Below are 121,896 nucleotides of genomic sequence, written 5' to 3'. Positions count from 1 at the left end.
TATCTTTGTAATCTGCTTTCACTGAACGGGTCACGCTGTATCTGTGTTTGCACGCGTGTACGTAAATGTAAGTAAGTCGCATGCGATTACGCGAAGAAATACATAAGATGGTACGTACACGGCGGCAAATGACGATTACTCCAACAGGATCGCGTGCTCCAGTAAGCTAACACGTTGCATTAGAGCTGCTGCCTGCTCGGCTATCAACGTGTTACATACTTTGCACAAATACGCGATCGAATCATTTAGCGTTATTTACCGACTGATCGCGCGTATTATACAAACCTGCGAACGGATAGCCACAGGTTAATTGAATTAAAAATGGCAGACGTCTTCGTAAGAACTCGATCGTGAAAGAACAAGATTTTACATCGCAAAGAGATTAAGCGGATCTTGGCCGGACCAGTGGATTCTTCAACCAGTGATATTCGTTTTTACGCCTTGTACTTTAATCACCAGATAGATACCTGTTTGGCAAACGTTGCTTCGTCTACTACCTATAATTATCGCAATCTACGTACTTGGTTATTTTTAAATTTCTTATAATTAAATTCGAATATAAGAATTACTTTTTACTTGCAGAAATGTTCGACGATAGGATCGAATATGTATAGTCCCTGTGTATAGTCTATTCTAAAAAGGATCGGAGGACATTACGAAAACTGATCTGATGAATGACATCGGTATTTCGGAACATGAGATAAGAAATGCCATAAGATAGCGAATCTATTCCGTAGCCCGGTTGGGATTCAAAATCGTGATGGTGTTGACAAGACGTGTCCATCGAGATAAATCATTGGCTCGACTCGGTTGGTCACGAGCGGTGACATGTTTCGTACCCCCCTATCAGGACGAGTCTATTAAATCTGCAACAGGACGGAATGTCTGCCACGGTCATTACCATTCCGCCAAGTCGTAAGTTATCTTCGCTGACAGTGGGCGCGCATAGAAATGTCTTCGGCCGTGATACCTCCTGACTTCTTCTTCTTCTTCTTCTTCTTCTGGCTGTTCTCCTTGTTTTTCTTTTCCTTCCTTCCACTTCTCATTCTGTTCGAGGCCGTCTTTGGTCACACTGTCAGCCGCCGACATCCGTATCAGTCTTTACACTCCAGATAGCGCAATCTTTTTGCTGTATTATCTATCTTCTTGTAAAACTTCCAATAAGACCCGAAGAATTTTTTTCCTATGAAAACTGTTGCTTTTATACCGAAGATCGCCACTTGCCATTCAACGATCTTAACCAAGCCTATCAAAGGTTTAGATTCGTAGAGGTATTGGACGGTCCGCGCTGTAACTGATTCGTATAAAATTTGCATCACATTCCAGGCAACCCTTGCCAGTGCCAGTAATAGTGGTCGTGCATCGTAGGTAGATCTTTGAGGAGATCTCACCTCGGCACCTCCGCAAAACTTACGGACACGAACGTAAAGAAACGAAAAGAAAAGGAAGGGAAAGAACAGCGGAGGAGAGGAAGACATGGAAGAAGAAGAAGAAGAAGAAGAAGAAGACGACGACTAACCAGAGCATGGAGAAGAAAAGAGAAAGAGAAGAAGAAGGAGGTAGAACAAGAGCCGCGGACCTTTTCGAGTCCTTCCAATTCTCTCGTGACCATAAAGGTTTTGTTGCAGCCGGATCGCCGTCGAGTCGAACGGTAAATCAAGATGGTTGCTTTACGTAATGGAGTTGCACCGGCCACATCTTAATTAGGAAAAATCTGGAAGCACATCCGTTTCCAGCTCGCCGATGTTAGGTGGAGTTAAGGCGCCCATTGCATTCTCATTAACCGTCTGCTTTTGAATACATTCTATACACCGCACAGCGAATCGCTCGTTACACTATTTATCTTGAGCCTCTGTTTCGTAGAAAACAGACTCGTGGTCGTAATAACACGACCACATGCGTGATACCTGTTGTGGAATCTATCAGCTACCTTTTCAACGCTATGAAAAATATGCTATTAAACGTTGTTCGTTCAACACTCTCCCTTGAAATATCATTATCGGGCTACGAATTTTTATGTAATTTCATATTTTTTTTACGAGTACGTCTATAGAAATGGAATTTAAATACTGATTTATTTCGTTTATTATTCCACTTTGCGTTTTATTTTATATAGTTTTACATGTTACGAGTCGTAGATACTCTTTTTTTACATTTGACTCTTTCGTAGATCCGTTCTCGAAAAATCTGTGCGAATGGGAGCCACGTAGAAAAGGATATCAAGTGTATATCTCACGACAAGTTTATCACGGTCAGATAAAACAGTAACTTCGTTCCGAGGTATGGAAAAATTAATAAGTTCGCTAGCATCGATTCACGTACATTCGTACTTATATTCATACCTATAACCACGATGGAGATCGCGATCGTTCATTGTCGAAAATTTTCCGAATTCTTTGCAGGTTAGTCCGATAATCGTGGACGCTGGTTTTCACCCTGCGGGGATGCCAAGATGAACGTTGGTCCAAATTTACGTGAGATATTCAATTACGACTATTAGCCAACTATTTGCGAAACATCGTGATGACTTCCGAGATAGGTGGCGAGGCCTCGTGTCTCCAGCGTCTTCATCAAGAAGTACGAAATACAACAAACCCTTCCTACTTAACCCTTATACCATTTACTGTATTTCCGTGTAGGCTTTTAATTGTTTAGAAACATTTCCAAACAAGATCATCGAATTGAATAACTTCGTCAACGAGTACATGCCGGAATCTGTTAGAAATAATAAATTCAACGAACCTGCGATCGATCGGGAAGTCAAGTGCCAATCTACGCTTTCCACCGCGAAGAATTGCGATCTCAGTAGCATCTCAGACTTCGGCGGTAATTATTAACTCTTAAAGGCTGTCACGGGTGAAAATTCATTTCGATCGAGAAATTAACCAGGTTTAACCAAATGGAATCGAATCTTTTATCGTTGTTCGCGATACTACGCGAAGAGTAAACAACATCGTCGTTTTCGGTGGTATTATTACACGATTGATAGTACTAAAACGAAATTCGCACGGGGTGAAATTTTACTCGTGATAGCCTTTAAGGGTTGATGAAAATACAAGTTACGTGTACGCGCGTAATGGACTTTTGCGCTGATTCCCGCAGTTTCCAGTTACTACTCTCTCTCGATGTGCGATCGCAATCGATCGCGACATGGAATCTGTAAAAGAAAATACTATCGATCGCGAGGTATAACAGGTTGTAACGTACGTCGAAGACCTGGACCGCTTGGACAACTTTTAGCATTTATAGTCAGTAGCTTGGCGACATGTACAAAGAAAATCGTCGTTACTCCGTCACAGTACATCATGGACAACATAATTCCAACATTCTTTCAAAAGTAGGTACAAACGAGAAGTACTAGAAATTAAGCGGAAAGAGCAAACTAAAGGATACTTTTTTTTTTTATAAAGGCGAGAGTTGAAAAACGCACAATGTGGACCGCCGAATTGGAATAGCTCTCTTTCGACTTACGTGACTACGGTAAAAAAAGACACCACGATTATTGGGAAACTTATCGATATCATGAGACCTGCTGTAGTGAAACTCATTAACGACACTACGACCGTAAGGATTCTCATAAATTCCTTGCACTTGCAATTACGCGTTTCCTTTTCTCTCTCTCTCTCTCTCTCTCTCTATCTCTCTGTATGTTCGATGAAACAAAATGTGTACAAATCTACTTCAGTTGAAACGCTGGCTACAAGCAATTGCTTTGACCGCTACATCGCCTCCGATCGAACTAACGAATGCAACTCGTAACACTGAAACCATCGACTGTTGGGCTTACGAGCTGTTCTTTCATCTCAAGTACCTTCAAGTGAATCGCGGACGACGGACCACCGACAAAGTAATCCTTACAGTTAATTGTAACTCTTGCCTACCTCTGCCGCGATATAGCGAAGAACGCGTTAATTTCGCTTTCGAATCAACGCGATCGTAACAACGATTTTCAATTGCACTTTCAACCTTGTTAATGAAACTCTCGCTGTTCCGTTAGGTAATGGCCGAGGCGGAGTCGAAACCTAACGATGTGATTCACGCTAACTTATGGCACCGATTAGTTCAGCTCCGCGATAATTACATTATTCTGTACGAGACTTTAAAGAACTACGATAAAATTCGTGATCTCGATTCGGAGAAACGGCAAGAATAACAACGTAATGGCCAGTTACAGCGAATGTCGAGCGGAGGAAACACAGATTCGGTTTAATGCATCCACTAATTCCCTTCGGATAAGCGATTTAGACATTTCGCTCTGTATAGTTTTCCAAAGAACATTAATGCAAACTGTACAGCAGGTTTAACTCGAATAGAAGGTCCGTCGGTCGAACCTCTCGCCCGTTTGTTTCGACACGATTCAGCTGACATGGCACGCTATTGTAGCTAACATTTAAACTTCGTGCCAAGGAAGGGAACGCAGGCGCAGGCTACGGAATTTTTACTTCGCCGAGATTGCACCACCCGACCTGCAGTCACCATTCGCTCCATCGACTTTTTTCCACCGAGTAATAGCGTAACCTACTTCACCAGATAAAACGTCAAACACTTTTTACGACCAAGTAATACTATCGAACGTTAATATCTAGGATCTAGCCCGGCTTATAGCGAGACCGATATCGATGCAATTTCGATCGTACAAATTTTAATAGCGATGGATTTCGCAATAGAAACGTTTTTTTTTTTTTTTTAGTCGTCGAACAAAGATTGTTTGCGAAACGTATAGGGATACAGAGGATCAGCGTTACGGTGTTTCCAGTGAAACGAGTTTACGAGGAACCAGCCATCGGACGCGATAGAATTATTAATCATTCACCGACAAACGCATGCTGCACGCGTCCATTTATGTTTTGGCGTTCTTCGATCGTTTCGTATTCAACTAACGTGAGCAACACTTGTCATACCATATAGGTTAATATCGTATTTAAAAATCCCTTTCTCGAATTACCATCTTATACATTTTTACGGTGATAAATCGTCATATTATAACGGATGAAACGTAAATGGGGAAATAAAACGTGGCTAGTTGAGGGATATGCAGAATTCAAACACCGAGTCCATTCTTCTATTCCCACGATAAATGCAGCGGCAAATCTTTCTCTGGATAGAGGGAGTGTCAGTGCACATCATGGTAACTGGTATAGTCGTATACAGCTATAGAACGGTATCGCAAAAGAGATTGTGTTGCTTCTAGATATTGTTGAGACGGTATAAAATTCACAAGGAAAGGAATTATATCATAGTCTAACTGGAGCCGATAAAAGATGTTTTAAAACGTTTAAAAAACTACGTTTACCGTACGATATCTCGTAAAGAAACGTTCGGTGCGGATACTTTTGTTCGTCACTGTACTTTTCATCTTCGTGATCGGCTGGTGCTCCTATAATCTAACTACGAATCATTAGACGTGGTGTCATAAAGCAACGCTCATGGACGTTATTACGCCATTAATGTCGAAATGCTGACAGTACCTCACGGTATTAAATTCTTACGACCGTTAAGCAGTTATAAATCGAAATTATTTGTTATTCGTTAAGAAGAGGATGGAATCGGTAATTTGTAAGAACATTTCCTTTCGTTCTCTTTGCTTGCAAATAGAAAATGTCAGGAAGGGAATACATCTAAGAACGGTTTTCCCATTTAAGCCGATGTGTTAGATATCCGTCAGTACATCTAGGCAAAGGTAAGAGCGTTAAACGAGTACCGACCCCAACTAACCTATGATCTTGGTTGATAGTTGATCGGGAGTTAAGCTTCGCTCCATCCATAACAGCTTCGAACGAAATCCCTCGTGTGGCTCCATCGTGCGAACGAACGGTAGTCACGACTCTGATTACGTAGCGTGTAAAACACCAAGGAGCCGTACGAGAGGAAAAATAAGCGGACAGAAAGAGAAGGATCATCGAAGGAACGAGAAAACTAGATAAGAGATAAAACAAAATTTATATCCTACGAGATAAGCTATAATTAAATTCATTTCGATTTGGATTTTTACTTTATTATATTATCTATTAAATATACCTTATATCGGGTTTTTCTTGCAAACGTATAATTTGATATTACGCGTTTGATATTAAAATCGCGAATAGAATCGAAGGGCAAATTTGAAAGATCGGTCGAAGAGGAAGAGAAGCGTCGTTGAATCTAAGGAAAAGCACAAAGATCGTGGTCATGAGATCATAGAGAGACGGGACTACCGAGATCCAGAGGGACCGTTAGAGTTAACGATGAGTTCGCTTCCCTTCTCTCCCTCTTTGCGATCTTTCCGCTTCGCAATTCTACGAGTGGATATATCCGCGATACCGCGGTAGCTCGTGGAGGCGGTTAACAAGACGAACAATCTCTCTAGGAAGACGACAATCGCAACGGGAAAAGACGATTGCATAATTTACTCCGAATTTCGCCATGTTCGATAAAATCCAGTTCCGTACTTTAGGATGAAAAAAGTTTTTTCTATTTTCAACCTGTATACACTGGATTGCTATCGTTCGCAGAAGATCTCCGTGGAAAGGATTCCAACGATCGTTTCTCTCGTTACAACGCGAACTTCGAAGACCGATGCATTCCTTTTTAAGATTTACGGTACGAGATAGAAACAAGTACAAGATAAATCGGTTAAAAAAATTGTTCGTTTCTCGGTTGGACTTGAAACGAGCAAATTGCAAAGTCGAAGGTAAATCATATTCCCGCCGCGAATACGCGGAGGTACTGAGACGTCTCTCGCGTAGTTTGACTAATGTTATTATAGAAAAATGTTATTAATAAATTTTTTTCATTAACGTTTCTTTAAAAATATAGTCTGGTATATAGATCTATCTATAGTCTGGTATTGAATTATCTAATATCAGTGATATAATACTTATGAACACGATTGCACTTTATCGTTACGATATCAAATCGAACCGTTTATCAGACCTATATATATATATCAATTAAAACGCACGTATCGCTAAATACACTCAAGTCGTTGTATGCAACATATAATTTTGAACTGTACTATCGTTCTCAGAATGACAAGAATTGAGTGTCTCTGAATGCTGGAACGCTGCTTTAAATCAAGATTTGTGGCACGGTAGAAAGGAAAATGATTTTATAATAATCATCAAAGCTGTACGCTTTATCTGTTGTATCCGTTTTTTACCATCTGGTAAAACAGAATCGTGGGTGTGTTCCATGAGCATGCTACTCGGAAACAATGTGACATTATGGTAAATGACTGGGACCATTGTTGTCAAGGAACGTTTACTACGTATACGTATATTGTTTTATTCCATCCAATATAATCGAATGTTTCCGAGAGTGGACCAAGTTTTACATTCGGGGCAATGGTAATCGCGAACGAAAAAGACGAATCTCGACCAATGCCTATATTTTCTAAATTGATGATGAAAATCTGTCGACTTTTCTCCGAAGAACGGAATAATTTATAATCCAGGAAAACACGCGTGGATCTAGAATTTCAGTCGAGTATCTAACCACATTCGCGTGTCTTCGTTTACCGCGTTATACGCAAGAGCGGTCACCGAGAGATACGTATAGATTGTCCTCAACGCGCGCCAAACACCCTAACATCGATCCATGAAAATATAAATCAGAGCAGTGCATTCGTCGCTGAGGCTACGACGAGTTTTCTACTCTTACGTAATTCGTGTTTATTGCGTGATCGATTTTACGATCATAAACAATATTATCCGAGTTGATAGAATTTGTGAAATAAAACAAGTATAATTAGAGTAAATATAGACGAAATGGCGCATTTCGGACATCGGTATTTCAAACGTAAAAGGGAAAAGCGACGGCTCCATTGCCTTTACACGAGGACCGTATATAAGATAAACGTGATAAATCCATCTTGTTGCAAGAACGAAGGAGAAGACAGCCTGTTACATTTAAAGACAACGAATGTTCTTACCCTGGTTAAAAAACGAAAGTTCTGTATATTCCTTTGCTGCTCGCGATACCTGAGTTTATGGATATATCAGGTTCTTAACCTTTTTCCCAGCACCCGAGCGTAAAAAACATCTATAAAGTTAATGGTCGTTTAATGCTCGTTGCTAAATATACACGGATCACGGTACAGGAATTACGCTTAGTTACGAACGATTAGAAAGTTCATTGCAGAAAAATATTGCTCGTGTTACGATTAGATACTACCATTATTATTATTGTTGTTGATGATATTATTATTGTCATCATTATCATCATCATCATCATCGGTATTATTATAGCGGATCTCAGCAGCTATCAAAAAGTTGATGAAGGTATCCATGCGGTAAGCCGCAGAGTACCGTGAGCTCCGACTACTCATTAACAACGTATATCAGTATGTAGTCGTAATGTGACGTGATGCAACCTGAACTTATCGAAACGATGTGTCGTAATCCTAGTCTCATAAAATTTCTTCTGAAAGCCCCGGTTTTTTTAAAAATCTCGATCGAAAATTGCTTGCTAGAAAGTAATTTTATCGCGCGGTAAATACTACAACATGACGATTTCGTTCATATTATTTCGATATTCGTTATGTTTTTCTATAGTTCGTTATCTAACGAATGATACGGTTGATGGTAATTATTGTTCTCCGTAAAGCAGCACCAGTATCAAGGCAAGAAACGCATCCCGTTACAAAGATCTCATTAACGTAGTTGGTCTATAGCCGCAGAAGTATTACGATTGAAAACTGGTCATGAAACGCGACACTTTCCACGTTACCAAAGATATTGTGTAACCATGGCTGTATATTTCGCGAAATGTTCATAGAGAATCGAATATCTCGTGATCACGCGGCGGCTTTAGTCCCTGGGCGAGATATGGTTCCTCGTAAGAAATTATAATTCGCGAATCAGCCGCGAATATTGATAAACCGACGTGTTTGACGGTTTCCATCCCGAGTAAATCCCGAAAACCCCGAAGCCAACGTCGCCTATCTACTGTTTATGGTCTGCCCTCGTCGCAATCTTTTGTCTACACGCTGTCAATGGCTTCAGTGCTTGAGAAAACTAAAAAGACCAGATGTAGAGTTTTCTTAGAAGTGGTGACCACTTCAACACTATATAACTAGTTTCTAAGGCCACGATTATCTAATAATTTCTCGTGATAAACTCGCTTAAATATGACGTCTCCAAACGAGAATATCAGCTCGCGTTAAGTGCAAGTTTACGAGATACAAAACGCCTCTTCTTACCGTGAAACTACCGGATTTCCAACTTAGCATACTCGCAGCATTGTTCATATTTACATTTAAATCTGCACAATTACGGTTGTCCATGCATCTTGGCCATTATACAAAGATATTGCCTAGACATTCTAAAATAAGCACGCGTGAATCCCTGCCGCGATATAGCGAAGAGCCGAGTGGAATATGCGATTATGCAAAATTGGTATTCGCGGTGGGGTTCCTTGTGTTGATCTTAAATTACGCGAGTTCTTGACGGAGGGACACCCATGACTATCATAATTTATAATTATTCTTGAATGTTTTTACCGTGCACGAAAAGATGAAAGATTTCAGGACAGAACGTTATAAACGATGAATCCTCGACGTCACAATACGCTTATTATTTCATTTTTAACATTCAGCTTGTTTACAACGTCGCATCGCTATTACAAATGCAACGGGCGTCTCGCAGCGGAATATTTTATACCTTGTTTGCTACCAACTCCGATAGTCGTGCAGAATTTTGAAGAAGAAAACGATGATTTAATCATTTTCCATTAAATTGTCCAATAAGTTCGCGTCGTTTATTCCTCTGCTAATTAAAAGTTTAATTTTCTCAGCACTTAAGAAAAACGAACTAACGAAGAAACGGAGCATCTGACACTTGCGACTTTACCCTAAAATTTGAACCGAAGCGAAATATGTGAAAATAGAAGTATGCACGTATAACTGGATACAAGTGCCTCGAGTGGCAACGCGTAGTTCTCTTCTCAGCCCTCACGAGTATCGTCAAGTTCAAGGATGCCTCCGAGGTCTAGGTTCACTAAAGACAGCCGCGCTCTGCTGCATGAAAGAAAGAGATTCTTCTCTTTCAGTTCCACTCTCGTATCTAAGGATTCGAGCAGCGATGCCTCGAGCAGATACGCACATTGTTTTAAAAGTGCATGGTACATTGCCTCGCTATGTACGTATTAAACGATGAAACGTGTTTCGGTAAAGGCAAGGCCGCGGTAAGAATTCTTTTCCAAGATGTTTGCTAGAATTTTTCTAAAAGTCACGATTCCAAGTATTACGGTTAAAAACGGTGTAGAAATTTATTCGAAATGCCTCTGCATCGAATCAAATGTAAATTCGTTTGAAACCGAAGTTCAATATCGATCTAGAAGAAAAAAACAGACTTTTTAATTTCTAAAAGTTCGCAAAACAAGGAATTAAGTTCAAACGTTTGGTGTATCGAAAAATAATTGAGACATCTCGATACATTGCATTTAACTTTAAATTCCACGACTATGATTTCTATAGTGGTGGAAACATCGAAAGCACGCGTGTCAATCTAGGAGAAAAAGCCAATCTGGTTGCCACGGCATCGTAAACAAGCCACGCTTGGTGCGATTCCAACGCATGAACTATGCCTTTGCCCTTAAAAGCTCCTGGCAACAATGCTCTCGCCTTGGCCCAAGAAGCAGGATCTCTGCGGAGGATCGTAGAGGCGCCAATGGCGGTGATGTAGGTGGATCTGAATGCACCATAGAAAGAGGGAGGTAAATAGTGAAAGGAGAAAAGAGAGAAAACTAGTGGACGATCTGCGAGGTTAGGCGCAGTCGCGGTGCAAAGTCACTGCACTCCTATGCCCCGTTGCGCACCGCTGAGAGAGCTCCACGCGAGCAGCCGTATTGCCGCGAGAGTACAGCCGGTTTGCTGGCTCGAGGTATTTTTCATTGACAATGAGAGAAAATAGGATATACATACCCCGTCCGCTAATACCGACGGGGTAAAAAGTTCGCTCGAACTATTATTAGAACCGTACTTAAATAAGATTATGTGGATTGTAGGGACAGGTATGCACGCTGACGGCACACTATCTTCTGCCGCGCTATGCAACTCGGCAGATAACTCTGCGAGTAACGCCGTAACGAATCGACTTAATATCGCCTCGAAGCACACCAATAACTGCCCCGCGATCTATCGATTTCTCTTCGATACACAGTTTGACTTCGGTTTCGCTTTATCGAGAGACAGAACGGAGCGGAGCGGAGCGGAGCGGAGCGAGCGAACGAGCGAGCGATCGAGCGAATATACGAACGAAATGGATGATCCGGGATCGTATTCTCAAGCATCGAGCAGCATCTGTGCGCGTTAGCGCAAAGATTTCGTAGAATTTTCCCGATGTCGAGCAATGGTACGTTGGTCTGTGCCCTATCCTACATCGAAAAACCGTAAGCTCCTCACGATATTCCGCGCATCTAGCCTCAAGTGCTTCTTCGAACGCGGAAGCTTCTTGCGGGGGAGTGCACATGCAGAACCACGTCGTACAGCCGGTCGGCCGCTCAGCCGGCCTCCTCGGAAGGTCGTGCCATTCAGCGGCCGTTCACCCATCATCCCTTTCTTTTTCTGCTCTTCCCCTTCTTCTTTTTCCTCTACCTATCTCGGGCATAGCCAATACCCACTATTGTTACTATACATATCACCGGCGAAGCATATAGTCTATCAGGGTGGAAAACGGACCCTATACTTTCGACCAACCGGCACAAAAATTCTACCAGAACGTAACCTATCGATACCATGATTTTTCGTTGTAACCGCAACGAATGATACCGAGATTCGCAAGTACGTTAAAACCGATTGAAAATCGAAGAGATAGAAACGAAGGTAAGGTATGTAGGGTGACTGTCAGTTGATACGATTAGCGTCTTAACTCGCTGATACTTGGCATATCAGCAAATGGTCTCAGCTCGGACATTCACCTCCCGCCCATTTGTTCTGCTGTATCCTCTTATCTTCCTAATACATCCTCATAACCGGTCCTTAGAATACGTTGATCGTTCAAGCGAACGCCTTAGGTGACGAATTAGCGGCTATGAAAAATTACGATCGCGCTAATGAATTTGTATCACCGGCGTTAAACCGAAAATATTACCGCTTACTAACTGGTAATACGGTACTCCGTATTTACCAGTTTCTTTAACACATTGTTCGTAATGGAAAGGAAACCAGGAGGAAAACGCATATGAAGCGATTAACGAGAGAAAATGTATTGTATGGTGACACGGTCGGAGGGATTCAAAGGATTTTCTCACGCAACGTGACATTAAGACGGATTCTTTCTCGACTATTACGCTTGGAGCGATTTCTCTTCTTAATCGCGATGTATGTCCTCCAATCTACGTCCTTGAGCAGAAGAACGGCCGATCGATACTACGCAATCCTCGATAACCTCTTTGATTAGAAGAATTCAACAAGAAAGAGCCAGACGGCGCCAGCCTTGCCGGAGAAAAAGCGATCGTGTGAGGCGTTCTAATGCTCGAATACCAACAAGCTTATGTATTTCTAGATGGTAGAATCGTTGAGTTCGTTCGATCGATGTTGACAGTTATACGAATACCTACGATCGCGTGGATCGTTGGATCGATTAAAACATTTTGTCGACGCAACTTGCATCGTAAAAATATCGAATCCCGATCGAAGAAATACACTAATACGCTGATACTGCTCCCATTTATTTCCCGGCGTCTAACTTTTATTCGCGGTTCTGCAATTAAATCGCGTATTATCGAGAATAAGCAAACGTGTGTGTGCGAATACTTTTGAACGATAGTATACGTCGAAAATGCAGTACGAAGCAGCGGTATGTGAATGGAATTTCTAAACGAACCCCGGATTTTAGTTGACCAACGGCCGTCGTTAAACATACCAGTTAGCGTAAGTTCGCTCTCATTAGGCGAGAAAAACTTTGTACGTGTATTTTTAAGATTTCAGAAGCCGTTAACATCGTTGTAATTAAAGCAATTATCGATAGACACCAAGTTTTTAGCGCATGATGGACACAAATTGCGGAGACGAGAATACTAGCAGATGGGTATTGCAACTATTATGTCGTGAGAAACTATGCGATTAATTTCCTGCTGCGCAAGTTGCTGGCGTTACCGACATACCTAAGTTACAGTAGCAAGAACCACGTAAAAGCGTACACATCCTCGATGATGTTCCGTCAGAGACGAATCAGAGAAACATCCGATTTTCAAACTTCCGCCAGTGGATAATCCATCTGATTAAAAAATGACAAATTGTAGTATTTACATTGCTGAAAATTACTATGTAATCTACTACGAGATTTTTATCGACGAGAAAGACAATCGTGCCTATCTTTAATTGTTTTCTTCTCCACTTGGTTTACCGCTTTATATGCGTCGATAGCACGTTGAAACTCATCGTTCCCATCAGAACGATTCTCATCGCTTACACCATCAAGGTCGACTGGTGGTGTTTATAGCAGAAAGATGGATAGTTACTCGAAGCTATTTAAGCAGTGCATTAGCTGCAATCGAGGTTTCATTAAAAGCATCGGATTATGCCTCGAATCAATGGATCGGCGTAATGGAATCGAAAAAAACGAATAGTGGAATAAGAGACGTACGATGAAAAAGGACGACCATGTGTTAATAACGATATAAGAGGAACGAGTTTGCGTGGCAGTACGATTCGATGAAGATGGTGCGTAGGTATGGTAGCACACACAGGACCAAACAACGGCTCTTTAAATAGGTACGTTTAACCTCGAAACCATTGGAAAAATAATGCAATTTTCAAGCCTGAAAGCTATATATTATCGTTTGAATTAAATTCACTGGATAATAGCCGCATGCAATCTATAAACTAATAAATCATTATGCTTTTTAGATCATCGAGCAACCAAACCTCCTGGATCACTGTGCTATGCTTGTGTTTTCTACCTTGTATTTATTATATTTTTGTTATGCTGTTCGCCGTAGTTATGGTTGAATCGCGCTGGAATGTAGGGAGTTTAAGACTTGCTTAGCGAAGATTTGCAATAGGTAACACCCGCGCGTTCTCCCTCTCTTGGTAACTTCGCAATAATCCCTTCTGCCAAAGAGTTGCCAGCTGCAGTCGTCCGTATCTTGTCTGCAGTCGCCGCGCACACTTGGGAACACCATGGCGTGTCGGGAATGCGGAAAGGACGAGTTTCTTCTACTTTTGTTGCACGTATCTACCTGGTAACCTGAGACACGGTGATGCGGTGGCTCTTCGAAAACCGCGTTCGCTTCTAGAATCTTTGAGACCAGGATTGTATTTGTCCTTATCAGATCCAAAGACTTCCTTGTTTAGGCAACGCTAGTTAAGTCGCTTATACACAACTACAACAAACGAGTAAATTCGAGACTCGCGAAACGAAACCAACGGACTTGTTATAATTAGAGCATCACCGTTATATCTATGCGCATATGCGATAATAACGTCGATAGAGTATAAGACGGAACAAGCATGTTCATATAGTAAACGTTCAAATTAGGTTGGTGCAAATGAAATGTCCTTTTATTAAATGAAACTTTAACCGTACTTTCTTAAACATTATACATATATTTCGAAAACTTTATACATATATTTGATCGAAGCCATTTTTACGATGATTCAATGCACTTTCTCGATGATTGTTTTTTTTTTTTTTTTTTGATAAGAACAAAGTAGTGTACGAAAGATAATATTTGATACTTTCGATCATCGCTTGTTAAGAAGACGTACGAGGCGAATTTATTTTATCACACGAATCGGTATGTTGCGGGCATACTTCGGACGAAATATTTTCGTGTCCAAGAGCAAGAGTCTGCGAAGAGTTAAGGATGTCATTTTGTTTTCTCAATAATTTTTTAGTATCTTATTACCTCTCCAAGTTTAATAGCTTCCTTTAAACAAGGTATAGCTGCTTTAAGAAGCTCGCATTCGTAATCGCTCAAAGGTGGAATACCCAAATATCTCTGAATTCCATTAGGACCTAATTCCAAGGGAGCAGCGAAATATGTCAGTTGTGGTATCATGCATGATCTGACATATGCATATTCCACCACGTTTCTTTCGTGTCGTAAGGCTAAATAATTCAATAACGAAATGTGAATTTTTGATCTAATTATGAAAAATATTGCGTATTTGATGTACACTCCTGTCCGTAGAACAGGAAACACTTGCCAATTTTCATCATGAGATGAAAAACAACCATAACCGTGTGATAAAGAATGGCTTTGAAAAACTTGGTAAATAAAAGCTTGTTTCCGATAATAATGAATAATTAATAATGGCAATAGTAATTACAACGCTCATTTATATCTATTGTTAGATAAACTAAGAATTCTGTAATTTACGGACGGTAGTGTAACAATACCTTTACAAAGAGACATGCAAAATCTTGCAGCCGCAAAAGACAGAGTTAAGAATGTTTTCTCTTTAACTTTGCTCGATGTCAGTAACTCTTCGTTGGGTATTCTTACAGCCTGTGTCAATCTGCTAGCCTCTATCTAATTAATTAATGGACTAATCGATTACTCGGTGATAATCAGAAAGGCACTGTGAAACGTTTAGTGAAATTTTTACAACCTGAGATAATTCGGTGGAAGGTTTTGCTTGAGAGAAAAGTGGAATACACGTTTTCGGGCAACCTCCGCCAATTACAGGTACTATCATACATTCTGGTTCAACACCCATAAATTTTGCGGCGAAGGTATTCGCTCTAAGACAATTATAATTAATTACACCGAAAAGACGATTGTACTCGTAAATTCCAGCCTTTTTGTACATTTCCATTGCCAAAGGTATTAAACTATTTATCGGATTCATTACGACTGCGACCATAGCCTAAAGTAAAAAAGGCCAAAGATATTCGCCATAGAAGTCGACATTGAAATTGATGCCTTGCAGGTCGGACCTTAAAAAGGTTTACAAAGCTAAATTTGGTCGGAAATAAAATAGACAAGGCACGAAAAGGAACACATCATCGACATCGCTATAAAGGAAATGGTATGTAGATGACCAAAGACAAATATCCTTGTCCTTGTCTGAAATCGTCACGAAGAATGTCGAAAACAACCTGCTTGTAATCGATGAAGCTGTGAGGGCGTTAAAAGCCGAGGTCAGCTACTACATATAAAAAAGACAGCGGCCAACCATCTAGAAAACATGGTATTGTGCCATTATACGAATCCATAACGCATCTTTATTGTCTCAGTTATAAGCCTAAATACCCTATAAAACATCCATTTATTACTGAAATAAAATGCTACAAAATTTTACTGCAAAGTAAATGTGTTCTATACCAAAACAATTAATAACTTTTTCATTACTCTTTTATACCTGTATTAAGAAACATTTATTATACGTCGTTATGTGCTTCGTTTAAAAAAGAAAAGAAAAAGGTCTGTTTTGAAAGGTGTAGGAAAATTTGTATGTGTGACTATATTTTTCACGAGTAAAATATCTAAGAGATACTCTTTCATAATAAAAAGAACATAATCATTAATCGGCCTAGTTCGTTACCTGAGGTGAAAATTTAATAACGTTCGGCAGTAGATCTGATAGCCTATCTGCATTAGATTTCAAGACTTCGTGTTGGTTCTCTTTGATCCTGTCATCTGCTACGATCATTACTATTTTCGCTCCTTCGAGCGTGTGCTCGAGACTCGTTTCAGGACAATTACACGTACTAACCTTGCACCTCGTGTCGATATAATTCAAATCCAGCGCAAGACCATAAACGCATTTATTATCGAAAATTGCCAGTTCATCGATCAGAGGTGACTGTTTCAGAAACAGTGAAAGACTATTCCCTGTAGCGTGACAACGTAATCAGTATGTAAAATATACAGTAGAAAAAGGAAGGGAATGTAACCTAAATTACCAGTCTTGCTAGCAGCACCCAAAATAGCTACTTTCATAGATTTCGAAGAGAAGGCATCAATTTGTGTACTAGTAATTTGAAAAGCATTCTTTTCAGTCAGAGGATAAAAATATCTGCCGTGAGAAATACGCGATGTCAAATTTCGAAAAGTACGAATCGTTATAGGTGAAAACATTGTCGTTGAATTTTATAAAGGCCTACTGAACGAGATAAAGTTCTCATTTCCTTAAATGAAAGTTAGCTGACTTATGTTGACTAAAGTGGTCGTGGTGCCATCTTTTGTATTTGCTTTAACTATTATACGATGATACCGTAGGAAACTTTTCTTCGAATAATAATTCATGTTCATTTTACTTTCATATACATATGTATAGACCCTAGAATTTTTCCCACCATTTCTGCCTATTCATCTGTATTATTATTAGATTTTTCATTATAATAACACATGAGACATGGAATATAATAATCTTCAGGGAGACCGCAAGCGACAAAACGATCTCGTTCATCTGGAATACCATTTTCTGTCAAAGTTAAATCGATATTCAAATCCTTCCCTTCAAACTTCCACGTATAAGATTTTCCATTTTCGTTATAAATAAGAGCACGTTCTTGAATACGCCTAATGGAATCTTCCTCACAGACCTTTGCGAAATTCTTTCATTAACACGTCGATTGTAAACACGTTTTATTACAATAAAATAAAGATCCGTTTCTTTGAACGATAAACATCTAGTATTCTACCATTATAATGACTTGTACTCCGACGAGGACATTTAAAATTCTACATGGACGTGCATTTTTGGTTAAGTATCCTTTTTTATATTTTTCATCGAGCCACCAAGGACATTTATCTAAGGGTCGCCAAGTATTGCAAGGTACTACGGAAGGTGTTACATCCGGAATCGGACCATGAGGACAATATGGTACCAATACTCCCGTAACAGGATGTATGTAATGTTTAATGTCATTTTTTTCGTGATCAAACCAATGACTTATATCTTTACCAGCATAAGCTAATATTGGTTTGATCTCCCTTTTATTCGCCCAAATTTTACAAAGATCAGTCAAATCATACACTACGTCATGATACGAAATCCAGCAATCAATTTCTGTATTATGAACAGCAATTTCTGTCGGTAGAAAATACTTGACTGCCTTGGATACGTCATCTGTAAAATCTTTACTAGTTCTGCAAATATCTTTTTCCTCCAACAAACAAGATTGACTTACAAATGACATTTTACAAAATCTGTCATATCCTTTATTACGTTTTCTCCCTTTTACTGAAATTTGTCGTGGGTGATTTTCATTTGAATGTACTATATAATATAAATAAATAAATAAATATGTATACATACATACATGTGCTTTAAAGCAATGTTAAGCAACTATGTCGAAACATTTTAAATCAAGAAAACATTCGCGCGATAAGATAATTTTTTTATTTTAACACGTCAAATATGACTGCTGCAGTTTTGAGATAGTCAAGAGTATTGAATTAACATTCAGTCATAAACATCATAGAGACAGATCACAATTAACCTTGTGATATATTTACAAGTATGCTTTATTATATAAATATATAAAAAACAATAAACACATATAATCCTTAAACATGCCCAAAAAATGCTGCTCAATAAATGTCAGAATTTACTATCTTCATGTTCGTCCTATTCCACGAAAAAACTAGACGGATTATAGGCAAGCTTGATAATTAGAGAAACAGTTGTCGAAGAAAAAATATTAAATGGTGGAGTGTCAGCAGGTACGCAAAGTAGCAATCATCGTTCACCATATAAGATGATATTTTTTCAAAAATTGATCGACTAATGTAATAAGTATTGAATTTTGCTAGGAACTTTTAGATTATACTGTTGGTTTCCTACGTTACTTTCAAGCTGAAGGCAGTCACTGCATTGTAACTATTGCAGGCGATTGAATGGCTGCCTCGTCCAAAGAGTGCACATTCTGTTTTGCTGTAATTAATTTTACGTTAGTTGGTGATTTGGGCGTGAAATATTCTGTGCCTCGTATAATTTGGTAAGTCTTTTGATGCATTTTACTGGTCTCTAAAAAGATGATACATGTAGTAGATATGCTATTATAGTACTCTCGTTTCTAAGAAACGTGCTCATAAAATTTACGGCCGGTTATTTATTTTTTGTTGAACGTCATATTTAATGGTTCTTTTCAAAACATCATTTAGGTCATTCGTTAAATAATATAAAATATGCACGTATATATTTTCAAATAAATTTCCCATATGAATCAAATATCTATAATGTACAGTAGTTGTCAGAGCTTATACTGGGTTGTGACATACTATAATAGCATTTACATGCAGCGATATCTTTAGATATTATTTGTAACAGGGTTGTTTATATATCTTTTCCATCTGTTAAAATGAGAAGCTTATAACATCAGTCTCATATAATAAAAAAACTTTATATTTGTAATTGTAGTGTGTAATCCAATTTTGCTCATCTGTTTTCAATAACATGAAAATGATACAGTAATTAATAAACAATGAACTTGAGGTAGTATGCACCTTAGAATTATTTCCTAATAAACTGCTGATCTAACTTCAAATGATAATATAAAAGATCATTTTTTTAAATTATTTTCTTTATTATTGACTACAATCATATAATTTTCCTCTGCCACAACATTTTTTTAATTTTAACAAATGGAAAAATTTTTCTTTATCCTGTTCTTTGTTACATTATAGCAGCTAAGTTTGAGTATACTTTCAGGAAAGCTAAAAATAGATTTATGTGTTATTTTATTATTTGTTTACTTATATTTGATTTTTCATTGAATTTGTCATATCCTTATAGGATTATTCAAATCACCGCAATAGCAATAGCAATAGCAATACAAGAAATTTTGAAATGGAAAAAAGCGCGGACGGATTATTGTTTCGCGCAGAGAGAAATAATGGAGCTAACGAAGCAACATTGGGCATGGCATGTGTCGATGAAAAAGTGGCCATTCTGGATGCAGGGGCACAATATGGTAAAGTGATAGATCGAAAAATTCGTGAATTAAATGTGCACAGTGAAATTCTGCCCCTGGATACATCTGCATTCACTCTCCAAGAAAAGGGTTATAAGTAAGATCACAAATCAACTGTTTTTATATTAGAAACCGGGTATTTATATATATACATATGTATATATGAACATACAAACACTAATTATATTTTGAATATAAATTTTTAGAGCTATCATAATTTCTGGAGGGCCAAGTTCAGTATATGCAGAAGATGCACCTAAATATGATGCAGACATCTTCAGAATAGGAATTCCAGTACTAGGTATTTGTTATGGAATGCAAATGATGAATAAAGAATTTGGTGGTACAGTAATAAGTAAAGAAGGCAGAGAAGATGGTCAGTTTCCCATTGAAATAGACTCCAAGTGCCTATTATTTAAGTAAGTGAGTCGAAACAAATGATCCATTCCGTGCTTTTACCTTTAAATGTAAGATATTTAAAAAATGAATAATTTGTCAGGGGCTTGGAGAAAGAGCAAATGGTACTGTTAACACATGGAGACAGTATAGATAGGGTGGCTGATAGCTTTCATATCACTGGGAGATCATCAAACTTTATAGCAGGAATAGCAAGTGATAAAATGAATTTGTATGGAGTACAATTTCATCCAGAAGTAGATCTTACACCTAATGGAAAAACAATGTTACACAATTTTTTGTTTGGTATTGCTGGCCTCACTGGTAATTATACGCTGCGAGGTCGGGAGGCACAGTGTATCCAGTATATCAAAGATACAGTTGGCAACAAAAAAGTTTTGGTAAGATACAGGTTTATATAATCAGCATTTAGGTAATTTTATTAGAAATTTACTAGAATTCGTATTCCTTGAAAAGATTCGTAAAATTGTTGAAAATATTTGAGAAACGTAGTATAATGTATGATAAAATGTGATTGTCAATTAAAATAGAAAAAAACAATCATAGTTATTAGTGAGTGGCGGTGTGGATTCTACGGTATGTGCAGCATTATTACATAAAGCTTTAAATAAGGAACAAGTCATAGCTTTGCATATCAATAATGGCTTTATGCGGAAAGGAGAGACACAATTTGTGGAACAAAGTTTAGCACAATTGGGAATTCGATTAAGAGTCGTCAATGCCGGTCGCTGCTTCATGCAAGGGACTACATCAGTACCCTTGGATAACGTTACTCCAGTAACCAATGCAAATACTATAAACAACAAAGGAATATGTGGAACAGCAACTAGCCCAAGAACTAGATTAACTAAAATGTTGTGTGCGACAACCAACCCAGAAGAGAAACGAAAAATCATAGGAGATGTTTTTGTGAGAGTAGCCAATGAAGCAATGGCAGAGATGGGTTTGAAGCCAGAAGAAGTGTTTCTTGGACAAGGCACTCTCAGGCCTGACCTTATAGAAAGTGCGAGTGCATTAGCTAGTGGTAAATTAATAGTCGTAAATGCATTGTTCTTTCATATCTGTTAGAAGCAACAAATTTACATAAAATATAAACACTTCTATCAGGTAAAGCAGATGCGATAAAAACGCATCACAATGACAGTGAACTCGTTAGAGCACTAAGAGCACAAGGTCATATAGTAGAACCTTTAAAAGATTTTCATAAGGATGAAGTAAGACAATTAGGATGTGATCTTGGATTACCAGCATCATTAGTTGCTCGTCATCCGTATCCCGGTCCCGGACTTGCTGTACGCATTCTATGTGCAGATGAACCTTATATGGATAAGGATTTTTCAGAAACACAGGTATTTTCGTTTACAGTATCGATAAAATGAATGATAAATAACACCTTCTCCATAAAAAACCCATAAAATAACAAATTAATAATTTGATCCAAGGTGATAGTTAAAATAATGGCCGAATACGAACAAATGCTGCAAAAGAAACACGGATTACTAAATCGTGTAGAAGGTGCGACTAGTGAATCTGAACGCCAATATTTACGACAGCTTTCAAGTTACCGACATATTTCTGCAACACTCTTGCCTATACGCAGTGTAGGAGTACAGGTATAATGTTCATCACTAATAATCTGATTAATAAATCCTCCTGACTGATTACAAGGATTAAAACATCTACTGTACAATGTAGGGAGATCGAAGAAGTTACAGCTATGTAGTAGGATTATCTAGCGAAGAAAATTTGTCCGAGGGTATAGATTGGAAGGATCTATTGTTCCTCGCAAAACTAATTCCGCGAGTATGTCATAATGTAAATCGTGTGTGCTTCATTTTTGGTCCTCACCTACATCATTCTGTAACGGATATCACACCAACTCATCTTACATCGAATGTGATAGCTACGCTTCGACAAGCAGATCACGTAGCAAACTTAGTATTAGCTACTAATGGTTGTATGGGAGCAATCAGTCAAATGCCAGTAGTTTTAATTCCCATACATTTCGATCGCGACGCTGCTTCTCGAATACCCTCATGCCAACGTTCAGTTGTTCTTAGGCCATTCGTTACTAATGATTTTATGACTGGCACACCAGCTATTCCTGGGAAGGAATTGCCATTACATGTAAGTTTGATACATATGTGTGTATACATATTCGATATAATAGATATAAGCATAAGAAATCAATACTTCTTTTTTTCCATAGGTGGTGAAGAAATTGGTGACCGAAATATCTTCAATACCCGGTATCTCGCGTGTTTTATACGACTTAACATCTAAACCGCCAGGAACTACCGAATGGGAGTAGTAAACGCTCATCTCTAACTCACCCCTTTCTATTTTTTCACCTTCCCAGCGCGTAACAACTACAAAGTAAAAAATATATTTAAAAATATATATATATATATATTACAAAAATACGTACGAATTCGAAGTTTATGACTTCTTACCGATTTATATGAAACCTTTGAGCATAGTTCTTTCAGAAAAAAATATGTTCTCGATTGTAAATTAATATGTTACCTAAAGAATACTGATACTGTGTTCAATGAAATTGAAGGTAAGTATCATGTTTGCTTGTAAATAGGTTTCTTATTAACCTCATTGTAAAAATATTAATTTATTAAATTTCGAAAAATTTACATTACATCACTGTTACATTGCAAAAGGTTGCATTTGATTGGTGGTACCATGAGGTTACTGTTATATTCAATTTGCATATAATGTTGAACGTATTTTACTGTTTTCCTATATGTCCCATGCCAAATGCAATTTCCAGTTTTTGTCATACATCTAAAAATACGAACATAAATAAGTTAATGTATTATCTTTAATATCATTTTTATTTATCATAACTGAGTAAAATAATATCTATTCCCTGAATCCTCTGTGTTATATTACTCAATATCCACCTATTACAAGGGTGTGCGTATGAAATTTGCATAATAGATTACCTATGCATGGTTTTCAATAATACATGTAAATCTTCGATGCGCCTTTTCTCCGGGAGCATGCTAAGAAATGTCACAAGCGATAAAAAGTCTACTTCATTCACGATTTTAGAATTAGTGATCCACGTTTGTATTTGTATTTTTACCTGCAACCGTGTATTTTATACTTGCATTAATTCTACAAGATTTATGTTTAAACGGGTAACATGATGACTAGCCGGATTATCAAGCATGCATATCGAGCACTCGGTCCTTCATAAGTGACTTGCTTGAAATTAAATACCATCTGATCGCTTTAACATTTTTTAATCTATCCGACAAAATGTATCAAAGAAAGAAAATAATCTATAATAATAAATAACAGCTACCTGTTTCAGAGGTAGATTAAGTAAACGATTTACGAGGTCAATTAAAATATCTTGATGTTGGTTCGCGCTGTCATTATCTTCTGAGATAGTACGATTATGAGAAAGAATAGCCTCCGTATCATCCGTAGTAATTCGATCATTCACAGATGTTTTTTCCACGGGAGGCATTATGAATTTTGCAATACCAGTATTAGTTTTACTCTTCGATATCTGTTCAAGTTCATTTACGTTTTTCAATGCTTTGTTTAATGTTTGTCCGTTCTTTTTTTTATTTTTAGAATGTGTCACTTTGCCATTTTTATTGCTATTTTTATTTTTGGAATTAGGTTCCCCTTTTTTAATCTGTTTCGTATTTTCGTTATTTTTTACCGATCCATTACTATTCATCCCATCCTTTCTTTTTTTCGAATTGTATTCTGCATTTTTAACAGTGCAATACATTCGAACATCGCGTCTTAGATCTTCCGATAATGCAGCTAAAAACTCTGGATCCACTTGTGAATAAGATATATTTTGCTCATCGCATTTAATTTCTGTAGAAGTTGCTGCTTTACTGGTTGAAGATTTACTATTTTTATTGGTATTCGCATTCGTTTGATTTTGATTTTTGTTAGCACTGTATTCATTAAGAATTTCATTTCGTATATCTTCAGGTAGTTCTATTAAAACAGACATGTCGATCTCTTGAATAGGTGGCATTTCCACCTTTGGCCTGGAAATGCCAGGTTTTGTTTCTTTAAAAAAATTCTCCTGATGCATTTGCACACTTTTCTGTGGCTGTGTTTTGTTCGTATTTTGTACGCTAACAGTACCTCCATCTTTATTATCATCTGATAATCCTTTACTTTTCGGAAGTTCGGAAAAGACTGATTCGTTGATACCGGATGGAACGTGCAATTTTTGCTCATTATTAACGTCGTTAGAATCTACTGCGACAACATCCGAATGTGTTAAGGGTTGAACTTCGTTGCCTTTATTTGTTTCAATTTGCCTTTTATTTGTTTGTTGAACTGTGCTACTTGGTTTATTTTTAATGAAATTTAATAAAGTCGTACCACGGGATTTATTTTTTAATATTTCTAGTTTAGATATTTGTATACCGATGCCCCTTGCATCTTCAGGCACTTTTTGCATTTGATTCCAAAGTATAATAACTTCCCTAAAGTAAACACGAATAAATTATTCTATCGCTTTACGCAGAAATATTAAAACGATTTTTTACTTACTTTGTTATAATATCGACATCGCTAATGGGAGAGATAAGATTTTTTGATCTCGTTACGTAATCGCATAAACCATGTCCCATAAATTTTTCAGTTTCTTTAGGTGCTTCTTTTGCTCTAATTAAAAGTTTTAAGGTGATGCATCTACCTTTTGCGTTAATTTTATTTAATCGATTACATACTTCGCGACATAACTTTTTTAAAAAGTCTATTGCATCATCGTTGTTTTCAAACCTTATTCCATAATTTACCTCTGCCGAAACAGATTTTCTAACATGTTCTAGATTAAGCTTTGAATGATCTACACCGCGACACATATTATATAATATATCACCCGTTTTTTTGCCAAATTCTTTCTGTAACGTCGCCAATGAGATTGCTTGCAACTCTGCACATGTTCGTACATTAAGATTGTTTAATTTATGTGTTGTTGTCCACCCAACCCCTAATTTAAATAATTAAGATTATTAAACAAATTTAGAATATACATAACATTATCAATTAACTGAATTAACCCCCAAAATATCCTACCTGGCAAGTCTTGCACATTGAAGGTGCTAACACAATCATTAATATGTTCCTGTTGTATATAAAACTGACCATCTGGCTTTGCTTTTCTTGTTGCTAATCTTGCCAATAATTTATTACTTCCAAACCCTGTTGATACAGGACAACCAGTTTTCTCTTTTATTTCCTGTCGAATTATAGTTGCAAATTCCATTGGTGTTAAAGAAGATTCTTCCAATATTTTTGTACAGTCTGCATACATTTCATCACAACTAACTGCTTCAATATCTAATGTGTATGATGCTACAATATCGTACAACATGTAGGAAACTTCTGTATAGCCTTCAAAATTATATGGTACTGGTTTTAAATTAGGACATATTTTTAATGCCTCTCCTAAGAACATGCCATTTTTTACGCCAGCTTTCCTTGCTTCATAAGAGCAAGATGCTATTTCTGATAATGAACCGTGTTCTCCATCCTTATTGCCTTTTGCATGTGTTACTGCAATTGGTAAGCCTCTCAACTCTGGCCTATCTCTAAGACCAACTGAGACAAAGAAGCAATCCATATCTATGTGCATTATAATACAATCTTGACTATCTATCATCTTGTTTTCCTCTTGTAAATCATTTGGGACAATATTAAATTCTAATTGAGAACCAAATAATGATCTATTCAATCTAATATTTTTTAACCTAATAAGACCTGGAAATTCTCCATTATTTTTATCTCTCAGTTCATTAACATACTCTTTAAATGTTGCTCCCATTGTTGCAATGTGATGTAATCGTGAATTATTATAAAATTCTGATATGAATTCTGAATTTTTTGTTGAATGAGTATCTCTTGAACTCATTGGTAATACAGGATTGAAGGTATTTTCTTGTATAGAAGTATGTTTTATTGTTTCAGTTCTACTATTACCAATTTTTAAACTATTTACTTCATTATTTCTTTGTACATTATGTGTTTGAAAAGTATCATTTGTTTTATTTCCTGTATTTTGTATTGCACACTTTAATTGTAGTTGTACATCTGTACAATGAGAATAAAGCAAATACTTTTGAAAATTTAAAATTCTACCAGCCTTTATACTATCCATAATCCATTCAGATTTACATATAGGTATTGGGTTTTGACTTTTCCTATATAACATTATTTTTGAATATGGCAAATTAGATGCAATAATATGAGTTGTTGCTTTTGGCCTCATATAGTGGTGATATGTGCCCCCATGTTGCATCATTAAATGACGAAGTTCATCTGCAGTTGGATTAGTGTAACCATTTACAAAAATTGCTATTCCTTCAAATATATTAGATGTTTTAATTTCATTGTCTGCTTCATTGTGAAATTGTTCTTCTAATTTCGCTTGCTTTGCAGCCATGTATCCACCCTAAAATTATCCCATTATTCTATTCCTCATTTAATTTGTTTACTTTTATTAAAAAGCTCTAAGTGTCTTTTACATACCCAATCTTCAAATCCATCTTCCCCCCAAGCTTTGCTTTTCCTTTTTCTTGACATTATAACAAATTTTATATCATATAACACGAGTATGAAATTCTTTAAAATGAAACTATCATATAATTATCGTATTCCATATGTATATACATCGACTTTTTATATTTGATAAAAATATTCATTCCCATATAACCTTATGCAAATAAAATACCTTGTGGAACATTCTGAACATAATTTAAATACACGAACCAACCATTTAAATAGCATTGACAATATAATGTTATATAGAACAGAAATTATTCATATTAATTAGTTTTCGATTTTATACGTAACATTGCAAGCTTTGCGATAAATATAATACGTAACGATAAATCACTTCACGCTGTCTACATATTAACCACTTGTATTAAACGCTCGATTCAAACGATTCTTCTGGGGAGAGTTATTAGATAATTTATTTATCTTTCATTGAAGACCACATTAATATACACAAAAATAACTTTTCTCGTTTATTAAACAATTATATATACAATTTAAGTAGTATATATATACATGAAAAACTGATAGTAACTATATATTCGTTACTTAATATTTATACATCCCAATGTCTCATTCATAGTTTCAAATTTTATGAAATTGTTATATTTATTGTAAACAATTTATAATTTCGTAATATTAAGTTTTTATACATATGTGTAAATATAAAGTCATAAAATATACAGTTTTTTAATAAAAACAAATAAAAAAATAAAAATGATATAAAACGATACTTTATATGCGAAGAATGTTAGTAGAATGTATTGTTTTCATAAAGTAATAAGATTTGTTTATCGATGTAAACACGTGTATGATTTGTTACGTATGTATGTACTATAACCTAATCTTTGACGAACTAGGTGAGGTTCGCATAAGTTATGAAGGTATCCAACATTTAAAATATAAAATTAATAATTATTGTGCGTGCATTACGTACGAGATACATGTATAATGTCTATCAAATATTAATACACAAACAAAAGCTATATTGAAAGAGTGAACATTCAGTCTAAGCATATAACTTGGAAAAGGTTAAATATAAAACGAAATATAGACAAAAATGCTGCTTAGACATTTTGAAAATTCACTGCATGCTTGTGTATTAAAGTGTGTCAGATGTTCTGTAAAAATCACGCATTTGTTCTACAAAAACAAATGTCAAGACAGTATGTGGACCTAGACGGGCGTAATAAGGAAAGAAACCTTTCCACAATGAAAATATTCCTTCATTTCGGCACACCTGAATTATAACATCTACTGCACCTTTAAATTCTGGTCTACCATCCACAATTTTCATATTTTGAATCCTGCAAGTCATTAATAATGCAAAGTGTGAAAGCGTTTTCATTAACTGTTTCACTAATTTACATTTTTTGAAACTTTACCTTGTTTTAGCAATATCAACTGGCATAGAGGCAGCAGTAGTTACTAAACCTGATATCATAGAACTTACAAAATGTAATGTAATATTGTTTTCAAAATATCCTATCCAAATATATAAAAAAACATTATCCCAGTGTTAATCATTTGATTCTTACTTATTTACATGTTTACAAACCAGTGTTAAGTAACATTTCTTTAGATTGAGAATATGATGCCAATTGAGCTGCATTTACAACCATAGCCCTTCCCATTGTTGGAATAGTACCTCTCCACAATGCTAAAAAGCCCTCCTCTTTGACTATTCGAACTAATGCATTAAATGCATTTTTATAATTGCGTCTCTCAGCTAAAAATACATCATTGCTAAGAATTGGAAAACCTCTGTTCAATATTCAACTAGCAATGAGCGTACCAATAGGTAGTCTACCATCGGCAGTCATTCTAATTAAGGCAACTTCAGCTGGAGTACCGACAAATGCTCCTACACAACCAGCAGTACAACCTATCAATACTTTCATTATAAAATTTGGTTGGCTGTCTTTTCTAAACAAATATCACAAGAAATATTAAATGACTGTATTTGGTACATGATACCTTTTTTTACATTGGCTATGTTCTCAATATACATGTACTCACGAAATTAATTGTGACAGCCATTCATATGTACCAAGTCTTGTAGTTGTATATGAAGCTTGACGCAATAAACCAGCAGATAAGCCTGCATATAAAGCTAAAGCACCCTCATTTTTTAAGATAGAAGATATTACATTTATCGTTGACGTCTTAGTACCACTTAGTTGCATTCGATTTTTTATTAAATCTAATGGTTGAACAACACATGTTGCAGCCATTCTAAAATAAAGTAATCAATTAAATTTAGCTTTCTAATCATTGATAGTAAAATGGCCATGAATCTATTCTTATATAGGAAGATATGAAAGCTAATACAGACTCTTATGTAAGTTGTAATATCTATTTTAAAATATCATCAGATACGAATATTTCGTGAAAATATATACAAATATGTTAAATTTTTTTTTGATAGCTAAAATTAATACTTGAATTAAAGCAAGTGTTTAGACAATTGTCTTTTGCTTGAATTTCCTAGAATGTCTATGTACAATGTATATTGTGTTCTTAATCAAATGAATGAATTAAGATGATAAAAATAACAAACCCTGCTGTTCCCCCAAAAAGGAAGTTTATTGAAGTTGGCACTGTCTTTTGATTACTCATTTTAACAATATTGTATGACACTTATATTGACAATTAAAAGGTAATTTTTAAATTAGATGTTGCCTAAAATGTTGTAGACGCAAACGTGATATTTATAAAATTTTAAAAGCAGAAAAATAAGCACCAGCTCAATATAGACTTGTTGTGAGCACTTAAATGATCTAAATGGAAGATTATCAAATATCCCAGAAATTCCATCCTTCGCTTACCCTTTCCCATACCAACCCATACTGAGTTATCAATTTTTTGCATTTTAGCGACATCTCGTAGCACAAAGTTACTTGTGATATGTACCACACTTGATAAAGAATTTTGATAAACTCAACTATCACTGAATTAGAGCGATAATAACGACTGTGATAACGATGATGATAAAATAATACCGATAATGCAGAATTATTTTACGTAAAAATTGTTAATTATTAGTTTAATAATGATAGTTTAATTTTATAAAATTTTATTGTTTAAATTGCATATTCAAAAAATTTTTGAATGTCGACTATCGATAATAACACTCATCCATACATATATATGTACATACTTATATATGTATTAAGAGAGTGAGAGAGGGGAGACGGTTACTTCAGATGTAAAGAGATAATAAAATCATGAAAAGAAGATAATCTTAAAATTTATTAAGACGTGTATAAAAATGAATAATATAATTTAGATATTACGTAATTTTTAATTTGTTACATTTTATTATAAACGAACAAAAATATTCCATTGGTTCAAATTTAAATGAATTTAAATTAAATTTTTAGTATTTCTTATTTTGTCTCATTAATTATTATGAAGTGGTCTTTCTATATTTAAATTTATCATCAAACGAATCTATATATATACCCATACAGAATTTCTAGAAACACGATAGTTAATTTGTAATACTGTCTCACTCTCTTTATTTTGGTGTAAAAGAAAGTAATAGAAAATAACAGAAAGCTCACCATTCGTGGAGATCTTCTTATTGCAGGAAGTGACCATAAGAGACGTAGATCCCAAATAGCTGTCATAGAGGAAAAGATATAGTTTAATAAATTATTAATATTATATGTGAGAACCTGTCATTTGAAAGACGAGTGAAGAACGGAGAATGGAAATTGTATTTAAAAATAGAAGAGAGAAAATTATGAAGCAGAAAAATTTGTTGGCATAGGCACGCCAAATTTCGAGAATTTTCGCATAATAGCAATGAAATTATATTTAAATATTTTTCAACATTACATTGAATATTTGAAAAAACTTACCACAATCACCTCGTTTCCATGTACTGCATGTTTTCTTCACATTTTCGAACACTATGTATTTCAAATTCGCAAAATTTTTAAACAATTTGTTAAGAAATTTACGGAGAAGAAAAAGTCACGTACCGAGTTAGTAACTGAAAATGTGAGGTCATGTGAACACTACGTGTGACATTTAAAAAGTCGTGCAAAAATATGAAAATGTAGGGAACACTTCGATGGAAAAGATTATTCAAAATGAATTAGATATTTATAAATGTAAAAAATAAAATTAAAAATGTAAACTGTATTTTTCTCATTAGTTTTATGTTTATTCAATTTTATATAATTTTCATTTTAATAATTTATGAACTTTGTTGACTTAGATAGTAACCCGTTCTAAACTAACGTACGTGTGCAGCTTCCTGCCGACGCGACGCGAACTTTATTAGAAAGATTTGTGAGTGTGATTGGAAAAAAGGGATGACAAGCTGCTGCAACAGGATCGACAAAAAGCACTTGAGGAAAGCTTCTTTTCGTGGACAAGTAAGTTGAATACAATCACGTAACATACATAATATGGTTATAAATCGGTGTAAAGTAGAAAATATTGATATATATATATATCGATCAAAGAGTAGAATATACCATGATCCTTGTTGCAAGTGCGACGCCAATGATTCCTACTTTGTTTTGTAATATATGGCTTTCTTGTTCAAACAACGAGTAATTTGATATTTGATATTTATACAAAATATACAGAGCTATACGTAATATTAATGTATCTTTTTGAAATGTGATATTACAGCATAGTACTGAAGTTGAAAATTTTTAACATATGCATACTTCGGAGAATGCGTACATACATATATATTATGTATGTGTATGATTTACGATCGAAATCTTTATATGTACATGAATATCGATTATGTTTTTAAGAATCTTGTTCTATATGTAGCCATTTGATCTTTTCCGATACTTGATTCGTTATTTCAATGCACCCGGGAATCCTTTTGTATCGAAACATGTCTCGGTAACAATAAGTACATATAGTCGAGATTCGAGATCGTACCGTTCATTCACAACGATATGTAAATATGGCGTAAAATGGCTGCACTCATAAAAACGAATAGAAGCCATATTGAAAAATATTCCGTTACTCTAAATAACAAGATAATGTATCTTCTAGAAATATTAGAGTTTAGAATAGATTAACAGAGTATTTCGATATTTTAAATCCATATGTAAAAAATATAAAATAAGATTCAAAAGTAACATGTGATTATACGAAAGAAAATTTAGACCAAACACTTCTGTAATTATTTTTATTTCTTCTTTTTTTATAATGAGACGAGTGAACAAAGAACCAATTGTACGATACACACTGTACAGTAAGCAGATAACAATATTTACAAACGTCTGAAAGATTTTAGCAGGTTGACTCTTCTGTCGTTAATTGTATTTGCTGCTCAGTTTTTTGTTATACCGAAAAGAATAATATGCACATTAAATTAATAATATTTTTCCTCTCGAAATAATTGATGAAGAGTTCGTACGTGTACGATAGAGACGTATTTTAGCCAAGTTATTTAAAAGAGACATTTTGAAGATTATTTATTAACATTAGTATTTTCAAGATCCCATCAATCGTAATGTAATTATAAATATATTCTATCATTTTCCAATTATATGCCTCTCTTTCTGTACAATATTTATATTTGCGATTGATATAACATAACTCGATATTTAACGCCCCTGGAAAATTGCACTCGACAATTAGGTATAAAAACGATGTAAAATGTTTTGTTCGGACAGTATGTGTGTATATGTATTTTTTCACGATTCAATCTGAATGTGGCTTTCGAAGGTGTTTTGTAATTTGATATACCAAGTTTATACGGAAAATCATAGGCGTCAGTTACGTAGAAACCATATTCCTAGATCCTAGATTATCTTTGGTATGCAAGAATAGTGAGAACAATAAGTTTTTATTTTAAGGCCGTTGATTTAAAGTTTTCTAACTAGATTGGTTAAAAAGTGTACGATAAAAAATGTGATTAAATTTAGCTATATCTCTGATAATTTGATATCTCTTTCCTTCTATGTTTGGCATAAACTTATTAACCAATAATAAGTTCATACAGGGAAGTGGTGATAGTATACATACGTCTGTATGTATACGTGTATCCGTACATTTATACATTAGATGCATAAATTTATGTTGTATCATATCAGACATAAACAACAACTTTCTTTTTCCTCTTCATTTTCAATCTAATAGTTAAATTAAAATTATTATACTGTACCGTGATTGCACGGTTTAGTACGTTATCCTTAAATTTCGTCAACTTGGAGCACACTGAAATGTGCGTTAAGGAATAATCATATTTTGTGCTTACTGACATTTTCATACATGTTAAGATGACAAATGTTTCTTTCGTAGTTAGTTTCTCGGAGAGTGTAAAAAGTAGTAGAATACGTGAGAGTAGGTTAAATATTACAATATGTTTAGCTTGAATTATAAGGTGAGGAGCATAGAAATAGTATAACAAAATATATGAAATATTTATAAAACAGCTGCTTTCATTGACATTTGTGAAATTATGATATAATAAATACAAATATCGTACTTTACACGTTTTATCTCTATGACGTAATATATTCGAACGATTATTTTAGAAAACATTGGTATTGCATCATTGTTTGTGCGCTCAAGGAATGAGAATGTAAGTAGGTTAAACGATTGATCATCTTATGTTTCAATTCTTATATTCGTTGAAATCAAATTGTAGATACTGATTCGTGGGTGCCCGATATCATAAGTAGACGAATAATTTTTTGATGTTTCACAAATGACGATGAAAGATGAACGAATACAATTGTTGTGCATGGCCAAAGCCGTGCCTTATCACATATTTTTAATAGCGATATAATATTTACATTGAATTTGTTCAAGAAATACTTACAATTGGATACATCTCCCGCGTAATAATCTCGTATGATACATTAATTTTAAAATTAATCATTTGAATAACCTCCTTCATTAATGTACTTGTCTTACCTACCTTGAAATCAACATCTTTACTGCGATGATAAATACTACTTTACAATAACTACTGTCTAATTTGGACGTCAGCGGATACATCGAAATTTGTTGTGCATATTATTGCTACGCTAAAGTTTAAAACTTCGTTCTCCCCGATAGATCTTAAAGTCTTTTGAAGCGAAGACTTTGCGATATTGAACGTTGAACGTTCTGCTCACATATGTGAAAGTGAAAACACGAATGCTCTTAAGTAATACGTTTTGCTGATTTATTTACAGCAAAATTACTGCAAGAGAACATCTTTAAATAAACGACATAGTTTCTGCTAACTAGGTATAATCAATCACAGCGACACGTATGCGTCTGGAATGACAGAAGCAAAAATTTTCTATAAAACAAAGTATATTTCCAATATTTTATATCGTTATCCGAATTTTAAACATTCTCGATAATAATATAGGAATTAGATAAAAAATACCTTTTCAAAATATCTTTTAGATCATGAAAAAATGTACCAACGATTCACTTCGCATACGATATATTTTTTAGATTAAAATTTATGATTGTACACGTATTCATTCCATTCTAGAGATTCGGATCAGACGATGAGATGTCGAGTCCCTAAATAAATGTAAATGTCTCTCGGATGAGCAAGGTTATAGATAGATATACTCGTACGTGTATTTATAGCTTATCAATGCTGGCGATCCTCTCATTTTTCTCTCTTTGGACATGTTTCGTGTCGTAAAAAATTCTTATATCATTGCTATACTATACAGAAATTTATTCAATTATCGTAGGATTGTTTTTGGGATGAAGACAATGTCGATCGTTCGTTGCTAACTATCGATTGAATTCAAGTATTCCAATTCGTAAAAAAATGACCAAACTGTTGATTCTAGATTTCATAGGAGTCGAAATACAGGTGATAAAAAATGAACGAATTTGAACACTTAAAATGAGTGGTTTTGCTTCTCGTTGCTCTATTTTAGTCATGAAATTTGTCTTTTGCTCTTGTCTCGTGTACAAACATTTTGCCTTCTTGGGTTACATGTTCTTCTAAGGCTTATAACCCTGATATGTTTCTGGAAACGTTCAGCTATCAAAAGGATCGAATTTCAACGATCGAGACTCAGGAAGTCGGCGCAAAGTGCTAAACGCTGGATACAAAGACGCGTTCTCGGCATCGCCGGCACTAAATCTGTGCGATAACTTGTTCTCGCGATCCCACGTAGAGTTTGTTGGTTTATATAAACGAGGAATGTGTCGATCTCCATGATTATTACCGTAAACGAAATCAGCGTTTCCTGAAACAATAACTTTCCTGTATATTACAACTTTTCAAAAGATTACAATCTAAAAATTCAACTCTACAGTTCTTGTCGCTTATTCGTTGCAATTGTATTCCTTCTAATCACAACGACGAAAAGTTCGATATTGTAAGAATACCCGTAGAATTCATATTTTAAGCGTTTGCACATTTTTCGATAATAAGTGAAAAAAGAAATCAAATTCGAATGGTTACCTTGTGCGAGAGACGGTGATTGCGGCGGTGTCCCGACAATAGGCGACAAGGGCTCGTATGGCGGTGGCGGAGGAGAAGATGGCGATGGTGTAGGAGACGGTGGTTGTCTCAAAAGAGTATCCGGATCGAGTTCGAGGATCCTTAGAACTCGTTGAGGATTTGCTCGAATCCAGGACTCGAACAGATCCACAGGCCAGTCGGTTTGCGTGGATGCATCTGACATTCTTCTAGGTGGGTCCCAACATATAGCATCGGGCGGATGAGACGAACTTCTCGCCAAAACGCCACTCCCACGACTCGCGGGCGTTGGCAAATTTGGATTACTTTGAGGCGAACACGCTAATATTTGCAGAGCTTGAATGGCGTTCCTCACCTATTTTTATACGAAACAATCGGGAACGTTAGACCAGTTGAGAGTGGAACGAACGTTTACCGCAATATTTACCTCGTAACTCAACGTGGCAACGTCTTGGTGTAACGTAGAAAATTGTGTGTCGAGTCTCTCCACCGATCCTCGAATATGTTCCTCCATTGATTCTTGAGCGATTACCTGAGCCGCTCTGCCTCTTACTAGAACTCCTCTTCCGGTTCTTCTTGCTTCTCTATAGTCATCCCTATTATACGATGTAGGGTATTTGAAGAATTTCTTAAGAGTGAAAAAATATGGTGAAATCTCACCTGAACTTGGCATGTCTAGGACTCGTCGTATGTAAAGGCGATTTATTTGGTGGTGACAAAGGTGAAGTCTCCCCTTCGTCAGGCACATTTTCGTCGTCTTCGCTAATCGATGGTAACGTTAACGATGGTCCGTTCATATCTGACTCTTGCTAAAGGTAGATAATTAAGAAACATTCGTATGAATCTTTGTTTGTTTTTACTCTTATTATTTCATGCTGTCAATATGAATATCGGATTTCAGAACCTTCATGGAAACAGAGCTTATAAAACGGTAGTATACGTAATGTTTGTTTCAGTCGATAATTTGCGATTAATCTGTACATTTTGATATTTTACTGTTACAAGAAACGTATGGAAATGTCCAGATAGTTTTGAGCGGTATTTATTATACAAGTAGATTTATAGGTTGATTTTTTCAGAAAGCTCTTCAATTACCGACACTCTGATATTAAATATTAATAGTTACCTCAGCTTCGTATCCCTCTCGTATATTGTAAGTGAGATCATGTTGTATATCATTTGCAAATTCATGCTGATACTCGGGATACAGTCGAAGTACCTCGACTAATCCATGCATATTTATGCATTTCAAATCACAATAAGTCAACGCTTTAACGTCACAACTTGATTTGACTACTACGTCCGCGGCTCCTCCGCCACCTGCTCCACCACCGTTACTGCCGTGTTGCAGATGAACGTTTATGTCACAACCTACTAGATCGCCTTTACCTTTAAACGAAATCAAACACCGTGTGAGATTTCGATCCTCGTTTTTCGAATATAATCAAAACTACGAACACTGTGATATCGTACCTAAAATCGCGACGACCATGTTGTTTTGCACAACTTCCATCGAGCCGTTGCATAAATAATATATGTACGAGAGTGCATCTCCTTTGTGAATTAAAAATTCGCCGGGGGCACAAAAATTATTTTTAATGCGAAGAGAAAGCAGTTTGAGACAACCCTGAGAAGCAGCTTCGAATATCGGTAAATTTAATATTTCGCGATGTAAATGCATCGAAACGTCACCCCGGAGTTCCTCGGGAAATTGTTTCAAGGTCTAAAAGCAGTAAGTTTCGCGTAATCGTGACTAATCGTGAATTACAATACATTTGGCAATTTTCTATGATACAGCGTAATCGAAAGGCTCATAATAAAAATCTCTTGTCAGATTTTTCGATCTTTTAGATAACAGAGATCGAGATACACTGCATGGACATTACAACAGATCGTTAGAGTATTCTTTTGGTTCCCTGGAAAAGAAGAAACGCGAACAAGAATCTTTTTCTTTATAAGCCTTTGAATTATAGCGTTTACGTGGTTTACCTCGTGTATATCGATACCGTGATTTAAAGACCACATAGTTTGGAAATAGTCTTGCATTCGCTGTTTCAGTTCTTCGGGGATCTGATGCAATACGAAAAAATCCTTGAGATCCCGCAGTTTTGTTTGGTATAGCGATCTTCTAGAGTAAATTCTTTGAATAATCGCTGTCACGTTACCAAACACGACGGCATGCATCAGAGCTGTAGCATACACGATATGTACAATGTGGAAACATTTTCTATCGTAAGTTTTCCATTCAATGTTTATTCCGTATTAATTAATATTATTTCCCCCTAATACACGTGTATGCAAATTCTTATATCGATTAAATACGCAACTAATAATACTTGGTTAATTAACTTGAATGATTAATTGATAATCCTTACGGAATAATATATAACATATTGATCAATGATGATTACTGACCACCAATGAGCATCGTACAAATGGAGAAGAACTTTTCGGAGAATGTATTGGCCGACACATTTCCAAATCCTACCGATGTTAAACTACTGCATGTAAAGTACAACGCTGTGATGTAACTTTCCGCGTGCGTTACGTTCTCCACGGAGATTTTCAGCCTTTCTGCCAGTGTGTGAATCCAGCCTGTAAAATGCGTCCGATCAAAGTCGATTCGAATGTCAGTAGTTCATTCTCTATCAAATAGATCTATAATTGTCGCGTTGATGTAATTGCCTTGTATGTTCTCTTTGAGTTTTTTAATCGGATATTATTCATTTACGCGAACGGATTAAACAGTAGTGTATTAAACAGTGGTATTACGAGAGTATGCCTAGAGGCAAACGTCTGCAGTTAAGTTATGCGATACACTTTCCCGTAAGAGAAAAGTTTGTAGACCAATACGAATACAGTTTCAACTTTCTCCGGGCATCGGTTCCATCTAGAACGCAGTGTTGTCCAAAACAAAATTCCTTGAATCGAATCATGCAAGATCAATCTGTATATCTAAATATGTAGACGCAATAATAGTTAATTCTTAATTCTTGCGTAGGCAATTAAACCGTTCACGCATGATGAATATCCCATTACGATGTATCAGATATATTAGATAAGTATCGACGATTCGACTTTCGTACATTTCCAAAACTTCCTATTTCTTCTTCTTGGAATTCTATCAAATATTATTTTAAACGATTCGAGCGGTAAAATACTCGACGTTACAACGTTGCCCTGCTATGGAGGCATCTTTGGAAAATTCTGATCATTTCACAAAATTGCAATAAAATTTAATAGTGTATTAAAAAGATCAATAATGCAGTTATTAGAGAGTGTAATAAACGTGACCCGGGAAAGGAGCAATTGTTTTATAAAGCACTATCGTTCGCAGCGTTGATGGTTAAAGTTATAAAAAGTTACGTCTGCTAACGACGAATTGATTTTTTAACAAACCCCGCCTGCTAGCTTGGGTGAAATAGAATTCCACGCTAGAGTCGCTCGCTCGTGTTACTCGCACATTTCTGGCGCAGTAATGCGATAAACGGAACCTTATCTTATTTATGTAAAATATACAGATCCACGACGTACTAAAAACCGTATGAAAACGCGAAAAAGCTGTCATAAATGCCGAATACCGTATGTGTTTGTGCAAGAAGCACGTAAATAAATTTGAAATTTTAATATTTAAAGTTTTATGCGCGAATTTTTATTTGTTAGACGCGAATTGACGCAAAAAGGTGGAAAGAATAATTTCTAAAGCAATTTCGCAATATTCGTATTGATTTTCATGAGAATATGTATAAAATTGTTAAGGAAAATTTACAACTACCTTTTTGCGCGAATATTCTTTTGTCCATATAAATGTTAAAGAGGAAGGGATTATATCTCGACTCGTAGATATTCAAGCGTTTCATTGAACTTAACTTCAACTGTAAAAGTTTCGTGAATTTGCGTCTTATAAAAATGATATTATTATATGAAGATCGAACTTACCGAGATCCCAATCATCGTCGTTTCTCAACCTTTCTTTTTCCGCGATAACGAACCAAATGCAAGCCAACCAATGTGCCACCAAGATGAAAAAAAGCATTAACATCGTCAGAATGACGGCACTGTACTGCGAATATCTATCCATCTTTTGAAGTAACCGCGCGAGCCTTAATAATCTTGTCAGCTTTACTAAATGAATGTTACCATGTCCCGATTCCTATGATAAAAGATACGCTATTAATAAACATGAAATACGTTAATCGAAGTATTTAGATCGATGATATTAGTTGTAATTCGTTTCGATATTAAATATGTACATACTAATTTATCGAAAAAATAGTATTGTAGCAAATCGATGTTGGATTTCCATATGTTAAATATCCGCTTTGATAATAACTGACGTTAATTACGTATTCTTGTACATACGTTATAGACTCACGACGACTAGATTGTACCATTCATGTCGAGATATGTCGTTCGATTCAAGCTGATATGTGGCCGTGTTCCGGAGAGAACGCGAAGCTTGGAATCGGTATGTCGTTCAATTTAATAATACGCGGACCTTCCCTAAATGAACTTCATTCATAACTCGTTTTCAAATGTACAAATAGCGTATCGTACACGTGTCTTCCTTACATTTCTCAACAGGACATCCAGAGATTTTGAGTTAGAAAGGAAACTTTATTATTCGCAATCGAGATACGGATTTTACAAGGCAATTTTAAATTAACTTGCAGCGTGCAACACGGGTATGTTAGTACGCGTAGTATAAAAGTTTCAGGGTCGAGCTATCTAAATAGTTTGAAATAGTTACGGATTACTCACCTCGCCGCTGTAAACGTCAGAAGCATAGAGAAAATCAAAAGGCAAAGCAGCGACAAGATCGACGAAAAACCAACCCTTTAAATAGTTTACGGCTATACTTTTGCTGTTGCTGACAACTTCACCTTTCCTGCTTACGTACGTTGTTCTAAAGTTTAGAATGATATCTGCGGAAAGATGTGTGATTTTAACTATTGTTTTCAATGTTTAACTATTACTTTCGTTTTCGATAATTCTAATTGAAGATCGGAGGAGGAAAATTCGATAAAAGGGTGAAAATCACGCGTTTAACTTTAAAATGAAATAGACAGACGATTGTGGTAACACGAAATTGCTCGACGATGTACCGAATCTTAAAACTGTTGCTCTGTAAAAAATGTAAAACGTGACCTATCGTCTTTCTCTCTTGTACTTTTTAATTAATTCTAATCCTACAAAGTTTGATCATACCACAGAATAGAAATTTTAGCGAGTAGAAACATCGAACCTCTGTTTGTGTTTTGATCAAAGAGACAAAGTACTCTCGCGATCCCTTCCCTTCCCTTATTGAGTTTCTCGACGCGAAAATGCAGCGCGTTAAGGAACTTTATTTCCGCAGGATGAACTGCTTTTAATCTCGTTAGCAAACAGGATTTCTATCTCAACATTCGCTCATCATACTTATCTACGAATTGGCTAAACGAGCGCAAGTAATTTCATATTAAATTATGCATACGAATACTAGGTTTTCGAATACAGATAAATTGGATGAGAGGAACGATACGGTTCGACTGATAAAATCCTCCTTTCACAGGATGTTTTAACTTTCTCTACGTAAAATTCATCAGTATATTTTTCTAGATATGAAATACGAAAATTTTATTATAACGTGAACGTAACATAATACGGTTTTTTAATCGACTGGACGTTCTGAGAAAATCAGGTTGGACAAGTTTAAACTGCCCTATATTGTACTCACAAATAAAATTATGATTTCTATCCTCGAAGAGATACGATCTCGTCGAACACCAGTGAAGAGTTCTTACTTTGGACATCGTTATTCGATATTCGCTTTGAATATAAATCAATTCAGTGTTTGTAGAAGCGAATGTCGCATTACTTGCGAAAACTGACTCAAGGGGAATTCGCTGCATCACGAAAATTGAAATAAAACCAATATTACTAGCGCGGTAACAGAACTTCTTGTTTTCTTTTGTATATTGGTCTTATATGAATAAATAAACAAATATATCGAGATTAAATTAAATTTCTCTGCATTCGCGCGAAGAAAATTGCACTGAATGGAGCTAGTAGTTGAAACCAACGATTGTAATACAGGTATAAAGCGGATTGGAAACAGGGAAGCGAGGAATCGTTGCTTTCGAACTTAACGAGCTTCTCGAATTACCGATTGGATGTGAAGAGTACCATTCGCGTTCCTTTTTGGCTGAATTACTTTAAAAGCATCGCCAATCGATATATCGAACTGTCTCTGATTAGTGATTTTAGGCTGATTACGATAAAGGTCTGTTCTCTCCTCGGTCCTTCAATATTTTAAATCAGTCCCGAATGAGACAAATAAGTTGGAGAAATGATACCCACCGGTTATAAAGAGCGCTTCGACGACAACGTCGCTAACCATCGTAGGCCTATCGATGTTAATGAAACTCGCATTAAAAGGGACGACGATCGCCACGTAAAACGTGGCAAGGAGTATTAACCAGTCCCAGCAAGACTTAAAGCCACCGTAATGGCTTAGGATGAACTGAGATTTTTTGATTCCCGTCGTTTTGTATTCTGGCAAAGGTGGTGCAGTGGAATGCAGAAGGTTCTATAATAATAGTACATGATACGTGAAAGCTTTCTGTGGCAGGTAAATATTCAGATATTTTTATGAATCGCTAAATACGAATGCAAATATAGACGTAAATGTTTCCAAGGTAAATGAAATGGTTCAAGCTGTTCTTAGAAGTGATTAAAACTGGAATGGCAGCACTTACATTATTCAATTTAATTTTGTGCTTATTGTCCTGTTTGTAATGGCCTGATAATTGATAAAGGACGGCGCGACTCCTTCTTCTGCCATAATTAGCTGGAGGCGCTTCTGGATCGAGACCGCCATTTGCATCTGAAATATAATTGTACCATCGCCGTATATACTTTACCCTTTGTACAGTTTAAAACTGTACGCTGTATGCAATCAAGGAGCTCGACGAAGAATGTATATTTATATTTAATTATTTATATGTAAGCGATAACGTCGTATCGGTTAACACTTTTTTTCCTTTGATCTACGATAATTTTTTTTGTCGGGAAAAAATAGCGTACACCGTAAAAATATCTCCCATTCCTATGGGATACGTACATACGTAGCTTTTCTAGGTCAATTTTGTAAATGACTAACACGTGCAATGCCATTACGCGTAAATTCTACAAGAAAAGCAAACTATTGGAAGCTTCTGATTTGTGCTCTTTGGTGTCTTTGCTCTCATAATAATCGTTGCATTAGGTATTTACGTGCAGCGTGTAGCGTGATCGCGGTGTAAGAAGCACGAAACGTTAGATACGTTGAAAAAGTATGTACATTGGGAACGTTTAATCCATACCCGATGTATGGTCCGTGCTCGGATACTTTGGAATGCAATTCATCAGTCACGTCGATCGAAATGCATTCCAGAGAAAATCGTTTCGTCAGACTGGGTTCAGCAGCGAAGCTTGGGCTAGAACTCACCACTATCGTGCAACTCACACAGCTGAAGGTTCTTCGTGTGGGTGATATCCTTATGCGAAGCCAGAAACAGAACGACGTCGCCCTTTTCATTTTTGATCGGAACAATATCGAGCAGACAGTCGAATGGACTTCCTGCAATCAAAGTCGCATTCTAAATCTCGATTAAAACGTCGATCATCTGAAATTTATAAGCAAAAACGCTTTTTCTTTCTGTTTTCTCTCTTTCCCTTTCTTTTTTAATTCTAGCTATGAATTTTTCATTTCTACTGTCAATGATTCGAACGCAAAAAGCCAATAGTAAAACTCGTATCGGAAACATAGACAGGTGGTGTTGTACAAACACGATAGAACCGATTTGATCCAATCGATTATCTTGATTAAATGTATTCTGCTGCACCTGTGTTATTTTTGCATGCATTTACATCGTACCATTGTGACCAGTAACGTTAAATCGCACTTTTTCACCATTATTATAAATCATATGATTATTTCATGTAGCAACATTGATATTAAATCTCGGCGAATACAATTCACGAGATAGTATTTTTACATTTTATTAAAATATATTTACATGAATAATTTTATGAATCTTTTAGTAAATTTTTCATTAAATGAATTACAATCTATACGTTTGCTTATGTATTGTACCATCGTTGAAAAATCAAGTACAGTGCGAAGATTTTTACGATGAAAAATTTCAGTAATAACTTCGAAAAATAATTTCAATGTAATTAAATAATAAATTATTGGGGCGTTAAAACGAATCTATTCATGCGTAATATGTCATATTTAGTGAAACCTGGTTTTGCCAGGATATTCCACAAATTGGTTTCTAAGGGATCAATTTGAATTACCATTAATTAGGAGAGTTATCTCCATTCTGTAACCAAATGTTAGATTGCTAAACGTTGGTAATCACTCAATTCCTTGCTTGGCAAATCGAATGTCTGTGATTGAAATGGATCGTTTTCTAACGCGGAAGAAAGAACGAATGAAGCTTACCGGTCTTTTTATAGAATACGACTTCCATCTTCAGCTCTGTTTTGCTCTCGAGGCTCTTGTCGATCATCGCTCTTTCCTCTTCTTTCGTTTCCGGGCCATAGAGAAACTTGCAAGCGCAACCCTTTTGCATGATTTGCGCTCGCGCGAATCCTGTCAGCTCGCAGAAACCGTCAGAGCAATAAACGATCGGGTAGAGCGACGGAACCTGTGCATTTCCCAGCACAAAGTTGCTGTCTGCGAACAAAGGCGAATATTCCATTAAAGCAAACAACTACAATAACGTGGTTTCTATTTAATCTTTTCGACATAACTATCTATTTATTCTCGAGTTTTCATTATAAACTACATACGTCGAGCGTATACAGTAGGTCAGTAAAGTATTCGTTTACGAATACATCATGTGCATCATAAGAAATATTTTATAAATTTTACTGCTACTGCTACAGCGAGATTCGAAGACGAAAATCGGGTAACGGTTGCTCGAAAAAAGAAAAAAGAAAATATTAGTTAAACGTAATGATAAGTCATAGATAACGTATAAATCTATGTGACTGTCGTCGTCGAACTTTGCGATGTTCGAGCCGAAACAATTTTAAATCGCAGTTCGTTCGCTACCCGTGGCGAAGTTGCACAAGACGCGTATAAATAGAGGTCTCTCCATGATCGTGAACATTATCTTTTTGAATACAAGGATTATCGGGTCGCAGCATTAAATCGAGCATTTGTTACTAATGGCGCACGGTATTAGTAAAAAAGAAAGTTTTAATCTCAGAATGCGCGAATCTGCAAAAGCTTTTATGCAAATAAAAGGTACAAGATATTTGGACCAAGAATATATTTCGCATAAAATTGTGACGAGTATGCGATACACAGCAGCACTTCTGGCAAAAATATGTTTGCAAGCAAACAATAATTTCAGTTATATTGTCAGAAAAACTTGTACTTATTTATATCGTATCCTTTATTGTATGTGTTTGTTGTTATTTCCCGTTAGCGAGAACATGGATCTTGCCAATTAACTTTCAATACATCGCGTCTATTTTTTCGATTACTCTTTATTTCGCAATTTCGTCATATTGAAAAAGAAAAATCGAAAAAGGAAAGAGAAGTCTGATTGAACTGTCGATTAGCTTTAAATAAGCACAAAGAAGTAAGTGATACGTGTGTTTACGTCGAATTTGTTGGTGGAAACAATTCGACGAAAGTTATAGTACTATATTACTACTGTAGTACTATATAGTACTATATTACTACTGTAGTACTATATAGTACTATATTACTACTGTAGTACTATATAGTACTATATTGCGTATGTTATACGAAACATTTAGAAATTTTACTTGCACTTTAACAAGGTGAAATTATCATAATCACATTGACAAAGTTTCAAACAAATACAAAGATGTATACAAAGGTTACAAAATATTTATTGTAGATATATTTCGTAGAGATCACGATACGTATATATGTTTGCAATAAATATCTCGTAATCTCTATGTGGATTTTCAGATTGAGTTTAAATGTTATCGATATAATTACGACGAATTGATTACGATGCCAATGAAGTCTCAAAATGTTTCATATAGCACACATATTAGTACACGTGTAGATACGTAATCGTTCAAATATTTTCGCCACACTACGTTCTTCCGGAATACAATTATTGAAATTGAGGAAAGTAAACAAGATTTCGATGATTACGTGAACGCAATGCACGTCTGCATCATATGGTGGTTCATTGGTTAATAGCTTTGTCAACGTCACTGACGTCACGCATAATTTCTTTCAGGGTAACGACGGTGCTATTTTTAATTTTACGCTCACCCCTGAAACACTTTCATCTTCCCACAGCCTTTTGTGAGACTTCAACTCCCGACGCTTCCTTGTTTCTTCAAAATAAAATCAATGACTGTCTGTTTATCAAAGGGGTTCGGTCCAATTTCATCTTCTTGCAATTATCATTAATTCCTCGACGAGTGTTTTTAAGTTTGGATTTTTAATTAAAGTATACTGGTGAATTACTCGAGATAAATGCATGGACAGAAACTTTTTTTTTTTTCGGTGAACGATCACGTCTAAACAATCTCGCGCAATTTTTTAACGGATCATGGTGATTGACGATTAAGCCACCCTTTATACAGCGTGGAAAATAGTGATTGTCACATGTTCGGTAGGGAGTTCAGTTACGAAGGGTTGTAAGATAAAAATATGATTTAGGGGTAAAGTTTAAATATTAATTTATTTTAATTTGCTTATCATCTTTTCTTATTCGCATCGTGTTCTTTATCTTTGATTTCGTTTGGATTTAATTCTGCTGCAGTCGAGTTTTCATGTCTGAACGTCGTTCTCGTTTCACCGTATAAAAAGATTTCTAACGATTTAAGAGAATTTTCCATATAAAATTAAGATTAAATTCTCTTGAATTCGTCCGCAGCTTTTTATACCTAAGACATTTTTTAACCATAGAACTCAGGATTAAAAACGCGCAAATAAATGCAATTCGTAGAATTCGTAATTACAAACTAATTTTGATTCGAGAAAATACATGTACGTTTGATCAAGATTCAAAATAGGATTAAAGAGCCAATGCTTCTTTGAAAACGTCAGGATTTCTACGCATTTGTCATGGGAATGATAAATTGTAATTATATCCGATATATATATAGAAGTATCGTATAAAGCAAACGTTTCTACGATCGCAGATAGGATGAGAGGGATAATTAAGCGAGAGACACAGCGGGTTCGCAGTTCCTCTTTAATTACGGACGTTCTTCACAGACCTTATTACATGTGTCTTTCTCCTCGGCTATGTTTACTTATTTCTAATAAATATGTATGAAATCGTCTTTCGAGTTTGCAGCTCTGCTTTACGCAGGTACACAAACATGTACATACGTATACGCGTAATACGAAATCATCGTTCGAATTTCCAACTGTACTATTCACAGGTACACTAACACGTTCAAACTGTCGGCTACGAGAACGACAGGGTTTACGATCACATCGCATCAGTTGCTAAAAGCAGCGTAACACGCTACAGTTTCAGTCGGATCTTGACAAAGACTAATGGAGTCGATTGTCTTGCTTACGCTTAGGAACATATGGAGCATAGAATTAGTGCCAGAAAAATGTTCTATTCTTTGTTCTAAGGAATGAGAATTCGCACGTTGACGGATCGCTAGCAACAAGAGACACGGCTGTCTTTAAGGTTGCTTGATGACGATACAAGGACGCGTATGTAAATAGGAGTTTGTTGCAGTTTTCTAAATTCGTGCGAGGAAAAACTCGTAATCCTAGTAAATAAACCGAACGTCGTAAATAACGAAGGAGCACGGTAAAAATAGCAGTAGACCATGAAAAGTGCATTTTAAATAAATATAGATTTTATGATGGTAGCTATGCATGGGAGAAAATCTGCATCGAGAAAAACAAACAGGGAGAGAGGCTGTGCTTGCTTTTGTCGAATATGCGAGAGTCATATTCGACTATGCGAATATCTCAAACGTTTGTTTATCGCCAGTTTTCTCTGTATGTAGGTTCCAGAGATTATGAACGCGTATTTGGTGCATATTATGTATTTCTTACGCTTGGGTGTTAATTAAATGTAAAAAATAAGCACGTACTCAGGGGCAATTAAACCGTTATGAAATAGGAAGCGCTGTTTTATCCCGAGTGGGATTTCAATTTTCCGTGTAATGGTCAGTTATCTTTAAATATGGTATTATCTTCAACTGATTAATTAGTAAGCACTGTAAAAAAACGAACGAGTTAAAATAATTAAAAAGAGTAGATTATGTCAGAAGCTTCAGTCATCATTTTTCTTATTATTAGCTACGTTCGAATGGATTATTATGATAGCTCTTTTTACATTCTCGATATCGATAAAAATTTCATAATACCTCAAGTAGTTTATTAGAAAATACACCTGGTACCTATAGATTTACCGTAGGGTTACAGGCGTTGTTTTCAGAAACTTCCTAATGTGCTTTTTTTATATAAATAATTTTCCGGCCACTTTTGCACAATATACCAGCCTCCTTTCACAGCCATTAGAACATTTACGCGCAATTAGGAACCTGAATAATCGTTAGAAGATTCATAAAATCTTTAAAAATCGTTGCATCGTTTGAAACTTCCAGCTATAGAAAATCCACATATTTCTATCAACCTCGTTGATTATGTATAATTATCATTTGTTCTATAATTCTTGCAAACCGTTTTCGTTAAAATTTACTCTATGTTTTGAACCGTTATCTACGTAAAACTAAAATTCCAGTCGTTTTCCACATAATCTAGGTCGTTTATCATGTTTCGTACGCGACCATTATGCGCCCTAATATCATTGAACGTGAATGCACAAATTTGAAGCGGTAAGAACGATATGATACGTTGCGTTTCAGGATAAATCGATAAAAAAAACCATGATTTAAAACTCAATCAAATGGTCAGAGGATATTTTTCAAGCCGCAAGCGTATTCAGCGAGAAGGAGAGAGAGAGAGAGAGAGAGAAAGAGAAAGAGAGCATGGAAATTTTCATGTTTTCATATTGAAAAGCGATAACTACATCGTAAGTTGTTAGTCATATTTCCCAGTAACCGCAGAATAATTAAATGGATACGACACACGTGTTACCGTAGCTATTGTGATTAATTCAGCTAAAGTTACGTCCAGCTATATGCTTTTAACGTTTACGTTATTTGAAGACGATTTGGATATTTTGTACTTGTAGATATAATGCACGTTTTTAGATCTTAATTTTAACTCTCCTCGTTGTATATTTATAATCTATCCTGCCCTTATTATTAAGGGTGGTCTGCCATAATTATTCGTACGACTTTAAAATATAGCGCACATTGTTTGAATAATTAAAAATGCGCAAAATTCCTGACAAACAATTGGATGCGTCGACAATACCGATTCCTGTATAGTTTTTGCAGAGAAGTGGAATGAAGTAAAGGTGATGATGGTAGAAACGAAGAAAAGTATGAAAGATAGATATATTGTATTGTACATTCAATTTTATTGCAATCTACGTTTATGATGTATCTCATATCGACATATGAAAATGCCGTATTTTGAAGTCAACTAAATTGCATATTATTATTGGCTTTTATATAAAAAAAGAACAGGTATTTTGAGGAAGGAACAAATTGAACACAATTGTTCGTTTGGATAATTAATATTATAGTGAATCGATAGAAAGATTAATTTTTTTAGGAATTAATTTTCCTACAAAGATAAACAACACAATCCGACACTACACATCAAGGTGACGCCTCGTGAGAGAAACGCACGAATTGATGACGCTGAATGTTAATTTTGCTGCAGACCTCATAAGTGGAGTACAAATTGAAATATTTATAAATATCTATAATTAAAGGAATGGAATTATCTGTTAAATATTATAGAGAGTTTTGTATCTTGGATATTTTATATAGTTTTACATATATATTCAAAGGATCGCATCAAGAGCTAAAGCGTAACCTTTTAATTAACCTTTTAATAAAAATTCATTCGTAAAACAAACAGATTGAGTTCACAAAGGGATTAAGAAAACGTGATACTTTATTGTAAATTTAGGAACGTGTCGAACGTATCATGTTCGCGTGGTAATGAAAATTTCACATTTATGTTTAACTATGACGATATCGTGGCCATTGCGGATTAAATGGCATTATTCAAACATGTCGACCTTATGCTTTATATCACGTATCATGGACTCTGTCAAAGTATTTGCAAATAAAGGGGAAACTTGCGTTTCATACGTTTCTCCGAGTATCATCACTTTTTCATTTTTAGCCTTAATAGATTACAGCTCGTGTAACATTTTCGATGGGACTGTTTCTTCGTAATAAAACAGGTAAGACCGTAGCAGTTGAACGTTTAACGGATGAATCCAATACAATTCCGATACGACATTAATTGTAGAAAATACAAGAAAGTGGTTCAATCAAACTTGAAATTACGGTGCGGATCGGGTAAGGTAGGGAAAATCTAGCAGTAAATTATATCGACTCGTTTTCGATACAGTTAAGAGTTCCCCGTGGAAAAAGTAGTCGTTTATATCGAATTGGCGGTATGGAAGCAATGTCGATTTCCTTCTCCGATACGGAAAAACTTCGAAGATGGTGGATACAATCGTACAACGTAATAAGTATCGAATTGGATTAAATAAAATAATTACGTCGTGGTAAATTATTTCACTTTTATATCCATAAAACTAACATTATTTTCACTTTAATCGAATAAACCCGCCGTGTATTATCGATGCCGGCAGTTCGAATCATCGAAACACGATCAATTAATCCAGCTTTGTATTTAAAGATTCAACATGAATTATTTTTTCTTCTCGAAGAGGAAAGGAGAGTTTTAATTTGTTTTTGAACGAGATCAGTTACATTTTGTAATCACGTAAAATTGCAAGTATTGTTACGGACGTAATATTCTTGAAAGGATTGTGACAAAGGTCGACCTCCATTGTAAGATGAGTCACATCTTCTCTGTATCTAAGAAAAATCTTCGTGTTACGTTTCGTTTTTTTCATAGTGGGGGCTTCTGTTTCAGGATCATGTATATATATAGCATAGGGATCTTATAAATAATACAAGGAACTTTTTATCTGTTGTTCTCTATAGATGATCTATACTGGAAATTTGTCGAAAACATTTGCACGACTAGAAACGACATTTCATATTTATACTCTTCGTTCTTCGATGCGATTTAACGAGGAAGGCCGAGAGTCTCATTACCAGTGGAACTTTATCACCCATGATTGAGGTCGCTGACGATGATAACTTAGCAATTTCCACTAAGGTCGTAGTGTACCGCTCCCCTTAATCAGATTTCTACAAAATTTCGAATACGTGGAATTGTGAAGCAAATGGAATGGTTAGATTCTTGTTCCGTGCTTTAAATTGGTTCATTTCGCAAAAGTCTCTCCAGGGGTAGGCAACTTTCCCTCGGAATATGGAAACACAAAAGTCCAATATAGTCCAGAAACCAATTGCCCTTAGACGCAAAGAACTGGCCCACTTACGAGACGTATCTTTTCCAATACTTGCCTTTGTATAAGTATGTCCCGTGGAAACAGCAACTGGATGAGATTTCAAATATCATCTTCACTTTATAATTTAATAAAATTTCACTTACTTCGTCTTACTTCGAGTATAGACCGGTGAACATATAAGCATTTAGCTAACTATATCGTAAAAGGTTTTATTTTCGTTTCTTTTCTCTAGTATGAGATTTAAAAATACATTTCCTCTGCTTCGAAGAGAATAAATGTAGAACGGCGTTCGAATATTTATTTCCAGTAATAATTACGAATTAGGTTAGATAGAGTTTGAAATGGCGAAATTACTTATACAGTTAATTACCCTTTGTATTAAAAGTAACGACATTTAGTGGGATCGCTAAACTTAACTTTCATTAAAGTGAAACTTTCATTTTTAGATTGGTTTTAAGTTTTATAATGTAATATAGAAATTTTATAATATCGCTAGTCGTATATAATTACAGTGTTAATGAAATTTCAAAAAGTTTTGTATAACATACATAATATATTCAGAAAAGTTTTCCATCTTGAGCGTTCAAAGTACTTTTGCCAGACTTCTGTATGCTCGTTACTATATATCATTTAAAAACATTATTCTTTATTAACAAAGCTATGTAGTTAAAACAGAGAAAGGAAAGTAACAGTGAAATTTTCTTTGAAACACCATTTGAAATAAAGGGTGATTTCTATTCACTCGATGGTGTCTGCTATATTTTCTCTTACCCCACAAGTTAGGTCTCCCTTTGCTTTAGAATACCTTTCTCGGGCCGGAATATGAAGCGATTAAGCTTTCCTATCGAGTAGCTTAACCATATACCTTTTGAAAAAATTTGCCCACCGTCTTTTCATTTAAGACTATCCTGAAAGGATTTTCATTTATTGAACGATGAATGCGTTTTATGGAAGAAATGAAACGATAATTGACGATTTCCTCGTTGCTCATAAACCGTGGCACATCCGGAGAAACAATGTTCTGTAATTGCCTCTTAGTTGTCTCATTTTCTATGCAATATCGTTTTATTACCATAAACGGCGTAAACCATAAACGATTTATTCCTGTTCGAACCACTTATGCGGTTAGATATACTTTCATTGAGCAAAGACTATAACTTAAATCGATAAATGTATGTGTCTTTCTGGGAAACGCCCTGCGTCGTTACTTTTACTCGCAATGTTGAGTGTCACGATAAGATAAGTGTCATTGATATTGTACAATCATTAGGTATCGCCGCGCCGATCAATAACTGAATTTTTTTTTTTTATTTCTTAATGTCACCTTATTGATAGAAAGGAATATCGAAAAACGAAAAGGACATGTCATTGTTAGGTCTGAAAGCTTTACAAAATAAACGAAAATTTCATAACAATTCGACTATTTCATTTGAAAATATGCCGAGCATTTAAATATACGTTTAGCATGGATCCGTAGGCTTCTTTCATGAAAGTTCCTAAATTTCCCTCGCGGCAAGAATATCACGCAGTTAGCGTAACCTACAAGTTAAAGATGGACTACAATATTTACTCACACGTCGCTTGTAATTTATGTTAGGATACATTCACACTATATATATTTGCACGAGATTCTAGCTAGTTTTGTCTTCAGAAGTTGATTCGCCTTTAGACTTACGTATCCGTACGAATTCTCATTTACCCAATATTCCGTATCAATCCTAACTTTGAACACAGTTGCTAGACAAGTTACATGCTTATCCACTTGCGAAGCTTGTGAAATTTACCATAGCCCGACGCTACATTGCAATTAATTCTTAGTACGTAGAGGAATTACGCGCCCCTGTACAAGCTGCCAAATCGATAGCAATTGAGAGCTTTTGAGAGGCTCGTATCGTAACAAAAACATTAGCCCCGGAAATGTATTTGCCACGAGGTGTTCAATTGTTTGAATTTCGATAGAAATTTCGACAATTAATAAATTAATAAATAATATTATTACGCGTAAAAAGAAGCAGCAAGAAATTACAAAATAAAATTTTACCAAAATGTACATAACTTGTTACTTACATAACGTGTTAGGTGTTTAACATTTTTTTAACTCACAATTACATTTACTTTTCTTTTTTTTTTTTTAAGAATTCTTAAGCCTCTTAACTATAAGAATGTTACTTCATTAGTAGCAGTAGTAGTATTTTTATTACAAACACCATATATATATGTATAATAGATACAAAAGTCTCTTGGAAACGCTTGTCATTTGACGCATTTATCTGTGAAGAACCTGACTATTAGTGGAATGTTTTGAGGTCATACTGTGATATGCAGTTTCGAATTCGATGGAAGTGTATGCAAGTTGTGTCGCTGTTATACGCGCGTATAAATGTCGTGACAGGTATGTATAGTGGTTTGAAATATTCGTATACCGGTCGAGAAGTAGCGTTCACATAGAATTTCAAAACTGTCAGAAATATTGAATGAAGTTACGTTTTTAATTCCTTCGTACTTTTGTACGCTCTTCTTGTTAACTTTTACATTCGTTTTTCATGCTTCTGTCGTAATTAGAGATCGTTGCTAAATAAGCAGTGTCACGTGTTTCTACTTTCTGTCTGGCGTTTACTCGATCGTTACTACTTCAGAGAAACGGGTTTCAACGTTGTGTAGCGATACAGAAGAAGAGAAAGGTAATTTTCGTAAATACTAACCCTTAAGCTGCGTGTTACGAACCAAATCGTTAAAAAAAAGAGATACATATATGTATTTTTTTCCATACATTTTCCATTTCTTCCTTTTTGTAGGAATATTGCACGGTTTTGATACCCTTACGATGCAAGAACAGTTATTAATTAAACTCTTTTTTCCTGATTAATTATCGTTGATGGGACTCACTTTGTATGATTTGCGAAGATTAAGTAACAAGTATTTTTCATTATAATTCCATAGTTGAATAGTTGGAGCATCGAAACTAATAAAAATTTTCATAATGAATGCATTGGAAATTTGCTTGAGGGTCTGCGAGGGAGAAGCAAAAGCGACGCAGAGGTAATAGATGAATCACACGTCACTGGAAAAATTGCTGTTTGCAAGTTTCCAGCCGTCTCCTATAAAATTGTTTTCCTCCTTCGGTACAAGATGATCATCAATTTTTTCTCCCGAGGAATGATATTAAGCAAATGATTGATGATAATCACTAGGATAATAAATAGGCCATCCGTACAAAGAGGAGCTCTCTTTTGACCTCCCTTATTTCCCACTTATTCGCCACTCAGCACTTACTGTTACTCGGTCGTTTTTGATGGGCTATTTTCTTCCGCAAAACAAAGCAGCTTTTTTTCTGTAACTTGTATGAAGCGTTTCTTCCAAAATGTAAAACATCCTTTCATTTCAAGCGAAAATACAAGAGCGCTTTTTCTACATCGAAGAAAGTGAAATTAATTTCCGTCATACTTCTTGTAAGAGGGAAATATCATATATCTCGGGTCAAGGAAATTTAGCAAAATTGCGCAACAATGTTACTTGTGTATTGTATGCAGGGATTTTCAGGACAAAATCCTTCAGATCCTTCAGATATACTGTAACATATTGTATCGTCGAACAAAAATTTTATATAGACTATTTGTCATCTGAGGTTCGAGAAATACTTTCTAGAATTACGGATTATATATTTATTATAATAATTATTGATATATATATAATTTACGAACGTATTTGTAGAAATATTGCAAAAGGATATTCTCGAGGCAGAGATAAGAAAGGTTTCTTTCTGATTAGAATTACAACAAAACTACTGTCGAAGTGTTATAAAATTTAATTTGATATAATTTACAAAAATGAACAAAAGGAAATAGAAAACGAAAGAAACAGATAAGAAGTCGAATATTTTTTTCGTTCGAACGTCTAGTTGAATTTATCAGAATCAGATTGTAAGCAAGTATGTACGTAAGGGAGGGAACAACGTCGATTTTCACGGCGTCGATGTTAGATTAATATTCTATGCCCTGTCTGGGGTCGACGGACTCTGTAATAAAACTAGGGGATATTCATATTCCACGGCCAAGAGGGTTGTACATCTTTGCGAACTGAATGTTGGAACACCGTGTTGTCACGGAGTTCGCTATACTTGAACTTGCATGAAAGTTTCCCTATACATCGTCGCTGTTGAAAATTATTTTAAGTTTGAATAAAAAATAAAATGAAATAACTATATACTTCGTATCGGAGCATTTGCATATACAAAAGATCAAAGTTCAATTTTTTACCGAAAATCTTTTCAAAGGCTTCTACGGTTGGCTATTGGTGCGTATACGAATATACACGGTCGTTAAACTGGATAGATTTGCTGGTTTTTGAATTGATACAACATATACATACGTTTATACGTAACGACAAATGAACGTACTCGATAACGCGATATTTTCCGTTGCCTCTTGTATAAGGTGAAATTTTTTCGCTGAAGTAGTTCTTTTGAATCGATAAAAAAAAGATGCAGATAGACGTGAAAAAATCTTTGCTAAAACGAATATTCCGATCGGTCCTCCATGAGTCTTGGTCAGCAAAGACAAACGAGTGTTTGAACAGTCGTCAACCATCCTTTACCCCAGTTGGCGATGCGCCAAACACGCTCGGAGAAAGAAAGAGAGTGCCAAAAATATCCTCGGATAGGTACTTCGAATGTCGTTAACGAGCAATTATTTCCCTTTTCTCCCGTCGAAATCAACGTGTTCACAATGGGAATGTCACGAACTTCCATCCAAACGCATTTTCTTTTTCACCGATCTCTCACCTGATTGAAATCCTTCGGATCAATCTGTAATATCCGTGAAAAATTTATTCTTTTAAATGTTCGGCATGCGCGCTCTCCTTTAAAAATATTTTGTTTTTTATTTTTAATAAAACTTCGATATCTATTTCACGTTAATTATGATCCTTGAATTACATGAATTTTCTAGTAAATTTAAGTTAAAGTTAAAGTAAAAAAGTAATATTTTAATTAACTGCTTTCTTCGTTGCACCAAGTATCAAGTTAAATGGGCATGCCATTATAATTTAAAAGATTGTTAATTTATAATTTTTCCAAGTTGATATAATAACTGTCCTAAATCTTTAAAGTCAGACTTCATTTACGTAATACCACGATATTTTTTCGGACCAAGTCGAATGACAGATACTATTACGTCGTTAAGTGTTTCGGTCTTAACGATGCTATTATTTCTACTAATTATTTCACGAAGTAGCGAACACAGACTGTTTGCGTTTTCTGGCGAGAAATCGAGTTTGTAGAGAAACTGTAGTATTTGATGGAACACCAAGATCGAGCGTAATAGCATAATTCTAGGGTCGTCGTATCCTCTTGAAGCGACGAAGCATCGCACTATAACGACACGATCGCCTCGCAAGTGTGGTAAACAAGCAAGTGCCCGATGCTTGATCGGTACTCTAAGTTATTTGAACTAACGCAAACATAGTTTGGCGCGTGATCGAGCAGATCGAATTTATCTCGAAGATGGATTTTCATTACGGAAAACATGGAATGGGAAATATCCTGGTAATATTGTACAAATTGAAAAACTACCTACTTACACTACCTGCTTTTATTCCTCTTACCGTGGAGTTTTATACAAATTCTCACCACTGTGTGTCGTGTTAAGCGCAAAACGAGGTATATCCCCTTTTTCTGAATGTGAGTTTGTAGGATCATTTTATTCGAAAAAGCTGTATTAAACACACTGAAACGAACGGGTTGAAATAACGTAAGAAACTTTGTTGTTACGCTGAACGTTTCGTACTCGCAGCTGTTTTAAATATTACTCATTTATTCTGTATATCATATGCATATTATACGGATCTAATTTTTATACCTATATTATATGTATCTACACTTTAAAATTTTCCACGAGTGTATGAACATCCACGGCTCCAACTTATGGTTCACAAGTGCCAGAATGAAAATGGAGTTTCCTGTTTTAATACGTTAAGTAGTTTTAATCGTCTTAGACCTAGGGACTGTGTGTTACCGTAAAATTAATTCTTACGCAGATGCTAGTACAATATTACGCAAGTGTTGCGATGTATGGAAGAGTGGGGCACGTTTTAAGACTTGGAAATAACGGCTTATGCAAATACGTGTATGTAATATGTACACTATCTGGTCGAAAGTAAATGTCGCCGATTTAAACCCCTCAATTAAATCAAACTGCACCGCCGAGGATTAGTTAGATAGATAGAAATGCAATTTCGTCAGCATCTCGAAAGAGGGAAAAGATGCGATTCCATTACTTTCCTAGGACGTAACTTTCCTGTAATTCTCTTACGAAGATGATGACGACGATTCGTAGCTCCTTTCTCGTAATTAGTTTTCCTTGGCTCGTAGGCCCGAAGTTTCTATCAGTATATCGGCGGGCTTCTAATTTCGTATCCATTGCACGAATCTTTTCCCAAGAAATGCCTCTAGGGAGCCTAAGCGATTGATCTTAAATGCGAAACTCGTTCCAGAAGATTGCAGGATGCTATTGTTCAAATATGCGATCGTGCGTCAAATTCAGCGTACGCGGCTCTTTTCACCACGTTAATCGTCCACGTGTTTTTCGATAACAGCAACCGTAAACGCGTAGCTTTTAATCCTTATTGGTCTACCACTCTGTCGCAAGCGACTCGTAAGCACTCGTTTGTTTTATCGAAAGTCGGAAGTTAAAGAGAAGGGATCGCGTCAAGGCACTGACGACACGTTCAGTTTAGATTACTTTTCTCTTATACCCAAGAACTTTATCTTTGTACGACAAAGGGAGAGGTCGAAGATAATCAAGTTGGTGTCTCAGGGGAAGCTACGGAATAGCCAATGTTACGAAAGATGATCTCGTTCGATTCCTTCTTTCTACTATTTTGCGAATTGCTGTCAAACTGTGCGCACTCTCACGTGACGGTTATCACGATGAAAGTTTACAAGGGCTCCAATACACCAGAGACAATTCGGTTTCGCGCGTCATTAACATTGCTAGGCATAATATCGATATACGAATTAACGACGACAACGTCAATAGGCGCGGCAAATATGTGCCGAGAGACTCTTCTGTATTAATTTGCAGCTTGATCGAGCGTTTGGTAAATAGCGACACGTGCCGATAGTCTGAACTTATTAAACACCGTGTCGGAAAGCGGAAGCGATAAGACAAAGGCAAACACGTTGTAACCTATGAAACTTTATATAAACAGATATAGTTCGAGATTGTTTTAAATTTCAAATTCTTTCTTCAAACGAAACGTCTCGATGAAAGATAGATATGTGTATATATATACATGTCTGATCGAATGACAGTACACAGGTAATCGATCACGCGTTGCGTTCCTTTTCGCAAACCACCAGACCCGCTCAAGACTTTTTATATTGACAAATCGTTTCGTTTTAATCCAACGACGCGTAAACGAGGGTCGTCTTGGAGCGTTAGGATTGAGCCTAATCGAATGGTACGATGTTACGTTCGTTCCTCTGCACCCCTAAAAAGCTTATGTGTATGTGCTTCTGTTACGTGGTTGGAATTCTATTATATAATATTTTCCTGCAGCTATGCTCGGGTCAATCCATCTTGTCCGAGACATATCTTCATACTTTTAATATAGATATTTTCTATATATACTACCATGCGTCGGTATTTGGACTACGTGATATCATAAACGTGGATCTAAGATATGTTTCGTATGAAACTTTATAATCAGATTTTTATCTTTTGTTTTGTTTACAGAATTATATATAGTTAATTAATGCCCGTGATTCGTGACATATAAAATTCCGCGAATGATATTAGTTCGATTGCGTGCGAGATACGGGTGAATAAGTAAACGGCGTTAAGTTACATCTCTCTGAAATTTCATAATCTTTTTTGTGAAATGGCATAATCGCGTAACTTGTGATTTCTGAAATTTACTTTTCAATTAAACTCGTTACGTGTATCAAGAAGCAAACACGTCTATTAACACTGACAACTTGCATAACTCGTGTACGAGTAACTGAAGCTTTTCAATTCGTCTATTTTCTAAATAATTGAATAAGCTGATTTGATCAGATGATTTTGTTGAATATACTTACGGGTTCCATCGAAACGAGTGGCGATAGTATCTAAGAAAGTATTTTGTGGGGCGAGGAGGCCCTTCCTGACCGGCATTGGGGCCGCCCCGCCGCGCTGTCAGGCGCTCGAATCTGTAAAATAGCGAAGAGAATTTTGTTTCAGTCCAAGTCATGCGATATTCTTGCACCAATTATGCGCTCGACACGTATGCACACACTTATACATACGTAAAATGTAAATGCGCATATTCGGATATAAAGCTTGAGATCGTTTGTGCTTTATGCATAAGCGTGCCTAAAGCTTAGGAATATATGCATGAGGAAAAAAGGTCTGAGTCTTCGATAGGTAGGTCAGTGGTCCAATGAAAATAAAGGATTGCGTGTAGTGCGGTAGTTGCAGTGATAGATGATTGCGGTTTAAGCAAACTAGAATGAAGTTATTTTTAGACAAGAGTTTTAATTTAACACGTTCCGAAAGCGGCCACACAGCTTGTACAGAATATGTACTTCGATCTTTTTCTTATTCTATTTTTACACGTCGATCTTTGCGATTCTCTGTGGTTCTTTTCAGCGTGACTTTAATCTTTTCTTTCGTTTCAGATATATACGCGCAAATTATGTTTTTGAAAGCCGTGAAATAGTCGTATATTTTTTGACAGGAAATTCCACACACGTTCCTCGTTCGTGTAATTTTATGAGTAGACGCAGAAATGCATTTGCAGCAACAGGGATCTCGTTGAAAAGCGTGGAAGTCGGTGATATTCATAGCTTTTCATTATTGGACAGTTCTATTGTTACTCACGTTCTTCAATGGTATTTGTGATTTCTGGAATTAATCCAACTGAAGTTATACTTTTCTTTCATTCGAATTATCCATGGATACGGGTCGTTAATTTATAATTATAGTAATGTAGTTTACGGGGAATCTCGTATTTACATTATCGCGATACCATGTCACCGTATCATAACATTGTATCTTAAACGCGGCTACCATCGAAACATATTCTACATACTGAGTTAAAATTTGGTTACAGGTTCGATATAACTCTTCGATTATTTCTGAGAACGCTGGAAATAATGTTCATTCCATTCAACGAGGATAAATCAAAAGGAGAGGGGATGTCAATTTTTAATGGTGAGTTATTTATTTGTAAATAAACAATAATATGATTCGCGAATGAAGAATTAAAATGAAACACGATATATATATATATATATATATATATATATATATGAATTATATTAAAAACGCATAGCAAACCAATTAAGCATTAATGTTCGTTTCTGCGCTTTTTGTCATTATTCAGCGTGGAAACATTCATTTTGACTTGCTTGCCAGCAAGTGCAATTAACCTACGGCTTTGTATAAAATAACCCGTCTAAAGATTAACGTGCGATTTAATTTATTTGCTTCTTTTTGCGAGAAAATTAAAAAAAAAGATGGAACGCTAGCATTTCATTTATTCGCAAAACAGGTGTGATTGATTTATAAAGCAAATCTATATATCCGTATAGCGATTCGGGCAATGTAACAGGTGTGAGAAGAGGATGCGGTATAGGATATATTCATTACGTGTTTATCCTCTTGTGCAAAATAGACTCATTTGCCAAACGACTCTGTTCAGTCACTCACTTCATTACAAAAAAATTGAGCGTAATGTTTTAAAAGAATTGATTCGAAACATTCTAAAAAATATCTACTTTCTAAGGATTCTTTGTTCAAGGATCACCGTTTACATCGGTTACGACACGTATCTACCGATTGCTACCTAATAGATCGAACAACACTGCCATCGTTTCAACATTTTCAAGCTACTAGGTACAGTTTTACGAAGCTCATTTTAGTCTTTAGACACAAAACACGGTCTTATAGAATTATGATAAAGGAATCTAGGGTAAGCAGTGATTCGTTTAAAATGACGTTTATGTATGCGGAAAAGATTGCATCTTGTTGTTCAATTTGCATGCAAATAGTCGAGTATTGAAATTAGCAAGTAGAATCAGTGACAGATACAGACCTTATCGAGAAAAAAGTTCTACCTCAGTGGCAGAACATATTAGGCATTGTATCGTAAACACTACACCTATTTTTGTATCCTCTGCTTTAGATGTCCCACTAATGTGCACTGAACACGTTCCAGGAGAATCACGTATTCGTCCCGTTACGACTGATTCGAGGCTTTATCGCGACATTACAGAAGAAATCGGGAAACACGCGGAACGTTTGCTGGTACTCGCATAACTGACCGAGCCGAGGGGAGAAATTCTCTCTATCCTGATGGCCCGGGCTCCTGGCTGACTTGCGCTCCGCGCACCTAAGCGCAACATGTGGTAAACCGTTGAAGGTATACACCCATACACTTATTCCACTCTGTACATGCAAGCAGGTTCGTACGTGTACTCTGATAAGTACACTAATGCGAAACTGTGTAACCTGCACACGCACGCGCGTTGATCGTTTCCAAACGCGTGTGTACCGCGAGCCATAAAACAGGGTCAAGATTTCAACCGAGGATCAAACATGTTGGTTGCACAGTCTTTGATGATTATCTCAGGCAGCATGATTGATAGCTCGTGTCCTGTTCGAGAAAACAATCGAACGATCGTTGATGTAAATACGAGCTTTTTGATCACGTTCGAAACCTCAAATACATCTTACTTAATGGTATGATTTATCGGCTACGATGTATTGAATAAGAAATTAAGAAGCCTCGCGCGGTCTTTGAGCCATTTTAGGATCGTACTTTCCTATCGGTAGAATCGTCATTGCGCGATCTCTCGTTTCAATATAATGTTAAGGATTTTCTTAGAAGTCCTTTCTTTGGTAGAAACGAAAGTGAGACGTAGAAACTCGAAGATCGTAACGGTTAAACGATAGAAACACGGCCTGGAATTTTTCCTCGTGATACGTTAAAAGATTAAAGGATCTCGTCGAGGTAAAATTAGATTAATTCTCGAATGTAACTTACGGAATGAAATTGCGGAAATCTAATATTTTATACCTAACTTCGACGCGAAACGCAATGTGTAAAAACATTTGACCTCTTCATATGCGAAGAAACTAATTAAACTGTTATTCTGTTTTGTAGAGCAGACAGGATAAAAAAATAGTGTCATCGCGTAGTATTAGTTTCTTGAACAGAAGTAAACTTTTGTAAAAGATTATTGTAGGAATTAACCTAATACTGTTTTATAGAAAAAACGAATTATTGAAAAGAAAAAGATGCTCGAAAGATTCCCAACGACTTTGAAAACGTCCCGTTTATTTCAGCGAATTTTTCTTCTCGTTATGTGAACGTGCTTTGCTTAGAATTATCTTAAATAACTTAGAATGTCTCGTGTCTTCGTTTAGGATTTGCAAGGAGGCAAGATTTTTATTTTGTTAGCTTTCGTTCTAAGAAGACGCAACAAATCAACGCGCTGATAGCATTAAATATCATATACATAATATCCTAAACGTTATGAAAATGGTAATATCGTAGCATGTATGATACCCGCCTCTAGTGAGTAGGATATTCTATAGTCACATATGCATATTGCTCCTATAAAGGTATTCATTGTTCCTTTAAAGCCCATGTTAGATAGACTATATATGAATTTGCTTCTTATCACCGTATCGTGAATTTTCCAACGATTTTCCGTCGACAGAGAAATTTAAATTTACTTCGATAGTTTTGGTACGAAGATTTTGTCGTTTATCGGCTAATCGCAACACGATGTACAATTCTAAATGCATAAATAGGAACAGAACTATCTATTCGCAATTATAGCGGACACTTAAAGAACACATAATTTTCAGGCTGAAACGTATAAACGAAAATAAATAATTTCAGTTAAATTATCAGAAGAACTTGTACTTATTATTGTACCTATTTATGCCGCCACTATATTATATATCCGTGTTTATTTAGATCAAAGTTATTTCTTTTCCAATCAACCTGTTTCCACGGAATATATGCGAGTAGAAAGTACCGTAATAAATGAAACGCGATCATAGATCGGGAACTCAGAAAATTACCATCGTTGTGATTTCATGCACCGTTTCATCGACTTTTCCCTCAACACGATATATGTATTTGTGGTGATTGTACGTATGAGTATATATTGAATGAAACGTTAACTTAGGTCAGTTTCGTAGTATTGTATAATATGGCCGCACCGAAGAGGGTCGATGACTGTATTTGCGTGTTAGTCCATCGTGAACAGAGCATGCAATCTGTAGGCGTCTCTGATATAGATCGTTGTAAAAAGAAAATCCCCTTCGACTGTTTAATTCTATAGTCTATGGGTTTAGCGAAACATGGACAGTAGAACCGGTATGTGACATAGCAGACGCGGCAGGAGTCAGGAGATTCAGACCAATGAAGAATCAATGGTGTCTTATTAGAGTATCGTCCTCGTATCATTTTCATTTTTATATTAATTTCCGTTATTTGTACGTATACATTTTGTCAAGCGTCTGTAATAAAATTTTCCCGTTCGTTTGTCATCTTTGCAAGTTAAATATTCTTTGCTCGAACGAAAAAGAGTTTCTTCAAACGTGATGTACGTAAAAGGCAAATCCGACATGTCGGCCTATTTTCAGGCACGAATTCAGCAGCGACGTCAATGCACTTGCGAGAGTAGCGCTTGGAGGTAACATATCAGCTTGCAATCAGTTGGTAATCCCCCATTTCATAGAAAAAATTTCAATACGTCAATTCCTTCGATACTTTCGCGAAAATCTATTTCGATCTCTTCTCGAATTTTTTTCTCAGCTTTCTTCTTAAGTGGATTTCACCTACTTTATAGAACCCCACTTCGTCTGCCACAATGGTGTTCGATACATTTTCTATAATAATCCAAGTAGGGTTCCCTTAGCCAGAAGGTCTCTATAAGGTGCGCGAGACTAAAATCTTTCACGAAGTGGAAAATATATTTATTTTTCTATCGTACACGCTACAACGGATACGAACGTGGAATTTCAAACACGAATTTACAATTGTTCACCATGTCCAAAGAAATATCAACTCATGATACAAGCGAATGAATGTTTTCTGCTTATATAAGATGGGAACGTAACGCCGAATAATGTGTAGCAAAAAACGCGATATTGATAGGCTGAAGAAAAAATAATCTATAGAAAAATGCCTGTGTAGCACGAAAATTGTCAGTGTCAGTGGGTTATCCGGGCAGCACGGCGTATAGACGGCGCGTGGTCACGAAGCAGGGTCCATATAATCGATACTCCACTACTTCGAATACCTGACTCCGTAGGGAGGGATGGAGAAAAGGAGACGGATTGAGATAAAAAAGAGGCAAGGAGGTTCTAAGGATACTTACCATTCTTTTCCCTCCCGGTTTACTGAAGGATCTTCCTTGCTTCCCCAAGGAATGTTCGAAACAACAAAAAGTCGTACGAACAATTTCACCATGAACGATGGTAAAATTAACGAGTCCATTTTCCGTCGTCTTACCTCCCGTTCTATTCAACCCTTACTTTTCTTTTACCTTTGAACGAGAAACTGACATATTCCTGCACCGTAGTTTTCTCGCAGCGAGAAAAGACTTGCGCGAAGAATTGTGCTCAGAATAAATGTATATTATATAAATGTATACGCTATAATAAAGGTACATGCTCAAAACGTTTATTTTAGTTTAAGCACGGAATGTATGGCAGCTTTCTGGATGCGCTTTTGGGTCGCAGGGAAGTTATTCCGAGGTTAGCCGACCTCTTGAAAGCTCAAAGGAGTTATTACATCTTTGTACAAACAACGCGATCGTTGCAGACAGAAATTTCCTATTACTTAAACGTCTGAGACATTAGAAATTTTTAATAAGTCTTTGAAGCCGATAGCTCCGGTACTATTATATTGAATTCGATTGTGATTCTACCACCCACGCTGGGGGATTATGTTATAAATATCTATCAATAAGTTCTTTGGTTCCACGTGATCCTGGTGTGCGAATATCTCTACCGGTGAACGAGGTTGCTAAAATCTCCGCTGTGGCAAATAACTCGCTGACGTTTAACATCTGTAATTCTCTTTTAGATACCGGTCGGCCTGGTCTGTGTTTTCCAGTGGTGCCAGGTGCGATGGCCGGACGGTATAACGACGTAACGGCTGCCGCATTGCCGATGTCGTGTCTACAGTAACTACGGTACATGGGGTACGTGTACCCTCGTGTACCTACGCCAACCTCTGACTCTCTCTAGAGGTGGACGACTTATCGACCTGGTGCTAGTCAGGCCTACCACCTTTATCTCGTCAGCAGGTTCAATCACGAAATTTATTACACGATTTGATCGCGTGAGTTTTATCAAACTTAAATCAATTTGAAATCGAGTTGACCGAGGAAACGCGAAACAGAACGATCCTCCGCGATAATGGTTAATTTTTATTTCATTCGTTGCAGATCGTATCTACAATATTTTCGTAACCGAATCCTTTTAATTATATCATAAGGTATGCTATCGATGCTAAGATGAAACGGAGAGAAGATAAAAAAATCTTGGAGATGTCGACAGATTTGCGATATGTGTTCTACTCTTTAGCTCTCATTCCCAAGAGAGGGTAGTACCTTCGTAGTGTTTGACGAGAGGCCCTTGTCCTTCTAGGTCGTCTCTTAGAGTGTTTGCGAATTAGGCCGCGACCCCGTCTCCGTCGTCGCGAACCACGATGGTTCTGTGGTAGTGGTCGCAGAGGGGGCTGTGCCGCGAAATTAGAACGTTGCATTCGTGAGGGTCGTCGCTGTCTCGCTCCCGTGGCGGGGCATCAATAGGAATAATACGAGGAACTATGCGATGTAGCTCGCACATAGGTAGACGCGAGTGTAACGACCTTACACCCCCGCAGGTAGCGGGATCGATGGGCTTCAACTGCGAGCAACCTCACATCCGCAGCTCCTACCGCGGGCCAACTTCCTCCACCGTGTTGGCTGTCCCACTTTTCTGTCGCATTTTACTACTACGATGTAACGTTGTTTCGCACCTTACGGCCACTGCTTGTCGACGATAAGCGAACTTGTACTGTTTCGAATAGAAACGGTTCTGCCGCGACAAACAATGCCTAGCAACGAGGCAAGGATTCTCAAACACAGAAAATCATCGGATGTTTCATTAAAATTTGAAAATTCACTGTTGGAAATAACTTGGTATATAAATAGGGTGAATAAAATCAACTAGTTATTTGTTTAAAATATATTGTAAACGTTTCTCATAATGATAGTACGGTCTGAGAATTTTGGAATCAAATTTCATAGAAACGATGAATTAAAGTCGATCGTATCGTGAAGTTTTATTCCCATTTCTCTGTTGAGTAGAATATGCTAGTATTGTGTTACGTGCATGCTGATATGGCAAACGCTTCACTAAGAAAGCAAGTGCATTATTTACTCCGACAATGGAGTTACATGTTGTAATCGTGACGTAGATTATATCGTGATTGTTGCAAAGGTGTACTCGTTACGTTCCATTCCATTTTATAAAATAGATTTCCTCCCAAAAAATTTTAAAAAACATGATCCTTCTACTTCTTCTATACGAAATAGTTAAAATTCAAAATAGATCGCGCGAGAAACATTCAAAAGATTCTTATTTTCACATTATATTTTATAAATATAGAAGATAAAATATTATATAGAGTAAGGTCGATGTTTTTGAACTATCGAACGAAAAAATTCTATCTAGGATTGTTTCTTTGAGAACCTTCTACATTAGTACGAATATACAATTTCACCAAATTATCACATAATTCTAAGTAGATTCCATATTTTTATCTAATTCCTCGAAGACGGTCAATAAACCATCTTAATTCGCTTTAAAAGCTTTCAAAGTTTTCAAATTCGCTTTAAAAAGATTATCACATACACATTACAAAACGCCTCCGTTGGTGAACTAACAAAATCTACATATCAAGGTCGAATATCAAGTCGTTCTTGAATTGTGCTTTAACCTCGTCCTTGGCAGTGTCATCCGAGTTGTTCGAACGAATTTCATTCATTTCTTCTTTGATACTCGTTACAGTCTCAGAGACTTCTGTATTTTTTTGATTTCCTTTGTACTTATCACGGTCCTCCGTTTCGGAAATTTCGCTTTCGCTCATTTTACGTTCATAGGCACGCCTTTTATTTCGTAATTTACGTTGGTTCTTTTTACGTTGGCCAAGAATGCTGGAATTCGATCTAAAAAATTAAACAAGTTGATCGATATATATGATTATTAAAAAAGAAAGTATCGATACAATCGCCATTGTGATAGTACCTGAATAGTTGTCGCGATACTACGTCGTTGAATCGTACTGTCTTTTTTAAGCTGGAACAATCTAATTCAGAATTTAGATCCGGTATCGAATCGTAAGGACAATCTATAGACGATGCAGCCGTTCCAATTTCATCGGCACTCGATTCGGATACTGAACGCGAAAGATTATGATTGCGTTGCGATCTTAATATACTTTTTGGGAATGTACCTGTTATATTATTACTTATCAACTCATCTCCGCTGCTCTCTGAAACAGATCTAGTCTTTGTTACAGTATGACAAAGATTTGGTCGTTCTTCCATCGATGTTGTACTGTGTCGTTCAGCTTCATCGTCCGTATCTAAATGGCTTGGGCTAATATTTATAACGGAGCCACCATCCTCTGTTTGTACCTCGATTCCTTGACTCGCCTCGTCATCGTCTTTAGTCTGTAAAGCACGAGTCGATGAGTACAAGATAATCTTTCGCTTCAATTTTTATAGATATTTAAAATACTTACCGTTAATTTTTCTAGTTGATTCTCGAAACACGCAACGTTAGAAAAATGTTTCTGTTCCATGAACTCTTCGTCTATACCAACGTAGTACTGTTCTAAATTTTCCATATCTTTTAACACAATAGTAAATACAACATTGTTATCCCACGGTTCGACCGTGACCGAATCGGGATTTACAGAATTCTCGGTTATTTTTAAACATAACGAATAGTGCTGTGGAAAAAATCCTGTACCTACAGATGTTAGTAAAGCGTGTATCCCTAAATTATTTTGTAAAATTCTATAGCGAATAGAATCTGGATTGACATTTTTTAGATTCACAGTAATCGTTAATTGATTCTTACATAAATTACAAATAAATGTTGGCAGTGAATACTTAATGCTAGGATCTAAAAATGTGCTTATATTTTTTTTGCTAGTCCGTAATGTCGTATCACTAGAATCTTCTACATTTTCGCTCTCATATTCCGTTTTTGTAGTTGCAAGCACTGTTTCACATTCTTCAACTAATTTTGGTGTACAGTTACTCTCATGACTCTGACTAGGAGAATCTTCTACATTTTCGCTCTCATATTCCGTTTTTGTAGTTGCAAGCACTGTTTCACATTCTTCAACTAATTTTGGTGTACAGTTACTCTCATGACTCTGACTAGAAGAATCTTCCATGGTATCTTCTAGTAGTAGCGGCACAGTATTACCAAAGTTACAAGGATCACTATTTACTCCACTGTCCTCTTTGGTATTAGATACCGATACCACTGGTTGTATAACTGGTAGCGTAACAACAAGCTTCTTGTGTTTTGCATCAAACTTAGCATTACCCCTGTCTGCATCCACACGATAAGGTAGAGGAAGCTCCAATAAATATTTTGCAGGTTTTATGCTCTTTATGCTGAGATAACGTTCTTGTACATCTAGAGAAGCATCGGTGGCAGTTTTTAGTAGGGGTAGATCTATAGTGATGATTAATCTCTTAGGTACCGTAGCATTCATTTTTGCATTTCTGTTCGTGCTAAAATCTTCCAGCTCTACGTCGGATTGGTGTTTTATAGAAAATTTTGGTGTCGTAAATTTGTTATCTGTGTCTGTACTTTTATTTGCTTTCTTGTTATAATATTTGGTAGAAGGTGACCGCTTTGGCACTTTCTCCATACGCTTGGGTCTTGGTTGTCTGCTCTTGTCGTAACTGGCCATTAGCTTCTGATAGATTTCTGGTTCTATGTCCAATTCCTCTTCAGGCTGACTCTTGGATGGTTTTCTGATCACAGTTGGATGACATATCCCTTTGTATCTTATTTGTGGAAACTTTATATTTTTCCTATCCAATTTGACCTAACACGTTCAGTAAAAATCAAATGATAAGGACGAACAGATAAGTAACTTTGTATAATGATCTGAAAAATGATGAAGAAAATAGTGGTACTTACATTAAAATTATTTTCGACACCGTCTATAGCCGTGCTGTTAACGATTTTGCGAAGTTCTGCGTGTTTCGTCGATAGGAAAATGGTATCAGGATGAAATATCACATCGAAGACTTTGCAACGTACATTTTTTTTGTCAAGGTCATCACGAGGTGGTGTTAACAAGTAAGGAATAGACCATTGTTGTCCATGATGACCTTGTTCGAAGGAAGGTTGACTGCTCGGCGGATCTGTAAGTTCGCTCGTGCAAATATTTAGAAAACATTTTTTGTCTCCGTTTATGCTGGTTTTTATGACGTAACTGGGCTGTGGGGCGACGAATGTAACGTCGACGCCCCGTTTCTTCTCTAACAACGTAATTTCTTTTTGATAGACCTCCATATTTTTCGGATCAGTCACCTCTTCCACGTATTCGATCAACATCTTGCGGAACTCCTCCTTTTTCAAGCACTCGGTCAAATTTTTCAGCTCTTCTTTGGTCACGTCTAAATCCTCCCAATTTTTCCTATGTATGTCGTAAGCGTCCATCTTTCAGCCCAATAGTGTTTACAAATAAAGTCGCAGTAGAATGATCGCGAACCGTTGTACCACGTGGACGGTTGCGCCACTACGCCGGCCGGTTGAATAGCGGTCAAACACGGAACTTCGAAACGTCTAATGGCGCTCGCGCCACTTTTTTCTAGTATTCTCTACTTTAGCGCTATGTATCTCTGTCCTTTTTATATTTACCGTTAAAACAAAACCTTTTTTCTGACCTCTGACAAGACACTTTACCTTTTTTCACTGGGAGAGACAGTATCACGTTGGAATATCGTATGAATCTGTTTAATTTCAACGTTTCCAATTTTCAGTCGAACATCCTCTTTTGCTGCTTAAGCAAATGCCGGCGTATCGAACAAACATTAACGGCGTTACGAAGGTCGATAGAAGCATCGAATAGCAAAGAAGTAGAATCATCATTTAGCATGAAAGAGTTGCGCTGCCTTTCACCGTTTTTGCTATCTCGCTTTATGAATATGTATGTCGATGGATGCACTACAAAATTTGTAACAGAAACGAAGGATCCAACCTAGTTGAACAGGAATAGACCTATATTCTAAATGTCGTATGGAAATGATTTGTTATCTCGCAATTCCCGAGAATTGAAAGGTACAAAAGTTTAATGCATATAAGAACCAAAAATGTATAATATAGCCAATGTAAAGTACTTTCTATAATACTTAGCGGATGAAACGAATTTGTATTTAGCTCGCAGTTCCTTCGTTATGCCCATAAGGATATCAAAATGCATAAACACCTGTATTCTAGTCTATTCTGTTGATATCTCGAGTAGGTTAAATCTCTCAGATGTTTAGTTGGAAACAGCGGTTTATGCATGCAGTGAACGCGATAAATGCATCTGGAAAAGCTAAGTTTCGCTTTTCGTGAGATCCACTATTGGTGGGAGTTTAGGTGAAGATGTGGGGATCAAGCAGTACGAAGTCTCTGACCCACTGACATTCTCTTTAGTTACTTGGTAGAAACAAACGCTGATAATTCGTGACTCAGACTTTCGATGTTCGTGATCAGGATTATTAACAAAATAGTATCTGAAGAAGAAAGATAGCCGTCATCTTGAAGGATCACAATCAGTCGAGTCTCGTTTTGAGATGCGGCGAAATCGTGGCTTGCTAACTAGTGTTGCTGTTTGCTTGACAGTTTTCTTCATTGTTTTAAATTCGAAATCAACAGTGGAAACTGTAAACGATACAGGAAGTAGCATAGAAAAGCCTTACGCTGGAGAACAGGAAGTCCATAAAGGTCAGGTAAATTGTATCCAATTAAACGATTCAGACGAAGGTAAACTAGATATTTCAAAGTATGTATACGGTGAAATCTTTCATTTTCTATGAAATATTTTCGACTTTTCATACAATTTGATATGGTACTGTTTGAGAATTGTTTTTTTTCCAATAGGATACTGGTCGCGTTTAGATTGTAGTGCAGTGAAAGTGCGTCTGTGAACGATGTAATTATTGGAAAGCGATCTTTCCCTTTTACGATTTACAAACGAGTTTATTGCGTATGATAGAGAATTGGAGAGTTTCCTGATTACGTATAATACTTTACACATTTTGTTGATTTTATTAATGGACTAGAGATTCTTATACGTTCGCGGGAAAAGATGGAAAAATGCATAAAAATTAAGTAAAACAAATCATTGTCTAGCTTCTACTCTTTTAGCCGTCTTCGTGTAAACTTGAATTTGCATGTATAAATTCATCGCAATCTGCCAGTTTATTTATTAATTTAAACTATTAGCTTGTTGCAGCCGCTATGATACAACGATTATTAATATGATTTACTGTGCAGACGTATCGATACGTTACACCTTCTCTTGCTGAATTGGGTGCTCGTGGAAGTTTGCCTAAAATGAACCAGCATGTTTTAATGCTGACGCGTGTACCCGATGCTGGAGCTGAATTGTTAGTCTTGATCCTACAACGTCTGCAGGGTTACAATGCGTTTAAACATATACGATTACCACCTGGTGATCATGGGCTTCTATCAACTCTGCAAGAGGTATAATCTCGTACACGACGTTCATAAGATAGTTTTTGAATTACCGTTCTCGATATTAATGCTCGTTCAATAACGCGAAATAATGGTAGTACTATTTCAAATGGCAACTGCATAGATCGAATGCCGAACAATAACGTAAGAAATATGAATCAGCTGCTGATTCATTGGCCGCATAAATCTTGGGAAAATTTAATCATAGTACCATGTAGTGGTTGTTGCACTTTACGCTCATGTCAGAGTCGGTTTTCAGTGTTGCAATCGAAGTTGTGCCACTTTCATCTTTTCAATTAAAGTAGCCGTGTCGGAAATACCTATTTGGAGCAAGTCTAGCTAAAGCCAGATAGAGGTGGCGCGACTGCGCGAAATACGATAGGAAAGTTGATAAATGTTAAAAGATTCGATGTATTTTCAGTATGGTAAATAATCATCGTGACATTTTTAGTTTGCAGTTTTAGACGATACAGGAGAAGCCGGTTGTTCAGCGTTTCTCAGTTTATAAATAACTTTGGTTAACTATTTTGTAGGAACTGTTAGTAGAAGAAATTACTAATATCATTAGACAGGAAGCGATTCCTTTGAGTTTCGACGGAGATGTTAGATTTCTGAACTTCTCCAAGTTCGGAAGAGAGTCTCCGACGTTTATTTCCCTAGTGAGAAATCCTATGTGTGCGCATAATTTGCGGAGGTAAAAATCAAATTTCTTTTTGGTAGAATTTTTCGTTTTATTTGTATTTTACTAATCGTTACTGGCATATTATAAATGTAAATATGAATGAACGTGGTGCACAACTATTAATTATACTTAAAGATGCATTTGTTACTTTTCAGATATCGTGAAAGGCGAAGTGACATGCTTCATAGAGCCATACCTACGTTCTGCGGTCAAGATCCTCGATGCGCGTGAGTATTTAATATATTACATTTTTGTAGCACATGGTAACTTTTTTATTTCCCTGCATTGCGTATCAATTGTAGAAAGATAAATAACAAATGGGCGTTAGAACGAGCAAAGGCAAATATCGTTGAATGGTACCCTGTTGTCGGTATATTAAATTACATGGAACAATCCATAGATGTACTGGAGTACAAATTTCCATATTTCTTTCGAGGTGCTAAACGTAGTTACAGAAAGATTCGTAAGTAATTATAATTAAGTATAATTAGGCGGTAAGATTTCAGATTCAATCTAGTTTCGATTCGTTTCATTTAGAGCCGAGAAAAAGACACTTTTCTGATCCAACACTTACGCTAAGAGCACGAGAAAGAGATATTTTATTTAAGCTTCTTGAGGATGAGATAGAATTTTATCAATGGTTAAAATATCGACTTTTGAACGAAACATTGATCGACATTGATTAAAGCCATGAAATTTACACGATGATAAGTGTTTAGTTTCAAAATATACCAAAGATATTAAATATTCCAATAATAATGATTTTATAGAGAAATAAATTTGATTAAAAATTTTTTTAGGAAGAAAGGTATGATCACGGATTTTTCCCTTTTGTATTTTTACTATGGTATAATGTATTGTTATTTTAATATGGTATAGATGTATCGTACTGTTCTAAATTGTGCAGAGCGCAACAAAATATTTGATTTTTTTCAGGATTTTAGTTCCTGTAAATTTAGAATACTGCACAGGAACGATATGCATCTCATTTGCTTAGAATCGACTCCTCTTGTTTAGTGAGAATTCCTAGAAAATATAGGATATACAGAAGAAACTACTTTTCAATCTTCATAGTTTATAATTTATTAATTTTTACATTTTTATTATAAATTTATTGTAACGGTAGCAATAATTTATACGTTTTCCATGTCAGTGTTACACTTATGTTTCTATAATAGCTGTTTTCAACGTGTAAACTACGTTAAAGTATCCTCGTTGTCTTTCGATGCATTGGTAGAAATTTTCTCTCTGATAATACTCATAGGGTAGACAACAATCGAAACTTTTATTGAGCAGTGATCATCGATTGGGAATAATCACAGCACGTACAAAAATTGTGTCATGTGAAGTTCCAAATACGTAATTTTTGTTATTGTAATATACAATAATCTATAATAATTTGTTTAAACTTGATATTAATTACATTTATTAGCATATAATTAAAAGTATAAGAATCTAAGCCTTTTTTCCCCTTTAGGCATGATATAAAGAGGATATTTCGTTGATATTCAGTTCGTACGACGCAAAATCCGATAAAATACCTATATTATAGCTGGATTAGATAGTTATATTTATAATCGTAATATTTTAAATGTACAAAGCAAGCTTCAAACACGGTTTTACTATTCTCAAGGGAGAAGGTATTAGATAATTATCTTTTAAAGAAATATATTTAGAATAAATATGGAAATATACAAAGAAACATTAGAAAACGTACAATGATCGTTTTGTGGTTTACTGGTTGTTCCGAGTGGTAAAAATCAGCGTATTATATCATCAAGCTCTTATCACCTATTTACATTTATTGTTGTTTAAAAATGCAAGTTACCGATATTTTGATCTTGTATAAAATAAAAGAAAAAGCATTGAATTGACAAATTACGTTGATCGTATAAGCATAGGATATTTTATCTTTATAGCGTAATAGAACATATAAAAATATCTATTTGAGTACAATTCGAAATCTTGCTATAAAAACGTTACTATCGATACCAACTATGATATTATACGATCTTAAATTGAAGGAAAAATGAAATTAAGGAGTATCAGAAAGCGATTTTGATCGTTTCATGCGCAAATCGCGCGTGCAACAAAACATGGCGATCATGTTGATGTACAGATGAACGAGCAACAACATGAGTAAAACGTGCCATCACTTTTTCTTTGCATCTTTTAATCCAGCACCAGCGTTAAACTTGAAGAAAACGATGTCTCCGTCTTCGACGACGTAGTTTCGTCCTTGTTGCCTATATTTTCCGGCGGCCTATAGTAAAAAGAAAAAAAGAAGATTAATATAGCCACATTTACATAGAACAACTGGAAAATAAAAACAATGAAAAGCATTCGATTGGTGTTAAATATCATACAGTACGATACTCACCTTTACCGCTGCTTCCGATCCTTCGTTTTTAAAATCGTCGAATTTCATGACTTCAGCCATGATGAATCCCTTCTCGAAATCTGTGTGAATCTTGCCAGCAGCTTGAGGTGCTTTTGTACCTTTCTAAAGTAACGAAAGATTCCCGGATAAGATCATGAAAGAACATTGAAAAGGATCACTTTGATTTACCTGGATCGTCCATGCTTTCACTTCATCGTGTCCCGCTGTAAAGAAGTACTGCAATTGCAACGCTTTGTATCCTTGAACGATAATCTTGTCAAGCGCGCTAAAAACGATTCGTAAGATGAAACAGCAAATTTTCAACTCGTATTAGAAAAAAGAAGACGAGGGGGGGGGGCAGAAAAAAATGAATTCTTGGTTCAAAGAAGGGGTGGCCAAAAAACAGGACTGTGGAATATGATTGTCTCGAACCGAATATCGTCTAATGACAGGGTACAAGAAGGGAAGCCATCCTGTTCCGTGAGCCCGACGAACTTCGAGACTTCAGAGAATACACATAAAGCTGAACGACTTAATACCGCAATTTTATCACTCTAACTCTGTCCGAGATCTACTTCGGCGCCTTGGTTATCTGCGGTCTCGAAATAAAATCGCGGTATCTAGAAATCTTTCGTTTGTCCCCTGTGATTACCAAGAGAACCTATCTTATGCGATCATTTCGAGGGATCGACAAAATTTGCCGAAGAATTTAGATTTCTAACCATCAATGCCAGATTATAGGTATCATTGGTAACGATTTTATATTTTCCACGCTAGCTATAATTATGCAATCCCCTTCGGTCCAAAATAATTGCAACATAAATTTATATAACGAACAAAGTTTTTCTTTATCCAACGCATTATAGTTCTGTACGTCGATTACTTTTATCGGTATAACATACAGTATGTTACAGTATAACAATGTTGAAAACGTACGCGAACTTGATCGAGTTTACCGTGCATAACACGGGTTGAGTTTGTTCGCGAATGACCCACTAGCCAACTGAACCGGTTGATCCTCATTCCACTCGTCTCCCTGGTTATACCGGTGTGCCCGGGAGGATAGGAGGGGTTTTTATGCAATTTTGCAAGAATTTGAATAGCCGTTCGTAAAAATATAATGCGCCACAGTAAAGATGCCGCAGTTTTTATTGGTCACCCTACATGAAAGTAGGGCTAGTCTAGACGCTTAAACCGAGCCCTCCATTGTTATTACCATTAGTAGATAACCTGGTGCATAGCTAAATATGGGAACCTGACTTTCTTAGGTTTTAAAGCAGGGGAGGATTAGGTTTTACGAATTTTACGATTTTTACGTTCGTTCTTCTCCCTTCCTTTCACTCTCTCTCTTTTTTTCTTTTCTTTTAAATTCACGCAACACACTGCTTATTTTGGCGGTCGTTTCATTTGCAAGTATAAAGATAGTTTGGCGTTCATTTAAAAGATACAGATAGAGCTATGTAACGAATTATAGACACCGTTACTCACCTCGTAACTTTGTTCTCTTCTTGATATTTCGCACGTTCTGCGTCATCCATATCGAAAAGTTTATTTTCGAAAGTTCCACTGAATGGGATTAAAATAGCTCCTGGATCGTTCTTATCAACCCATTCTTTGATTTTGATTAACCTGAAATTGACATGTGAGTGTTAAGACATAAGAAAAATTCGTATGTTAATTAATATATTAATGATCGATTGTCGTTTGTTTAAAGCGTCAAATAACGATAATATACATATAGATCCCAGATAATAAACGATATATACATACCATTTATTCTTCTTACGTATGTAATCCTTTTCGGACAGATTAACTAAATAAATGACTGGCTTTGACGTGAGGAATAAATATTTATTGAGAGCCTCGATCTAAAAACACGACCGACCAGAATAACATTGGAATAGCATTAAAATTTTTCATTTGCAAAGCGATACGATTAACTTACGTCAGTAGCACTCCAGTCGGCAAACCTGATATGCCTCTTTTCATCCACCATTATACCTTTCACTTTCAATAACGTATCCTGCACAGAAAAGCACTCGATTATATCTGTAAGCGTTAGCTTTCTCCAACAGATTGTATTTTTTACCACTACCGTGCGAAAATACTGGATTCGAAAAAGATCAGTGTTCCGCTAACGATAATAGTCGGCCAGACGAATAAGTTCGTAAGTAAGTACGCTACCAAGTGGAATAATCCCGAGATCGAACTGTGATTAGAGGATTGTACACTAACGAAACGCCTCTCTATTACTTTGACCGAGAGAGAAGACGAGGAGGTAGCTTGGAACTCTCGAAAAGTTTTAGCAAATTGCAAAGTCTAGAACGAGGGGAGAGATCGGAAATTGCCGTGGGTCAATCCACGGAAAGAGGGTAATTCGATTGATTCGTTCTAGGAAGTAGTGTACCGACCGCGCTCTCTTAATTTCCTCGGTAATTTCGTTCAGGCTCTACGATATGCCTACATTTACAATGATTTCTTTCGTTTCTCAATCCGAACGTCAAAAGAGAACGAGTTTCTTTAAACGTCCTAATGTATTTCTTTCGATGTGCAGGGTTAACGACGTTAAAACGCATCAAATCTTCAAACATAAATTACTACTTACGTATTCAGGCTTTAGTTTCTTGTCGTTTCCTCGGACAACGAGCTTCTCCAGCTTCTCCAGATGACCATTTAAAAACTCGATATCTTTCAACCGTAATTCCTCGCTAATTATCTCGAGATCTCTCACGGGATTCACGTCTCCTTCCACGTGAGTAACGTCGTCGTCGTCGAACGCTCCTACGAATAAAATACGATATTAATCCGCTTAGTTTGGCAAATTTATTTTCTAGAATCGATGCAGTTCTATGAAAACTGTTAACGAAAGCTATAACGGTATAGTACTCTTACGTCTATAAGCTACTCGTGCGTGTTGCAAGATAAACTCGTGTCCATGATTGCATGTGCAATGCACGGAAGGAGCAAACACGATGATAAACTAATCTCTCGATCTCATCGGCAACGCTACCTTCCCTTTAACGTAATCGATTTTATCAGTTATTGTTCATCTGGGACAGCAACGTCGTCGCTTGCTCCTATATAAAGAGCTTCGTATCGAATCGAATGTTTATGCTGGACTTACGGCAAAGATGAAAAATCCCATCGCAAGCGTTGATGTGCGATAAGAAATTGTTTCCCAGGCCTTGTCCCTCCGCGGCACCTTTGACCAAGCCAGCGATGTCCACGACATTTAAGAAAGCTGGAACTTTGCTGAAACCGTAAATAAGGACGCGTCTCATCGCGATTCTCGATTCGTTCAAGAAGCAAAAGTCGCGAACTCTGTTGCTCTTAAGAGTTCGAACTTCGGAGGGTGGTTTCAGCCTTCGAACCTGAGTCACCGCGGCTAAAAGATATACACACATATATATAGATATATCTACTACATTCGGCTGTTCCTCCTTCCTAAAAAGTTTCATCCAAATCGAAGCCGGGAGCATTCGCGACTTTTTTTTTGTAAGTACGAATAGAATACGACTGATGATGTATTTACACTGTAACATGCACGCGCCTAGAATTTAAAGGAGGGCGTCGCAGTGACAACGAGCTGTATTTAAATGCTAATGCAAGTAGCATCATTAAACAATTAGCCTTTGAAGAGAGGCGTTAGTAAAATGAGCAAGAAGGGGAGTGCCATGTTAGGTGGCTTTCATTAGGGATCGTTGAATCATCTGACACGTGACAGCCATTCGGACTTTGCAGTGTCGTTGGCCGTTGGCGACAGTGTTTCGGAGTTGGGTGCCAGGGTGACCAGGATGCAAGACACGCTCTTTGATCTAACACGGTAGCGAGTTTTAATCTCTTCAAATTAGTTGAATTCCGAGGAAAGCACGTGTCGCAAAGCAAACTCGATTCGTCTTTCACTCGATAATTTTTCGTTACTTCGCTATACTTTGAAGTTCATCGATTCTATGCCGCTCCCTCTCTCTCGCTCTCTCTCTCTCTTTCTCTTTTGCGCTCTGCCATGGTTAAGTTTAACTGTTTACCAGCGACAACAGCGTCGAAGAATATTTTACCGTGGACCGAACATACGCTTTGCTTTCCAATCTTCCTGCTGCTCTGTACATTCAATCTCGTCGTGTGAACGAGCCAGCGTGATAACGCGAGGCACGGTAAACACGGCTTTCATCGACAAGTTGATGCATACCACAGCACGTATAACGGTTTCCATGTGTTTCGGTGGAACTTTCATCGCGTTTGATTAGTTTCGAGTGTCACGTGAAATTTTAATTAATCTTTTCTAGCCTCCCCCCGGAGGGCATACATTGATCTTTCTAACGCAAAATAATCCAGTCAATATCGCATATAAATCTAAGTTTTAGAAATATCTTACGAAATGTTATCTTAAATAATAGTATGCCACGAGCGAGTAAAAGAAAAACGTACGTGAAGTCGGCTGGTATTCAACGTGAGTTATACGTCGCGTAGACGAATTTTGTCGAATCTGCATTGCAGATCACGTACCGCTTTCTCTCCTCCCTATCCCTGCCTTGTGAAAATAAAAGCAAAGGAGTATGGAAATGTCAATGGTTATTCCAACTCGTTTCCCATTGCGAGGGCGCATTTTCTGGTAGACTCGTCACTTTTGTTCGATAATACAATAACGCGTATCAGTTATTTGTCGTTACGATCGAACAATATTTTCACCGGTATGTAGTAGCTGGTTTGATACGTACCTAGCTGGCTTAAAATATTCGCACAGGTAATCGAATCTTGCGTCAGGAACGGGTACGCGACGTGCTGAAAGATAAAATCTAGTTAGACGACAAATAACATTCAATAACAAATTTTTCTTAACAAATAACACGCGTCATATATTCACATGGGGAATAAAAAAATAATAGGATATTGGAAAAAGAAATTCCAGTCAGATAGTAGATTATGTATACGTTGTTTATTGTCTATTTACAAAGTGTTTATTACACTGAGATATATAGTTTTATAATAATATTTAGACACGATTAAAGTACAAAATATCTAATTTATTCGTCGTCGGGATTCGATAAAATCTGTAATAGAAAATAATAGGACAAATTATCTATTCACAATGTGTTTATTATTATTGTCGATTTTTTATCGTCGGGATCGGCTAAAATTTGTGTCGGTGATGTTCGACGAAACGTAATTGAAGTAGACTTAGGTACGTATATACGAGATAACATAGACGATTGTCGAGTGTATCTGTGAGTAGGATTAGCCTGATCTTTATATACAGGTGCATGTATGAAAGGGTTTATTCTTTTCTTCATCGTTCGGGTCGCTGCTTTGATGATCATTTCACGACTGTACATTCTTCTGCTAATTGTTTTGTACAACTCAGTTTCTTTTAAGCCGCAACATGTGTTACGAGCCTTTAAGTATACACCGATGTAAACGGCGGCGGTAGCCGAAGGCGATAAACCTGGTAATTTCGGCCGATCTACGCTGATTTCGTTTACAGCTTTGATTATTAACTTGGAAACCGTTTGTTCCAGGAAACCAACATTTGGCAGAGATTTTACGTCGATCGTTGGCATCGTATATAAAAATTTCATTTGAACGTTCGCGTATTTATCGGGTTGCGCTAAAAATTTATCGCGACAATCTTCCGTACAGAACAGGTATAAATTGTCTTTGTACAAAACTGCTGTAACTATTTTTCCAGGTACAAGTTTTCGACTTGGTAATCCATCGAAGTACGTTACTAAGCAAAATCCTCTGACTTGCAAACGTTTGGCCCAACACGAATGTTCCAAGTCGATCGTTTCGGTTAAAATTCGCGGACGATCTTCCGGTGGATACGCATTGTTCACCGGTGGAAGATATTTTTGCGGGTGTTGAATAAATTCATTGGTATGTTGCGAACAAATCCAGTAGAAGTGTTCCCTAAACTGAATCGTGCCTCGATGATCCGGAGGTCCCGATGTCTTCATCGTGTTCTCGTAGTACAAGCAAAGAGGACAATAGGACTCGAACCGGCTTTGTCGTTTCCTAAATTCGTACGGCGAGACGCTCATATATTTCAAGCTGTGAATTTTATCGTAGTCACTTTCACGAAAGTACGATCTGATGATCGTGTATCTGGAACATACGCGTCGATCAGCTTGGCTCCACACATACCACATACATTTAGTCGCGTCTAATTCTATTACGTTCTGGGTGAAACTTTTTAACCAAGTTCGAAAGTGTTCCTGATCGACTTCCCAAACGGCATAGCGATGAGATAAAAAGCTATTCGAGAAGGTAGGTGGTTTTATCGTTCGATCGTCGAATGCGCGAGACAAACGATCGAGACAAAAAGCTAGATTCGCTTTCAGGTCGAGAGTGATCATTGGTTGAAGACCTAGAAACGTCAGTTGCTCGTATTCTTTGCGGTTTAAGGGAAGACCATCGAGCACGAAACCTTGAGAAATCACATTAGGATCGATGGAATACATTTCAACGGCACGGTTTACGCATTCCGTTGGAACCGTTCGACCTGCACGAAGAGAAGATTCTGTCAATTGCGCCCACTCTGTCCAAGGAAAATATTTGACGATGTAACGTAGAGCGGCTCCTCGCGTTATCACTTTTACGCCATATTTGTTGGCAAATCGTTGTGCAAGAGTCGTTTTCCCGGATTTCGGTGGGCCAATGATAGAGAGCCGGAATGGAATAATAGGTGCGCAAGAATCTCGTTCGAGATACTCGAACGGACTCTCTAAAAATGCGGTCTGCGCGTCTTTGCCGCCGAAGAAGTAGACGAATTGTCTGTGTATGACGGGATAAATCTCCTGCACAGATTCCAGTGGCAGGAACATTTGCAGAGGAACGTTATTTTGACGCAACTGCACAGGACACCAGCGTCCAAAGGAACTTAAAAGATAATAGCCGCAATCAAGCAGAGTGTCGGCTGTTTCAAGATCGATGGTATAGATCTTCTCCAGGATAGAAATATCTCGACGAACGTAGGGCTCGAGAATTCTCATAATTCGCAGTAAAACGTTTTTTACATCTGCTTCGGCATCCACTACGATATACGGTATCGATTCATTTTCTAGAAGGCTGCGAATAGCAGCTATCTTTTGAGAATCAGTTTCGTACTTGCTGAAAAATTCTTGCTCGATTCTTCGTCTCGCTGTTTCAAAATCTTCCCAGTCGGTGAACAGCACAGGCTCAGGATTCTCTCGATACCACGTTTCTTCTAACTCAAACCTTCTCACTTCCATTTCTTCCAAATCCGTGTCATCGCTCAGCATGTATTCCTCCGTGAGTATGTCGTCTTCGTCCTTGTATTCGTGCTCCGCGTTATCTTCTTCTTCCCCGATATATCGTTGACCGATCATCTCATCCAGCATTCTTTTCACCCAAATATCTCGATCTCTTCGATAATCTTCAAGCTGTGTAGCGTATCGTAATTGTTCGATGCGTTTCTTCTCTTCCAAATTCTGTTCCCACGATGCGAGTAATTTCGGTATTACTCTGTCCGATACCGTCTCTCTACCGCAACGAAGTTCTATTATTATCTCGGGCACCGTGTACTCTCTTATAGCAGTTTCTACGTCTTGCGGACAGCTTGGAAACTGATCGAACACGGCACCGGGTTCGCCGTAAAGTCCTTTGAAAAATCGCGTTAAACATTCGTCGTGCATTCTTTCAGGAAGAAGCACACTGCCGTCTCTCCAATAACTTCGAATAAATGTCAGAATTGTATTAGAGTCGCTGTTGTATCTCTCGTCGCTCGGATCTGCTGGCAATTCTACCTCATCGGGAAGTTCGTTTGATAAAACAAGAACATCTCTGTGGGATAATGGTCGCATTCCACGGGATCCCATGTACGTAGTGAAACAATTAAAGTAATCTATATGAAGCAGACCGTATTCTCGAGATATCGCGTCTGACAACGTGCTTTTCCCACTTCCTGATGGACCAACGATACTCATACGAAGGGGTGGAATTAAAGATAAAGGCCTTTTCAATGGAAGACCTAATTTTTGCGGGCCACGTAAAAATTCCTCGAGAGCTGTGAGACTAGATAGATGATATATCTTATCCATAAAAATAGCGCTGAACTCTTCTTTGCCTCTCCAAAATATATTATATCTTAATAACGCCACTGGACAGTAGTAATTAGTGTCTCCAAAGCGACGATTATCTTCCTTAGAAGGTAATTCCGCCGTTTCTCTTTCACCTTCCTTTTCTTCTTCTTCTTCTTCTTCGATATTTTCCGTGTCATCGGTCATGCCGATATATTCTGCAAGATCTCTTTCTCTTTCCTTCTCCTCGTCAGTCATAACTCTTGCTTTATCCATATAACGATCCTTAATTCGATCCATAACGTATTTCGAGACATCGGTGATTTTACCAACATCGCAGGTAATAAGATTTCTGCAAGTATCCATCGCTCTTTCTCGTATCGCTTCCCAATCCGATTCAAACCTCTGAATGTGTCTAATATATTCGACCAGACCTTGCGCCTCTTCCTCGCCCTCTTCATCTCCAAGGTCTTCGAAGCTTTCCTCGAATTGCCCATCCTTTTCGATGCCACGAATTTTTCGCCATTTTGATATCAAATAATCGTAAGGATCCTCGTCGAACAAAAGAATCGCATCCTCGAAGATAATCTCCGAATCTTCCACGATTGTTTTCCAAGAATCGATATTGGGATACATACCATCTACGATGTAACCTCCGTCTCTCCATATTTCAATATCGATTTCTTCTCTCGGCACGCTCTGTATAGCCTCCACAATCGCATGATCCGACGAATAAATATACGAGTTAACGTTCGCCGAATATTTTCCAATTTCCTTCGCGTTTATTATCGTACCTCTTAACACTCGTGCCAATTCGTCGCAGAGATCAGATTTGCCAGAATAGTCAGGTCCAAATACTACGATTTTACAAGTCGGTCGCGGAGACAAAGGAGAAATAAAAGTTCTTGGATTTTCGATAAATAAATCAGCAGCCTCGTTCGACGAAAGAAAGAAGACTTTGTTCATAAATCGAACGGCGTGTTTCGCTAATCCTTCCACGGTCCTTCCCTTTGTTAATTCGACGGGACAAAGAAAATTCCAGGACGACAGTCTCCAAGGGAATAGAGGCGAAACGGTTTCTCTGTTTCTCAGATCTTGAAACGCTTCTTCGTTCGACTTATCTTCGAATTCGTCGCCAGTTACGGGTATCACTGGCGATTCACCCTCGAATTCTAACGCAGCGTGATTCGCGAATCTTCGCGGAAGAATTACACGCGGCACTGGCAATGTGCGTAGCCGTGAGATAAAAATTTGAAACATTAGCGATACAGGTGTACGACCATCCACGCGAATTATGTTCTGTGGGTTGTATAGCAAGATCCATTTCTCGATCGTAGGCAGTGCCACGCGTTTGTACATTGCACACTGCGATTCCACGTTGGATCTTTCGTCAGAAGGTCGTTTCAGTAAGTATTTCCCCTGGTTCTCGTCTAAAACTCGTTCTTCCTTCGTCAACTCTTGATACAATTCAAAGGAAACGTTCATGTTATTCTGCATTTTGTTATGAGAAAATAACATCTCAATATGTCTGCTCATACCAGCGAAACTCGTGTCTACGGTGCGACCAGTTGTCGGATCTATACGAAAATGTGCACGCTTTATCGTCGCGTCCGCGTCAGGACACATTACGTAAACGATTATCGATGGTTTTATGGACCACGTTGCGAAAATATCTTCGATCTGACTTGAAATAAAATCTTCGTAACGTGGATTTTCCAGTATGACACATGCTTGATTCTCTACCTTTTGTTCGCGAGAAGTCGAAATATCTTTGCTATTATCCGACACATCGTGATGTTTGATCGCTTCTTCGTTCGCTGTATCGCAGGTTCTAGGAACCGACGTGTTAAAAATCTTCATAAAATTTTCTGGATCCAGCTTCTCGGTGGAAATATTTGGGTAAGAAGAATAATCGAGTGTCTCGTTTGGAATTAACGGCAATCCTTCTACAACGTACCCTTTGTGAAACACGTCCCTTTTATTAAGACGACTCGCTATCAAATTCATGATAATTTCTGTACCTAAACATTCACCTGTTTTCAACACGTCTGCCATGAATTTACCTTTTTCGCTGTTTTGCTGGATCTCCTGTTTCATAAGCGATAACGGAGAAATCAACACGCAATTCCAAGAGTCCGCGATCATAGTCGCAAGTTTCGTAGTGTTCAAGTCAGGTTTGCCCAGAACGACGAAACAAGTTGGTTCGCTTGCCAGATATTTGTTTCTCGCTTCGGTTTCGTCATAGGGATCTCGAATCTCGTGAGGTTCCTGAGAGGGTTCAAAGTGTGCTCGGACGTTTCCATACTCTCTCGACTCGCATTTGACGGGAAATCTAGTAAATGGATTTGTATCTTCGTGGAAGACGTAGTAAGAGTTAGCTTTTGGATACACACATTGATGAGCTTCGGGCCAGGAAGGAGAATACTTCTGGCGAGGATATCCTTTGATGAATCGGAAGAAACTCTTTTTTATAATAAACGATGCATCTGCGTAAAACTTCTCGTGCTCGTCTTCGTGCTCTTCTTTTATCTTGGGACGCGATGTTTTATCACACATCGTTGGATATATCTCATTTTTAGGTTACTATATAAATCTTTTACACAGAGTTGCAAACAAACGACATGCGATTTAATATCAGGTTAAATATTTGCAGTGGCAGACGCGAACTACGATTAACGTTATTAGGTCGGAGCATCTAAAAAATGTTGCTTTGTATAGTAAAAATTGAATGAAATTTCAATTCGATTATATCATGTGCTGTAGAAAATATTTTCTATGACGTACAACACGATATCGCTATTATGATTATTAGACTGCGAATGTATATGCAAACATAGATGAAATTTAAAGGTAAAGTTAATGTAATATAGAAGTATACAGAAAGTTTCCAAAGCGAAGTGCTCGTCGTAACTTTTAGTAAGCGAAACGAGTCTCCAGCCAAGTTCCATTTCTTTACTTTCTTTTTGTTCTTTACTCGCAGAAATACAAATTTGCACAGAAGTCCGCAGTCTATAATAAACATGCATAAGAAAAAAATATGAATACTTATTTTCATTGGGATCGATGGTGCAGAAGGGAAAGTTCTCAGCAGCAGCCTGGCTTTTCGTGAGAACGTTGAAGAAGGTTGATTTTCCTACGTTAGGTATACCTACTATACCAACTTTCAAATTGGTACCTACGCGGCCAATAAGCGGCTTCCTTTCAGGTTCTTCGATTTTCTTTGGCGCCATTCTATGACAGAAATATAAATCTATCGTCATTGCACACATTCATATGAAACCGTATCGCGATTTCAAGAATCCAACACTGATTAGAATCAAATCTTGTAACACGTTTGTCGAAGGTTCGCTTCGATTCGAGAAGTTCCATTCATTTCCACAGCGACACTATTCGCTTCGCAATGGCCAGGTTTACCGATTCGTCTTTGTCTACGTACTAACGCAGCATGCAAAAATGACCGCGTCTGCATATTTATAGGGAGAGAGGGGGGGGGGGGGGGATATATCAGTTTGCATGGACAGAAATGAAAATGATCCAACATGGGCCACGCCCTTGTTCCTCCAACCCTCGGAATCTTTAACAGTCCACCATGTTTCACCTACCTATGCACGCAGTGCCCCCCGGCCTCTTGATACTTCGAACAGAATCAAGGCACGGCGGACAGAGCGGAGTAGAATGAAGCGAGAGAGCAGAGTCGAGAGAGTCGGCTTCTCAAACATCGGGTCGCTTTCGAGCGCTCGGGGTGACTAATTATATTAATGCGGACGGCACATCAAGCGATTGCTGTATTTACCGCAAGATTGCCCCCCTTCTTTCTTTTCATCCTTCGCTCGCTGTACAACGGGGCCCGCGCCATATCAAAAGGATGAAACAGGTACGAGACGCCTACGGGAGGCGAAGGGAGAGACCCGGGGAAGGCCAAGGGAAGCAAAGGGAGGCGAACGAAAGTGCGGAGAAGCGAATTCGACGAGAAAGAAGAAGGGACGAGGTGGATTCTCCTGAGCAAAGATGCGAGGGAGGAGGAATACGTCGGGTAAGGGGACCGACGATTACTGGGCACCAAAGCCGCGAATCACCGGCATCACGCCGGGAATCTGCAACCGCGCCTTAGGCCGCCAATCCGCCACCGACTTTGCGATTCCTCTTCCTCTGTCTCGTCTTTCGGATCCCTCTCTCTCTACCCTTCCTTTCTCGTTCCTTTTCACACGATCAGCCATCCCGACTGGCTTTCCTCTTCCTCTCCGTCTATCCCCGAAACTATCTACTCTCTCGAACAGTTTAACTCGAAACCGCGCCACCTCCAACCGTTCTTCATCACGGTACCCACGAAATTTGCAGATTACGATAATGGAAGAGAAGAAAGGACCCGCCCGCGATGCTACTCAACAGCCGCTCTGGCGCCGTGGTATCACCGTCGCCTCTGCTTTTACGACATTGTCTCGCCATCGTTGCCTCCGCTTTATCGATCGCTTCTTCTACCTCCTCTACCTTTACCTCGATGGAAATATAACAATACTTTATTAAAGGCGATAGTTTCTCGAGTTAAAACGAATCGAGTAAAACGTACGTGATATAAATTTCGAAATTTGAAATTCGAAAGAGGCGCCAATATTTAGTACCGTATCGGCTGGATTGGGGGTGCTTCGAGCTTTAGGTGTATTGTACAGTGCTGCCACGTAGCACTAGATTCTCGAACCAAATGCAAGATGCACACCAGATCTTAACCTTACTTTAGAAGGAGAGCGAGTTATTTATAGATTGCTAGCTTTAACAATTTCCAGTTATTTGTTTTTTAACATTCTTACGGTATGCTCGAGTCGTTCGTTCGTACGTAAGAGCCATGTGTATGTTTCTATCAGCACAACAAACGTTGCATCATTTTTGCATGCACGTACGTTACCTGCTTGTGTGGAAATTATATGAAAATCTACGAGAATAACGCTGTTCTCAGCCGCTACAGAGATGATTAGATAATTAAGTATCGATTAAATACCTCGAGTATTTTTCGTATTGTTCCTAGGTAAATATCACTGCACAACTCGTGGCAAAGATAGGAACACAGCACTGCACTGACGTCGACGTCTCACGTTCGACCGGCCTTTAGTAGCGAAACAGATATCTATATTACCAGTCGAGAGTTTTGTCGATTGGATAAACGAAGATTAAATAAAGGAAAAAAGAACAACGAAGCTACAAATTAAAACAAAAAATGAGTAATCAAATACGTTTTCAATGATATCTCGAACAATAGTATCGTATTCTTTTCATTTGTTTTTTTTTTCATTATTATATATTATTATCCGCTGTTTTGATATTTAATTACTTCTTGCTTTTTCTGAAACGATTTCTTCGTTCGTCTCGATGATCTGATCCTGAAGTATCTATTCGCAAACAAGTTCATTATGATTCTAGGAATAGCTTCGTGGAATGAAACGCTACCTTTAATCCGTGGGAGAAAAAGGGGCCATCAGAGAGGGTTGATTGCAATGCTTTCGTGGAAACCATAAACACGCACGCTCCTCCCCAAACAAATGTGCAAAACCACTTCAACGTTAAAAAATACTCGCGATTGAAATCATAGCGTAAAACTGTGATTTCGTTCAAGCGGAATAAAAACGCCTTTTAAACCTTATCGTTGATGCAACTAACGCTGCAAATGCCATATGGTTTGTTCTTCGCTTTCGCGAGATCAATAATTTTCTAACGTTGACTTAGTTGTGATTCGTTACGTAACGCAACATCCATGCAACGAGGAGTGTTGTGCTCCGAAATACGACCGCGATTATCGGAGTCTAATTGGACGGTGTGCGTATGTGATGGGAACGCACGCCGTTGATCACCGGAGGGCCGTAATTCGAAGGATAATATTAAGATTGCCTCGGAATGGAGAAAAAAGGATAACCGAGTATGCAGACGCGTTCGCGTGTATTCGTGCCTTTATGTCTGGCGCCGTGAGACTGGATCAGGGAAGGATGCGACGATCGTTGACACCGACGTTGTATTTCAACGAGAAATTGGTTTCCTACCTTGGACAGGAAAATGGTCGTTACACGAGAAGAGTTTTCCTCGTGCTGCTCTCTTAATTTCCAAAATTGCTTAATTTCCCTTTAATTGCAAGAACGCATAACGTTCACCGTGGAAGCCGAACGTATTATGTAATTTGCATAACTTCGTGAGATTTCAATTACGTCACAGACATATTTCTTGCGAGCACGATATTGCGTTAACCGATGTTTCATTTGGCGAACAGATTTCTAACATTGTGTCGACCTTGTGCCGTATGATTATTTCAATTATTTTATTACGAACCGTATCAATCTCGGCCCATATAATGCATATAATCAGGAGGCTATTATTCCACGAGCGTACGGCTGGCGGAAAGGACCTTTCTCCTACCTCTGTTCGGCCCCGTAGTCCGTACCATCTCAACTCGCTCGTTTTCGTGATATTGTAATTTGAAGACCGCAAACTCGCTGACGTCACTGGTGCACTGGAGCATCTTGCCAGCGTAGCGCACGATCGAAACTCTTCTTCCTTCTGCCCTTTCTTATTGCTTCGACAATTTCGATGAAAAGCATATTAAAGCGCGGCGAATTATAGGAATTTCGGCAGATTAGATATGCGCCGAATTGAAGGATTGCGTTACTAATTCCGGCGAAAACGCCGACGCGCTGCTCGTTGCTCGAAGATTTATTTGACCACGATGCACCACCGGATTGCAACGAAAGAATAATCTTGTTAGTTGTGACGTAGTTGCGTAAGAAATTTCTATCCGAATCGTGTTCGCGTTAAACCGTGTTCTGAAAGACGCGAATACGAAGAAAGCGAATCGTAACTTGTTCGAACCGCGATACCTGGCCATTGAATCAGAAGCATTCGGAACATTCAATATTTATTAGGTTTTTCAGTTAATCGAGAGGTACGAGCAAATGTAAATGGCAAAGTTACGAAGCAAACGGCAAAGAAATGCAATAAAATCGATACTATGGTAAATAATAAGTAACTTGCTCGTTCGAAGCAGCGTTCAAGGTAGCAGTCTCTCGAAGAAAGCATGTTTCCAAGCGGAAAGATCGAAGAAAGAAAGGGCATTTAATATCTGTTCAAATAGTACACACCTTACGGGCTGTCAATTACTTAAAAGCGATTGCACATCGTAACATTCGAGCAGTGAGTCGTTTGGTCGCGTTGTTCTCGAATATACCGGGTGTTTTTATTACTAGAAAAAATAGAAGACGGACCGTAAATGGAGCACCGAATAACAGGGTGCGAGAAATAAGAACAGAGTTTGCATTGGTAGATAATAAATGTAGAAAACGATCGTTTAATGAGAAACATGCAGGACTCGTCTTTACGAGGAAATAACATCGAAACTATCGAGCGTGGGCCAATTAGACGGCGCATAAAATTTTTGTTTCGTATCCCGCTATAATACGCGCACTGCAATCATCGTTAAAGATGACTTAATCGACGTCTACGTTAATTGATATCCTTACTTAACATTCGAAACTAGAAAAGTAGGTGCACGAAACTATCAATTAGCTTTAAATTCGACGTTCGTATTCTCGAGTTTCTCGTCTCTTTCGTATCGCTATCGGAAACGAGGTAGAGAGAAAAGACATTTATAAGATGATTTATGGCAAGAAGCGAGTTACCGTCGACAGGTATGATAATCTCTATGATATAGGAAGGTCGTAAAATCGGTCAAATGTCAAACTTTACACGCGCATGGTATTTGAACAAGTAAATTGATACGTAATTGGTGCGAAACTTTAATTGTTAGATCTACCGGGTGCATTGACGCTTTCTGAACCATGATAATTACAGACATAAAATTATTAAAGCGTAACGATAAGCAACTGGAAAATTATCCCATTTTGTTTTACGCGCCACGTATTATATGTATAAAATGGTAATTTTACTTTCAACTTGATTTAAGTTGGATGGAAAGCCTTTGGTGTACCTATCATTGTACACATGATCGCACATGATGCTTCAAGAATCATGCGTATAAGTGCATTCAATAACTCGATATTAACCAGCGACTCGGTCCACTTAACGCGAATAAAATTGAAAAAAATGTTGCTGTAAGATAACGATGTTGTAATAACTCGCCAGCAAGTCGGATAAACGCTAGAAACGGTTCATTGGCTGCATTACGAGCTCATAAAATACGATGCTGCTTCCACGTTGCATCCGCTGTTTCATGTTTTTACGAGGCAAATTGAAGATTATAGAATGACCGCTCTCGCTTTTCTCAGCTGTTGCTGCATCGTTTAGGAGCATTATAACTCGCCGTTTCCTTTCTTCCTTTGCATAACCATATTCGGCATATGACTGGCCGTAGGAAAAGGAAAATTACGCAGGAAGATACGCAGCGATTAGAAAGAATTTGTTAGGTAACGAGTCGTCGGAGATTGTCTAACAAATGTTAGAATCGTGGAAATACTGCGCCTTCGACTACTTCTTTGTTAAGAAGTAACGTTATCTTCTAATTTAGGATACGTTGCTGTGCTTTTATGCTTTCGGTGAGGAAGGAAACGCGAAATAAAATCGAAAAACGGCACGTTAATGTGGAAATCATCGGATTTTTATCCTACAGAACTTTCAAATTATACACGTTCAGGATGAAACAGATTATAAACACTGTATCGAGATAGACTAGAAGAACATCCCTAATAACTAATTGCATAGGGGCGTAAAGAAGCCTTGATAATTCTTCGAGCATGTAGCCACGCAATTAAGGTGTAACGTTTCGAAGTTCTGGTCGTAAACAACACGGGCAAAGTAGCGGAACCTCCGAGGCTCGGTTCCGCCCGTCAATTGTTACCAATTGTTACCAATCAGAGTAATACGTGTCATTATAGCGAGAAGGTTAGCAGCAATACGCACAACCATCATTCTGTCATGTACCTACGGAACAGATTGCCCCGATAACAATGTTAATTTGGATAATTATCAACGGGTAATCACGTTGTTCGCATTCTACGCGCGTGAACTCCAACACAACGAATACGTTTTACAATTTCGTTAATTATTTTTTGTCGATGCTTTGCTCGTCGAAGTATCACGAACGATCGCCATATCGCGTTAATAGTTAACGCGGTAAGCGAGTGTGATACGTTGCTTTGTCCCATCAGCAACGTAGATATAATAATATCCTACAGCTCTGGGATTAATCGATAAGGTGTTAATAATATCTCAAGGCTGTTGATGCTATTAATTAGAACAAACTATAAAAATATTATCTCGCGTTATTATAACGCGCGCAAGTCGTATACACCTGTTATTATATCTGGACGCGCGCAATGATTAAAATTAATTAGTGAGACACAGAGAAAATTCGTTTCTTAACGCGCTTTTAACTGTCGCTGTTCAACGGACAATTTGTTGAAAATTAATTAACACAGGGCATACGATGGCGCAACAGTGAGTTTTACAGCGCAGAAATCCGGTGTTTCAGTCTGCGATAGTGTTCTCCGCCTATCGTTGCTCCGAGATTTTCTATGCCTGCAGATTTGTTGCAAATTCGCGCAAACGATGTCCGCGATTCTTTCAGGATAATCGACATTTTCCAACATTCGTTTTACGCTCTGTCAGCTAACTTATTACAAAGCGATATACGTACACACAGTAAAAAAGAAATAAAAAGAAGAAACAGAAATTTTCATAGTTACGAAATTCAATATTAACGCAGACAAACCAATTTCGAATAGTAACATTTACAAGTAACGTTATTAGTGTAATTTAATTTGAATTAAAAAATGAAAGAACGCAGCAGAAAGTAGAGGATTGATAAAGAAAAGAAACGATTTTACCCAAGAGACGACTCGTGCTGACGAGTTAGACAGGTTAAAAGAAAGCGACATATTTGACGCTACGTAACGTCTTCGACATTGGTAGGCATGGTGCGCGTTCGCGATGGTACAGTTTTGTTGCTTGTGCATCGTTGCGCGAGTATTACGCGAGAATGAAGATGAGGCATCGGTCTTTGATTTTGCATAGCTGGAACGATCCGGTCTGATTGGAGCACGGGCTGAGCAGTTTTAACCAGTGAACAGCAGCGGATCAAAAACGATTCGAAAGTCGCGATGTATCGCGCTCCTTGTACAGCTATAAGAAGAAGTAGTAGTAGAAGAAGAAGAAGAAGAAGAAGAAGAAAAGCAACGCGTTCGTGCATCGCGTGGCAGAAACTGAACCAACCAGTGGCCACGCCTCCTTAGACAGCCGCCAGCCAACAATTAAGATTTGATCGGCAAAAATGGTTGAGGCAAAATGGCGCTGGCCACTGAATACGTAATGCTCATGGACGAGACTGGCCGACCTGCTGGCGGAACCGACACAACACGTGCTTCCTTGCATCCGGACTGCAGTCAGACTCGCGTTTATGATTAGAGGGTAACTCTGTAACTTACAACGACTATCGTGCCTCGGTACAACCTCTTCTGCGAAGGAAACATTGTTACAAAATTTACGCTGCTTATCGTGTTCGACTACGATCCCATGGTTAGCGCCGATAGCCTCGAAGGTTCCGAATTTTTTGCCATTGCTTATCGTTTGCATACGACTATCGCAAAGAGGAAAGGATAATGGGGTAAAAATAGTTTTACGGGACAAAGCGTAAAGTTCGCGAGAACCGTGTGCCCCTAAATGCAGGCAACCGCTAAGGCATGCGTGCGTGTAAGTACGTGTAGGAATCGGCTGGAGAAAAAGTCGTACGGCAAAAGTGGATTGTACGAGGTTGGCAAATTGCAATACACGGGAACTAGGAAACGACGTAGAACCTTAGTAAAATATTCACGAGAAGATAGACTCGGAAAGATACAATGATACAGAAATTGCGGCGTTCTCCGTTAACGTGACACGGCAGCAAACGCGTAGCGCGTGTTGCGACGCCAGGAGTACATCGTTACGTCGAGTCATAAATCATATTGATAGCAACGTACAACGTTTTCATCGTTCACACACATTGCGCGCGGTGAATGTGTTGGTGATTAATGTACTTTGATAGATGCGCGTACGAATATCCATCGGTATATAACTCTACCTGTCGATTGGCAAGATTGGATCTGCCTTCCGTTCGGTCAGCCTTTCTTTTTATTTTTTTCCGGCTTGTACGAGTCCATCGTACACCACCGACATTCCTTTTTCCCCTTTGGACGAAAGAAGAGTCTCGAGACCGGATTAAAATTGCAGGAGCGATTTCGCGAACTCACGATATCGGCGAAAATGCAGCAGAGGCTCTAATCATGGCGGATACACGCCGCGGTAGCTGCTACCACGTTTTACCCCTTAACTCAAGACTCTCATTACACTAATGTCCCGCCAATCACGGACCCTCCGCCGTCTGCACCCCCCCTCCAAACCCTACACTTTTTCTCAATCGCTCGAATCAGAATCATGCAAACTGTTGCAAAAATCGAATAACGTCAGCTCTGGTTGGAAGACGCAGCGAACGGCCGGCATCCGCGACTTATCCGTCGACTTTCGCGCCCGTGGAAACGTCGCGTAGCGAAGAAACCTTGGACGAAAGGTGTCTTTGTTTGACCGCGTTCGCCTGTTTCGTGCGCGAAACACCGGGACAAAACGATAGGTCGTTGCGTTAATGAGTCCGTTACGTATTAATTTCACGATTTTACGATTCCGCATTGGCCAAATGAACGGGCGTCTCGCATAGAACGCGGTCTTTTGCACCGTTCAAACGTTACAACGGCCCATCGGAGTCTTTAACAGGGTACTTCGCGAAATAGCCGAAGAAACGCTCTTTAGCATACCGGCAGGGCCAACCGTTAAGCCGGTCGTTAAGTTTATGGGGGAGCGCGAGATGCGAGAGGTTGGCAATTAGATGCCTTCTGTGAACACTGTGATCTTCGCCACGCGAAAGAAAACGACCGTGTGCAAAGCTCCCGAGTCTTTTTAGAAGATGCATACTTTGCCCGGTCAGACAAGGAAATTGAAATACGAAAATCGCTTTGCTCGTGCTCTCGCGAGCACCGTGTTCTACCGATCGCGAGTTTCTTTTTCTTCCGATTTCACGTTGGTATACGAGCGGCCGAAAGGAAACCATAAACGCGCGGATAGAGCAGAGGATTCCATCGTCGGAGGATTTTTGCGCGTGTTCGTATCAACCGCTCACCGTGGATTTCCTTCGGTAAAGTGGAATAAACGGAAAACATCGAGCGTAATCGATGTAATCGCGGATAGGCTCGTTTACGACTTAGTCGCGGTTGAAACGTTGCTTTCCATCTCGGACGTGGACATGAATTTTTCATGCGGCCGCCCTTTACTTACTTTTTACATACCTACGTGTCACCTGTCCGTGTAATCTTGAAAATGACCGGGATTTGCCGGTCGATCTCGGCGCGTATAAAAACGGAAAAATGTTACGCCGGCTTTCGGCGAGACGGTCGACCGGTAGGTCGGCTGTCTTGATAAAATAATTGCTCGCGTCGTTGCAACGATCTTGCGCAATGATTACGCGAATCGGGAAAAACAAAGAAGAGAAAACGGAGAAAGAAAGAGGCGAGGACGGTTTCTATCGGCGCGGTGAAAATGGCGCTGGAAGAGACGACCAAAGGCAATACGGCGACTATGGAAGGGCCCGAGAGCAGCCAACCACTTATCATTAGCCGCATCTTCTACCGAGCAGTCAGGGTAATTGTTTCCTCCGGTTTATAGTTTTATTCCGACTCACCGGCGCGATGATATCTCTCCTCGTTTTATATTCCTTCAGGCTATATCAAACCATCATGGCCGTCTACTTTTCTGCGTCCCTTTCTGCCTTTCCTTCCCTCCACCTCGCTCGCAATTTCGCTCTTCTTCTCTGTGTAAACGGATGCTTCTTTCCCTCCACGCGATCGCGTTTAACCTCATCCTTCGCTCTACGATCTACAGTGTATATACTTTTGACAATCTTTCCTCCGCTAATTACAGAACAAAAGGAATTCTGGCGCGTTGCGTGCCATGGAACGAATCGTCGTCTCGTTCGTGTCGATATCGAGGGATCGGCCAGGCAACGATGCACCGTGTGCGTAACATGGACGATTAAGCGATACGTGCATCGAGTCGCTCGAATTTGCAACATAACCAGCATGTAGCCATACTATGTAGCTTGGCAACTCGGTGCTAGGGACATGGGACCATTTTCTCCAGAGGAAGAAAGAAAAAGGGAATCTCTTTAATAGCGCGCCATCTTCGAAAAAGGGGTTGGCTCGGTTCTGATGGTAGCATTAACCTCGCCTAGTCGCGCGATATGGAAATATCCAAGCCACGTATAATAACATGGCATCGAGCGGTTCTTTCGGTAAACGGCGACGAAGAACTGGACGCAAAGTATTTTCGTGGAAACCGAGCGATCGGGTGGTGGCTGCGGCGTACTCGTTTTGCTTGGAAATTAAGAGTCTCGCGTACGAGGGCGGCGCTGGAAACAGGGCCTATCGTTTAAGCCGGATCTCCATGCGAGATTACTGCCCCCGGGGGTGGCAGCCACGGCGTCGGTGGAGGTGGTAGTGCTGGTACCGATATTGGTAGTTGTAGTAGTTTACTCGAAAGGCGGACCCTTAGGGTTCCCCACCCATTCATGATCTACCACACTGCTGGATAGAGAAGACTCACTGGAAAACTCTAACATCGTCAATGATCGTACCATTTCTTCTTCGATGTTTCGTCGATGTATCTATACAGTTGTTGCTGGTGAAAATATTCCAACATTTGTACGTATCTTTTATACGTAGTACGAAGCATTCGGAAATTTCATTAGAATAACACTGTAACGAAATGGAATATCCTAGTCGCATCGTAGTTTTATCGGTAAAGCTTGAAACAAATTCGAAATCGCACGTAGAAGCTACGAAGCTACATTGGGAAGAGATCGCGAAAGCATTTAAACGATTAATAAGTTTCAATATTTTCAATGTTATACTTTAAGGTGGCTATTCATACCGTGTACTATCTATCAAATATATATTTGCGGTAAATCGTTTGTGTCTTCCACGTTCTATTTTCAGATCAGTTCCAGGTCTGACCCATATAATCTGTATGAAATGGAACGAATGAAATTCTATGAAAAGAAGCATCGGGTCAAACTTGCTAGACTTTCAGTGACGTATAATCCGACGTCGATAATTTTTAACGCTTCATAAGTTGTCACCGTAGCGAGAAAAAGTAAAGGGAATCATTCGAATTGAAATAACAGAGTAGAAAAATATCGGGTTATGAAAATGGCAATTTTTAAGTATACACGAGGTTCGACGTGTAACTTTGTATACGTTAGCGAGAGAATAATCCTATATATCTTCAAGGTTGTCCTCGATGACAGGTATCGGTGGCTTCGGAGCTAAGGTGATCCTATTTGTGAAATTTTAGCCAGTCTGTGTTTGGAATTCGAAGGTGTCGCGTCGACCGTGTATTTCGTTTGCATAGAAGACGAGGGAGTGCTAAGGGAGCACGCGTTCGCGTGAATACACTGTTATTCGAAAACGAATAACGCGTGCTACCCCCTGCATCCCTAGGGGTGTGTCGGGGGCGTGATAGTTGCAGCTGCACACTCATGCTTTGCACGCGTCTTCTATACCGGACCCGTGTAACGCCCAGAGAAGTGTGAACGAGAAATATTTATTAATTTGCGTAATGAGTAGAATTTTATATGGATACGACGTAGTTTGTGCGGAAATTCGAGGTTTCTCTTTGGTTCGTGGCAAAGGGAGACTGTTCACCCGATTTTACTAACTGTATTCGTGGTACGATCGATTCTCGCGTGCTGTTACTTTGATGGATCTATCGGGTTGGCAACTAAGTGATTGCGGATTTTCTCATTACCACCTAATGATAAAATCTGCAATCACTTTGTTGCCAACCCGATACATTAACCGTACGCTAATGTTACTGAAACGAACGAATTAATACCAGCGATCAAAGCTAACGATCGAAAGCGTTAATTGCCGCTTTCTCCTAAATTTCTTACAGACAACGATCATTTTCTTATGCAGTAGCATTTAAAGATAAATTTCGTCGAGTCGTAGGTCTGTGTTCGCGTGTATTTTATATTACCGTACGAATCGTATCAAAGAGTGTAACTCGTTGATCGAACAAGGAAATAAATAAATAATCTACGATAGCTCTGACAAAGGATAAGATCGTTTCGGATATTTCTATTCGCGATTTTCTAACTAAATTACGTTCTATGGAGAAGCAAGCAAGTGTCCGCGTACTTTTCAGCGATAGTGTACGATCATCGATGATGGCGCAGTGACACGTACGTACAAATTGACAAACAGAGGTTAAGGTTCGAAGCGTGCACGCCCTAAAAATACAATGTATCGAGACTCGTGCGATGGGCATGACCGTCGACTCCCACTAGAACCGATGGTCCTGTTGCCAAATAATAAGCGCTTCCATCCGACAGCGAGCGTCGAAAGAAGAATGACGAATGCCGACCAGCAGCAACCCCATTAGGTAAAGAATCAGCTATTAACGTGCGTCGGAGGGAGGAGCGGGTTTTTAGGGTGCCGGTAAAAGGGTCTCGAGTGACAGGAAGAACGAAACGAGAAAGTGTGTTCTCCGTTTTCAGGAGACTTCCGGCTCCTTTGAGGAAATTTAGCCGTCTTTGAGCTTTGCGCTCCTTTCATGGAACTTTGTCAAGCTCCTTTGCTTCCACGAATTGTCGTAAAATTTGGCAACGATAACTGTACTCTCAAATTGTAATCAAATATCTAGTATGTTAATCGCTATTCAAAAAGAAAAGAAAAAGAGAAAAGAAAACGTTTCAAATTATACGGTATATTACAATTGTTTTTATCATAATTATAATGGATAGAGAAAATGCGATGTAAACGTCGTAGGCTCGCTACCCGCAAATCGGAAGGGAAAAATGACAGTTGTCGATCATGATTATTACACTGTGATCATTTATTCCTTACTGTGGAACGTTTATTCGTTATTATTCACTGATTTGTGGGGAATTTAAACATGCAAAAGCGTACTTGAAGTATACCAAATGTTCAACTAAAGTAATATTTAAATGGCGAAAGAAATCTCCATTTAGGTTACACTGGTTCAGTTTTATTCATAAAAATATAAATTTGCATAAATATCCGCAATCTACTAATTACAATCCAATGAACGGATTTAACCTGGAATCTTTCGAATCTCGAAGAACTGTTACTAACCTGTTTTTCTCGTTGAAACTGATTAATGATACCTCGAAGATTAATTAATTCTCATGCCCCTGTAGACTGCTTAAATCACAATCTGTCTTTCACATCGCTATAATTCTTAGTATTTTATCTCTGATCCTGTTAATCGTCTATACGTATAACGTTGGGAATTCATTTACCAACTCTTTCAATATTTTGAAAAGCCAACAGCGCGGTTCGTAATTATTCGAACAGTACACCTTTCGTATATCTTACTTTCCTTCTATCAAACAAAAAGTTAAATAAGAATTTTAAGATATACGATTCTTTGCTGGAACAACGAAAGCTGTTTCGATCGTATTATCGACGTCTCGAGTTCAAATTATTCAAGTTTCCCTCGACCATTGCGATTTATGCTATTTTTATCCTAGTGAAAGTTTATTGCCATTTATTAAATAACCGAGAATAACGATAGTTCGTAAAACAGTAGTTGGTCTTTCGCTTCTGTTTCGATACATCCGATCAAATTTCCTACAAATCTGTTGCCGACCGTGTACGTTTCGATGCCGAATAATCGTTCTTCTACCGGTACGAATTCTAATGCGGCATCGGGCACGTAATGACTGCAATCATCGGCAACGATACAATGGTATCTGATCGAATCACGAAATAAGCATGTTGTTTTCTAAAGCGTGTACGTGTGTACCATTCGGTATCCTTCGGCAGCTGATGTCCCGAAAAAGCCACGTGTATCTCTGATAATCGTAGAAAGCAATTGGCACTTGGTAACTTTCCATCCTTCGATAGAAACTTCGCGCGTATCTTTAAATCACAACTGCAAGAAACAGAGGTAAAAATTACCGCGAAATCTGTCCGATTTAGTCATTTAGGTAGAGAATTCGATGTCCACCTTTGCTTCTCGTAAAACGATATATATTTTCCACGGTATACAAATTTTGATACGCCCACGGACGCTTCCTGTCCGATACGTTTTACAGTTTTATTATGTTTCTCGGACCAGGTACGATTGTGTCGCGATCCTGTTAGGACTTTTTCTGATCTAGGAAACCGACTAGGAAAATCGATACAATAAGAACGGGACCCGTCGCTTGTCACGGAAATGCAGCATCACAAAGAAAACCAGACTAGTAAATATATTCGCTAGCTGCGATTCCAGAGTACTGTTACATTTCCTTTGAATTTCTCGAGACGCCGATTTCCAAAGCTACGAAGTATTTCTTTGGTACTCGCGTCATCTCGTAATTCGTTAAATTCAATTACGAGAAATATATCTATCTATATAGGTTTGTCGAGATTAGCCGAGTTTGACGACTTTTTCACCAGATCCTACATCTCATTTTCGTAGTGGCAAGCTTTTCGTAGTCGCTAAATACGACACGAGAGCGTGTCAAAGACGATATTTAACAAACTCGCACCCAATCGGTATATAAATGTTACAACGACGTGCAAATATTTCTTGCAGTCGACGCAGATCGTTTGGAAATACGCGATACAACGAGTTCGATTATTCCGTGCAAAGTTACAGACCGGCTTTCGAGATATCTAATCTTAGCTGACTTGGATAAACCTGCTTCACCCTTATTTTCCGGTATAGCGAGTCCAGTTCGATAACGTCGATTTTACCAACAAACGTACGTAAATGAACATCCTTTCTGAATAATAAGACCGTCGTTTCGTGGCATTCATTGTTTCCCTGCGCCGTGACGCAATCGTGCCTATAATTAACCACACAGGAAGGATGTATAATACACATAATAGATCTCTGTCGCTCATTTACGGGAACATCGTCTATCATACTCTTATTACGTTAAACCGCCCACGAACACGGACAATCGTGCATTTCGCGTATTTCGCCTACTTCGATGTTAGGTGTTTCGCGTATATCGAACTAAAATCGCGAGTACTATGCCCATGCTGGTTTTACGTATCAGCATCGAACGTTATCTCGCGCTGCGTGCAAAATCTCATAAAATCGTAGACATCCTTTCTGGTATGCGCGTGCAACGGGTACATTAATGCCCATCTCGTTAGGTTTCTTGCGGGGTGGCAATTATTACACGTAGGACGAGCGTTCGCCTATCGTCCAGTTTTTCCGCGGACGCGATTTTGCACGGTGGAACGTTGGCGAAACTGCGCGATGCCCGCGTATCCTGCCTCATTTGCGTCTTTAATCGCTCGCTACCAACGTAATTACCATTATTTGTCGAACAAAAATAGAGTTCCACGGAGCGTAATGAGGATTTTGTATCGAGGTTACCGTGTACGCGTGCAGGAGCCTTGTTATCTGCCTCATCGTCCAGATGAACCCTGCCTTCTCATAAGATATGCGCGGCAAGGGTGGAAAGAACTCGAGCGTTTTCTTGCCGCGTCACGTTGTAAAATGTGTTTAAATCTTGCTACGAAAGCGGTCTATCGCGGGCTATCATTAGAATCGCCGGTATATGCTATCCACGTCTTACGCGGATAATTATACCGAGCGACGATCGAAATGGCAAACAAAACGGGCTGTTGTAAATTTTCGTTGCGCGTTACAACGCAGCGGATAGGGCTCGGAGTTTAATTAAAATCTCGCTTACAGGAAAGATGGTGATCGCAGAATGCGAATAATATTCCGCGCTCGCGTGATTAAACGTCGTCGCCGCGGTATCTATCAAAAGAACCGAATCATCTGTTTTTATCGCTGTTGTCTCTATTAGCGAAGATTACAAACTTTTCTTGCACGCGGCATGTTTTAAACGAACTCGTATTTGCTTGATAAATAATTCTCGCTGTATGATACTCTTATTAAGCGAAATCTACGAATCACGAAACGTTCGAGGAACAAACACAGACAGGTAGCATGGATTATGTTGTTTCAACGATTCCTAGTATACTACAGCTCGTTATAGGAGGGTTATAACGCGCATTACCGAGCAGAGAGGGGTTCGTCGGTTTTATCTTTGCCTATCTGCGAAGAGCGGTAACGAAGGTCGAGCCATTCGACTCGTAATGACGAGGCCAAGATCGTAAATTACGGCGGCGAGTGGAACGGAGATCGGCGGAGAAAAAGAGCGAAGCTTCGACTGTCGATGAAAGAGAAGTTGGAACCGTTGCTGGCACTAGCGATCGCGTCGTTGCTGCATAGAGCGACCGCCGCTAGGTATTATACGCTGGAAACGCAGTTTGTCTTATCGTCCGTCATCTAGCAATGGCGAGAGGAGCGTTGCTTTACGACTAATGGACTTGCACCGGTAAATCACCGAGCACAATACGCGCCAGCCTGCGTACAATTTACGAGGGTCCACCAAACAGCATCGATTCTCTCGTCCTATAAAAGATCGGGACGTGGAAGTTGAAAGTGGTGGCGGCCGCGCGTACTCCAAAGGGAAACGTGGTAGAACGCGGAACGTGAAACTCGAGGATGTTTCAAACTTCTACTCTCGGTCAACGGGATCCACGAGTCTTTAGAAACGGCGCGACGTTGAATACGATGCTGTAAATCACGGTCCGCGTAAATAGCCACGCGAGGAACGATGGTTTCTTAACACCTCGTCAACGACGAACAACCTGGACAACGGCAGGGATTATGGTTGCGCTAACTTTACGATACGACGGTTCGCGTTTTATAGAATACGCCTTTATTAAGCGAAACATGGTGGAAAGGCAAATAAAAGGACGCAGAAATACGTGCAATTACATATGCGTAGAGGGGACCGTGAATTTTACAAGAGTTTCGATAAAGTTACGCGTACGAGGCTTATAATTTCGCCAGAACGTTTGTCCGGAATAATAATACCAATCACCGGTCCGAGATTTCATTTGCTAAGTTCAAGAGTTTCAATTACTGTACGGTGAACGTCCATCAATTTACGGTTGCAGCATTACCGCGTTCGGACGATCCCGGATGCAACGGGAGATGCTTCTCGATCCAGGCGCGATCTCATCTTAAAAAGCACTTTCGATACTTCAGAGCGAAAAGCACTTAGGGAACGCCTCGGGTACAGTATAATGGTAATAATAACGTTATCGAGGTTTTGTTCAAGGAGACGATAAATGTTTAGCGACGGATGGTTACGGCCACGTAAACAAGGTTCCGGGGGCGTGAGTAAATCTATAAAGGACCAAGGCATTTCTCTTGCACACCGATTCATCTTCCGCGCTTCTTTTATCTACGTTACACGATAATCTCCAGGCAAAGCCGGATTCTTACTATTTTCTTCGCTTTCTCGTCGTCACCGAAAGAGAATTTTAGATTTTCAGAGAAGTGCCGTTTCGAGTCTCCAGCAGATGGTATATAATCATTGGAAATCAGTGGCATCGAACAGAAAGTATTTTGTACAAGTGGCTAACGATCCTCTTTCGGTTTAGAACATGAATGGTACTTGGCCAGCAAAGTGGCTAATTAACTCACGTATTTCGAAATCGATCGGATGATGGAAACGTTGGTCGGCCAAAGTTCCCACTAGTCACCTCTCCGTTCTCGATGCCATTGTGTTCCCTGACAGCTTCTATTTCTTTTTACGGATTAACGAGACGAACGTAAATGGTAAAAGGTGACGGTTCGAATCGAATTAACTGTCTTTTGATCCTCCTGTGTCAGCCACTCCACGTTCTCTTCCTTTGTTTTCCACGTTCGTAAGGACGAAGCTCACAGGGAACGTAGCCAGGCGATTAAAAGAATTTCAATTTCAGAAAGCGACTAGTTCGCGCGTACATCTTGAACTAAGCGACTCTTGATTTTGCCTGCGGTGGCTTTTGTCCATTAGACGGATAAGATCTCTCTCGCTGGTTGATTGGACCTTTACTCTCTCGACCCCAATTTGTATCTACACCCATCATCGCAAGTACCTTTGCCAAGCCGGCTTTGTCGGGCTACGAAACTTAACTCGCTGATAAGATCGCGAAAATGTCGCACCTCTCTAATCACAAACCATCTCACCAGTCGGAGAAAATGAAGGTTCGTTCCAGAGGAGGAAATTTTAACGGACGAGATGAATGCCTTTTGCGAATTATCAGTCTTCTCGGGAAATGTTTAAAGACTTGGAATTCGATTGTTCGGACCATTCTACCGGCCCTTAAGGTACCTGAATTCGTTCCCTTCGTTAAGATGATCGATGAACACCTTCCCGTTTGTTTATCCTTCTTTCCGTTTCGTTCGCCATGGTCAAACGCGAGGTTATCCCATTTAAAATCGCCGCTTTCCCTCGATCGAGAACGAATTAGTAACGCCGTTCGGATTTCCACTCGTTTCGAATCGTTTCGATCGGTATGCGTCGCCTAATAGCGACATTTACGGTCTTCTAAAAAACAATCTTTTTTTTTTCGTCGTACGATATATTAACTAGCGCACGAAGTAAATTTTGAAACTCAGTTTGGAAACTTGATGAAGGGTTAGCGAGGAGAATCGAGTAATGAGTTGGAGGAGCCCTGGCGCCACTGGCTTCGTCATAGTTTTATTTCTTCCAGCTCACTTTTTGTCGCCGTCGCTTCCTGAAAGCCGATTGGCCGATTTTTCTAATTACGTCGACGTTCCGCGTGTACGAAAGGTGACTATGCAGCGAACTAATTCTTCGACAGCGTGACAAGATCGCGGAAAATTCAGAACGAACGAAAATTCAAATTCGATGATAATCGTGGGATTTTTTGAAAAATGGGCTTCCGTAGGACGAGACGGACGATCGAGTAAATCGCAGTGCAAGTTTTGCTTCCAGTTTCTTAGTACTAACTATGCTTATGTTTGTTCTCGTGTATCTCGTAAAATTGTCCTTCTTACATTCGCGAAATACAGTTTCGCAACGGTCCAACGAAACGAGTCGTGCTACGCTGTGAGAAGATTCGAACTCTTTAGTCATCGTCGTGCAATAGGAAAAAATGAAAGTACATCGAGAAGCTTGTCCACCACAGCAACGGACGTTTCTCGTTCGTCGTTCATCGGCGAGCAAATTCTATTAAAACATGCGAAAACCCTATTGGAAGTTCATCGTAGGACGGATATTGACGGATCGAAGGGTCCGACTTTGAGGTGTCCTGTCGTGCTTCGTATTACTATTGGATTATGCAGCCAAAATCGAGGTTCTAGATACGAGCCGCGGCGAGAAGACGAGGGTCTGACTGCCGTTTCATTGTGTCGGCTTCTGCCCTTTGCTTCTCTCGATAAAGGATAGCATTAGTAATGGGTTTTAATTACTTTATAATGAGGCCATGATTTGGCTTTCTGACTGGCGCCGAGATTGGAGGTACAGAAAAACAGAGGCTGTGCCGCGGCTCGCGATTTACTGGCAGCTTGATGGCTTCATACTTGATTTCCTAAAGAACAAAGACGCTGGACCTTGAATGAACCACTTTTTCGGTGAAAAATAAAACGATACGTCCCTGTCGCGTTGCTCTTTTTTCCCCCTCGACATTTTGTTACACGAGCTTCGCGAAACTTTCGACCGTTGGTACTTGGCGATATTCTTTGACCGGCGACGTGGCACGACTGTTCTTAATTGAAAGAACGTGACACGGTTGGGGATGATACGGGTATGAAAAGGAAATATCCACGTCGATGAGACACGCGTTGTTCGCGGCTGTAGCGCCTATTAACAATTCTGAGCAGCTCATTTAGATACCTGTGTGCTCAGCATCCTCTCCCTTGAAGAGAGACAAGCGAAGAGAACGAGAAGAGTGACTAATGCGTCTGTGGCTACCTGAAAAAGCGACCATGCGGCGAACCATCAAAGGATTCGTTGGCGCCGCCTGCGTTCACCGAAGAACCACGTCGACGTCTTACACGATGACTTACATCGGACTTTACACGTTGTTATTCCTTTGTTTCGCACGGAAAATTCCCTCCGACGGAGATAAGTCGGCGAATGCCAAGAAGGGTACAGAGTGTGAAAGAATTGTCGCGTATCGAAGGGACGATCTCTTCTGCGACAAATTGATCGCTTACAGATAGAATTCTTCGTGTTTACCACTGTTAGGTTATTTTCACTCTTGGCTTGCCTTCTCACACTTGACTTATCTTCGATCTCAATTAATCGTTTTTTCTCAGACTATTAGCGCTCGGGAACAACGATCGTTAGTTTCTTTCAGTTCCTAGCGGAATTCGCGGAATGATGAATTATATACAAGATACTTTTTGTAGCCTTACGTTTAATTTACGATTAATTTATTGCCCCGAGGCAGACTGAATCGCGATAAATTTCACACGTAAATCGAATGCAAATTACAAATAAATTACACCCCTATTCATCGTTTGACTGGCATGCAACTTCTGTGAAACAATTTCCCTCTGGCTTCGCATCGCTCCCTGTTCCTCTCTTTCTCCGTTTCGCTTGTCCCGTCTATACGCCACCTCTCTCTTCCCTCGCTCGTCAGAGTCTCGCGTATCAATCAACTAATTGCTCTATGAGCCAATTATATCGTTATTTAATTAATTACAAACGCGCAATTGCCGCTACGCCACCGCCGACGCTGGCTCGACGCCCTTTGCTTTCTGCTCCATGCCAGCTAATTACAACCCGTTCCTCGATTTCTGAATTGCCGTTACCGTTACTCTGTCTTTCTATCAGTTATCTTGCGCGCGTTCGTGATTCGCAGGTACCGTAGAGAATCATCACAGCCCTCCCTTGCAAACTAGAATTCACTTGCTACCGGCCGCAGAAAATGGGAATCGAAAATGGGACGACTCGGTGCTTCAATTATCTCAACTCTGTTTAACAACCCTCCTTGTATTATTCTCGATTCTGTTCGCGTGCCAGGCTCGATACGCATAAATTCACTTGCGGCGCCATTTTCACCGTTATGTATCATATCATTGCGTTTACTTGGAAATCAAGGATAATTATCGAGGAAAGGCGAAGGGGATAGAAAAAAAGACTCGTTACGAGTTTATATTCGACGTGGATTTTTCAAGATGCCACGTACATATGTAGACTTCTTCCGTGTTGATAATTGGTTGATAGAGGGGAAAGAAAGAAAAAGAAAAAACCTTTTTCTAGTTGAACATCTGTACTCGCAATCGATACTACTTATTGTCAGTCTGTTATTACTCACGGGCCAAGGCTTACGAATCGTATACACAAGGAAGTGGCAGATCCCCACGTTGAGGAGTTGTAAACGTAAGCGTATCATTATCGCCGTGAAGGTACGCTCAGACCACATCGGTTTTCCCATTATCAGCCCTTTCAAAGTGTATCGATCTTACCAAACTTGTCAACCGGTGCAGTCACCGTTCTTGTCTCTACGGAAAATTAAAATTACAGCGATACTTACCACGATTCATCGACCGAATCTACTACACAAATTGAACATTACTCTCGTTTTTTGCTCGTTTTTGCGAATACTATACGCTTCTGAAATTTGATCTCAGTTTCTCGAAACACTCCGCCTCGTTTTCTTCGTCACAGGAATCCAGCTACTTTCGGTTCGCCGGTTATTCGCGACTAACGCAAAAATACACTCTGCGCCGTTCGTCCACCACCATGATCCACGTCGTTGTCCTATTTGCGTTTATATGGAAACTTTTAACAAAAACCGTAGCTTTCTATGATCACGGAAGCCGTATTCTTGCGTGGTTTATCTTTTTGGAATCGCAAAATGATAACGAGCCCGCGTGGCGTATCGTCGTGAAAATCATAGTCGGAATAAAAGAGGGGAAAAAAGAACGAAGGACCACAGGGAAGATATTCCTTCGACCGATGCCTATAGACTTTATGCCCTGTCGTAAACCTGCGCTCTTTCTCCTGCTGTAGAAGGCGGTGTCTTCTGCCACCTTCGACTATAAAAGGTAACCGATCCTGTTCCCTGTGGCTAATGAGACGTGTGTGTGTTTATACGATTTGCGATTCGACTACCGGATCCTGCTGGTCCCTGTCCCATCGTTAATTGGAATTTATTAAATACCATTTGATACAAATTCATTCTAAAAAAAAAAAAGAAAAAAGAAGGCCGCATCAAAGAAGCGGTCGACTCGTTCCTCGTGATGCGACCTCTACCGTCTAACGAATTACGATTAACATCGCGGTCAGTTATTAAAATCGTAGCGTTCATCTCGATGGAAAATAATATTTACGACGGCAACGGAGAATCTATAGAACCGAGATGGAATGGGCTCTCAACGAGTGAAAAGGAAGAACTCGCTGGTCTGGAATTAAAGCGTACCACCCAGTGACGCCCTGGACCACCTAGGGGTCGACAGGGGCGTTGGTACGAGGCGTCCTTGATACGCCCCTGCGCGTGCTGTAAGAACTTCCCTGGAGCCGGTAGCTCTACACGCGTCATTCACTCGTGGATAAAGATTGCACCCGTCGCTCTACGAAGCGCATGTACCAGCCAAAATCGGAATTATGCTCGCAGGGGCGAGGGCGTGCCCCTGGACTGCCCTTCGACATTCAACGCAGATCGAACGAGGAAACACTTCGTTCTGCTCTCTTTATTTATAACGTAGCAAGCCGGACTTAGGATTTCAGACATTTAGCTTCGACGTCTTAAAATTCTATCCTGATCTTGGCACGGGATGATCAAGTTTGTTGCGTGTTATAAGATATCAGTTTCTGTAGCATGGTAACGAAAAGGAACGAGGACACATCGCGTGTCCTATTTAACATCGTTTCGTTTTTCAAGATTCTTTGAAACGTTCGAAGTTTCCTCGCTTTCTATCTTTTAAGTAGATTTATGTTGTACAGACTATCAGGAAGTAATGACCAAGTATTTCGTCATTAATCTTATCAGGTCCGGTGAGACGACCGGTTTCAGAATTTAATTTACAGTCGTATATTCATCGTTATTCCTTTTGTTCGTCGAACTTTATGTAAATTCTTATGTCGCTTTATATAATTTTATATCACCGGTTCTGGTAAGGTTCGCGTTAAATTGCACGCTGAAAAGGATTAAACTTTAGCTTCCTTGGACATCAGAATGGTAGATGGGACGTTCCAACGAGTCGATGCTTCCGTGTGCTTTCAACCTTATTTCGCGTACCGACTAGGATCTATCGAACTTACTGTTCGTTGATCGATCGTTTCGAGCAACGCATTGATCGTTGGTCCAGACTATAACGAACCGTTTTACTTGAGGTTTTGAAAACCGTGCTTTTGCGACCAACTGTTGCCTCCCAGATGACGATGCTCGTCTTCCACAGAAAATATAACGAAGTGACCGTATCTCCAACATCTGGAGGACCGCTCCTTTGCGGTCTGTCGTCGTGACACGGGAAATCGAGGCACCATGTGTTAACACGTGTTTAACACGACACCTTTCGTTCTTCGATTCAAATCTCAACGCGAGTACCGTCGCCCAATCTTATATTTGCGCTCGAGATAAAAGTCTGATTATTCCTGGGATCGCGATAGCTTCCTGAGGAATTTTAGTTCGCCGACAAAAGCAACGGAAAAGAAGTCGTAATAAGGGTAGAGTAGGCGGAGTTTCATCCAGCGAGGATACCGCGAAGGATTTTCCTTTGTTCTACCGACATCCGTTTGGTCGAAACGTGGTCCGAAAAGGAACCCCGTCTCGAAATGCAATATTTCTTCCATTCGTTAAGCGCCGTAACGAATCGTTTAATCTCTGTCTGGCCCTCGCACGATGCATAGAAAACAAATATCGAAAGAGGGAACGGCTGCCGATCGTTGGAGCCGCGGGCATAGTCGATCGACTATCGTACTTCGATTAATAAAGAAGGCCGAGCGAGAAAGTCTCAAAAGGATTTGACACGCGTTCAATGAGAAACGGTCACCCAACGTACCGCGTGTCCTCGTAATCGGATCCGAGTACTTTTATATCTTCTATCGACGGACCATTCAGGCGCCAGTTCAGCTGTTTCCGGTGGGCGTTCACGTGAAAACGGGTTCGCGATTCTTTCGGTACCGGCCGAAATGCAACGCGCGCAACCCTCCGCTGCGTAGTTGCAGACGTCCCATGGTAAAAGAAAAGAAATGAAAAAAAAAAAGAAAAGAAAAAAGAGTGGAAAGAAATAAAGAAGAGGCACAAAGAGAAAGGGAAAAGAGCGCGCGAGAGGAAAACGCTTGTAGCGGGTCCGCAAAGCAGCAAAGGGTGGCCGCGTACAGTTCTTGCGCATATCTCAGGGGCGTAACCGGTGACCTCCTGCCGATGGGGCACGCCGGGTACTTCAGGGTGCCCCTACATCGAATTATCGTCCCAGGAGGTGCCGCACCGAACTGTCCCTTCTCTTTCACTCGTTTCGCTTCTCTCTTCCCTTAACGGTGGACGCCGCGATGATTGCTGGTGTCTCGAGTTTCCTCTCAGCACGTGCGACCGCCTGCCTACGTCCCACCGTGAGACTCGCCAACTTATTGTCTTCGTTGTTTGCTCGGTTTACTAGCGCCCCGTTCACACCTTGCTACGTCGACCGACGCGTCTCGTTCCTGCATTCCCGTCTATACTATTCCCCTATATACGATCCTATGTACGCGGCGAAGCTTCGAGTCGTTAGCGGATCAGGTACGCGAGAACCTGACTCGGTGAGTGCGTATATACATTGGCGTTGGTGGAAATCGGGACACCTTCTAGTCGCATGGAATGTAATAATCGGATCAGAAGTACGTACCTGCGATAACGATCCGGAATATGTGGTAGAAATTAAGAAGAAGAAAAATAACGAATCAAAGTTAGTATATCGAAAGAAGCTTGTCCACTCGCGTTAATCCACAGTGTCGACAAATAGAATTCAATTCGTGTAGGTAGCTAAATAGGCCGAGAAGGAAGATTAACGAATTAATAGATTAGAAAGCTTACAGTGTATAACTTTGTTTCGCAACAACCTAACCAAACCATATTATGGAACGAAATCGCGTGTCGGAATCAGCGAGTGGAAATCGCGAACCATAAAATCACAGATCCGGAACAATAACGTCTGTGCACGACAGAAGTCGATAAAGATTCTCCATGAGTCGAATCCTGCCGATTCTAGAAATTCATGGCGCAACGCTCGAGACACAACAGATTCGCATCGGCTGTGTTAACGATCGGCGACGAAAATAATCTTTTCGCGTTGGATTTCGCATCCACGTGCCGAAACTGCAATTGCGCGCAGTTTGAGGGCCGCGATTAATCTGGAGATTAAAGCGAGAAACTTTGACGGATGTAATTGACGCGGAGAAAGGCCGAGGGCCCCGCAGAGCCAGAGAAGGTAAATAAGAATGGTAATTATTGTAATCTGCGCGCAGTGGGAGGATAGCTGGGAGGTCCTGCTACTCTCCTCGCTTCAGCCGTATCTAATATCGGCCGCTACCGCGAAATTATCTTCTCAGGAGGTCCATTCTTCTAATTTGTATTATTATTTAAGTCGTCTATAATTGAGATTACGTCGTGAACGTGGAAGACACCGTTGTCACGCCTCGCGTCTGTTAAATACGTTTTACGTCTCGAAAACGATTCCACGCGTTTACGCCATATCCAGCGACGTATAATTATCTTGATTGTTCGAAATGAAAACGAGTTACACGCGACGAGTAAGAAGCCGCGATTCGATCGCGGCCGGCCTTTCGATTATCATCGAAATTGTTTGTACGCGAGTACCGTGCGCCACTCGGTGGATAACTTACAGAGGGGACAAGCATTTTTCGATAGCTCGTTTTTACGTGAATTCCCTCTGCCATTATTTGTCGTATTTACCGCGTATGATTGTATGTTTTCCAAGATATCTCGAAATGATTGCACATCGGCTATACATTCTCTACCTTGCCATTTTCCTATTACGTACAGTAACGTTGCGACGATGCGCTATATCATCGTAAACGCTATACGTCGAATACGATCCCTGTCGAATAACGATGAATTTCTACCGACGTATTTACATATTGTTCCTCGAGAAAATTCGCTGTCGTTTCTTTCCTACGCGTATAAACCTCGCCGTTACCGATAACGCGTTCGCGTTTCCCCCAACATATCTCAAATATCAGCGAGAATCTTGTTCGTTACTTTCCTCCTCTCTTTGTCGAAGGCTGAAGCTAAAATTTATTTACTCGGCGAGCAATCCGCCAATATGGTGGCGAGAACGGACGATAATTAGCGTTACGAAATTAATAAAACTGGCGGTGCAATCGCGTGTCGCGATTCATCGTGAATGCGATTCGACAAGAGTAAGAGGTGCGCGCGTCTCAGGTGAGCTATCAGGTTGTTCAGGTATCGTCCTGCCCCGTGAACACCATTGGTTGAGAAAAGACCACGCCTGCTCACCTGCAACTAACGCGTTTCATAGTGGGGGCAAGACTTACCAGGCACTGACGTCACAAAAGTCACGCTACTCCTGCCAGGTAAACGTTGTCGGAGACACTGTCTCGTCTTGTGACATTTTTCTGTCATGCATCGATAGATCGCGTCGATCGTTGCTACGTATATTAAGGGACAAAGTAGCTGCACGATGTTACCGCAACGTGTAAACCAGCGTACGTAACTTAGCGACGTGGAGTGAAATCGATACCAGTTTCACGACTTTTCCCGAAAGAAAATTGATCGGTTCGTCGATGGAGAAAGAAGGACGGTGCGTAGCTGGAGAATTAAAGGGAATGGCTGTTGATTCAGCGAAGGTTTCGTGGCGCGGAGGAACGCGTGGAACCCTAACGTGTATGAAAATTCATGAGCGCCTGAAGTCAAAGGCAGTTGATATCCATATTCAGAAAATGGCGTCGTTAACATTAAATGGGTACCATTATGCGCGGCTACCAATACACGCTCGGATCAACAGTCGCGTGCATGTGCAACAAGCCGGTTACGACTCCCAGGGGTGCCGGTGCGGCGTAGAAACGAACGTTCGTAGCTCGGAACGTGCACGTAGATACGTCGGCGTCTCTGAGGCGCACCACGTCTCTCCACGACATTGCTGTTTGGCATGCGACGATAGAAGTCGCTTCGACCGCGCTATCATTTCGAGCCGTTCCATTCGAAAAGGGTGTGACTCGGGGTGTAATTTAAAAAAAGAAAACGAGAACCGATTACTTTGAGATTACCGCACAATACAACGCCATTAGCTCGCCTATCCTTTCACGGTGCGTGTACTAGACCAGCATACGGTAATTATTTGCCATCGCCACCGTGGTTTCGCCTAATATCGAGCGCGGAGGCGAGATCCCGGCTTTAGCTGTGTATTAGCGATCGTTTTCCCAATAGCCGCCGCCTACCTTCCACCTCGTGCTGCTCGATTTCCGATCCGTGTTGCGGCGTTTTCACCGCTGATTACACATTCCGCCGATCAAAGAGAACTTGGCTGTCTTTAAAAAGGGAAAAAGCAACCAACGCCAACGATCGATTCTTTATGCGCAAAGTCCTTTAGAATTCTCTAGCTTCCTCTGGAAACTCGTGAAAATCGTGCACGAGTCAAAGGTGTGTTCCAACGAAGAAGAACTCGCTTCCAGTCAATATTGACGTATGCAGAACAGGGATAACGGAGATATTGGATGTTTCCGGCGGATTCGAGAAACGGGACGAATCTCTTCGCCCCTTGCGTCGCTCTTTTACCCCCTGTTTCGCTAGATTTGCCTTTATAGTCAGAGCGCCATTGTGGCATGTTCGGTGGAGCAAATGCACATCGGCTGCTCTTGGATGGGACTGTCGCGTTCATACGTAAGCTTCGATACTTGGTCGCTCGTGTATACGTGCACACCGCGCCAATTCGTCTGTGTGCAACGGGTGGTACGCATACACCCTGTAGTGCGTGTATTTACATATCAAAGTGACGGTCTCTCGCACCCTACAGCCACCCTGCGCCAATCCGTTAAGCCATAGCGCGTTTAGAGAATCGTTTCAGACTCTCGCGACTCTCCTCGTTGTTACTTGGGACGCGTTTCCGTAGCAGAGGTTCGCGTCTTTGCGGTTAAAATTCCAAAGGTGTAATCCGACAGGCATACGACTTTCATAAGTAATCGAATGGCCGCGGTATTAATTGATAGACCGAGGATGATCGTGCACTTATGGGGTATTTAAAGCTGCAATAATGTATCGCGATAACGTATAGAACGTAATTAATATCTAGGCAAAAATATATCAAATATCTAATTACGCTTTCAATAAGAAAAAAATATGAATTTATAATATAAATCACGATACTCGTTATAATATTCGGTAGATGAAAGAATTTCTATTTAGATCCCATTTCTTTGGACCTATTTATAAAAGTCTTCGGGCTATTAATTAAGTAGCAGATTAAGAGAGTTTGGGGTAGCCAGGACCTATGGCGGTGAATTATTAACGGATCAGGCTGGAAATTTTCAATAGGAAGTTATCGGTGCTCGATCATTCGATGATCAACAGAGTATACCGCGTATACCGCGCGTAGTAGTCAATAACATCCATCACCGTCTCGCAAATTTGTCAACGCCGAGAGGCGACCGGGCGATTAGCTTGGGGGTGCCCGGATTCATAGGCTCCCCATAGGCCTGCTCTTCCCGGGTTCCCACGTTGGAAGGGTGCAGCATCACGATAAACACCCCGTCTCCTTTAATTCACGATCAAATCCTCCTGGTAAAAGCGACGTCGTTTACTCCGCTGAATCCATGGAAATTCACCGCCAGAATTTATCGCGAGGCTGCGTACGAAACGTTTCTTCAAAGTTCGAATTTGTCAGGGTAGTCGATAAGCTTTGTCCTTTGTCGATTAAAAAGTCTCGTCCTTTACGATAATACGCGATAATAATCTTTCAACGCGTACATTATTTTGAAGGAATCTGTAACAGCTTTGCTTCGACAGCGTTTCCTAGATTCGATGATTTTCCAAAATCTGAAATGGTAAATAGTTAGTTATGGAACGTTTCACCAACGTGACGTAATAATTCATTTAGCCTGGACGTATTAAAAAATTTCCCGACCGAAATCCGAATAAAAGGAACAGGCTCGTAGCACAGCGGCTACGAGTTTCTCCGATTACAGCTTATTAGAGCTCCTCCGATGTAGGTTTTTCCGTTTTGTAGATTCTACGCAATAGAAATAAGAGCGGTGTCGAATTGCATCGGGCTAATCTTGCGAGGCCGGCGTTCGATTTCCCAACAAAAAATCGCCTGGTCTGACTGCCAAGCTCGACGAAGCTAAATTAGCCTTATTAAAGGGGGAAGGCAATGCCTAAAAACGTTTCTCGCTTTGATTCGCCGGTCGTTAGATCATCCTACTAAAACATTTCGCTAAAATATTTTACTAGGAGAAGATTGCACGATAATGAGAGGAAAGGACGAGGCGCTGGCTTCGAACGTATCGCATTAACGTAATAACGTTGCATCGTTAGCGTCAAGTTTAGTAGATTAAGCGCGTAGATTCAGTCTCCTCGAAATCAGTCGCTGTAGTTGCGCGCGTGATTAAAGATAATTAAAGTTTTATGATGGAAGCGGCTACCTCTATCGCGAGATAGAAGCAAAAGTTAAGAAGAGAAGAAGGGAACTGCGAATAACTGCGAGAAGGAGTCGTTGCCTAGGAATCGAGTTTTTTCCTTCGTATCGAGAGCGGTGCTGATGTTTTCAGTGCGGTTAATCCGAATCGTAAACGGTAATTTGCGGAAGCAGGTGGCTCGTTTGAAACATAGAGGCGAAATGTGTTCTTTGCCGTATGGTTGAAAGGAATCCATCGTTCAGCTCAAGTACGGACAACGTGAAAATCGCTAGGTACTTTACGAAGTCCGGTAAACGTTACTCTTGTACGATCGAGGGATAGAGTTGTTATCGAAACAGCGAACCAGAAACTTGTCTTCAGCTCATTTCCGAGCGCGGCTAAATTCGTCCGCGTGGCCTGCATAGGTTTACCGTATCGTTAAGACCCTCGCGGTAAAAGTAGAATAACTGGATACCGAATTCCGTTAGCGACTTGTATTTTCGTAACTGTATGCACGTATGTCCGGTATTTAAACGACGAATGTCTCGGTATCGTTGACGCAGGAAACCAGTTTGTGAGAAACGATCGATATAATTCTCGGCTGATCGAACGAACGATAGCTTCCGTCTACGAGACTTTTACGCGCATCGGTCGGCTAGCTGGATGCAGTGGCTCCGGATCACGGATGATCTCGGCGACCTGCTGCTTCGGGGTCAAGGTAGGCCTTCGCCAATGGGTTCCCGCCGATCGAATACAGAAAATCAGCGGAACGACTTAATAAGACACGATTGCGGGACGATTGCTTCACCCTGCCGCTGTGTGACGATTTGCATACACGATTATAGACCGCGGAAGGCTGAACGAAGGAGAGGAAAAAAGGTCGAATTCCTTGGGAGAGGCAGGTCGAGGCGAAATGCCAAAAATGTAGCTATATCCGCCTGCATAGGCACTGCGCTTTACTCGAGTGCCACTATACCATTACATTCTCCGCAAACATCTGCTCGGTAACTTGGTTACTTTCTCACCGAGATGTACGCGAGCTACGCACAGTTTCGTGTCAACGATGCGCATCGATGTACTCGTAGGTATCAAGACACTTCCTGACATTTCCTACCAATTAAATACTTTCCTTTTTTAGATATCTTATCGTCGCTTAGCGCTTCACACGTATCGTACCTGTGTGCTTCGCAGTAAAAATTGCTGTAATCTTTTCCAACAAGTGTAACGAGTGTTTTAACGCTTACAACGTTCGTTAACGTAATGCGTAACGATTAAAACGCATGTTAGTCTCGTACGAAACTTGGTTATCGATCGGAATTTTGCATTCGTGTAAGATGACAATCGAAAATCTACATATCGTTTGTAGAAATTATGTATAGAAGAGTAACGAGTTAATTACGTATTGATTTTGCAATTTCTTGCCCAAATCATATTGGAACATTTCGAGTCAATCGATAATAGCTATCGACGGTCGCGTAGGCGAAGATCGGTCGTCGAATCGATCGTGTTCACGCGTCCAGGAAAGATATTATCGTACGAGAGTGAAAATAGAGAAGAGGTTGGTTTCCACGATTATTCTCGGAGACACCTTTTATATAAACATCACGATCGGTAGCAGAGTCGTTGTTCGAAGGACCGGCGAACGTTGCCGGCGCGGCGTTCCAACGGATACGCGCATCACATGAATTAGAGTGCGCGTATGGTCTTTTATTAGATTCGCCACCGGGGTAATAACAGCTCGATAATTTCGTTGCGAAAGGACGTAATGACGATGCCGGAGATGGAGGGGAAGTAGCGTGCTCGGAAAAAGAACGGATCGCATTTGATCGCGCTTTTGCGACAACACGCGACGCCGGCGTGACTTTGAACGTAACTTTTCCAGCCACGGTATTCGATCGTTGTCGTGAAAAAGCGAGTAAGCGTTCGCGAGTCAGACCTCCGTTCAACGGAGAAGCGGCGAAGGTAGGTTTTAACGACCGTCGAGGAGGCATCGTTAACGTTCCTTAATTGCGAAATAATTGCGGAACCTAGCCTAAAGGAGACCGATAAAGCGGTTTCCAGACGAGGCGGCCGCTCGATTTGACGAAATTCATGTAAAACGCGGGAAGAAGAACGATCGCCGAGCGATGACGATCGTTCGTTGGAGGAACGCGAGCCTCGGCAACGAACTACCGTAACGAGCGAACTCGTTCTCGAATTGCTCGCGAAGTCGAGGGTGAATCGAAGCGGCTCAGGTCGATAATCAATTATGTTGGTGAAACGTATACGGCGATTACGCTGTGCACCGCTGCTGAGCAAATTTCAATTACGGTGCACAGCGTACTTGCGCGCGGTTCTTTCGTTCCCGGGGGAATTATCGGGCCGCGTCGACCGATTTTCTACGAGCAACCGCACACCATCCACTCGTTCGATAAGATCGTGATAAAGCGAAATCTCTTCTCGCGGAACGGAGGAAAAAAAGGATCGGACCGCCGCCGCCGCGTTTTATGCAATTCTACACCGGAGGGAGAAAAAAAAAAAAAAAAGAAAAAAAGGAAGAGGAGCGTTCTTCGAAACTGTTGCGTGATAGAAAATGATTACTCATAGTTGTGCAACGAGCGGCTAATCTATGCAAAACAGGAAAACGAATCATTACCGAGATCCTCGGTTTATCGCGCATCAAACCGCATCCGGTTTCAGTCAGAGGAGACGATATTCCATGGATATATCGGCTGACTTGGATCGCGAGATAGACGTTTCGGTGCATGGAAGACGGGCGTAGCGTGGGTGGAAAGATCAGATTCTGTCACCCGAGGTGGCTCACGAGCAAGGCGGCAACATCAAAGGCCGCGGCAACGATTCGTGCGAGTCCATCATAAGCTTTCGCGAGCCTTCGGTCTCTCGGCGCGGATCGAGACGTGACGCGAGCCAAGCGATTTATTTGCCATTGCCGCTCCTCATTTCGTGCGACGTGCCGCACACTCGATGCGATTCTTCGTTCTCGGTCGCCTGGGATACTTGGCAAGGACGGCAACATTGTTTCATTGCTGAACGAACGATTTACTTCTATACTTTCGCCAATCGATCGAATTGCAAACGATTCTGTAAATTTTTCTGTAAAAAAATATATAGATATAGAGAAAGGCGGCCTTACATGGTAAAAGGAAATACGACGAATCGTTCGTGGCGCCCGATTGAGACGTAAGACGAACTTTCTCTGAAAGGCAGTCCAGGTTGAGGTTCTCGGAGGTTGCCTGCCAATTCATCCGAAGCAGTTGTACTCTTGCAGGCTTCTCCGCCTATCCACGCGACTCTCGAAGGCACCCACGAACACGAGCGAAGCCTGTAATTCGCGTGATGAGGCCGCTCGATCGCGACACTCGAGGACAAAAATGTCTGCGCGAATCAAGGTTGAAGGCTTGGCAAACGACCGTGTCCTCCAAGAAGAAGCAACGTTGATAGCTTCTCTTCCCTTCGACCCCTGTAAGCACAATTTTCTTTCCCTCTCGCTTCTCTTTTTCTTTTTAAAAACCGCATTTCAAACTTGCCAGTCTGAGACTTTAACGCGAAATGGCAAACGATTCTTTGGGAAAAATTGGAATTTTCAATTATTCGTCGTCTTATCGTTTCCCTCGCCCTTCGCATTTTACTCGATGGGACCCTACAATATCTTCGGGGATGATCTCGCGTGCAGATGCGGCTTTCGAGCGGTGCTGCCATCTCTCAACTGCGCGTTCGAACCGTAGCTGCGAGATTCGAGTAATCGGAGAGCCGGAGAAAAGAAATTGGCTGCCCTGGTCGTCGTGGGTGCAATTGCTTTGGGAATGTTAATCGTCGAGAATCCTCGAGTCAGCCGGTGGTCCGCGAGATCGACTTTACGTTTTCAATTTTCGAGCGTACGAAGCGCGCAAAAACACTCGTTACATTGTCATTCTTTTCGCGAATGTTCGCCGACGACCTCCTCCGTTTCTTTCTTTTTTCTTCTATCTACTGTAGAATATAATGTCTACCTTCAAGCGATGTTAGAACAATGCCATGAAAAATGAAAAAAACGTAGCAGTTTTCCTTTCTATCGTCTTCGCAATCTCGTTGCGTATCATTACGTATCTTAAAATCATCCATTGCGTGCATGTTTGTCGATGATTTCTTCCGTTTAGTAAGAAATATAATGTCTACTTCCAAGCGATATTAGAAGAAGTAGCACGGAAGATAAAAAAGCGTAGCGTGAGCAATGCCAACGTTTTTACAGGGTTCTTGCGTATCATTACGCATCTCGAAGTTATCCTTTTCGCCAATGTCCGCTCCGATTTCTTCCTTCTCTTATTTCTACTGTCCACTACGAACACCATATTTCGATATTGGAACAGCAACGTGGAAGATGAAAAAATATAGCGCGAGCAACAGCCGTCATACTTGCAACATTGTTGCGAATCATTGCGCATCTTCGACTTATCCTTTTCGCCAATGTCCGCTCCGATTTCTTCCTTCTCTTATTTCTACTGTCCACTACGAACACCATATTTCGATATTGGAAAACAGTAGCGTAGAAGATGAAAAGATATAGCGCGAGCAACAGCCATCATCCTTGCAACCTTGTTGCGAATCATTGCGCATCTTCGAGTTATCCTTTTCGCCAATGTTCGCTCCGATTTCTTCCTCCTCTCATTTCTCCTGTCCACTACGAACACCATATTTCGATATTGGAACAGTAACGTGGAAGATGAAAAGATATAGCGGGAGCAACAGCCATCATCCTTGCAACCTTGTTGCGAATCATTGCGCATCTTCGAGTTATCCTTTTCGCCAATGTCCGCTCCGATTTCTTCCTCCTCTCATTTCTACTGTCCACTACGAACACCATATTTCGATATTGGAACAATAACGTGGAAGATGAAAAGATATAGCGCGAGCAACAGCCGTCATCCTTGCAACCTTGTTGCGTATCATTGCGCATCTTCGAGTTATCCTTTTGGCGAATGTTCGCTGCTGATTTTCCCCGTTTCCCGCTTCTCGTGTCCATTACGAACACCATATTTCGATATTGGAAAGCAGTAGCGTAGAAGATGAAAAGATATAGCGCGAGCATCAGCCATCATCCTTGCAACATTGTTGCGAATCATTGCGCATCTTCGACTTATCCTTTTCGCCAATGTCCGCTCCGATTTCTTCCTCCTCTCATTTCTACTGTCCACTACGAACACCATATTTCGATATTGGAACAATAACGTGGAAGATGAAAAGATATAGCGCGAGCATCAGCCATCATCCTTGCAACCTTGTTGCGTATCATTGCGCATCTTCGAGTTATCCTTTTGGCGAATGTTCGCTGCTGATTTTCCCCGTTTCCCGCTTTTCGTGTCCATTACGAACACCATGTTTCAAGCGATATTGGAACAGTAACGTGGAGATGAAAAAATGTAGCGAGAGCAATGCCCATCGTTTTCACAACCTTGTTGCGTATCGGTCGAACGCGTTAACGAGGATCGTTTCATCGGCGATTAACCCTCACCCTGACTGACCCCTGGGCCAGTATTTGCGGGCCTCTTTCGGAAATTGGTTCGTCGTTCTTGCCAATTTCCGTAGATTGCTGTCCGTCCCCCTCTTCGCTCTCGATCTTGCCTCGCTTTCTTTTCTTCGTCGATTCGCTGTGGCCGTCGTTCGCTACAAATTGTGTAAATTTGCCGGCTAACTATTTATCTTTATGACCGAACGACGAACCCGATCTTTCTCCCCTCGGAACGCGTTCAACGTTTCCGCGGATCGCTGGACTTCTTCGTGGTCTTAACCGTCGTTACGCCGTCTTTTCTTTTCAATGAACGTCAGTTTCGTTTCCAGGAAACGAATTCTCGCGTCGTTGTCGATTCGCTATTAACGTTTCGTCGTGATAATTCAAACGGAAGGCATAGGAAAGTTCTTTGCGCAGATTCGTGAAACTTAGATTCTGTCTGACACGATTTCCCTAATATTTTTAGACGTTTTTTTTTTTTTTTTTTGCTGTTACCATAATGGAGAAGCGAATCGTACGATGCAAACGTTCTTTATTTTCCGATATTTTTGCAATTTCGCAAAACGTGCTACAGCTTACCAATCGCGATTAACCTTTATCTAAATATTCGTAAAAACAGAACGAACATGTATATTTCACGATCTGATAATTTCGAAACATTTGGGGTTCTGTATCGTCAATGTGCCGCGTAACAACGTCTCAAGCGAATTTTCACCAAACACGCGTGTCCTTTCGAACAGACTTCCATTTATCCTAAGTTTTATCGTCTCCTGGTTACAGCTTCCTTCCGTTTTAAGTATCATTCGTGGATGGAAATCGACGTGCATGTGTCGTCGGCACGTGGCCGATTTGTCAGAAACTTTCAACCATATCCGTACTGTTCGACAATAGAGTGAAAGGAGAGCCACGTACGGAACAGGGAGAAGGGCAAGGGATGAATCGGTGATTCGTAGGTCGCGCGACACCCTACTCACGACCCCTGCGGACGTATTAGCCTTATGGTGAAAAGATATGCGGCGTGGTCGGCCCTGGAGCAAACAGGAAATAGTTCGGAGCTTGGTAAGATCAGGGTTGATCCAGAATGTCCAGTTTATCGTCAGCCATTTTCTGGAGCGTCCACCTCGAGTACCCGGTTGCCACGGCCTTGGGCAGTAGTGGCCACTTAGCCGCTCCCTAATGATGGAAACGAGTTGCCGAGGGTCGGCCGAGTACGAGGGATTCGACCCTCCCGACTTCGGCAATCGTTACGTTTATCCTGACCAAAGGATACTTTCTACCGAATGGAAAGGGGTGAGGTAGGCGGTCGTAAAAGCGGACTCAAGTAGAAGGTTTGCGCAAGAGATCGTAACGAACGCTTCTCTCGTTGTAGCGACCTTTGAATCGACCTACTTGCA

General features: G+C 39.1%; 10 protein-coding genes and 1 long non-coding RNA gene across 18 annotated transcripts; 4 read left to right on the top strand and 7 right to left on the bottom strand.

Annotated features, from left to right (window-relative positions):
• Nucleotides 1-2,406: 2,406 nt before the first annotated feature.
• LOC117237949 lies at nucleotides 2,407-4,661 on the top strand. Its single transcript, XM_033502403.1, has 6 exons — nucleotides 2,407-2,577; nucleotides 2,640-2,826; nucleotides 3,103-3,337; nucleotides 3,411-3,564; nucleotides 3,686-3,847; nucleotides 3,998-4,661. Exons 1-6 carry the CDS (start codon nucleotides 2,524-2,526, stop codon nucleotides 4,151-4,153), a joined length of 948 nt encoding a protein of 315 aa, XP_033358294.1. The 5' UTR covers nucleotides 2,407-2,523; the 3' UTR covers nucleotides 4,154-4,661.
• A 7,838-nt stretch (nucleotides 4,662-12,499) lies between these two features.
• On the top strand, nucleotides 12,500-14,607 carry LOC117237965. The gene is made up of 2 exons (XR_004494090.1): nucleotides 12,500-12,776; nucleotides 12,901-14,607. It is a non-coding gene; the product is annotated as an uncharacterized LOC117237965 (long non-coding RNA).
• Nucleotides 14,608-14,675: 68 nt separating this feature from the next.
• On the bottom strand, nucleotides 14,676-17,181 carry LOC117237951 (probable malate dehydrogenase, mitochondrial). Its single transcript, XM_033502405.1, has 6 exons — nucleotides 16,833-17,181; nucleotides 16,472-16,761; nucleotides 15,536-15,793; nucleotides 15,324-15,456; nucleotides 14,830-15,032; nucleotides 14,676-14,771 (listed from the first exon to the last, which is right to left on the bottom strand). The coding sequence occupies exons 1-6, from the start codon at nucleotides 17,005-17,007 to the stop codon at nucleotides 14,676-14,678; spliced, it is 1,155 nt and encodes a 384-aa protein (XP_033358296.1). The 5' UTR covers nucleotides 17,008-17,181.
• A 53-nt stretch (nucleotides 17,182-17,234) lies between these two features.
• LOC117237950 (cytochrome b5 domain-containing protein 1) lies at nucleotides 17,235-18,082 on the bottom strand. Its single transcript, XM_033502404.1, has 2 exons — nucleotides 17,574-18,082; nucleotides 17,235-17,486 (listed from the first exon to the last, which is right to left on the bottom strand). The coding sequence occupies exons 1-2, from the start codon at nucleotides 18,069-18,071 to the stop codon at nucleotides 17,235-17,237; spliced, it is 750 nt and encodes a 249-aa protein (XP_033358295.1). The 5' UTR covers nucleotides 18,072-18,082.
• Nucleotides 18,083-19,723: 1,641 nt separating this feature from the next.
• On the top strand, nucleotides 19,724-22,706 carry LOC117237941 (GMP synthase [glutamine-hydrolyzing]). The gene is made up of 8 exons (XM_033502392.1): nucleotides 19,724-19,944; nucleotides 20,054-20,266; nucleotides 20,347-20,644; nucleotides 20,811-21,288; nucleotides 21,372-21,613; nucleotides 21,707-21,877; nucleotides 21,960-22,391; nucleotides 22,474-22,706. Exons 1-8 carry the CDS (start codon nucleotides 19,724-19,726, stop codon nucleotides 22,573-22,575), a joined length of 2,157 nt encoding a protein of 718 aa, XP_033358283.1. The 3' UTR covers nucleotides 22,576-22,706.
• A 161-nt stretch (nucleotides 22,707-22,867) lies between these two features.
• Nucleotides 22,868-27,436, bottom strand: LOC117237940 (DNA repair protein REV1). Of its 2 annotated transcripts, XM_033502390.1 has the most exons (6): nucleotides 26,793-26,846; nucleotides 25,341-26,715; nucleotides 24,813-25,254; nucleotides 23,587-24,745; nucleotides 23,222-23,364; nucleotides 22,868-23,060 (listed from the first exon to the last, which is right to left on the bottom strand). In XM_033502390.1, exons 1-6 carry the CDS (start codon nucleotides 26,844-26,846, stop codon nucleotides 22,907-22,909), a joined length of 3,327 nt encoding a protein of 1,108 aa, XP_033358281.1. In that variant the 3' UTR covers nucleotides 22,868-22,906. The 2 variants fall into 2 exon arrangements, with proteins under 2 accessions (XP_033358281.1, XP_033358282.1); XM_033502391.1 differs by lacking the exon at nucleotides 23,222-23,364 and having other exon boundaries at nucleotides 22,875-23,060; nucleotides 26,793-27,436.
• A 124-nt stretch (nucleotides 27,437-27,560) lies between these two features.
• Nucleotides 27,561-29,458, bottom strand: LOC117237942 (mitochondrial 2-oxoglutarate/malate carrier protein-like). Its single transcript, XM_033502393.1, has 6 exons — nucleotides 29,380-29,458; nucleotides 28,839-29,054; nucleotides 28,615-28,745; nucleotides 28,378-28,548; nucleotides 28,205-28,304; nucleotides 27,561-28,126 (listed from the first exon to the last, which is right to left on the bottom strand). The coding sequence occupies exons 1-6, from the start codon at nucleotides 29,436-29,438 to the stop codon at nucleotides 27,922-27,924; spliced, it is 882 nt and encodes a 293-aa protein (XP_033358284.1). The 5' UTR covers nucleotides 29,439-29,458; the 3' UTR covers nucleotides 27,561-27,921.
• Nucleotides 29,459-31,972: 2,514 nt separating this feature from the next.
• Nucleotides 31,973-61,041, bottom strand: LOC117237975 (potassium voltage-gated channel subfamily H member 8). 4 transcript variants are annotated; one of them, XM_033502446.1, is made up of 16 exons: nucleotides 60,801-61,041; nucleotides 58,804-58,914; nucleotides 43,721-43,954; nucleotides 42,719-42,850; nucleotides 41,988-42,115; nucleotides 41,590-41,818; nucleotides 40,012-40,175; nucleotides 39,190-39,403; nucleotides 37,666-37,845; nucleotides 37,240-37,439; nucleotides 36,724-36,973; nucleotides 36,377-36,639; nucleotides 35,911-36,059; nucleotides 35,678-35,846; nucleotides 35,233-35,605; nucleotides 31,973-35,014 (listed from the first exon to the last, which is right to left on the bottom strand). In XM_033502446.1, the coding sequence occupies exons 2-16, from the start codon at nucleotides 58,877-58,879 to the stop codon at nucleotides 34,803-34,805; spliced, it is 2,973 nt and encodes a 990-aa protein (XP_033358337.1). In that variant the 5' UTR covers nucleotides 58,880-58,914; nucleotides 60,801-61,041; the 3' UTR covers nucleotides 31,973-34,802. The 4 variants fall into 4 exon arrangements, with proteins under 4 accessions (XP_033358337.1, XP_033358338.1, XP_033358339.1 ...); XM_033502447.1 differs by having other exon boundaries at nucleotides 35,678-35,834; XM_033502448.1 differs by having other exon boundaries at nucleotides 34,803-35,014; nucleotides 42,737-42,850.
• Nucleotides 61,042-65,947: 4,906 nt separating this feature from the next.
• LOC117237976 (protein kintoun) lies at nucleotides 65,948-69,651 on the bottom strand. 3 transcript variants are annotated; one of them, XM_033502451.1, is made up of 5 exons: nucleotides 68,948-69,651; nucleotides 67,524-68,852; nucleotides 67,233-67,452; nucleotides 67,025-67,175; nucleotides 65,948-66,945 (listed from the first exon to the last, which is right to left on the bottom strand). In XM_033502451.1, exons 1-5 carry the CDS (start codon nucleotides 69,470-69,472, stop codon nucleotides 66,669-66,671), a joined length of 2,502 nt encoding a protein of 833 aa, XP_033358342.1. In that variant the 5' UTR covers nucleotides 69,473-69,651; the 3' UTR covers nucleotides 65,948-66,668. The 3 variants fall into 3 exon arrangements, with proteins under 3 accessions (XP_033358342.1, XP_033358343.1, XP_033358341.1); XM_033502452.1 differs by having other exon boundaries at nucleotides 67,248-67,452; XM_033502450.1 differs by having other exon boundaries at nucleotides 67,025-67,452; nucleotides 68,948-69,649.
• Nucleotides 69,652-70,266: 615 nt separating this feature from the next.
• LOC117237977 (uronyl 2-sulfotransferase-like) lies at nucleotides 70,267-73,895 on the top strand. Its single transcript, XM_033502453.1, has 7 exons — nucleotides 70,267-70,749; nucleotides 71,297-71,506; nucleotides 72,031-72,191; nucleotides 72,335-72,406; nucleotides 72,482-72,642; nucleotides 72,717-72,987; nucleotides 73,116-73,895. The coding sequence occupies exons 1-6, from the start codon at nucleotides 70,594-70,596 to the stop codon at nucleotides 72,863-72,865; spliced, it is 909 nt and encodes a 302-aa protein (XP_033358344.1). The 5' UTR covers nucleotides 70,267-70,593; the 3' UTR covers nucleotides 72,866-72,987; nucleotides 73,116-73,895.
• On the bottom strand, nucleotides 73,831-87,716 carry LOC117237974 (obg-like ATPase 1). Of its 2 annotated transcripts, XM_033502443.1 has the most exons (11): nucleotides 87,586-87,716; nucleotides 85,642-85,823; nucleotides 79,275-79,335; nucleotides 77,684-77,811; nucleotides 77,165-77,340; nucleotides 76,505-76,582; nucleotides 76,330-76,427; nucleotides 76,048-76,188; nucleotides 74,749-74,845; nucleotides 74,560-74,682; nucleotides 73,831-74,442 (listed from the first exon to the last, which is right to left on the bottom strand). In XM_033502443.1, exons 2-11 carry the CDS (start codon nucleotides 85,820-85,822, stop codon nucleotides 74,332-74,334), a joined length of 1,194 nt encoding a protein of 397 aa, XP_033358334.1. In that variant the 5' UTR covers nucleotide 85,823; nucleotides 87,586-87,716; the 3' UTR covers nucleotides 73,831-74,331. The 2 variants fall into 2 exon arrangements, with proteins under 2 accessions (XP_033358334.1, XP_033358335.1); XM_033502444.1 differs by lacking the exons at nucleotides 85,642-85,823; nucleotides 87,586-87,716 and adding an exon at nucleotides 80,053-80,796 and having other exon boundaries at nucleotides 79,275-79,352.
• Nucleotides 87,717-121,896: the final 34,180 nt, after the last annotated feature.

The sequence above is a fragment of the Bombus vosnesenskii genome, unplaced genomic scaffold, assembly GCF_011952255.1.
Source record: "Bombus vosnesenskii isolate JDL3184/JDL3185 unplaced genomic scaffold, Bvos_JDL3184-5_v1.1 scf7180000013417, whole genome shotgun sequence".
Classification (NCBI taxonomy): Eukaryota; Metazoa; Arthropoda; class Insecta; order Hymenoptera; family Apidae; genus Bombus; species Bombus vosnesenskii.
This window is presented reverse-complemented; position numbering and strand designations above follow the sequence as displayed.

Excerpts from the sequence above, each read along its gene's own strand:
- LOC117237949 (XM_033502403.1), top strand. The coding sequence starts at position 2,524 with ATGACTTCCGAGATAGGTGGCGAGGCCTCGTGTCTCCAGCGTCTTCAT. Across the intron at positions 3,338-3,410 it reads ATTCCAACATTCTTTCAAAA|GCGAGAGTTGAAAAACGCAC; the intron begins GTAGGTACAAAC and ends TTTTTTATAAAG. Across the intron at positions 3,848-3,997 it reads GACGACGGACCACCGACAAA|GTAATGGCCGAGGCGGAGTC; the intron begins GTAATCCTTACA and ends CTGTTCCGTTAG.
- LOC117237951 (XM_033502405.1), bottom strand. The coding sequence starts at position 17,007 with ATGTTTTCACCTATAACGATTCGTACTTTTCGAAATTTGACATCGCGT. Across the intron at positions 16,762-16,832 it reads GGGTGCTGCTAGCAAGACTG|GGAATAGTCTTTCACTGTTT; the intron begins GTAATTTAGGTT and ends GTCACGCTACAG. Across the intron at positions 15,457-15,535 it reads CTTCCACCGAATTATCTCAG|ATAGAGGCTAGCAGATTGAC; the intron begins GTTGTAAAAATT and ends TTAATTAATTAG.
- LOC117237950 (XM_033502404.1), bottom strand. The coding sequence starts at position 18,071 with ATGTCATTTGTAAGTCAATCTTGTTTGTTGGAGGAAAAAGATATTTGC. Across the intron at positions 17,487-17,573 it reads GAGTACAAGTCATTATAATG|AATTTCGCAAAGGTCTGTGA; the intron begins GTAGAATACTAG and ends TGTTAATGAAAG.
- LOC117237941 (XM_033502392.1), top strand. The coding sequence starts at position 19,724 with ATGGAAAAAAGCGCGGACGGATTATTGTTTCGCGCAGAGAGAAATAAT. Across the intron at positions 20,645-20,810 it reads TTGGCAACAAAAAAGTTTTG|TTATTAGTGAGTGGCGGTGT; the intron begins GTAAGATACAGG and ends AAACAATCATAG. Across the intron at positions 21,878-21,959 it reads TACGCAGTGTAGGAGTACAG|GGAGATCGAAGAAGTTACAG; the intron begins GTATAATGTTCA and ends TGTACAATGTAG.
- LOC117237940 (XM_033502390.1), bottom strand. The coding sequence starts at position 26,846 with ATGTCAAGAAAAAGGAAAAGCAAAGCTTGGGGGGAAGATGGATTTGAA. Across the intron at positions 26,716-26,792 it reads AAGATGGATTTGAAGATTGG|GGTGGATACATGGCTGCAAA; the intron begins GTATGTAAAAGA and ends GGATAATTTTAG. Across the intron at positions 24,746-24,812 it reads GATGTCGATATTATAACAAA|GGAAGTTATTATACTTTGGA; the intron begins GTAAGTAAAAAA and ends TGTTTACTTTAG.
- LOC117237942 (XM_033502393.1), bottom strand. The coding sequence starts at position 29,438 with ATGAGTAATCAAAAGACAGTGCCAACTTCAATAAACTTCCTTTTTGGG. Across the intron at positions 28,746-28,838 it reads TGGCTGTCACAATTAATTTC|AAAAGACAGCCAACCAAATT; the intron begins GTGAGTACATGT and ends ATATTTGTTTAG. Across the intron at positions 28,305-28,377 it reads AGAAATGTTACTTAACACTG|GATATTTTGAAAACAATATT; the intron begins GTTTGTAAACAT and ends ATATTTGGATAG.
- LOC117237975 (XM_033502446.1), bottom strand. The coding sequence starts at position 58,879 with ATGCCGGTCAGGAAGGGCCTCCTCGCCCCACAAAATACTTTCTTAGAT. Across the intron at positions 42,851-43,720 it reads CGTATTCTATAAAAAGACCG|GAAGTCCATTCGACTGTCTG; the intron begins GTAAGCTTCATT and ends CTTTGATTGCAG. Across the intron at positions 35,606-35,677 it reads TTGCCACGTTGAGTTACGAG|GTGAGGAACGCCATTCAAGC; the intron begins GTAAATATTGCG and ends GTATAAAAATAG.
- LOC117237976 (XM_033502450.1), bottom strand. The coding sequence starts at position 69,472 with ATGGACGCTTACGACATACATAGGAAAAATTGGGAGGATTTAGACGTG. Across the intron at positions 68,853-68,947 it reads GTGTCGAAAATAATTTTAAT|GTCAAATTGGATAGGAAAAA; the intron begins GTAAGTACCACT and ends TGAACGTGTTAG. Across the intron at positions 67,453-67,523 it reads ATCAACTAGAAAAATTAACG|ACTAAAGACGATGACGAGGC; the intron begins GTAAGTATTTTA and ends CGTGCTTTACAG.
- LOC117237977 (XM_033502453.1), top strand. The coding sequence starts at position 70,594 with ATGCGGCGAAATCGTGGCTTGCTAACTAGTGTTGCTGTTTGCTTGACA. Across the intron at positions 70,750-71,296 it reads AGGAAGTCCATAAAGGTCAG|ACGTATCGATACGTTACACC; the intron begins GTAAATTGTATC and ends TTTACTGTGCAG. Across the intron at positions 71,507-72,030 it reads TTCTATCAACTCTGCAAGAG|GAACTGTTAGTAGAAGAAAT; the intron begins GTATAATCTCGT and ends ACTATTTTGTAG.
- LOC117237974 (XM_033502444.1), bottom strand. The coding sequence starts at position 80,702 with ATGTGGTATGTGTGGAGCCAAGCTGATCGACGCGTATGTTCCAGATAC. Across the intron at positions 76,428-76,504 it reads CCGACTGGAGTGCTACTGAC|ATCGAGGCTCTCAATAAATA; the intron begins GTAAGTTAATCG and ends TCGTGTTTTTAG. Across the intron at positions 74,846-76,047 it reads GAAGAGAACAAAGTTACGAG|CGCGCTTGACAAGATTATCG; the intron begins GTGAGTAACGGT and ends AATCGTTTTTAG.